At 34.9% G+C, this 141,840-nt stretch overlaps 16 protein-coding genes, 1 long non-coding RNA gene and 1 pseudogene across 27 annotated transcripts; 5 read left to right on the top strand and 13 right to left on the bottom strand.

Moving 5' to 3' along the window:
* Positions 1–7,598: 7,598 nt before the first annotated feature.
* LOC140867551 (uncharacterized) lies at positions 7,599–7,940 on the bottom strand. Its single transcript, XM_073272627.1, has one exon. The coding sequence runs from the start codon at positions 7,938–7,940 to the stop codon at positions 7,599–7,601; it is 342 nt and encodes a 113-aa protein (XP_073128728.1).
* Positions 7,941–10,400: 2,460 nt separating this feature from the next.
* LOC140878682 (ankyrin repeat-containing protein At5g02620-like) lies at positions 10,401–14,145 on the bottom strand. 2 transcript variants are annotated; one of them, XM_073282306.1, is made up of 4 exons: positions 13,738–14,145; positions 13,076–13,567; positions 11,837–12,246; positions 10,401–11,587 (listed from the first exon to the last, which is right to left on the bottom strand). In XM_073282306.1, the coding sequence occupies exons 2-4, from the start codon at positions 13,512–13,514 to the stop codon at positions 10,730–10,732; spliced, it is 1,707 nt and encodes a 568-aa protein (XP_073138407.1). In that variant the 5' UTR covers positions 13,515–13,567; positions 13,738–14,145; the 3' UTR covers positions 10,401–10,729. The 2 variants fall into 2 exon arrangements, with proteins under 2 accessions (XP_073138407.1, XP_073138401.1); XM_073282300.1 differs by having other exon boundaries at positions 13,076–13,553.
* An 866-nt stretch (positions 14,146–15,011) lies between these two features.
* LOC140867545 (polygalacturonase-like) lies at positions 15,012–17,503 on the bottom strand. Its single transcript, XM_073272616.1, has 4 exons — positions 17,057–17,503; positions 15,690–15,979; positions 15,369–15,597; positions 15,012–15,233 (listed from the first exon to the last, which is right to left on the bottom strand). The coding sequence occupies exons 1-4, from the start codon at positions 17,501–17,503 to the stop codon at positions 15,012–15,014; spliced, it is 1,188 nt and encodes a 395-aa protein (XP_073128717.1).
* A 2,624-nt stretch (positions 17,504–20,127) lies between these two features.
* On the bottom strand, positions 20,128–21,861 carry LOC140875823 (polygalacturonase-like). The gene is made up of 4 exons (XM_073279619.1): positions 21,433–21,861; positions 20,956–21,245; positions 20,606–20,834; positions 20,128–20,384 (listed from the first exon to the last, which is right to left on the bottom strand). Exons 1-4 carry the CDS (start codon positions 21,859–21,861, stop codon positions 20,166–20,168), a joined length of 1,167 nt encoding a protein of 388 aa, XP_073135720.1. The 3' UTR covers positions 20,128–20,165.
* A 7,493-nt stretch (positions 21,862–29,354) lies between these two features.
* Positions 29,355–32,679, top strand: LOC140864898 (2-alkenal reductase (NADP(+)-dependent)-like). The gene is made up of 5 exons (XM_073269339.1): positions 29,355–29,700; positions 30,742–30,919; positions 31,269–31,435; positions 31,667–31,749; positions 32,126–32,679. The coding sequence occupies exons 1-5, from the start codon at positions 29,473–29,475 to the stop codon at positions 32,502–32,504; spliced, it is 1,035 nt and encodes a 344-aa protein (XP_073125440.1). The 5' UTR covers positions 29,355–29,472; the 3' UTR covers positions 32,505–32,679.
* Positions 32,680–32,856: 177 nt separating this feature from the next.
* LOC140875592 (large ribosomal subunit protein uL2my, C-terminal part) lies at positions 32,857–35,169 on the bottom strand. Its single transcript, XM_073279317.1, has 3 exons — positions 35,024–35,169; positions 33,473–33,707; positions 32,857–33,391 (listed from the first exon to the last, which is right to left on the bottom strand). Exons 1-3 carry the CDS (start codon positions 35,103–35,105, stop codon positions 33,088–33,090), a joined length of 621 nt encoding a protein of 206 aa, XP_073135418.1. The 5' UTR covers positions 35,106–35,169; the 3' UTR covers positions 32,857–33,087.
* Positions 35,170–40,217: 5,048 nt separating this feature from the next.
* Positions 40,218–41,635, bottom strand: LOC140876054 (uncharacterized). The gene is made up of 3 exons (XR_012148650.1): positions 41,496–41,635; positions 41,313–41,378; positions 40,218–40,866 (listed from the first exon to the last, which is right to left on the bottom strand). It is a non-coding gene; the product is annotated as an uncharacterized lncRNA (long non-coding RNA).
* Positions 41,636–50,122: 8,487 nt separating this feature from the next.
* Positions 50,123–56,279, bottom strand: LOC140886938 (acetolactate synthase small subunit 1, chloroplastic-like). Of its 2 annotated transcripts, none has more exons than XM_073293883.1 (12): positions 55,988–56,279; positions 54,721–54,934; positions 54,348–54,431; positions 54,154–54,222; positions 53,747–53,830; positions 53,516–53,668; positions 52,680–52,766; positions 52,371–52,475; positions 52,140–52,262; positions 51,360–51,512; positions 50,828–50,893; positions 50,123–50,499 (listed from the first exon to the last, which is right to left on the bottom strand). In XM_073293883.1, the coding sequence occupies exons 1-12, from the start codon at positions 56,212–56,214 to the stop codon at positions 50,416–50,418; spliced, it is 1,449 nt and encodes a 482-aa protein (XP_073149984.1). In that variant the 5' UTR covers positions 56,215–56,279; the 3' UTR covers positions 50,123–50,415. The 2 variants fall into 2 exon arrangements, with proteins under 2 accessions (XP_073149984.1, XP_073149994.1); XM_073293893.1 differs by having other exon boundaries at positions 54,721–54,856.
* Positions 56,280–64,942: 8,663 nt separating this feature from the next.
* Positions 64,943–66,620, top strand: LOC140862053 (3-hydroxyacyl-[acyl-carrier-protein] dehydratase FERN, mitochondrial). 4 transcript variants are annotated; one of them, XM_073265208.1, is made up of 4 exons: positions 64,943–65,081; positions 65,876–66,159; positions 66,262–66,377; positions 66,484–66,620. In XM_073265208.1, exons 2-4 carry the CDS (start codon positions 65,893–65,895, stop codon positions 66,581–66,583), a joined length of 483 nt encoding a protein of 160 aa, XP_073121309.1. In that variant the 5' UTR covers positions 64,943–65,081; positions 65,876–65,892; the 3' UTR covers positions 66,584–66,620. The 4 variants fall into 4 exon arrangements, with proteins under 4 accessions (XP_073121309.1, XP_073121259.1, XP_073121223.1 ...); XM_073265158.1 differs by having other exon boundaries at positions 64,975–65,081; positions 65,855–66,159; XM_073265122.1 differs by having other exon boundaries at positions 64,982–65,759; positions 65,855–66,159.
* LOC140861950 (uncharacterized) lies at positions 64,951–85,708 on the top strand. 2 transcript variants are annotated; one of them, XM_073265014.1, is made up of 15 exons: positions 64,951–65,081; positions 68,955–69,560; positions 69,643–69,955; positions 70,948–71,094; positions 71,175–71,263; positions 71,377–71,469; positions 71,713–71,839; positions 81,911–81,975; positions 82,081–82,255; positions 82,411–82,605; positions 82,710–82,757; positions 83,771–83,911; positions 84,138–84,220; positions 84,822–84,937; positions 85,391–85,708. In XM_073265014.1, exons 2-15 carry the CDS (start codon positions 68,971–68,973, stop codon positions 85,471–85,473), a joined length of 2,265 nt encoding a protein of 754 aa, XP_073121115.1. In that variant the 5' UTR covers positions 64,951–65,081; positions 68,955–68,970; the 3' UTR covers positions 85,474–85,708. The 2 variants fall into 2 exon arrangements, with proteins under 2 accessions (XP_073121115.1, XP_073121076.1); XM_073264975.1 differs by lacking the exon at positions 64,951–65,081 and adding an exon at positions 66,684–66,815.
* Positions 85,709–86,362: 654 nt separating this feature from the next.
* Positions 86,363–94,213, bottom strand: LOC140887436 (ion channel CASTOR-like). Of its 2 annotated transcripts, none has more exons than XM_073294686.1 (12): positions 93,748–94,213; positions 93,413–93,484; positions 92,408–93,025; positions 92,052–92,234; positions 91,369–91,428; positions 91,079–91,282; positions 90,645–90,893; positions 89,810–89,908; positions 89,220–89,414; positions 88,944–89,036; positions 88,050–88,316; positions 86,363–87,022 (listed from the first exon to the last, which is right to left on the bottom strand). In XM_073294686.1, the coding sequence occupies exons 1-12, from the start codon at positions 94,159–94,161 to the stop codon at positions 86,804–86,806; spliced, it is 2,673 nt and encodes an 890-aa protein (XP_073150787.1). In that variant the 5' UTR covers positions 94,162–94,213; the 3' UTR covers positions 86,363–86,803. The 2 variants fall into 2 exon arrangements, with proteins under 2 accessions (XP_073150787.1, XP_073150783.1); XM_073294682.1 differs by lacking the exon at positions 89,810–89,908 and adding an exon at positions 89,656–89,754.
* A 920-nt stretch (positions 94,214–95,133) lies between these two features.
* Positions 95,134–101,691, bottom strand: LOC140875081 (probable sugar phosphate/phosphate translocator At3g17430). 2 transcript variants are annotated; one of them, XM_073278634.1, is made up of 10 exons: positions 101,427–101,691; positions 99,301–100,413; positions 99,013–99,120; positions 97,949–97,980; positions 97,823–97,873; positions 97,228–97,289; positions 96,874–97,135; positions 96,349–96,614; positions 96,168–96,262; positions 95,134–95,713 (listed from the first exon to the last, which is right to left on the bottom strand). In XM_073278634.1, the coding sequence occupies exons 3-10, from the start codon at positions 99,067–99,069 to the stop codon at positions 95,540–95,542; spliced, it is 999 nt and encodes a 332-aa protein (XP_073134735.1). In that variant the 5' UTR covers positions 99,070–99,120; positions 99,301–100,413; positions 101,427–101,691; the 3' UTR covers positions 95,134–95,539. The 2 variants fall into 2 exon arrangements, with proteins under 2 accessions (XP_073134735.1, XP_073134730.1); XM_073278629.1 differs by having other exon boundaries at positions 100,133–100,413.
* Positions 101,692–103,748: 2,057 nt separating this feature from the next.
* On the top strand, positions 103,749–108,132 carry LOC140891328 (uncharacterized). The gene is made up of 8 exons (XM_073299776.1): positions 103,749–104,241; positions 104,340–104,427; positions 104,966–105,051; positions 106,138–106,216; positions 106,394–106,453; positions 106,923–107,044; positions 107,350–107,421; positions 107,767–108,132. Exons 1-8 carry the CDS (start codon positions 103,880–103,882, stop codon positions 107,867–107,869), a joined length of 972 nt encoding a protein of 323 aa, XP_073155877.1. The 5' UTR covers positions 103,749–103,879; the 3' UTR covers positions 107,870–108,132.
* A 742-nt stretch (positions 108,133–108,874) lies between these two features.
* On the bottom strand, positions 108,875–114,698 carry LOC140891320 (probable plastidic glucose transporter 1). The gene is made up of 12 exons (XM_073299764.1): positions 114,355–114,698; positions 114,139–114,268; positions 113,688–113,888; positions 113,210–113,309; positions 112,835–112,947; positions 112,324–112,417; positions 112,095–112,251; positions 111,118–111,264; positions 110,967–111,040; positions 110,585–110,673; positions 109,281–109,395; positions 108,875–109,210 (listed from the first exon to the last, which is right to left on the bottom strand). Exons 1-12 carry the CDS (start codon positions 114,542–114,544, stop codon positions 109,025–109,027), a joined length of 1,596 nt encoding a protein of 531 aa, XP_073155865.1. The 5' UTR covers positions 114,545–114,698; the 3' UTR covers positions 108,875–109,024.
* A 2,764-nt stretch (positions 114,699–117,462) lies between these two features.
* On the bottom strand, positions 117,463–118,986 carry LOC140876087 (protein SHORT-ROOT-like). Its single transcript, XM_073279940.1, has one exon. It carries the CDS (start codon positions 118,893–118,895, stop codon positions 117,552–117,554), a length of 1,344 nt encoding a protein of 447 aa, XP_073136041.1. The 5' UTR covers positions 118,896–118,986; the 3' UTR covers positions 117,463–117,551.
* Positions 118,987–122,974: 3,988 nt separating this feature from the next.
* Positions 122,975–130,644, bottom strand: LOC140867534 (uncharacterized; annotated as a pseudogene).
* Positions 130,645–131,098: 454 nt separating this feature from the next.
* On the top strand, positions 131,099–133,217 carry LOC140876430 (uncharacterized). Its single transcript, XM_073280388.1, has 3 exons — positions 131,099–131,276; positions 131,382–131,462; positions 132,996–133,217. Exons 1-3 carry the CDS (start codon positions 131,163–131,165, stop codon positions 133,014–133,016), a joined length of 216 nt encoding a protein of 71 aa, XP_073136489.1. The 5' UTR covers positions 131,099–131,162; the 3' UTR covers positions 133,017–133,217.
* A 334-nt stretch (positions 133,218–133,551) lies between these two features.
* On the bottom strand, positions 133,552–139,835 carry LOC140885482 (uncharacterized). Of its 3 annotated transcripts, none has more exons than XM_073292474.1 (8): positions 139,457–139,835; positions 139,187–139,372; positions 137,883–137,982; positions 137,344–137,406; positions 136,519–136,630; positions 134,839–134,921; positions 134,576–134,670; positions 133,552–133,989 (listed from the first exon to the last, which is right to left on the bottom strand). In XM_073292474.1, exons 2-8 carry the CDS (start codon positions 139,363–139,365, stop codon positions 133,884–133,886), a joined length of 738 nt encoding a protein of 245 aa, XP_073148575.1. In that variant the 5' UTR covers positions 139,366–139,372; positions 139,457–139,835; the 3' UTR covers positions 133,552–133,883. The 3 variants fall into 3 exon arrangements, with proteins under 3 accessions (XP_073148575.1, XP_073148585.1, XP_073148580.1); XM_073292484.1 differs by having other exon boundaries at positions 134,576–134,637; XM_073292479.1 differs by having other exon boundaries at positions 139,483–139,835.
* Positions 139,836–141,840: the final 2,005 nt, after the last annotated feature.

Here is a 141,840-nt window from a genome sequence, read left to right as displayed (position 1 = left end):
AATTCCGGGATTTAATCGGACTTCAGAAGCAAGAAACAAAATTTCATTATCTGAGCCAGTTCGGACGATCCGAAGAGGACTTCGGACGGCCCGAACTTGATCACCGGGGGCTCCGAAGGTGAGCTTGTTGACTTCGGAGTTAAGGCACATTCGGACGATCCGAAGAGGACTTCGGACGGCCCGAACTCCCTTGTGCCAAGCAAGCAGGATTACTCAGCATGGTGTTTTGACAAGTGTCGGATTTAGGTCACTTCGGACGACCCGAAGAGACGTTCGGACGGTCCGAACTCGACGTGTCTCGCATGCAGACAGTGAGTTGGAACGGACGATCCGAACTCCTCCGAAAATTTTCCTATAAATAGGGCTCGTTCGATTTCATTTTTAAATACGAATTCCCGAGTTTCTTTCTACAGTTATATAGTGTGAGATATACACTTGAGGGCCCTATCGGTTATAATAGAGGTTCTGGAATAACCAAGGAGTGGTTATAGTCATCCGGGACTAACGACTTCAAAGGGCTATCGACGGACGAAGGTATGGTCCGGGAATCTATTTAAGTTTTGGGAGTACCTATTAGCTTAGTTAAGGCTTATAGAATTTATGTAGTGATACGGTGAACTTTTGAATATAGGCTTGGAACCTAGGATCCTACTTTACTTGAACTAGCCTAGAGGTACGTACACATTGACTGAGATTGCCAGCGAGTATACATGTTTATATGTTGCATTTATTTTGCATTATTATATGGCATGATGTATGATTTATCGCTTTCTATACTCATATGTCATGTGCATATACACGTTGAGCCTATACCTTGTTATACCTGATTATAGAGCCGCTCAGCTCTATACTCGATAGTCTGTCACTGAGAGTACCGCGACGGCGGGGGCATTTATGTCTGTCTACTCTGGTGTACTAGACGAGTGTGGTTGCACCCATAGGTTGATCCGTGCGGTGAAAGCACTCATGTGGCGCCGGTTCTGAGCATGACTTTTCAGATGACCCTTCGTCAGTCATCATGTTGCATGCATTATATACATATGTTAACTCATGTCTATGTACTGGGCATTAGCGCTCACGTCCTAGTTGTTATCTTGGACACCCTATTCCACGGGGCAGGTCGCAGGATGGACGGAGCTGGTAGTTCAAGGCAGGATTAGGGAGCAGGAGCCTTGAGGAGTTTATTATACAGCAGGATCCGTTATAGCTGTATAATGTTTACTTTTAAGAATTTCGATTTGGTTGTACCACTACAGTATTAAGCCTGGATTTTTTTACTAAGATGATATGTAAATTATGGATTATGTTTCCGCACGTTTTTACTCTGTTAAGTATTTTGCTGTATTAAGTTTAATGCATGCTATTAGTTGTCAGTTAGTAGGTGATTCCATGCAGGGTCACTACAGGCTCTATAGTCAGGTATAACAAGGTATAGGCTCAACGTGTATATGCACATGACATATGAGTATAGAAAGCGATAAATCATACATCATGCCATATAATAATGCCAAATAAATGCAACATATAAACATGTATACTCGCTGGCAATCTCAGTCAATGTGTACGTACCTCTAGGCTAGTTCAAGTAAAGTAGGATCCTAGGTTCCAAGCCTATATTCAAAAGTTCACCGTATCACTACATAAATTCTATAAGCCTTAACTAAGCTAATAAGTACTCCCAAAACTTAAATAGATTCTCGGACCATACCTTTTCTTCAGGGGTTAGGTTGTGTCCTGACTCAGAATGGGCATGTGATCGCATACGCTTCTAGACAGCTGAAGCTTCACGAGGACAACTACCCAGTCCATGATTTGGAGTTAGCAGCCATTGTGTTCGCTCTGAAGATCTAGCGTCATTATCTGTATGACGAGAAATTTGAGATCTTCACCGACCATAAGAGTCTCAAGTATTTGTTCACTCAGGCGGAGTTGAACATGAAGCAGAGACGTTGGATGGACTTACTTAAGGACTATGATTGCGAGATTAAGTACCATCCGGGAGCTGCTAATATCACTGCTGATGCTTTGAGTCGCAAGGTGCGACTATCCGCACTTCAAAATTGTTCGATGTCTAGTGCGATCAGTGACTGTTGTACTTCGGGATATATCTTCAAGCATAAGAAAGGTATGCAGAGTATCCAGATGTTTGCGATATTATCTGAGCCAGCTTTGTATTTGCGGATTCGAGATGCTCAGATATCTGATTCAAAGACCCAGCGTTTAGCTTGTCTAGCTAACGAGGGTAGTTCGTCTGGATTTCATTATCAGTCAAATGGCTTTCTGTGTTTGTCTGGTAGATTTGTGATTCCGCAGGATGTAGAGTTGCGAGAGGAGATTTTGTCTCAGGCGCATCGCACTAAGTTAAGTATTCATCCTGGGAGCAACAAGATGTACAAGGATCTACGTACTCGTTTCTGGTGGAAGGGAATGAAACACAGTGTTTATCAGTTTGTTTCGAGATGTTTGGTGTGTCAACAGGTCAAGGCAGAGCACCGACGACCTGGAGGATTGCTTCACAGTCTGCCTATTCCTGAATGGAAATGGGAGTTTATCACAATGGACTTTGTGACCCATTTGCCGGTATCCCCGAGGAACTGTGATGCTATCTGGGTTGTGGTGGACCGACTCACCAAGTCAGCGCATTTCATTGCCTATAGCCGGGAGTACAATGTGGATCGTATGGCTCGGTTGTACATTCAGGAGATCGTTCGACTTCATGGAGTGCCCGCGAGCATTGTCAACGATCGAGACCCCAGGTTTACCTCTAGATTCTGGGGGAGTGTTCAGCGTGCGATGGGTACTACTCTCAGTTTGAGTACTGCCTATCATCCGAGGACTGATGGTCAGTCAGAGCGCACTATCCGTACTTTGGAGGATATGCTTAGAGCGTGCGTCATGAATTTTGGTTCAGCCTGGCAGGATCATTTGCCATTGATCGAGTTCGCGTACAACAACAGCTATCATACTAGTATTGGGATGGCACTTTTTGAGGCGTTGTACGGGCGACGTTGTCGTACTCCACTCTTCTGGGAAGAAGTGGGGGAGAGACAGGCTGAGGGACCGGAGCTTATCCAGCAGGCGGTAGACATTGTTGATCAGATCAAGAAACGGATTAAGACTGCACAGGATCGTCAGGCCAGCTATGCAAACACTAAGCGTAGGCCTTTGCAGTTCGATGTCGGGGAGAAAGTGTTTTTGAGAGTGTCACCTTTTCGCAAAATTCTCAGATTTGGCCTTAAGGGCAAGTTGTCTCCCAAATTTATCGGTCCGTTTGAGATCTTGGAGAGCATTGGCGATTTGGCTTATCGACTAAATTTGCCACCGCATATTTTCAGTATTCACGACGTGTTCCACGTATCTCTATTGCGACGGTATGTGGCGGATGAGTCTCATATTCTGCAGCGGTCAGAGGTTCAGGTGAGCAAGGATTTGACCTATGTTGAGAAACCTATTCGTATCCTGGATTATAAGGATAAGGTTTTGCGGAACAAAGTCATTTCTCTGGTTTTAGTTCAGTGGCAGCGCCGAGGCACTGAGGCACTGAAGAAGCTACTTGGAAACTTGAGGACAGGATGCGTGAAGACCATCCTGAGTTGTTTTAATTTCGGTTTGAGTTGTAAACTCTGTAAGCGTTTGACTGAAATAAAGAATGTTTCTGATTTCTGTTTTACATTCAGTACTTAAGATCTGTTTTCGAGGACGAAACATCTTAAGTGGGGGAGAATGTAGTAGCTCGTACCCGAAATCAGTGATTAAGTGTTAATCAATTTATTAATCCTACTAGTTAAGAGTAAACGTGATTAAGGGAAATCTTAATGGGTTAACGGAGTCCGGAATTGGATTCAGAACACTTGAAAATGGTTTGAGGGTCATCGAGTTCGGAGGCTCCGAAGTCAAGGTTCGGACGGTCCGAAGTCAGGGTTCGGACGCTCCGAACGTGCTGCCGACAGTCGTCATGGAGAACGTCATCATGCTGACGTAAGCAATGACGTAATATCGGGTTCAGACGACCCGAAGCCCAGTTCGGACGATCCGAACGTGTTCGGACGACCCGAAGTCAGTTCGGAGGGCCCGAACTCTGTCTATAAATAGGGGTGCCGATCTCACATTTGAGTGCACCAATTCCTCTCTTCTCTCTCGATTCCTTAGCCTTCTAACTCAGATCTAGGGAATTCTATGTGTCCCGTTGGGAATCCGGAAGTGGCATAGCAGTCCAGGCGTCGTAGCGGAGCTGTGGCCTAGATTGAGGCACTCGACATCAAAGGGCTAACGACGGACGAAGGTATAGCTTTTGCTTCCTATAAATATTTAGGAGTATGCAATAGCTTAGTTAAGGCTTTTAGAGCACTATAATGATAGTAGTATCATTTGGCAGTGTAGAGCAGACTATAGGCGTGAACCTAGAGTTGGTAGAGCTCGCACTGATTTGAGGTACGAAAGTACTGTTCGAGATATCCTGACTGAGTATGCATGTATTATGTGACTGCATGATTTATATGTCATGATTTATGCTGCATTCATTTGCATATTGAGCTATCTCCTTTGAGATGTCTGTTAGTAGGGTTTTTTCCTATCCTGTTAGTGGTTGGACTTCCATCGATTTGGGTCCGGCATATCCACTGGTATTATGGTATGGGAGCCACCTCCTGAAGTGACGGCACAACGTGCTACATACCAGGGCCCGGTCTGTCTCTGTTATCTAATTCTTGACCTCGAGTTTATAGGGAGTTCACTTTGCATGCATGTATACTCATACTCTCGTACTGAGCGTTTTATGCTCACGTCTCGTACTCTGTGTTTTTGGACACCCTATTCCATGGGGCAGGTTTGAGATTGGATGAGGCGAGTGGATCCAAGAGGGGCTAGGAAGTTGTTGGCCAGCTGGAGCTTCGCCTAGGTTTTATTCTGTTGTTATTAGATTGATTCAGCTGTTCGATCTGGTTGTATAATATTTGGGTATTTACAGATTCCTTTCCTTGGGATTGTATATTATTTTTGGTTTTCGCAGATTTATTCTGATATCCGTTTAATTAAGTTAATTGCATGCCTAAGTTCTGTTTAGTAGGTGATCCAGGTAAGGGTCACTACATATTCTGTAAAATTGCAAAGATCATTATATGGGTTAAAACAATCCGGCCGAATGTGGTATATTCGGCTAAGTGAGCACTTGATGAAAAAGGGATATGTAAATGATCCAATATGCCCTTGTGTTTTCATCAAGAAAACAACATTCGGATGTGTAATTATTGCTGTATATGTTGATGATTTAAACATCATTGGAACGAATAAAGAAATTCAAGAAGTTATGATGTACTTGAAGGAAGAATTCGAAATGAAGGATCTTGGAAAAACCAAGTATTGTCTGGATTTGCAAATCGAACAAAAAGAATGTGGAATATTTGTTCACCAGACAAATTATACGGAAAAGATTCTTAAATGTTTTAATATGGATAAATCAAATCCATTAAGTACTCCAATGGTTGTAAGATCATTAAACATAGAAAATGATCTATTCCGTCCATGTGAAGATGATGAAGTTATTTTTGGTCCAAAAGTACCATATCTAAGTGTCATTGGTGCCCTTATGTATCTTGCAAATTGCACTAGACCTGATATATCTTTTGCTGTAAATTTATTGGCAAGATTCTGTTCATATCCAACAAAGAGGCACTGGAACGGAATTAAACATATATTCCGTTATCTACGAGGAACGACAGATTTGAGACTTTTGTACTCAAAAGACACCAATCAAAGTATCATTGGTTATGCTGATGCTAGATATTTATCTGATCCACATAAGGCACGTTCCCAAACCGGATATGTATTTACTCGTGGAGGCACCGCAATTTCTTGGCGTTCACAGAAACAAACACTCGTAACAACTTCATCAAATCACGCCGAGATTATTGAATTACATGAAGCAAGTCGTGAATGTGTGTGGTTAAAGCCAATGACCAAACATATTCAAATATCGTGTGGATTGACAGTAGACAACAAGCCTGTGACACTATATGAAGATAATGCTGCATGTATTGCTCAAATGAAAGAATGATACATCAAAAGTGACAGAACCAAACATATCCCCCCAAAATTCTTTGCCTACACTCAAGAGCTTGAAAAGAATAAATATATTGATATCTGTTACATTCAATCAAGTGAGAACTCATCAGATCTATTCACAAAGGCACTTCCCACGACGATATTCAGAAAACATATATACAACATTGGGATGCGCAATCTACGAAATATATGAAGAATCACTCATGTTAACATGAGGGGGAGTTTACGTGGCTGCACTCTTTTTTCCTTACTATGGTTTTTATCCCACTGGGTTTTTTCTAGTAAGGTTTTTAACGAGACAGTATAAAACACGTAATGAAGACAGTCATCATATCACGATCATCATCACAAGGGGGAGTGTTGAAAAATATATTATTATTATTATGTTGAATATTGAATATTGAATGTTGAATGTTGAATATTGAGTTGTAAAATGTGAAAAATTAGTGTGTGATGATGTAGATGATGATGTATTAATTTTTGGACTAATCTCAAATGTGAATCTATAAATAGGTCTTCATTTGTGATGAAAAATACAATTGAGTTGAGAGAAAAATATTATAAAGTGTAGAGTTTGATATATTTTGAGTTTTGAATTTTTTACTTTTTACCATAAATTTTTACTTTTTCACAACAATTACAATATATATTTTCTAATTATTAAAGATTTTAAATTACTAAATATTGTTTTATATAATCACTTTTTAAAATATTTTATTTATCATATCATCTTGAAATTAAGAAGATAATAAATTAATAAAAAAATTATATATGGTTTCCAAAAAAGAATTTATATATTTGCTCATATCTCGTGCAAATTCCAAGACCCCAATCAGTTGCCTTCGTTGAATTAGTTGCTATCAGAGAAGGTTTTCGCACAGTACGAGATCGAGATTTGGAAATTCATGAGATTATTACCGATTCTCTGTTGGCGGAGCAAGCAGTCACCCATCCAATTGAGGGACATCAAACACTTACTCGAGACAAAGCCTGCAATCAGATTATTTCATGTTCGACGATCTAGAGAATTTGGTTGCACATTCTTTAGCTTATTTTGCTATTTCTTTCCGTCTTTTTTTGGGACCTAGGAAATTTTTCATCTAACGAATTTTAATTCTCCAAATTATTAATACTGCAAGTTTTTACTATAAAAAAAACACTAATTGAATCTAAAATATTTATCTGATATCCCGGTTAATGAAAGAATAAAAATCATATCAGATGTAGAGATCATATAAGCCACAGAATTTGATGACCCAAAAACCCCCAACCCCCGGTCGAATTAAAGATGTCCTATAATTTCAAAAGTAACCAATAAAAATAAAAATAAAAATGAATTACAAGTTGTTCTCGTTCATCATCTTTATTCATCATTCTTGACCAAATCCCTGATATATATATTTACATTCACAAAACAAACCACAGAACACCATATTCAAAACTGCATGAAATCGAAATATTTGACATTTTAATTAGACATAAAAAAAAAAACTAAAGTTTCGAAACATAATTAATAAATAACTTCTTGAAGATACGTTTCATGTACCATTTATACATGAAAACATTCTGTGGCTTCGAAACCTCACAAGCTGCTTAGGCTTATGATCACAGGCTCGATCGAGGTCTCCGAATTCGGATTCGGATGCGGAATTCTTGACATGATGATCCACAACATGCACCGAGTTATACCGCCGGTGGTGGGCCCCACGCGTTGCCGGACTTTTCGCGAACTCAAGAGGACGATGATTATAAGCATCTTCCGGATGGTAGAAATCCGCAACGTTATAAGACTCTGCTGCTCCGGTAGAAAGACATTCGTATCTTCGTCGAATTTTGTTCTTCTTTAAAGATTTATACACCAACGGAAGAAAGCCCTCCATTGACTAATGCGGGATTTTAATGATGTTTTTGGCGATGGGATTCTTTTATATACGGCTGGGGTGTTGAGGGCAAGTGAATTCATGATAATTGTTTGTAGACTTTTGGGGTTATAATAATAATATGGATTCGGTGAGTTTTTTATTATTAATTAGTTGATACATGGAAATTATTAGACTTTTTCCGTAAGTCCCTAAATAATATAATACAACATTGGAAGCAAATTAAAGAACGCGTTTCCTTTTTTCTAAAAAAAAATTTGAAAAAAAACATACAAGAATAAGTCAAATTGAGTGATTTGATGCTTTCTTTAAGAAACTGGAATATTTTATACTCTTGGTATCCATCCATATATGTATATATTTAAAGGTTAAATATGTAAGCCCGTTTCTTTCATTATTATGTATCACGTACGTCACTTTTTTAATGTTTTATTTTATGTATCAACATGAGAAGAAATAAAGTAGTTTCAAGACTTGAAAATTCCTATACACATAACTTGCTCGGCTAGCTGCTCTTTTATGTTTATATTTTTTGGGTCAATTAACTTATTATTTTGAGTTTTTAATCGTGTGTTGATTTTGATGTTTTTTTTTTTTTGCCTCTATGCCCTATTTCTAAATTCTAAAATAAAAACTTGCTTAATTAAATATAGACAATTAGATCAAAATAATAAAAAAATTAAAAATAAATGTACAAAAACCAAAAATTGAAAATCATGTATACTATCAAAGCTCAAAATGGAACAAGTAGGGAAACTCCTATAAAATATGTATATTAACAACAATAATTTGATTTGGTAAAAAATGAGAAGTTGCGTAGTAGTGGAAGTCTTGCCGGTCTTTTTCAAGGAATACATTTTCTTCACTCTGCATTATTCCTTTAATTAATTATATTATAAATTTTTTTTTCTTTATTTGTTTAGCAGCCTCACCAAGAGTACCTAAAGTTAAGTTGTTAACTTACGAGAAAGCTAACTCCAACAAAATTTGTATGTTTTTTCTTATAAAATTAGAGATAATTTGATGGTGCAGAATTACAATTGCCAAGTTAACGATATGAATTGGAACCATTGATGCTAAGCCTGTGGAGTATGAGAGAGATATTGGACACCACAAAAAATCGTGTCTTAATTTGCCTCTCTTGTTGACCCACCCCACCTTTTAATTTGGCCTCTAAAAAATTCACGTGTAGTAGTTATATATATCTATATAGACTGCAAAAAAGAAAAACCCACAAATTTTTTTAAGGCGAAGCATATAGAAGAAGATGTTATATAATATATTTTTCATTCTAAATAAGAATTGGGTCGTTCCGACTTAGATAAACCTATCATTAAAAAAATGTTGCATAAAAAACATGTATGCATGATTAGGATATAACCGAGGAAATTAACTTTATCCGTCCCTGAGCTTTGACTAATAATAATTTATATTTCTATACATTATCCTGCATAAATTTTGATTAAAAAGGATGATTTTTTACTGATAAATCTTGTGAGATTGATCTCTATTTAATTCAACATGTGAAAGTATTATTTTTTATGTCATAAATATCACTTTTTTACTTTAGATATTTACTTTAGATATGAGTCGAGTCGACCGTGAATAATTTTTATGATCGAATCAACATCACAAATTAATTAACTAAGTCAAATAATGACTTAAATAAAACAAGGAAAGCTTGCTAGCTTTATTTATATAATCTAAATTGACTACTTCAATGATCAAGAAAAGCATGCCAGATTTATTTGTATAATCTAAATTGGTAATTATTTATTCTACGTAAGATTTGAAATTAGTCCTAGTGGTTACCTAATAGAAGATAAATACGAGAAACGATATGCTTCAGCTGCACGAGGATAATGTTGATTATTTTATTTTTTTTCACAAAAAAAAAAATCTTAAGTAATTATTGTAATGGATTTCATGAACCAGTCACACTGTCCAAAAAATTAATTTTTAATCAAGACTTAAAATGTGTAATCTTAACATAATATGATCATTAATTAACTTAGTGAAATATGTAAAGAATGCAAAATCACAAATGAAATAATTAAGACAATAAATAAAACTCAAAAACCTAGATAAAATTATTTTAAAATTTTTTGTTATACCTTTTGATGTAATTCTAAACATCATTACAAATAATTATTTTAATTTAGTACACATTGGAGATTTAAAAAACAAAAAAACGAATTTATATAAAATAAAATTATGAAATTAGTTGTTCTAAAGTGACATAATTTTGGTTGGTGCGGCGTCGCTATCGTAGTCCTTGAAGGGACATCACATGTTCCATCTTTTTATTAAAAAATAAATAGTTTTTTCGTTGCTAAAAATTTATGTATACTAATTATTGATTTTTTAAAATCATTGCTTTCCACTTTCAAATTTCATTTGAATTTCAGATTTGAAATTTTACATCTCGAGTTCCAATTCAAAACAATATTCCCAACAAGATACTCAAGAAAATCTAGTAAAATTATAATTATGTAGATCCATAATACATGATATTTCACACATCTTTCTAAATACCACAAATTTTACTCATCGCCACTCTCTTGCAACCTATGATTTCCGACAGATCACAAACTGCATGTAATATCTCTCAAGTCTTATAACCCGCGTAGGATCAATCCCATACATATATATATTATGAAAGTTGCATCACCATAATGAATACTTCCCCTTTACTCAACCCCGGAAACAATCAAAATCGCCATTCGAGTCGAGCTTCCAGGCCGAGTTTTCCAAAGCGTATAAAGTTCACCATGCACGGGTAACGTGTTTCAAAGAGCATACATCCTCTTGTATCTCTCGCTGTATGTCTCGGGATCGGACACCATATTAGACGCGGAAAAAGAATGTGAGAGCGTCTTACCTCTCCTTATGATTCTCGAGTCTTCCAACCGGTGCTGAACCACACAATAGCACATTGAGCCAATCGTAGTCATCATTATGATGGAGCCGAGCACGGTAGCATATATAGCAAGCCATTTCTCATGATATCCAACCACAATATAAGTAAGTGAAATAAAAGCAATTGAAATAAAGAGACAAGCCAACCACATGAGCTTGTTTATAACGAACATGAGCTGCTTCTTGGCCTGGTGCTCGATCACAACCACAGATGTTTGAACCAGGACCACAGCCAGGGAGATGAACAAGGCAAAACTGTCGAATAGAAAGAAGATTACAAAAGCTGCGTTACTTGCTATGTTGGCCTCCCCTATAGAGAATCCATTGGTTTTCTGCTCGACGTATTGGCCAGGTACTGTGAAGATGGCGGCAAAAGCAACTGTAGCAATAAGGACAGCCACGACTGTTGCGGAGTTTATGGCATTGTTAAGACCCTCGAGGTGAAGCTTCTTAACTTTCTTGGCAATTTTTCGTACCCTGAAGCCAGTCTGGCGACTCTGTTGGAGTTGGGACTGGACATCGTGTTTTATGTCACTGACAGTCTGCTTGAGTTGCTTCGCTGCACTTTGTGGTTTCCCGTGATCTTTAGAATGCATAGCTCCTGCTTCCTTTAAGATGGTAACTAGCTCGGGAAATTCGAACTTGCTGGCAATATCCAGAGGCGTCTCTCCAGAACTATTAGTTGCATTTAAGTCAATACCCTCATTGACTATTAAACACCGTACTATCTGCAAGGTAAGGAAACAATATCTACATCAACTTTCGAAACAAAAAATACAATAACAGAAGTCAGGGAGAATGTTAGCAACGGAGTAGGTTTCTTGTCTAGGGGAGGCAAAACAAGGATGACGAAATTTTAGACAAAGCATAATATACACAAGTTCTGAAAAACATTGAAAAGCGAGGGACACGGGGTATGGTCCCTCTGCGTTAGCCACCGTGAGAATAAAAACCACAGCAAGATTTCTTGAACAAACCTGAATACGGCCTTTTCTTGTTGCTATATGGAGGGAAGTGTTGCCCTTGTTATCTTCCAACTTCAATACAGTCGGGTCCGGTTTTATAAGCTCCATAACAATATCTACATTCTGTCCCTTAACAGCCATATGCAATGCAGTTTGGCCTTTTCTATCGGTTCTAAAACCAGTACTCGGATCTTTTGTCAAAAGGGATTTGACCACTTCCAAGTGGCCCATCCTTGCTGCCGTGTGAAGCACAGTTTTCCCATTATTGCGAGCAATCTTCGCTAGGTTGCAATCAATGTCCAGAAGGAGGTTTACAACGTGAACATGTCCCTGAGCAGCTGCTGTGTGTAAGGCAGTAGAATTGGTAACATCTGTGGTCATGATTAGGCTGGGGAAAAAACGAAGCAGTTCCTTCAGCACATCTGTAATTTTACGAAATACTGATGAATATGAGCACGTGAAATCTCTTGTACAGTTTTTTCCCCCTTTTTGGGTTCAGTCACTTCTTTTTATTCAGATTTTATTCCAATATACTTGTACAAATTCATTGTACACAGAGTCAACTACTAGTTCATCTGACATATAAGAAAGGCCAAGGATTTGAACACTTGTAACACTCACCAAGATTGGGAAAACAAAATTCAGATATGATTCATCTATTTAATTTAAGCTTAATCATTCTTACAAGCATCAAGCATGCACAGCCAACTCCACAAATCTAGAATAGCCTTCACATTTATCCACCTTAGACAACCATCTCCACAAATGATGAGGGTAAAAATCAAATTTGAACACCAAGAGTTCCCGTTATCTGGGAAAGGGTGCGAGGGAAGTCCCTATGAGTTTAGGCATATCTATGATGCTAGTTGCCAGCTCCCAACATGGATCATGTAATGGGGCTGTAATTAAAACTCATCAATATTTCAAGAACCTTGCAAGACTACAAAATATAGCATCACAAGTAGCAGAAGAAATCGCGTAGATGTCATCTATAATCTTTACATGGTGCCTTATTATAAATTTAGAAGAAAAACTAGAGTAAACTCATTCAACCGATCGAATTGAACCCAAACCTAAACATTTAGGAACTCGTATGTACATGATACGCCAAGAAAAACCCATTTAGCAAAGAAAAGCCAAAACCACCAAAAGCATTAAGAAAGCACAATCATCAGCAATGCTGCTTCCAAAGCTAAAAGCCCTCCGTAAAGAATGAACAATAGTTGAAAAAGAACTCGATTAAAGACTTACCAAGATGACCCTGCTTGGCAGCCACATGGAAGGGATCATAGCCATTGTTAGCCGCAATCGAGGCAACCTCAACATCCGAATAACTCAAGAACTCCCCAACAACTGATACATGCCCGTTTTCTGCAGAAACATATAAAGGAGTCTCGCCTTCTTGGTTTTGATTCGATAGCAAATCTCTTACACCGTTGTTAATGTTTTCAAATTTTTGAATTATTTCTTTCACTCTCCCTAAATTCCCCGCTCGAGCAGCAAGATGAAGAGGGGAATCCCCTCGCTTCCCCGGTGAATCCTTGCTCTTTTTCCTCTCACCACCAAAACTCAGCTGCCTCTCCATTGCTAGCCTAAAGCTTTTCTGCTTCTCCATCAACCCTTTGAAGCTCTTCTGTTTCTCCATCACTATACCACGAAAACTCCTTTGTTTCTCCATAATAGGCTCCATATCTGTAGAAACTTCTGAGATTCCAGGCAAGAAAGTTTCCTGTAATGAATGTTCTGTTTCACTCAGCTGTAGCTTTATTGAACTCAACTACATCTCCGTGATCAAACATAAATTTCACATATTTTAAATGATTAAGCACACCACCTCAAGAATTTAAAGATGACTCTTATTTTATTTTATTTAAAAAAAACAGATAGAAAAATTAGATAAGAGAGCAAAGTACCTGGGAATCTTGCTAGTGATATAAAGCTAAAAACTTCAACCTCGATACTCTTGCCAAACCTCACAAGAACCCATCTACAAACTTAAATCCATAAAACCCCAATCTAAAGTGGATGTAATCTTTCAAACCGCTTCCAAAAATAACCAATTTGCACAAAAAATGGAGCCCGAATTGTTTCGATTTCGACGCAAAATCTGAAATTAAGAGAACTTTTTCCAATAGCCACCATCAAGATTCAAGATTAAAGATCGGAACTTTCTTCAATCCATGGAGAACCACATAAAAATCACACAGAAATTATCCACATATGATGTACACAATCAATCAACTGGGGTAGCTGCAATTTTCCTGACTTTAATGCACAACTTTTTTGGATATTAGTGGAGTTAGATCACATGTCCTGATTTTGTTCTTATATTCGTAATTTTTTTTTATCCCTTCCTATAAAATTATTAATAACAAGAAATAAAGTTCAGAGAAGATTAAAAAAAAACTTTGCATATTATATTTTCTTCCTACTTTATATTAATTAACTATTGATTACTATTATAATCACGATTTTTTCGATGCTAACTCATTGGATAGTGCCCAATGAGATAGTCAAGATGGTCGCGCGAACATTTCACTTGCATAATCGTTGAATCTGACATGTGCCAGCATCGACCTTTCCTATAATCACATTGTTGTTATTATTATTTTGAAATAATCACCCTTTTATTATAAAATAGTCATCCAATATTTTATTAATTGTTGGAGATGAGCCAAATGTATTTAGTTAATAATCTTTGATAAAGAGGATTGTTGATATGCTATTTTGATTAAAATACACAATCCATTTTAGGCTTTAACCGTTGGGCCATCCATATCATCACGAAGTGTGTAATAATTGGATTCTACAGCAACGTGCAAATTGAGTATAATTCTTGGGTCATTGTAGTCAGCGGTCAATATTGGAGGGTTTACTGAAATTTGAAAAGAATGTCGTACGTACTGTTTTCATTTTCAAGTCTACAACTAGAGACGTGAGAAATACTGAAATATGTTTCAACAGACAGATATAATAAAATGTTATTACTAAGAATTGAACTTTAAAGCAAGTTGAAAATCGATTGAAAAAGGGACCAAAACTAGCGATTGCATTATATATTTAAAATAAAAATCACACGAAAATTTACATATAATTTCATTTGAGGGCGGCGATTGCTAATGTATGTAGCTGCCACGCCACATGTGATCAAGCAAAATCGATCATTCACTAGCTCGTGGGCTCGTCGTTAGACCAAACAACTCGTAGGCTCGACTCGACCGGTTGTCGTCCCCGCCGCATAAGAACACAGAGCCTTTGGCACATGATTCTGATAACTTAGGCGAACGTTTTCCAATTTGATTTGGTCGCAGGGTTTCATCTTGCTGCAATCAAATTTCACAGCCACTTCAGTGGCTGATGTCCCATGAATTTCCCGATAAGTAACATCTCTTATCTTCACACCTGACACCTACATCAAATAACACGATCAAAAAATATATATATATCATGTATCATCCAATGGAAAAATTAAATGCTCATAATATTATAATTTGTAAGTTATATATATATATATTTTAAATAAAATAAAAAAGGAAAAAAGTACCTGTCCAGGACAATTTTTGCCGCCGGGGCAATAATTTTGGTCAATGACGATAGGATTTTGCACATTGGTCATTATTGCATGCTGAAACACAACATTATAAACAAACCCTTTGCTTGGTCTTCCCCATGTCTTAATCCTCAGACCATTTTGTGCATCTTTAAATGTAACCGTTTTAACTGTCACATTTTGTACTCCAGCTTCATCATAATCCTTGCCTAAGCTTCCGATGCTGCATTTCAGGGTAACATCAACATTTCCGATAGAAAAATAAAAAGAAAAAAATTCAGTGATCACGAAAATTAATGTTGTGTATTGTATAACCTGATGCCATGTCCGGGGCCACAGTCGACCTTTTCGATCAACAAATTGGTGGTTCCAGGCCCGATCGAGACGCAGTCATCTCCGGTACTAATTTTAGAGTTCAAAATGGTGACATCGGTGGACAATTGGACGTGAATTCCATCGGTGTTGGGGCTGTTTCCCGGAGCCAAAATGTCGACTTCTTGCAACTTCACGTTTTCGCATCCATTGATCACGATATGAAACATCTGGCTGTTTATGGATCTCATTCCAATAATTTCTACGTTTTTTGAATTCGACAGTCCCAAAGACTGCAAGATAAAATGAAATTTTCAAAATTTGCACAATGACAGTACTGGTTCAAATTTAAACATAATTAATACTGACCTTTTGTTGCACGCATTACATGCTAAACATTAAACAATCCCTTTTTTATAATAAAATTATATTATAATTAAATTTGTCAAACAAAATGATTGTACTATATATTAAATAAGAAAATTGAGAGGAAAAATTTCATAAATAGTTAAATGAAAAAAAAAGAAATTGAAATAATAGTGGAGAGAGGCGGTTTATGGTGTGTGTGTGAGTGTGTGTTTTTATGTATTTATTTTATATTTTTGTGGAAATACAAAGATACCAACTTATAGTTTCTCACATAATAGTAGTAATAGTGTATGTTTGTTCGAATTTAAACAGACTTATTATCGGACAATAAATATTAGAGGTCAAATAGCTAGAGCAACTTGAAAACATGATGCGTGCAATATACGATATGTGATTATGATTTGAATGAAATTTTGATTCGGGATTTAGTAAATTTACTGATAATGTTAGCGAAGTTTATGTTTGGCAATGTTGACTTATCAAGAAACACACAACTATATAATAATTGATTTGGTCGAACAAGTCGGTTAAAGAATTTTAGTGGACAGGTGCATTATTCAATCATTTGGAGAAATTAGACACTTACGTTATGTAATTTATTCAAATTTAAAATCGATTTAATGTGTGATTATTATCTTTCAAATATCGTGACCATACAATTTCTCACTAACCTAAAAGTCGTTAATTTCCTAAAAATATGGTCACTTAACATCCCACATGACCGAGAAATCATAACCTCTCATTTTGAAACCTCCGAGCTTTAATACTAGCCTAGCTTGTTTGCACCATAATACTAAAAACAAATACTTTTTTTATAAATATATAAAAATCCATCCTCACAAAAAAAAATTCCATGTTTTGAACCCAATCTAAGGAAATCATTCTCTTGAGAAAATCAAATAAACATATAACAAAATGTTATTACTCACATTTTGATTGATTTTTTTTATAGCAACATAAAGTGAACCAAAAACACTAGTAGTATACAAAAAAACACTTACCGTGGCACCACTAGGGCAGTTGTTTCCATGCATCTTACAAGCCCACAAGCCGGCACCTTGGCCATCGAGGGTGCCACCTCGAATAGAAACACCGTCGACCCCCTCGAAAAGTAGCCAGTTACCGGCATTCCCAATGACGTTGTAGTCGAGGGGGGCGACAAGGGTGCCGTCGACTTGAATGGTGATGGCCTTATTGCGGCAACGACCACTAAAGTGTAACTTCTTGAGCAAGAACCTTCCTGTTGGCACATAAATGGTGGAGGGATTTGTGGCGCCACAGGCCGAGGACCATGCCGTCGAGAAAGCGGCGGTGGAGTCGGTCTTTCCATCTGGCTTTGCACCTAAATCCATGACATTTAATATGTTTGGAGTGGCAAATGATTTGTGGTATAAGATGAAGAAAAGTGCAAGAAAAATGGTGTTGGCTATAGAGTTCGTGAGATACATTTTGTAAGAGAGTTTTAGTGGGGTTTGAGAGAGGGGGGAGGTTTTGGTTTAAATTTTGGGAGTTGGGAGTTTTTGGGTAGTGGGGAGTTGCATACTTATAGGTGATTTGGAGGTAAAAAGCTTGTGTGTTTTCATTTGTGGTTTCTTTTTTCCTTTCTTTTTAACAGAAAAAGAAAATAGAAAGGGAAAGTGTATTTTAATACAAGTCAATGAAATAAGGAGGCAACAATGTATCGGCGCAAATTAAGAAATTGGTTAACCTTTATGGGTTGCTCACATTCAACTGAAAACGGCTTTGCATTGCTTGGGACAGAAAATTTAGCACACAAAGTTAATGAAGTGCGTGAACTTGTACAAAAATGAGTCGATATATTTGACACAATATTCTTTATTTTCTTGATTAATTAGATATTTTTAGACCGAGAAGTAGCATATATGTATAATATGTTATGTTATAGATTGATTGGATATTCTTTCTCTATATTGTTAGAAAACAGTTTTCAATGTAAAATCAATAAGATTTCCTTTTATCTAAAAAATATATATAACGAGTTAAGTAGGGTATTTTTCAAAGTAAAGCCAATCAATTAACAATTTAGTAATGATGGTATCATATTTTATATAATAAAAGGGTAATTTGTATTCACTTCTCCGGCACTTTTTGTTTTTGAGATTCCTCTCTTGTATGTTATAAATTTATACTTGATAAGGAAGGTGAATGTCAAATACATAAAGTATGGGAGGTGAATGCAAATGGCGATAAGACCCAATAATAAAGTGGTTAAATTAAGGAGATTTAATAAATAATAGCCCAATTAAGAACTTTTAGCCCCTGTAGAGCTAAATTGGCAAATATTTTGCTTAGTTTAATTGCCTTTTTAGTCCATTGAAATTTTTCTATAAATATCATTCACTTTCTCCATTTAAAGGAGGTTAATTTTAGCATTCAAAAAGCTCTCTACTTTTGATTATTTCAAGAGGTGATCACTAACTTGCGCGTTGGAAGATTTTTCTCGATGGATTCATTTAATCTCGTTATGGAAAAAATATTAAAACATGTATTCTTATAGATTTGTTTTACCGTACGTTTTCTCTCTAGCCATAATTCCTGCGACAATTAGCGAGATTGATTATATGAATATATATAAACTCATAGAAATTAATATATATAATTTCGTCTTTAAAGGACATGTGTTTTTAGCTAGATAGCTGGCCAAAAAACTAGCTAGGTATTCGATTTTATATATAATTGTGGTGTTGTGCGGCCGCAAATAACATGTAAAAAAGCACGTTAAAATGATACATACATGTGCAGCAATTGCTAGTAAAGAAATATGGAGCCCGTTTGCTTTCAGTAATTTTTATTAAAAAATAAGTGTTTTTTAATTTAGCTTTTTAAAGTAATTTTTTAAGTAAAAATTGAAATAATTTTGTATTTGGATAAATATATTGAAAACATTTTTTAAAGTTGATTTATAAAAAAAACATTTGAAAAGCTATAAATATGAATTTTTTAAAAAACACTTATTTTGGCTTAATTAAGTGCTTTTAAAAGCACTTAAAATTTATCCAAACACATTTAAGATAATAAAAACACTTTTGTTTTAAAAAAAAAAAATTCTCTTTTCTCTACTAAAACCAAAGTCATTTATATTCTGAGATGCGTGAACACACAATATTATTGGGGAGGCGCGCTGCATGTGAATCGCCATTTTTATTATAAATTATTTATTATTTCATGATGCATGCATGATTGGCTACTTTATTGACGCAGGCCAAATATTGGTGCTATAAAATAATTAAACTAATCCAAATATTGATCAACAATTTGCTTAAAAAATCGAATTCGCAGTTGGATCAGATAAGGATTCTGTTTTACTGCAATCAAATTTTATTGTCACATAAGGATTCGCAATTGCTTAAAACGCTTGTTCTAAAAATCGCCGCTTAAGTGGTTTTAGGACGTGAGTCGGTGACTCACCCCCCGATTTTTAAAAAATCGGTGGATCCAGGCGGTGTTCGAAGAATCGACTGCCTAGGCGAGTAACAAACAACCTAGTACAGTTCGATGTTTTTTTTTAAAAAAAAAATAAACATAAAATAAAATATTTTAAAAAATAGTTGAACAAAGTTATGCATATTTTTGTAGAAATATATCCACATAAAAAATTTATGCACATTAATAAGGATGATTGAAAAAATATTAATTAAAATATTAAACATATTTATGCATATTTTGACTAAATTTTTGATATTATAAAATATTTATATACATATTTTGTAAAAAAACCCGTCTAAGCGGCCGCGTAGACCTAGGCACTAGGCAGACGGAGCTAGGCGGTGCACGTGGGTGGGCGCTCGCCTAACGCGTTTTAGAATCTTGCTTAAAACATGTATTCTTATAATATTGATGCTATATATTAGTTAATAAATAGCTGAGTATGCTCAAATTTATGGAAATTTTAATTTCGACTACTTGCTAGATAAGGATTCTGGCAGAGCCATTCTGCACCTGATCACTTAACATAAATGATGAAAGACCCCGAGATGACATAGATCTCGAACGCACGTATACGTACGTACATACATATCATATATATGTATATAATGTATATGTTACATATGTATGTTGATTTAGAACTTAAAACTTCTCCCGGCGCCCCTAAAAGCAACTGGTTGGGCGGACAACTCCGGTGGCCGTGCCGAGGGCATTGGTACAGGATGCAAGGGCTGTTTTATCTCCGTGAGAAAGGTTGATTTGATCCAAGGTGATTCCTTTGCAGGGATATGTTTTACTGCAGCCAAATTTTATTGCCACTTCCGTCGCAGATGTTCCATGAATATCTCGATACGTTACGTCGCTGATCTTCACACCCGAGCTCTGAAGAAATTAGTGTACTAGACAGATTATTTATAGTACACTCGAGCTCCCAAAAATAACTCATGTTTTGATCATAAATTCATGCTAGAATTTTCTTTTTAATTAATTAATTAGCTAGGTGGTGTGACATATGCACGGCAAAAACACGAATTGATGACTCCAAGTTGATAACTTATAATTTAGTTTGAGTTAAGATTTTGGATGATCATATATATATTTACCTGGTGGGGACAATTATGGTCGTTGGGGCAGTAATTTTGGTCGATAATAATCGGATTTTGGACATTAACCATCACAATATGTTGGAATAAAACATTGCGCACGAATCCATTGCTAGGCCTTGCCCATGTCTTCACCCTCAATCCATTTTCAGTTCCAGTCAATGTAACTGTTTTAACTGTCACATTCTCTACTCCTGCCTCTTCCATATCCCAACCAAGACTTCCAATACTGCCCCGGCCCACCCCCAAAAAAAAAAGATTTAAAAATTTATATATATATATATTTAAAATTAGGCATGTTAAAATCACCATAGTACTGTGAAATTATAAGGTCGATGCATGCATGGTACCTTATCCCGTGTCCTGGGCCACATGCGAGGCTATCGATCCACACGTTCGAGTTACCGGGGCCGATCGAGATGCAATCGTCGCCGGTGCCGATGTGGGAGTTGGCGATGGTGACTCCAGAAGATTGTTGCACATGAATACCATCGGTGTTGGGACTGTTTCCGGGGGCTGAAATTTTCATGTTGACGAATTCGACATCGTGACATCCATCCAACAAAATGTGAAACATTTGGCTGTTTGTTGAGGTTAATCCGTTGACCATTATTTTCTTCGAGTTGTGGAACAACAATGACTGAGAAATCATATTCAAATTACTATTAAGTCATGTTAAAACAAGTAGATATTTATGAGACATAAATTTTTATTTTTGAAATGTAACGAAAATGTCATGCTAAATGTGTTTAACACATGCAAATTAAACCTACTAAATAAATCTTCCACAAAATTCGTTAACTTATTAATTCCCACGTTTGACATACCGTAGCTCCTTGAGGACAAGTCTTGCCAGAATTCTTGCAAGCCCACAATCCATTGCCTCGCCCATCTAGGGCTCCGCCGTATATCGAAACTCCGGTGACGCTTTCAAATTTCACCCAGCTGTCGGTATCCCCTATAACATTATAATTTAAAGGAGCTACCAGAGTTCCATCTATGCGAATGGTTGTTGCATTGTTTTTACATGAAGCCCCATCGAAACGAATATTTCCCAAAAGATATCGTCCCGGTGGCACGTAAATCGTCGCCGGTTGCCTGGTAGAACAGGCTGCACCCCATGCAGAAAGAAAAGCGTTTGCGCAGTCCGTTTCGGAATCGGGTTTTGCTCCGAAACTCATAACGTTGTAGACTTTGTTGGCTGCAGATGATGATGGTGAGAAATGGAAGATGGTTAAAATGAGAATTTGGATCATTTTTTTGCTAAGTTATTTAGTTATGTGATTCAATTGTGTTGTGTGTCATTGATGTGTTTAATTAGGAGGTATTTATAAGCATTCATCTTCATGACCATATCTTTATTTTGTACCAAAATATTTTTTTTTTTTTTTTTTTTAAAAACGAAAGACCAAAAAAAAATATCCACTTGAAATAATGTTCCCCATATAGCTATCTAGGTCCGATTTTGGTCATTTTCGAATTAATGTGTCCTAATGTAGCCCTAGAAATCGAGAATTTAAAACAAACAAAATTAATTCGATAGGTTTACTGTACGTACCTAATTTCGGGAGAATTTATCGAGTATATAATTGAAATATGGTATGCAATTTTATAACAAACAAAACAAAACTGTCTTGGGGCTGCCTAGCTAGGTTGATGATTTTTCAGATCAATAATGTATCGATGATGTGGATCTACATAATTGGTAATTAAATTATATATTTGAATAGAATTTCTAATTACCAATGGAGTTTAAAATTAATTAATTTTCCAATACGTATAAACATGCATTTATTACTTATCACACCTTATGCGCTTAATTACGAAATGTCTTGACAAGCTTATGATGATCGATCTATGCACTATGCTAGGCATTGTTATTTTTAATAACAAAAATAAAATATTGGGGCAAGATTGATGAACAAACAAATTAAGGTAGTGCTAGCAACTTTTAAAAATAATTACAAATTTGTTAAAAAAAAATCTATAAACATTTATTTTTAGAATTTACAAACTTTATCTAAGCGTCTTTTTCACACTCATACTAAATCTGCATAAATTTGTAAAACTTAACTCAAAAAATAAGATTATTGTGTTTTTAGAGAGGTTAGAAAAACAAATAGTAGTCACCACTTGGGGATCAGTAATTAGTTGAATGTCATGTCTACTGTGGATATCTTTTTTGGTTAAACGAACCCACTTTTACTTTCATTTGTGTACAACTAACCTAGTCCAATTTGTAATTTGATCTAATCAATTACCGTACAAATACAATGCATTTACTTTGACCCACATGTACTTTAGAACCAAATAATTAAAGTTTGGCTCGAATGGCCAAATCACACCCTTTTTTGTATGCAAAAAGTGTTGAATTATTCAGTTGAGTAGATTAAATTTGTTTATTTTACCTTTTCTTAACACATAAATTCATTTATTTTTTAATTAACAAAGGATTCGAATTAAATGGATGCATGGGAGTAAATTATATCCTTCTTATCTACTACTATTAACTATTAAGTATTAATAAAGCAAGATAGTTGAGGTTCGAATGAAAAAGTTTAATTTTTTTCAAATAAAATATTGAAATTATTTTTAAATATAATTTAAATTTCTAATTAACTAACTATTATAATTAGATAGAAATCAATATGGATATAGAGTGTTATGATAGAAAATGTATGTAGAGGTGATGAATGTACACTTTAATATTTTAAAAACTTTTGTGGCAATTAAACTGAGTTACCAACTATTGTCTAATTTTGTTTAACAGACAAAACTTGGTGCAATGACTGATTTGATCAATGCGGAAAAATTTTGTAGTGTAAAGTTGAGTTGATTACTAGGCAAATAGAAAATACGCAGTAAAGTAATATAATTAACAACACAGATCAGTTTGTTCTTATAAGTCATTTGGGTCTTATTTGTATTTCCATGTTCATTCTGATCTGCTCGAGCAATCTGATCTATTTGAGTCTTTTGATCTCCTTGTGTCCCGAAACCAGATGTCTTTTATCATCTCCAAAACTTATTGTATGTTGATTTAATATAGATATTAATTCATTAATTTAACATCGTAATGTATGATTATGTCATTACAAATATTACATAAGAATTTTAAAAATAGCTAAATTTCAATGTACATAAAAATTATTATAAACTCGTAATATTCTAACGTCCGGAAAATTCATAAATCCATTTACGAGTGTTAAAGAAATTTTAAGTTATTTTATTTATTTATTTATGATTTAAAAGTTATTTTAAATGACTTAATTAGATTTAAAAAAATATAAATACTAAGTTTAAATTTTAAGACTAAAATATAAGATTTAAATATTCTTTTATTTGGTAATATATGTTCTAGTGATTAACAACAAAATTTTTATAACATAAAATATATATCATTTTAATTTTACTTATGTCAGGTAGATAAATGTTAAATATTAAATTTTTTTTTGTTTTGAAATTTTTTTTTCCGAAAAATGCTAGTACAAAAATACATTAACTCTTTACCTAAAAAAAACACATTAACTCTAAATTTGATTAATAAGTTTTTATTTTGAAATGAAACTTTTGTTAGTAATATTTCTTCACTATGGTTAAATCTAATATTAGTAGTTAGAAAATTAATTTATGTTTCATTATTTTTAATTAAAATGAATATACCCTGAATCAATGCCTAAAAGTGAAGCTGCACAGTTGATCGTCTAATAGAAATTACTTTTTATGAGTACTATGCTAATACTAAATTTTCTAAATCATGATAAATTTGCCTAAATATTTCCTTGAAGAACCAAATTCTACTAATCTCTATCCATTGGTAGGAAATTCTTTGGCATTTGGTCAATTGTGTCGAGGTCAAATAATCATGATAAACCTTTTTGATCTACCTAAGACATGACTGTGCAACCACGAATTCCTTTACATGCATAGAAAAACAAAACCTCAATATCATTTATCGCGGTTCTAATAATATTGAGAAATGAAAGACTGTTTTTTATTAATAAAATATTGTAAGAATCAATTAATAAATTCTTGTTGCTACGTACTTTGTATCTCTTGTTTATCTTTCAATAGCGATATATAATGCTGCATTTAATTGATGAGATTGTTTCTGAATAATTGAACAATATAAAAGTTTATAAACAAATTTCAGAAATACAAATGCACCGGGCCGGGCAAAGGCACAATTGCAAAATGTGGTACAGGATTAGCATCACTTGTCTCACCAAAATAGAAAATGCAAAGTAAACAGGAAAGATATTTAAAATTAGAGGTTTCTTTGTTTGAGAAGGAGAATGATTATTAAAACAAAAAAATGGAAGCAAAAACATGTCACAAATTATGTAGGATTTATAAAGTGAGCCGACTACTACCAGGGCCGTTCCTATTTGGAGGCCGAAGAGTCGTCCGACTCGGGTCCATTTTTTTTCGGGGCCCGTAATTTTGAAAAAAAATTTATTATATAAAAGTGTAAATTGATCCAATATAAATTAATTATTTTTGGGTTTTTTTCATTCATATCTCAGAAAATTATTTTTTCTTTGCCTACTGCCTAATATAATTTTTTTAATTATTTATGGGCTTTTTGATAAATTTATTTATGAAGTTTATTATTCCTATGTCTCTTGATAATTTTTTTCAAATATAAATTATTTTTCTCGTATCCAATATAAACAAAAAAACATTTTTATTCTCTAAATTTATTATATATTAGTGTAATTGGACCAATATAAAAACATATTTTCTGACTCATAAGGGTTGTTCTGATATTAATGAGCACGATTTATTCTTGGAGTTGACATTATTGAAGTTCTCATTACCAAGAGAAACAAAACCGACAATGGATGTAGTGAATTATTTGAAAAAAAAATTGATGGATATTTTTCAAATACTCACATTGCTTATAAAATCTCGTTGACTATACTTTTTACAGTTTTAAGTGAAAAACAAAATTTATCAAATTTAAAGCTTTTAAAAACATATCCTCAATAAACCATGTTATGTGAAAAGATTGAATGAATTGGTTATGCTATTAATTGAGAAAAAAAAATTCCTGAACAATTTGATCAATATTGTTAGCTCTAAATTGTTAGAAGAGTTGTTTTATAGTAATCATTTTGTACAGAATATGAACGCGCATTATGATTTAGGGGTCTCTTTTAAAAGTTAGATTCAGACCCAAAAATTGTTAGGATCGACCCTGACTACTACATGCAATTGATATATTAAAATGGCAAAAGCGAATTCTGATAGTGGTAAATAATGTAGTCGAAAAGCAATAGACATCCGGCTTTATGTGGAGAATCGAGTATGATTCCTGTTTTTCTCGATAAAATGCGGATGCGTATATGTATGAATAATGCTAAAGATATAATATGTACAAAAATATTTACAAAAATTATATTGTTAGATTTTTACATTATATCGTGAGATTTTGTATTCGATTATATCATGAGATTTGAAAAATAAATTTTTTATGGTGTAAGATCGATGTGTAGTACAAATGTGGTTATACGTGTAACATTACCCTATAAGTATGGATTTTGGATTCGGGAGAACATGGTAGTCAGTACGTCGAAGGATCTAATTGGCTATTGTGTCTTTAAACAAAAAAAACTCGAATTAACTTCAAATCAATATCAATAGTATCCTAACAAAATCTCCGAACAACCTCGATCGATTGATATTTTTTTTTGAAATAATTGGTCGTAATTCCATCAACTTAGCACCTCAGGGCCTTTGTGAATTGATGGGAGAAGGAAAATGAGAAACGTGAGTAATGGAAAATGAAAAACATCCAATTAGTATTACTATCAATTTCAATCTCAGCCGATCGAAATAGGGAGGGGTAGATCATGGACAAAATTTTGGTGTGGAGCCAAAATTCAGTTTTTAAATGGCTCTACTCTTACTAAAGTAGAAGATATATATAATTAAAAATTTATATATTTGTGAAATCAGTTGGGTTTGGATTTTTTAATCAAACAACAAATTTTTTATTAATGTTAAATTCAATTTAGTTTAATTTTTTGATTTGATTTGATTCGATAATTTGGTTTCTGCTCACGATACCGAACTAAAATACCGACTTTTCGTGATACCGTACCGAACTTTTTTCGAAATATAGACATTTTTTTGGTATATTGAATTTTTTTTCAGTATCTATTCGGTACCAATATGAATTTTTTCCATACCAACATCTCAGAATTTCGATATCGGTACCGATATGAATTTTTTTCATGCCAATATTTTTTATACGGTATACCGAAAACCCACCCCTAGACGTAATCACGTAAAATGGGCCGTATTACAAGTTTTAGCCAACTTAATAAAGTGTGTTAAAAAATAATAATATTGCAGGCCCAAGTTCTAATAGGATTGGGTTATTGAAATTAGAGTGGGCCTGGTCCTCGAATCTGAAATCCCTGAAGAATTTCGGATTTACTGTGGAAAACTTTGTTATTGCGATAAAAAGAATTTCAATCGTTTGATTTTTTTGTAACCAAACACATAATATCTATATAATAATAGATGAACTCCTAAAAATAAGTTTTAAATCACCTTGGTCAAATTAATAGATGAACAAAAATACTTCTTACTACTTATAATTATCATCTTTCAACTTTATAATTTTTTCAATTTAAAAATATATAAAAAAAATTTATTATTTTTAAATATAACATAAATTATTTATGCATGTGAATTTTCGAGTGTAGAGAGTCTATAGACTACTACTATTATTATTATTTATAGATGAATGATATTTACAATCCAATTTATGTTAAAATGCAATCCACTTTTATTTTTTTTGGCAATTGTACCTTTTATTGATTGTTGTTTTTAGTAAGTTGGTCAATCATCCTTAATTACCCTATCAAAAAACAATCAACCTTAATTACTCAAAAATATCGTAAATGAATTTGCCAATGTCCATAAATGGAGAAAAAACCCAGTCTAATTTTTTTAAAAAAAAATATTTTCATTAAATCTTCTTAAAATGTACAGAACCAAAATTTTGATCCCGAGAGAAAATCATTCCATAAAATCGAATTTCACTTTGGGAAAAAAAATAAAATCCTGAATCTTCTAAATCTATATATATATGTGTGTGTAACAGTAACACAAATGAACACGTACGACACAAAGCCATTAACTCGATCGATCCTCTAGCTAGCACGAATATTACGTATAATTATGAAGAAGATTTGGATCCTCGGTGTGTTTGTAATTGTAGTTCTCTCTAGATCTGCAGCATCAGTACTCGAGGGCAGAACGATAACGAAGACGAGTGGCCCCGCGGGCAAGTGTACGTTTAAGTTTCCGAGTCCCTGGTGCAAGAAACTTGGAATAAAAATATGCATACCTGAATGCTTGAGAATAGCTGGGCCAGATCTCTATGATGTTCATTGTGACACAACTACATTGCTTTCACGATGCGCTTGCTCCTTTAATAATTGTAGTCACTAGCTACCTATATATATATATATATTTATTGTGTTCATGATTCATGAGGTTGTATGGAATGTCCATACGAGATTTTATTATGGAATAAATAATGAAATATACATGTTCCTCTTAATTTACTTTTTTTATAATAATTTTCAATGCAAAATATAGGATGATTCTTATAAATTCTCGATCATATTGTTTACAGTAGATTAAAATTTTAAATTTAGATGATTGTCACCCTTTTATGGGTTCGAAAGTACTGAAAAGTTAGGAGTTGGTAGCAGTAGAGGGGAAGCGAGCGAGATAGTAATTTGTTTTGGTGTGAATGGTAAAATAATCTTTGATTACGTATTACGTAAATCGCACTTTAACATATATTCAAATGTTTACTTTGGGTTTATTTATTTTGACAATAGTAGACCGTAAGATTTTCTAGGACGACTTTCAATATTTTCGTTAGTCTAAATATTGTTCAATTATTATTTGATTCTTAAAATAAGATTTGCTGATATTAATTTGATGTCGAAATTCAGCCAAGATATATGGTTTGCTTGTCATTTTATTTTATTAAATTTTTTTTAAAAAAAAATAACAGTGATAATTAAGTGGGGAATGGCGATGTGTCACATGTGTCAATGAGTTAGAAATGTGGTAATCATATGTCAATGAAGATTAAATCTCGGCCCCTACAAAAATCATCGTTGTTATAATTAATCCAAACGATGAATAGTTTTCGAAATAAAATATGACAAATCCATAAGACGGCAGACGCTATTAATATTGTGGATTTTGACGTTTTGCATAATTGTGAGCGATGGATGATATTTTGGGAGAAAAATGGTCGAAAATGTAGGACCAAAAGTTAGTATCAAATTGAATCGAACATAATTAAATATGTAACAATATTTAACAAAGACGTATAAGAAAAAGCTTATATTAGTAGTTAATTTTATTTATTTTTTTGTATAAATAGCATTATTTATGTATTCGATCGGACGAAGATCTCACTCAATAACTTAACTTTATATTAATCGAAAATTATATGTACATATCGATATGAGGGAAAATCTCAGTTTTGAGGTTATAATTTTGTTACTTTCAAATTTTGATCTTACATGTTATCGAATTTTAACTTTAATCTTATAATTTTTTTTAATTTCATATCCGCACTTTATTAATATTACATTGGTCATTAGTTTCCTGTTAAAAAATCATAAAATGACAAATACGGATAAAATAAAACAATTGTAACAATCCAAATTAAATCGATGCTGCCAGAATGCTGCCTTATACGTAATCAAAGACGTCATATTCTCGCGATCACACACATTTCACATTCATATAAATTGATTCCACAGTTTCACGATTCATCTCCAAAATATCCACAAATTCATTCACGGATTACAGTGATTTGGAAAATGGCAGATGAAGTGGTGAACAAGCAGATTGTATTGAAGCACTACATCAAAGGCTCCCCAAAAGAATCCGATATGTCACTCAAAAACTCAGTTATCAAGCTCAAACTTCCCCCAGATTCTTCCGGCGCCGTTTTGGTGAAGAATCTTTACTTGTCTTGCGACCCTTACATGCGTAATCGGATGCAGGAATCCCAAGGAGGCTACGCGAGCTCCTTCACTCTGGGATCTGTAAGATATCAATCTCGCTATGTACTTTTAATGGCTTCTCTTTTAAAAAAAAAAAAAAATTGTTTTTCAACATCTAATTCAGATTTCGTTGTATTTAAGTATTAATTGATGTTCGTGCTTGACGTTTGAGGAGGAAAGGTGAAGTTGAAGTGATACGCTACTGCATTGACTTATTTTTCATTTATTCTAGATGCTAGTGATTGTACGCGGGGGATCCATTATAATTGAATAAATTTGGGTTACTTTAGTAGTTTAGTTCAATAAATCTGCCAGTTGAAATTTTTAACAGATTGAGCTGACTGAAAAAGCGGAATTTTTTGATGGAAAATTTCTGTTTAGCATGATAGACTGACTAATGTCCATGTGTAGCTCCAATGATGATCTTGAAACAATAGTTAAGTTACTGATTCTTGGGTGAAAAGTTGCTTGCAAAAGTATTGTATTCCAGAAATTTGTTTGCTCTTCTCTTCAGTCTTCAGTATCATCTGCCTTCATTTATTATAGGGTTCACATCAATTTATTTATGTTTTAAGCAGTCAATAGGCAAACATTCAAGTACAATGCATTATAGGTAAAATTTACAAGTGATGAGATTATTGCTTTGTTTGTGCATTGCTTTACCTGGCGTAAAACTAATTAAATCTTGTCATGATCCTAGCTGAATGCCTTTATTCACGGAACTTATCCCAACTTATCCCAATTTTATTCGAAGTCGTTCGTTTCTAGAGTCATAAAAATGACTAAAAAAAAGTAAATTACACGCCTCGGGTTCAAAATGTCTCAGACTTCATGTTTGCCTCTATGTGTGACTGTGTGTGAGTGTGTCAAGATGAAGACCAAAACATTCATTTTGACCTTCTGTCCTTTTCATGGCAGAGTGGATGAATTAATTGGCAAAAAGTAGAAAGAAAATAGTTGTAGCGTGATCATGCTAACCACTTTAAGGAAATGGAATGAAAGTTTACAGATAATATTACTGATTGTTATCAATCATTTTAATTGCCTTCTTTTTATTTTTAACTTTATGAAAACTGATAACAGCCTATTGTGGGATATGGAGTGTCCAAAGTAGTGGATTCTTCAGATCCCAACTACAAGAAGGATGACTTGGTATGGGGAATCACTGGATGGGAGGAGTACTCCTTTATCACAGATCCAAACTCACTGTTTAAAATTCAAGACACAAATGTGCCACTTTCCTACTATACAGGACTTCTTGGTAAGTCATACACATCATTAAGTTATTTTTTCAGGAAGGTCGATTACCAACATATCATAACATAATATTGTCACACGATATTTCCACTTCATAACATGATCAACTTAAGCTTTTGAAACTCTGATGCCATAATAATTTAAGTTTGATGCGCTAGACTGGTTATTCATGTTTTCTTCATGATTATTGCATCATTATTGTCTTACCCTCCTTATAGAACAACACAATTTAAAAAAGAAAAAAGAAATTGGAATAATGCTTCAGTTACTGATGTGAGAAATTTATTTGTATATGTGGCTTTCTTTCGGTTTCTTTTCATTGTTGCTTTAATGGACATCATCTTGCTTGATAGGTATGGCCGGCATGACCGCTTACGCTGGTTTTTTTGAGGTTTGCTCTCCCAAGAAGGGAGAAACCGTGTTCATTTCAGCTGCATCTGGAGCTGTAGGTCAGCTTGTCGGCCAATTTGCAAAGTTGACGGGGTGCTATGTTGTTGGAAGTGCAGGAAGCAAAGACAAGGTCAGTCTTATGATTTCGCATCATCTCCTGAAAGAATATAGAAGCGACACTTAAAATTGAGAAGCCCTCTCACCTAATGAATTAGTATTTGCCGTATTGGGAGTGAAGTTCCGTACTAGGCTTATGTCTTGGCAGCTTGTATTCTTTTTTCTACTAATCCACAGTGGTTCAATGGCGTAACTATATTGGATCAGGCTCCTGAATCAACATATCGTTTTCCTTTTGTTGAAGGTTGATCTTTTGAAGAACAAATTTGGATTTGATGATGCATTTAATTACAAAGAAGAACAAGACTTGGATGCTGCTTTGAAAAAGTGAGTTTTTTTTTAAAATGAACAGATATTGCCACCATGGAATGATTTGAAACACGATGAATTTTGTTTATGTATTTGTTTTATAAATTCATCTCCATTCGTGAGCTTCTCCTCGGACCACAATAAATTTTGAAAGTTGGAATCCTTTTTAAAAATAAAAATCTTGCTAGACTCATGATTTGGAATTCAATTGCAGAGGGAAGGGGTGGCCGGCAGACAGTACACCCAATCCCTCAACTTTTCGGTGGCCGTGCATGCTTTTTATGTTCTATTAACGGGTTAAAAACATGATACCACCCCCTATATTTCAAACAACTTAGTTTTTGTGTTTCGTCTCTCTTGGCTTCGCGGCTTATTCCAATCTTGTTTTAATTAGGTACTTCCCTGAAGGCATAGATATATACTTTGAAAATGTCGGAGGGAAGATGCTTGATGCAGTCTTACTCAACATGAGAGTCCATGGCCGCATAGGGGCATGTGGGATGATCTCACAATACAATCTGGAGAAGCCTGAAGCTGTTTATAATTTGACGAGTATTATAGGAAAACAACTCCGTGTGCAAGGATTTCTCGTTGCAGCTTACTACCACCTATACCCGAAATTTCTTGATTTGGTTCTGCCTCATATAAAGGAAGGAAAGATCACTTATGTAGAAGACATAGCAGAAGGGCTTGAAAGCGCACCAGGGGCTCTAATTGGACTCTTCTCAGGTCGTAATACTGGGAAGCAGCTCGTTGCTGTGTCTCATGAATAGGGTGTGGGCGCGTAGCTATGTTATATATGTTTTTGTGTATGCATGTGTTTGTGTGCTTATTGGCGTGCGTGCAACGGCCTAGTTGTCGGATTTTGTGGTGGATGAGGAAGACGATTTCTTGCTTTGTATTTTTGTACTTTTGAGGTTAAAATATAAAATTCCGATCAAGTTTTAAGCTTGGGTTTTTGTAAGCGTATATCAACCACCAAGTTATAGTTTCATGATGAGAATTGATGAAAGCTAAACCAAGGTGAAAAAAGGTTGGGAAAGAGGAATTTATATTTGAAATTTGGAAAAAACAAGTGTCGGATTAATAACCGTAAGACAGATATAAACTTTTATCAGACAACTGAAATTTTTATTTAATGGGTATATAATCGGATTTAACCGTCATTCAAGTTTCGTTTATTCGTAGCGCAATTTATCCTCTATATTCTACCCTTTCGGCCATCAAACTAGCAAGGAGAATATGTATTTCCTATTAAAGATCATGATGTCACATAAAGAGACGCTCCGAGTGAAAAAGAAACCAAACCTTTTCAGCCAAAAAAGAAACAAAATCCCTCGGATGATTCTCTCCTCCCTAATTCCTTCTCTTGGGCCTAGCAGTTTTGTATCCGCCTTTAGTAGGCTTCCCCCAGGGTGAAACAGACACACGACCATGGCTCCCGCTACTCTTACTCCTTCCTTCACCACCACCGTGAGGATGGTCAACAGGGTTCATGGCCACACCTCTCACCACGGGCCTCCGCCCCAACCATCTACTTTGACCAGCCTTTCGCAGTTTCTTTGATCCATGCCCTGGATTTGACACCATCCCTATAGTCGCCCTACATCTTGTGTCTATCTGTTTCGTGGTTCCAGATGGCAATTTTACCTCACAGTACCTAAAATTAATCAAAATGTTAACAAATGAATTAATTTTTACATTATCAAAATATCTCTCAGTTCAGAGATAAATACTTTACCTTGTAGACCTGTTCGGGACAGTAAGTATCTTTGCTGAGGTTCCTGCCGCACGAACAAGCTTCCCTCCTTGGCCAGGTCGCATCTCGATGTTGTGGATCTGGGTCCCAATCCGCATCATTGACAGCGGCATACAACTCCCAATTTGGGAACTGATGTCCAGTGTGAACATCTGGTTCATCATTGACGGAAACTTCCATGAAGGCACTGTTTCAGGATCCACTATTTCATTTGCCCCTGAAAATGAAGACATTACCATAAGTATCACGTCCTAAAGTCAGATATAGGGTTATAGGGATCAAGCACCTATAGTCAAGGCTTTTCACAATCCCCTCTCACAAAAGGGAAACAGAGGTCCATATATTGTGAATGGTTTCAATCACTGAAATGGAGAAGCTAAGCACAAGATAAGTCAATCCTGCCATCCTATCAATCGATTTGAACTTGAATTTTTATGAAATTAACTTAAACTAGCTCACAAAGCTGCTTCTTCGACATGTAATTACTTCAAAAATCAACAAACATATCCCCATGCAATTCCATCATCAAATATACATATTTAATCTATCTTCACAATTAGCTGAACCATGTTTTACAACAAATCAATAAACTGACCCAACACAGGCTAGGGCACAAACTTCACAAAAGAAGCTGAGGCTGAAATTTTTTAGAATTTTGACTCTCTGTACACCGAGGATTAGAATGCGAAGGAAGAAGGGTGCCAAATTTGAATTATAATTGACCTGTTGTATTCATGGAAACTACACTCCAACTCCAGCCTCGTGCTTTGCTTGCTTTGCTACTATATTTTCCAATACACCAGAAAATATAATACAAAATTTAGAAGTTTTCAGGTCAATGAAGCCTTCAATTGACAATTCCAAAACCCTTTTGCCAACCGTCCCTTTGTTAAGAGGAGCCAGAAGCACGACACAGGACACATGCATTTTGGTTTGAATAATCAAATAGGAAACCGAAACCTGCGTAACTTTATCCAGTTATGATCCCATAAAGAGAGATTTTTTAGAATTTCCCCCATTATTACAGTAAAGATTGAGCTTTTATTTACACGTTGAGTTTTTCCTACACTGAGAAACAGTATTGCGTTTTAATTGAAGTACCCTAGAAAGTAGAATCAAAGGGCTTCAGTTTTCTGCATTTGAGTTCATCCCAGAACTACCTCTCAAATTGAGCTGTTATAACCTTGAACCACTGCTAAAATCTTCCAGCAAAAAAAGGAAGGAAAAAAAAAGATTGCAAGAAAATTGGCTCATGTAAGAAGCGAAAACAAAAGTATCGTCAATGCATTACAAATTTACAATTCCACCAATCTATATACGTATCCCTATTTTCAGTCATTTAATATCCTAATCCCAATCTACAATGATTTTTCCAAAAAAACAAAGGAAAAAGATACCAATTGAATGAACATCAGCAACTACCTCCACCCGGAGGACTCACCGGAAGAAAGAGATCGGGAAAAACAAGCTTCTCTTTCTTCCGATGATGCTGCATCTAACAGTTAGTGCGATTCAGGAAAAATTAGGGCTCACCGGAAGAAAGAGATCGGGATAAAGGCTGGAGAAGTGAGCGGTGAAGAATCAGAGAAGCTAAGCGATGTCTGAAGAGAGCCATTGCCGACGCGGAACTTTGGGCCTCTGAGCTTTGGAAATTTTCTGTTAATTTCAAGCTGCTGGGACTAAATTCATCACCTTTTAATTTTAATTTTAAATCAAATGATTAAAGTCATTTTATTTTATACAATTTAAAAAAGTCAGTTTATTTATTTTAATTTGAAATTACATAAACATATTCGGAATTTTAATTATACAGAACTTTCCGTAATCAATAAACTGAATTTAAAATAAAAAACTATCATTTATTGTTACAAATGTGATATTTGAAAATTACGGGAAGAATGTGCTATTGTAAAAAAATAATAATAATCAAGGGAATGAAATATTTGGGAAGAGAATTGGTGTGACTTTGAGGGGTTTTTTTTCTAAATAATATATTTTAAAAAAAAATAACAAAAAATATCGCGTTTTAAAAACATTTATGGATTTATAATATTCCGGGACTCTCTGTCCCGGATTTAGCAGCTGCAAATATCTGCTAAATCCGGGACAGAGAGTCCCGGATTTCTTTTCTTTTTGTTTTGTTTTTTTAAAGTGTGGTTGCTTCAAAAATCGGCTGGACCATGCGGCGGTCCAGCCGATTTTATATTTAAAAAAAAAAGGGAATCTAGTCAAAATTTGACTGGTTAAGGTTTGACCAGTCAAAGACATTTTTAAATCCGGACCTGACTGGTCCGGATTCAGAACTGTGCACCAATTTGCAGGCTTAGCTGCTACTGTGCATCCGTAATTTGCGGCCTAGCTTTCACGTGTGTGTGTATATATATGTGAGTAAGGCTGTGAAAATTATTTGCATTCAAGTTTAAGTTTCATAACTTCTGTCTCTTTGTTTTAAAAAAAAACTCTATATCTCCAGTGTCTCTAAAAAAAATATATTGTGAAGTTTTTGTTTGGGAAAAAAAATCGAGATCCGTAACGTTTTGTTCGTGTCAAAACAAAAATGAAGTTGTGTATTGTATAAAAAAATCCAAGATCGCTCGGACATCCTAAATTTATTTATGTATACTGCCAGATTCATATCACTTTCTTAGTTTTAAAAGGTAAATTATAAGTATTGTTTTTTTATTTGATGTATATATTTATTTGTTTATTATGATTCTGATAATGATTTGTAATATTTTTCAAATTATCAATTTGTCGGTTTATCTTAATTTCACATGCGGTTGAAAGGTAATATTGTTATTATTATTATCACGATCATCAATTAAATGTTCATGATGAATATAATTTATTGTTTTTATTATTGTTATTATTATTATTATTATTATTATTATTATTATTATTATGGTGATCGTTGTTTGTTGTTGTTGTCATCATCAAGTCATTACATATAATTTAGTATTATATCCATTAACATTATTATAAATATCAACATGATTTTTCTATTCATCATTAATTTAATTAATTATAATATTTATAATATTATTTATTATTATTATTCGTATTGATGTAATATTGTTATTGTTATTATCACGGTCATAAATTAATTATTCACAGTGAATATAATTAATTGTTATTTAATTGTTGTTATTTTTGTAATTAGAAAATTAATTAAGTATGTGAATATAAGAACAATTAACTTATTTTTATTGCGCTATATTTATGGGGATACTTTTAGTTGACCGTATTTTTTTGTGATAAATGTTGAAATTAGAAAAATATTTATTACATATTGTATTTATTAAATGACAAACACTTGTATGAGACTGTTGTATGGGTCATGTTCGTGCGACGGATCGGGTAAGATTAACCCATTTTTTTAACCCGTGAGATTCAATGGATCTTCGCGTCCTCAACCGCTTGTTCCCAGCTTCTCGATCGCTTTCGATCGCTTCCAACCATCTCGAAAAACAAGCTCGAGAAATCTCTGGCTACATTGAAGAATGAAGATCGTTGTCATCCACTGAGAAGATCTCTGCTACATTGAAGAAGGAAGAGTAAATATCTAGGTTCCTTTTTTTGAAAATCTGAAATCGAAAAATCGTAAATCAATTTGTCAATGCCACAATCAATTGTGTCTCGGTTTAGCAACAGGTAATATTTCACAAATTCTGGCGCTAAAGTTTACTTGGTTGGATATGAATTTTGAACTAGTGTGTGTTCTTGTTCGTTGGTGTTTTCTTTCAGTTAATTTTTTGTCTTGTGGTCATACTCTAGCTATTGTCTTGAATTTCGAAAGATCAAGATATCGTCAAATATATTTTCTTTGTACTTTATCATGTCTAAAGGATTAATATTTAAACACTTGGAGAAAAATGTGTGTTTTCTTCTTGGTTTATTCTTCAGCACTTGTTTTTCTAGTGTTTGAATGTTTAATATCTCATAATATAGTAGTTATGGAATTTAGTTCCTGTACATTGATGAGATTGAGTTTTGATGATTTGCATCAATCATAAAGGAGTTTCATATTTCTATTTACTTTTGGTCCTGTAGATTGACGTCATTGAGTTCTGAACGTTTAATTTCGGACATGAATATGGGGGAAAGGATGACCAGAATATTGATTTCGTTTGAAATTTGCTGCCATATATCTTGACATATGTTGCACCAGCAAAAGCGCATGATTGTTTTGGTTAATGTTTATATCACCTTGTTTCATCCCGACTGAGAAACAATGTGTTTCTCGAGAAGATCTGGAGCTGATTAAAAGGATAGGCTTAGCTGTTGTAGATTGCTCATGGGCATGTTTAGAGGATGTAACTTTTGCCTAGCTTCGGTGTTCTGCTCCTCGGTTCTGTAAGAATTCAAAACACTGTGATTTACTAATAGCTTGCATTGTCCAGAAATAAGTTGTGTTCCTTGCATTTGCTTTTTCATGTCAATTTAATTTAGATAAGATTTTCATGGATTTGACTTGACCTCTTTCGAAGTACGTAACTAGAAAAAGTTGTGTTCCGGGCAGTGCTACCTTCTTCTTGATTTTTGTGGCCTTGAAGTAAGATTTGATCCCTTGTTCTTCCTTTTTATTCTCAGAGTTCCATATTAATTGTGTGTGCCTTTTCGTCCAGGGTTTTTGTTGTATATGGGCTCGAGTTATCATGAATTCTTACCTTGATAATCTTCCACCTAAAGCGAAAGTATCTCTGTAAAACCGAGGCAGAGTGAGAGAAGCTTGGGTTCCCGAAGATCTTGGATATGCCACTAGAATTCCCAGGAATCTATTGATTGACTTCTGTACAGCCCCCAGAAAAGATGAACAAGGACTTGGTTATCTTGAAGCAGCTGCAGTAGGTTTACTCCCAGCAGAAACCGCACAAGGTGGCATACGTGGTGCCCAACAGAGGTGGCAGGCTAGAGAATTTCCAGGGATTGGGTGCGGAGGAGGATGAAGCGGCGGCCAGATACATTTCTAATGTGCAAGAAAGGTTTCGACTGGAAGAGAGACATTTTTTTTCTTTCAGGCCACATTCTAACTCTCTCTCAAAGAACCAGGCTGCTGAAAGGAGACAATACTTGCTCCATGATACACTGATGTGAAGTCTACCGATTTGGACTGGTATGCTTCTACCGATTGGAATGGGATCCAGAAATTTGATGTGTCACAAGTCACCATAGTTTTTTTGCTAGCCTTTGTTATTAATGTTACTTCTACTTGAGGAAAAATTCATTGTTTTGGTTTTATATCATCATTTTACAGTCGTACAATTTAGTTCTCAAATTCAGTTTCTTTACATGTTTTGTCTATGCCGTTGAATTGATGGAAGTTTATCATACAGAGGAAATGAGAAACAATGTCCTCATTTTCAGTAAAATGAATGTATCAAAACATGATGAAAATTGATTTAAATTGCGGCTTTCTTGTGGCTTGACTCTTAAAGTTGTTTTAGAAAGAATTCATTTGCATATCGTAAATTAATATTTTTATCATAAACATTGATATTTTTAACATAAAAAGTAATACTTTTTATAAAAAAATAATATTTTATATGTCATTATCATATGTTACTATATTAGAAGTTTGTATTTTTTTTAAATAATAATAATATTTTAACCAAAAAAATAATATTTTTCCATAAAAAGTAATATTTTTATATCAAATTAATATATATTAGAAGTAATACTTTTATAAAAAAAAGTATTAGTTTTCATAAAAAAAGTAATATTTTTTAATAAAAATAATAACTTTTATGAAAAATTTAACATATGTTAAAAGTAATGTTTTTAACTGAATAACTAATACATTTGATTAAAAAAGTAATATGTTTCACAGAAATATAATATATAATACTTACACTTGATTAAAAAAATAATACGTTTCACATAAATATAATATATAATACTTAGCATACTGTGAAGTATTAATTTTCTATTTTAAAAAAAATATTAATTTTCTATCAAAAATATTTTTTCTAACGTTTTATGATAAATGATATTGAATATTACTTTTTAAAGTTAAATGTATTAGTTTTTAAGTAAAAAATGTTAGTATTTTTGTTAGAAAAAAAAATAATTTTATCATAAAAATTAATACTTTTATTATAAAAAATAATACTTTTCACAGCAAAACCAATACTTCTAAAAAAAAATATTTTTTATGTACATTAGAGGTTATACCTTTAATAGTACTTTTTACAAAAAAAATATATAATACTTTTTATATCAAATTAACATACTATAGAAATAAAAATTTTATTATAAAAAATAATACTTTTTATTAAAAAAATAATATTTTTTACAAAAAAATTAATACATTTTATTTCAAATTAACATATTTTAGAAGTAATACTTTTAACAGAAAAACTAATATTTTAAATCGAAAAAGTAATACTTTCAACAGAAAAAATAATACTTTATTTTAAATGCAATCATTCTGATTATAAATATTAATAGAACGTAACGGAGTTAGTATTTCCATAGTAAGTCACAAATTAAGAATTAATTCAATTTTTAACTTTGCAAACCCCCAGAATCAACTTCCAAGTTCTCTTGCTAGTGATCCAAACCAAATGTTACCGCAGTTGCTTCCAAGTTCTCTTGCTTCTAATGCACGAGTTGCTGCCAGTTTCAATGGCAAAAAAAACAAACCATTTGGTCAAACCAATGTTGAGTTATTACAACACATATCCAGCCCTCCATCAATGTTGAATGGGAATATACGGCCAAGAAACCATGAACTACTAATTTATTTACTTTATACGATCGATCATATAATATTCATCAAGAAACTGATACAGAGGGTATATTAATCTTCTAAAGAGTTTAACAGGACCTGCTTAGCACAAAAAAGAAAAGGAAAAATCAAACAACAATACATAAGAAAGATATGATCCAATAAGCTAACAGGTATAGAGGTGAACTAAGGAAAGTAGACAAAGGAAAAAAACAACATAATGTTAAAGAGAGGAAAAAGAAAATTAGTCCACTCCCTTATCTATTCTGTATCTGAGGGCAAGTAAGAAGAATCAGATACATTTCCAAGCATAAGGCTTTGTAATCCCGGCTTCAATTCACGCATACAGAAATCTTCATGATATTCCGTGCCATCCCCTCCTTTTCTCCTTACCTCTACCAATCTCAACATTGAATGGTATGAGATGGTCGACTTTGAGTGGTCGCCGAAAATACTTTTTTTATGTCTTGAATTACGTCTATGTCTTCTTCAATCTGTAATAACTAGAACTCTTGAAATTTCTTTCCTTCACAAATTCTCTTTCAAAGCGAAGACAAATGAAAATGATTGTTGCGAGTCTTGCGACGATTACCGATTTGATGGATCTGAGTTCCACAACCCTTTCTAGAATAGGAATTCACACACAAGTCTGAACAACACATGATTAATTTAGCCATCAATATCATGTATACACATCAAACAAAAATCATGTGTATGGACAATGGGAAACAAACAGACTACAAATCCTTGAATCATTGAGAAACTATTTTCTAATTAAAATTCCTACCTGATATTTTCACTTATCATTCGAAGAACAATTACATTAAAGTAGAAATGCCACAGCTCAAACATATTTACGGATTGACACACAAGAAACTTTGCTACTTCTGAATCCACTTGCAACTAGCTGGCTTCAACCTTTAACAAGTTTTCTAGTACCAAACTCAAAAGATTCTTATGCATAACAACAATATTAAGAATATCCCGGCATTGGAAACTAAAACTTTGATCATCAACGCAACATAGCATAACCACGAGAATTAAAATCCCACCATCCAAAGTACACAAAATACTGAGAAAGAAGAAGAAAAGAACCTGTAACAATGGCTGTGAGACCCGACCCATCGAGCACTTCAGTGAATTACACGGCTGTGGAGGTAGCTGAGAATCAAAAGTAGGCGATGGATTTAAGACATGAGTTAGACGCAAAAATAATCAATTTTTCATTAAACCCATCGATTTCAGATTTTAAAAAGAGTAAGAAATTGTGACTTTCACCTTATTAATCTTCGTTCCTTGCCGTCAAGCTTCTCAGTTCGAACCATCGATTCGAGATGGAACAAGAATCTGCCATGGTTTCTGTCGATCTTCATATGCGAGGGATTAGGGCAATTTAGGCGACAAATGGGATAAGAAAAGCCGATTAGATATGGATCCAATCTACCGGGGAATTACCCGTTTTTGTTTTGGGTTAACCTGTCACACGTGAGACAGTCTCACAGGAGAGTTGCTCTTATTAAATACATAGATTAATCATAATTTATTGTTGTACTTAAATCTATTGTCTATATTTTATCATAATACCACCCAAGGGAAACTAGAAGTAGATTAGCGTAATAAATCTATTAGATAGAAATAATCGTAAAAACTAGAATATTATATTAATTATTAAGTTTTCACTAATTTTAATTTCCCAACCCCAAAAAATAACTAAAAGATTAATTAAAGTATAGAAAATAATTAAATTTAATAGTAATATAAATATGTAGTTATAGTAATAATTAAAATAGTAATAATATTTTGAATATTAATTTTAATGTTAAATAAAGTTTAGTAAAATTTAGTAACGATGACAATTATTTTGTTAAATAAATAATATATTATAATTATAAATAATAATTAAAATATGGTTAATAATAATTAAAGTAACTATTAAATTAGTTATATTATCAATCACAATTAAATATTGTTCAATTTATAACTATTTAAAATTGTAGAGTATTATAGGAAACTAAAAATTTGTCAATTTTTGTGTTGCTCTTTTTGTACTTCTGTAGTCTATTTTAAATTTGAAAGCTCTTGTTTATTTGTTTTTTTAATAAAATTGTATTTTGTATATTATTGTCTCTAATTCACTTACGTGTAACTTTTAATTATTGTATTAGCATATTTTTTGCAAATTAATTTATTTTATTTTTTAAGTGTGACTTGTGATTATACATTTCAATTTTTTGTCAGGTTTTTGCCCAATTCGTTGAATTTGGATTTAATATCATACCTACTCTATTGAGGTTAGTATTTTATTTCCTGAGTTTGTCTTCAGAACGGTTTCTGTCCAAAAAAATAAAAAAATGAAGTCTGAATCCGAAGAAAATTAATCAACCAATAATACAATTTATAGCAAAATAATTATGATAATTACTTTCTAATATTAGTAATAATAGCAGTAGTAGCATATATGTTTTAAGGATGCTGATATTATATATTTTTTGTTAAATACAGAAATGGATGTCGTGAGTGCATTGCTCTATATAGGTGGTTGTGTCGTTGTCCACAATGAGAGGGTCGGGTATAGCATACCAGCAACTAGGCCCGCAAAAATCCCACGTTCTATTACATTTTCTCAGTTGTTGGATGAAGTGCATTGTCTCCTACAAATTGACCCACCGCAATTCAGTATTAAACTGTCAACAAAATATTCTTATGAAGTGATGTCTCGTCATATCGAAGAGCATGTGTACATCACAGATGATGATAGTCTGCAATTCATGTTTGATTCGCCGTTATTACATTGTTTTTACCTGTATGTTGAATCATCTCCAGTATCTTACGACGTCAGAGGTTGTGATCATGAGTCGTTCATGCCAGAGATAACACAAGGTATGAACACAATAGATTTCAATGAGCAGGCACAAACTTCTGCACATCACATTGGCGTCGGTAGTACGCAATTGTATTCTGGAATTGATACAGCTGGCAATTGGGATCACCATATCATGGTTCCAACAGGAGAATATCATGGATTGGTCCATAACGAAACACTGTCATGGGATTTAAATCCATGGCCTTCGGATCATCATATGAGGAGAGCAAATATGTTGGATACAATCGCAGGAAATATTACAGAGGTGCATGATCCGTTTGCAGACAGTTCTCGCAATGTAATGAGTAGTGATAGTGAGCTTGATGCTGCATCAAATGATGGGGAAGACGATGACCGTGCCAACACACTACGTGAAGATGATACCCAATTGATGAATGCACACGTCAAGGCGAGGGCACATCGTCGCAGGTCCCAAACTATGGTGGGGAAACACATGAACATAATTTTCCTCGCGATGGTCATGTTATGCGCGAAATTCCTCAATTTTTCAACACAGTTTATGATGAACAAATTCCCGATACATTTGGGCTATCATCTAGATCTCGGACTAAGTTTTACGATCCTCAGAGGCCGGAACTTTGTGTGAAAATGGTTTTCAAGAACAAAATCGAATTAATAGCATCTGTGAAGGATTTTTCTGTTCGAATTGCGAGACGTGAATATATTGTTGTCCAAAGTTCTCCAACAATATGGAAGATCAAGTGTAAGAACTTTTCTGAAGGTGGCAACTGTGGTTGGGGACTTCGAGCATCATTCAAACAGAATATAGGGTTTTTCATGATAACGAAGTACGGTGGGGAGCATACATGCATTTCTAGCCAAGTGGGTATAGATCACCATAACCTTGACGTAAGTATGGTAGCAAGCACACTTTTTGGAATTGTGCGTTGTGATCCTGCATACGAGATCAAGTATGTCCGAGAGAGTATCAAAGGAAAATATGGGTATGATATATCGTATGCTAAGGCATGGCAGAGTTTGAAGCGAGCAGTGGAGATCGTATATGGTACATGGGAAAGCTCTGTTTCTTTGCTTCCTAAATATATGGGTGCTTTGTCAAATTATAACCCAGGAACTATTGTACAGTGGAAGCATCTTCGGCCAAACGACCATCCCCAAGTTTTGAACTTTGTATTTTGGGCCTTCAAACCGTGTGTAGATGGTTTCTCGCATTGTCGTAGAATAATCAGTGTAGATGGCACACATCTGTAAACGAAATACAAGCACAAACTACTCATTGCAGTGACTTTGGATGCTAATAACCAAGTGTTACCTCTGGCATTTGCGTTGGTCGATGAAGAGACTTACGAGTCTTGGCATTGGTTCTTAAGTAATGTTGCACGATATGTTATACGAGGCTGTAGAGGAGTGTGACATATATCTGATAGGCATGCAGGTTTAACAAGTGCGGTGCAAGATCTCCCTGACTTTAGACCTCCTTGTGGTGTCCATCGTTTTTGTTTGAGACACGTGTGTTCTAATTTCAATAACAGGTTCAAAAACATTCATCTGAAGGATTTATGTTGGGAAGCAGGGACACAACATCAAATAGGAAAATTCAACGCCACAATGGAAGCAATCAAATCAAAAAATGTAGCAGCTTTCAATTATTTGTCTGGAATCCCGAAAGAGAAATGGGCATTTGCTCATGATGGTGGATGGAGGCGAGGGGTAATGACGACAAATATGTCTGAGTGTATAAATAGTGTGTTGAAAGGAGCTCGACGACTCCCTATTACCGCAATAGTGGAGTTGACCTTACAGCGATGCGTGCAATATTTCATACAAAGACGTGGCCGAAGTTAAAAAATGATTGAAAAACATCAACCTTGGACTGATTATGCTTGCGAAAAATTTGAGAAGTGGTCGAGAAAGTCAATTGAACATAGGGTTGTACAATTTGACCAAAGGGATCAGACAGCATCCATTGCAACAGGAGCAAGACCGGGGAGCCAACATCACATACAAGCTGTTAAGATTTCTACTCGTGATTGCACATGTGGGAAGACAACAATATTTGGAATCCCTTGTTCACATGTCATATGCGCATCAAAAATGGTTTGGACTAGATCCTTCACAACTTGTACAATCATGGTACACACTTAGCGAATATGTGAACACTTATGATGGTCGATTCTACCCTGTACATGATGAACAATATTGGGAAGAACCAACATTCCAATTACAGCACAATCCAGTTCGACGAGAGAGGAGAAGAGCTGGTAGAGATCGTAGGACCCGCATTAGAAATGAAATGGATCAATCTTCTGGCAGAGAGAGACGTGGGATGTAACATGAGATCTATAATGTTAAATTATGTAACTTTTAATTCAACGATATACTAATGTAATCTTTATCACTCCTCACCATATAATATTTATATTTATGTTGTTTTCGTATTTTTCAATAATTTCCTAATATTTTTCTTTGTTCTCATTACATGTAGGTGACACTTGAGAGATAATTACGTGGATATGCAACCTACAGATTTTTAATTTATCATAAAAATAAGTTCTTCGTTGTTTAAATTTTATCCTTTGGATATCAAATGTTTTATATTAACTCTACTTATGTTGCACATCTGCTTTATAAGAATTTTATTATTAATTCTAATATTTTGCAATCTCTTAATTGTTAATATTTTGCAATCATATAATTGTCTTTGAATTATATTTTTTTAAAAAAAGATTTAGTAATAATATTTTAACTATACATTTTAATAGAAAATAATGCACTTTGTATACTATTAAATATGTATATAGATTTTATAATTCAACGTGAATATTTAAATGAGGTTTTGTACGTAAACTTATATCTAAATATAAATTTTGTACTAAACTTAAATATATATTGTAAAAGAAAAGAATTCAGTAACAAAATATTTTTAGAACATAAATATTTTTATATGTCGGTGCATTTCAATAATATCAAAATTTATCAGAGGACATGCAGATCGACAAGGAGATTTCTATCTCCCTCAAGGTACATAGACAACTCTGGTGACTCCATATCATATACGGTCCATTTAAACTGTCGAAAAAGTAAAGTAGAAATATTAACATGTTTATCTTAAAACAATTTATAAAATATTTTTATAGTAATAGGTGTTGTCAAAAATTACCTGTCCGTCTACCATCCTATCAAGCTTATCTCTCATTACACGAACAGAATGACGCACAGTGTGCACCCATGAAAACCCACGCTTCCACCTATGATATGAATAAGCAGACAATATAGGACATTGATAATAAATAATAGAATCATATTAAAAATTAAGTGCCTATGAAGAATACTTTGCGCCATAAGGTGGGAACGGTAGTCCCTGAAGCACATCGGCAACTTGCTCCGATGCCAGATGACTTTGTTGTACCCTATCCGCAGTTAAAAGTGTAATCCGTGACCACACCCAAATCTGCAACGATATAAAATATACACTTTCCATAACAACAATTTAACCAAAACATATATAAATTTTATATAAGTATAATTGTACCTGAAGTATTTGGAGAGGCCCACATAGATCGCTTTTTGACTCCATGGATGTGTTGCATAATTCTCGGTAAAGATAGGCCAATACAGCCGAGCCCCAGCTATATGTATTCACTCTATCGATGTCCTGAAGAAATGGTAAATACATAAGCTTTACAGCAGAACTTTCTGAGTCCGGAAACATACATCCACCGATAATCAGTAATGCCACACAACGAGAATATTTTGCAACGTCGTCATCTGTGATGTCATCCTGAATCATATGATCAAGACAGTGCTTTCGTATAGCGCCGAGGGAAAGGTGTCCACCTTTGATTTTATTATCCTCGGGCATGAAACCCAACCAATATAAACAGCGTTGCTGCAACTCATTTTTAGTGTACGCGGTATCTACACCAGTGATGGGAATGCCATCGATGTTCAAACCCCAAATCATTGCCACGTCTTGTAGGGTTATCGTGGTCTCGCCTACGGGAAGGTGGAACGTGTGGGTTTCTCGATGTCATCTCTCTACCATGGCTGTAAGCAAGTGATGATCATAATATTTTATTGGTCCACACTGTAAGATACCATAAAAACCCATGCGCGCCAAACATAGGCGAACACGATGGTGAATTCCTTCACTGTACAATGCCCATAGAGAACGATCGGAACGACGTGGAGGTATTAGTGAATCCATATTCTCGGCATTGATATTATTCGAAATATGTTTATCTTGCAAGTACAACACATTATCTACATTTTCGGTCATCCTGCAATTAATAAAATCTGGATATAAATTAAATTACTTTTAATATCCAAATATAACTGATGACATATTCGATAAAAACTTTTACATTTATGCAATTTTTCATTAGCAGCAAATGATATTTTGTTGATGATGTTAATTAAAGGTTAATATAATATTTATTATTTGTGATTCGACTCATAATATGTTAACAAAATATTATACACTTAAATTACTAAAAAAATACACACACACATTCATGCCTACTAATGATTTTTGTCTAATATTATAAATTAATTTCAAATTTAAACGAGGTTAGAGAAGTAAGCAAAAAAAAAAAATCTTGACAAATTTTTTTTTTCCAACAATACTCTTCAATTTTAAATATTTACAAATTCAAAAAATTATTTAATAATTAATTTAGATTTATAATATAATTAAGTTTGTAGTTACTGTAATTATTATCCAGCAACTATTTTTATTATTATTGATTATTATAATATATTTGTTTTTTTGACAATAATATTGTGATAGTTACTAACTTTATTTAACATTAAATATATAATTATTACAATAAATACATATTTCGTTATATTATTATCAAATTTAAAATTTTTATATATTTTAGTTATTCTTTGGGTTAGGAAATTAAAATTAGTAAAAATGTAATAAATAATATAATATTTAAATTTTTACTATAATTTAATAAATTTTAATTATTTTTAATAATTCTTTGTCGAAATAATTATTAACATTCAAAATTATTAATTGTATTATAATATATTTTATTCTTAAATTCAAACAATTAATTCGTATATATCTACTTAATTAATTGATATAATAATAATTAATCATTTTATTCTTTATAATTGAAAATATAATCTTTGAAAAAATCATTACGAAGTTAAATAACTAAAAAAAAACAACACATACTATGATACTTACTAATGATTTTAATACATGAAGTTTTATTCACATACTATTTTTTTCTTAAATAGATTTAATTATGTATTTTTAGTTTACTATTAACAACTCACAAATGTATCTTATATCTTACATATAATATTGCAGAGATCACGCAAAACAAAAAACAATTATAGTCTATATAAAATAAAATCAAAAAATTGTGTCGCTATAATTTTAAAATAAATAAATTAATTACTCTATACTTAAGATAATTAAATAAAATTATAAATTCTATTTTAACTAAGCATAAAATACGTAAAGAAAACTTGTAACTAAATTAAATTCATTTTAAATTTTATATTTCACCAAAATTAACAAATAATAGAATCGTAAGAAAATAATTACAATAATTACCTGTTAACTGCTTACGAAGACAAATTCAACCGTCGAATTAAATTATAACCTGACAATATTTTTAAAAAATTAGAACAAAATATACAACTAAATAAATACATTATAACAAAATAAATTTATTACAATAAACTAAAAATTAAACATAAATATAAATGGTTACCTTTTAACAAAGACGGAGAAAGTATGAAAAAAATGATCGAGGATTTCGAATATATAAGCGAATAGAATGGAAAGGGAAGAGGATACACGGACAAAATATATGCATCAATAATTGGAATGTGAAGGGACTCACATGCATCAATAAGCCCGTGAAGTCCGTGAATGCATTGATTTTATCAATGCATTCACGCGTCTCTGAATCCGGAGCAGGCTGCTCCGGATTCAGAGTGCTGTCTTATCGGTCACAATGACCGATAAGACAGCTTATTCATTTTATTTAAAAAAAAATCGGCTAGACCAGCAGTTTCGGTCTAGCCGATTTTTTTTGGACTCGATTTAATCTGAGTTTTTTTTTTTAATATTATAACTAAATCCGGGACAGTCTGTCCCGGATTACACTAAATTGATAAAGTTTTTAAAAATGCAATATTTTTATTAATTTTTATTTATTATATATTAATTTAATAAAAAAACCCTGATTTTGAGTATGATTTTGAAAGAAAATGTTTGGATTCCTATTTTAAAAGTTTATGAGTTCTGGATGATAGTGAGGTGACCAATTATATGTTTATTCAAATATGCTTAAGCATATGTTTTTTTCACCGACGTCCATGCTACTTAGGCATCTCTTTAGAATTAGATTGCAATGCTTACACGGGAAAATTCTATGCTAGCAAACGGGCAGTATCAACGGTCCCAGATGATGTGCAGATCAATTGATTTGATTTGCAGATCAATCTGGACCATTGATCTGCCCTTGGGGTAGTCAACCCTAAGGGCAGCATAGACAGACCTGCTTGCACGATCTCATCAAAGAAAATAAGAAACATTGACTAGTTCTTGTCGCGTTCAACAAATCGAGTGGCTCGCTGCATAGCTCAACAAGTTATTAGGTTTAAAAGTAAATTTGTTTGAGATGATCATCTCCGTCGCTTGTTCTCTTATGCAAGAACTGATGAGTTCTTTGTTATGTAATGTGATTCCCTTTTAATTGGTAGTTATGAATTGTTAGGGATATCATGCATTCAACGGAAAGTTTGATCTTGTCCTTCGGTTACTGGTTTAACCGGAGGGCATGAGTCCATGACCCACGTCCGTGTTGAAATTTAATTTACCACATTCAAGATTTTTAACCTTTTGGAACATCTAATTTAATTTGGACAATACCTAGAAACTAAGAGGACTTTAACAAAAAAACAAATTGCATCTTGTGCTACCCATTTTGTGGTAATTGTCAAAAGATGGTAGATTAACGCACAAACTTGTAGTTAATAGTCTAAAACATAAACACGAGTGTTAAAAGCAAAGCCTAATTTTACTATATTGAAATTTATCTACCAAGAGCTTATCAATTTGTAACGAAAAAGATTTTGTGCTCAAATCACAACAAATACATGATGGTTTATAGGATCAAGATGTTGAGATCGAGTTATATCGGGTGTGCAAGTGCACAAAACGAAAATGCAAAACATTTCATGACTTTAAAAAACACAATCCGTCTCTTTAGGATTGACTCACGTTTCGACAGGCTTTATTTGTTCCACGTATGTACAAGTGCGCCAAGTCTATATCGAGCAAGTGTGCATCCAAAAACACAGCAGACGTCAAGAACTCTGAAATTACACTGGGTAAGAGTATCCTCGGAGATACTTTGAATCGACCCCGGACTCCCGTACCAGTGCCACTCGACCGGTTCGAGCCACCTACAAAATTGGGAGCAAATTTAGTTTGGTTAGTACAATTTGGGTAAGAAGTTTCTCTCTAAAACTTGCATGTAGGAATGAAATAGATGTTTAATTTCAGGCCAGTCTATCAAGCAAAAAAGTTTATCCTAATCCTCGCACCAGAGAACTTTAATTTAGTAAAAAAACATTTACTTCATTGGCATACAAAGTAAAAATCAATCTTAGAACCGTTCAGATGGCTTGTAATATTGGTCATCATGATGCAGTTCAACTAAACAAATACAGGAGCTACGCTACATGCAATCAAGTCTGCAAAATGGGCCTCGATCGAATAAAAGATATGCACCTCGCAAATTCCATATGGCTCCAACAATCTTTGCAAGGCAACCATCTTGTCAAGATCTCCAGTGAGCTGGAACAAAGAACAGGAAGAAACATTAACAGAATTACAGAAGAAGTAAAATTAAGCTGAAAAGTGAAAAGAACAAGAAATTTCAAACATAATCCATAAGACAGTTAACTTCCACGTTGTTCACAACTTTATGGATAAGTATTTGCTCTCAGCTATGAGTCAGGAATAGATATGACGAGGCTGGGTTTTGGAAATGAGTAAAGTAATACTCCTCATTTGCTGTCCAATGCAATTAAACAAGCTCCAGCAAGCTTCAGAAATTACCCCTCTTTGCACTCATTTTACGGCAAGAACTTTTAAGGGAGAATTATCCAGTAAGTGCCCAACAGCATCCTAAATATTACTGAGGCTTGATTTATCACTGATCCATTGGTGAATTCCAGTAAACAGCTAAAGATATCATATTCCTCATCATTAACATTAAATTATGGTAGACTGAGATGACAAGCTGACAAAAATCCTTTACCTCGAGGGTTATAGTGTGATCAGAGACATCAACAGCTTTGGCTCTAAATATACTAGCGATGTCAAGAACAGTACGTCGAGCAGTAGCATTCACCGCAATCTTTATCAACATCAATTCTCGTTCAGCAAAAGGCAAATGTGTGATATCTCGAACCTGAAATTACAAATTTTATGATCAAGTCATTTGTTGGAAGCAAGCTTGATTAAGGAAAACAGAAACAGGGCAGTTCTCAACTTTGTTACGGAGCAACCATCATGCTACTAACCAGACTAACAGATCCAAGGGAAATATACATATAATGCACACAATTACATGGAGAAATTTATGGAAGCACAAAACATTTTTATAGGACAAAAAGACAGCATGAATTTTAAAAGAACAAATATCTAAACGACCAAAACAATAAACCAAATAAAAAAGTTGTGGCTCCAAATGGACATTTTAGCAAATGGCGAACATGAAAGCCCATGAATTTTAAAAGAACAAATATCTAAACGACCAAAACAATAAACCAAATAAAAAAGTTGTGGCTCCAAATGGACATTTTAGCAAATGGCGAACATGAAAGCCCATAACTGATTGAGTAAGAAAACAAAACTCCATCAATAACACTACTGCACTAGAAAAGCAGGCAAACCAGCCTTTTAGATTTAAAAAGAGATTATCATCCATCTAACACTACATTGACAGCAACATTCAAACCATTGCCGCAATCAGAATAACTAAAAAAATGCATTTCCACTAAAAACTTGCAATTCACCACCTATCCAATGCTCTCACCTCGTGTACATCTACTAATTTATAAAGTTGTTGTACCAACTTGCAAATTGACTCGTCTGTACCAGGAACAACAGTGGTAATGCGAGATATCCCCTCAACTTCAGCATGACCAACAGCTAAACTCTAGAAATAAGAAACCAATGCGAGAATAAGACAGAAATAACCATCAATAAGACAAATCTTAAAGAACAAAAGATCTAACTCTGAAGAAAATTTTAAATTACATAGCACCTGAATATTATATCCTCTTCGGGAAAAAACCCCTGTAACATTGTTAAGAACTCCAGGAACATCATTGACGAGCATGGAGAGAGTGTGTGAGCGAAGCCCACTAGTCTGCAAGTTTCAAGTGAAAAAGTTAAGCAGCTGCAGGTACCAAAAAGATCGCTTTTACCTCAACTCATTCAAATTAATGAAGATTTGTATCTTTCATATCCATATGTCTGTTAAGGTGTTTGTATGTTTCACGGGGAATAAACGCTGACCAAAAATCAGAATGGGAAACAAATGTCAAACACAAAGATTATGATAATTTCTTACATCTTCATCATTCAGTACTCCCCAATGAGCATCAAGTACTTGATTGACAAAAAAGTCACCAGAAGCATCCACAGGGTAAACATCTCCCTTCAAAACAATAGACAGAGAAGGTAGGCCTTTAGTTCGAGAATAGCAAAACGAATTAAGCTCTTGAGTATTAAAAAATGGTTAAACACTACCGAGTCACGTCTGTAGAAAAAATCTATATTGTTAAACCAGATGGCCATCTTTTAAGTTTTTTTATTCCCAATATAAGTTCGAAGGAATATTAAAGCAGAAAATCATATGATTTATGAAACATCAATTCTATGTAATAAGGGCATACCACAATACCGAAAACAATGGCAATAATCCAAAATCTGGAATGTGAAAATCATAGACATAGCCCCACCGCCATATAAACAAGTGGATTTAGCTAAAGACTCCCATAATTTGAGCATTTTTCAAGTTAAGTTAGTTCTTCCCACAGTTTTGATATAGAAAAGAATGAGATGGTTTCTACAAGGTTCCTTCTTAGGTTACCAAAAAAATATCTACCGGGAAGGCTTTGGTAAAACCAAATTGGTGGTAAATTTAATATAGCGAACTTTCTTATATATTTCCAAAACAACCGTGTCGGCACATACTACTATCCTAGCCATAAGACAATAAATTTTTATATGATCGGGCATAAACTTGATGGAAACTCCTTCCAATCAACCAAGTCTTATTTTCAAAATCCATGAAACTCGATTGGATACTCATGTCAGATCTCAAAGCCCGTAGTAGAAGGCGAGTTAACATCAAAACAACATCAGCGGACAGAATGGACACAGAGAATTAGTAAACTAGCATACCTTTACAGATGTATCGGATTCTACGTTTGGAATTTTCTCTATAGTCTTCAAAACAGTATCAACTTGCCTTGCATCTTCGAGATCTGGATACGAAGCGGCAGAGAACCTCCAAAAAGGAGCAGATTCCCCCATATTTTCTCTTCTCAAGGCAATCTAAATTCGAAACCACGGACATCAGATCACATCAAGCAGAAAAGCAAACATTTTCTCTCTGTTATTCATTTTGTTCACCTTTCCTGTCCTGGCAATCTCTATTATTCCAAAGTTTCTCAGGTTTCTTTCGACAGCGACCATCTTCCCAGGATCTCCAGTTACCTACGTCGAGAATTTGATAACATTCCAATCATACATGTTAGCGTATCTCAAAAACACTGTCACAAGAATAATAGCAAATTCTACCAAGAGCATTTGATTGATGATAAGACATTAAAATCCGGCACCAAAAAGAAAATTATAGACAAAAATAAACCTGGGCCCTGATCTATCCATTAAACTATGTCAGATATAACATAAAGCAAAACAAGAAATTTTAAAACAACTCCACCAAATAGGTTGGTGCACATAGTTGGCAGCTTACGCTACTGTCATTCTGCTACATGATAAATGCGATAGATATACTTCTCTGAAATAGAAATCACCTCAATCGTCAATGCATGATCCGAGATGTCCACAATTTTTGCCCTGAATATGTCCACCAACCACATGACCTGGAATAGAAAATAAAGAAACACATAAAATTTGTCGATCACACACAGAAACGAGATGGCTGTGAGATTACTCAATTATCAACAAGAATTAAAGTAGTACAGAAATTTCAACCTAGTATAACTACCTCTGCTCGATATTTTGGATCCGAGTTGATTTTAATCAGCATCAATTCCCGTTCCACTTGGGGTACCTTTGAGATATCTTCAACCTGTTATCTTCATAAGAATTAGAAATCAAATGGAAGAAGAATTTCTAATAAATGTAGATCTTTAAAAAGTGTTTATGATGAATATGGCAGCCTTATTTGAAACTTGACATAAAAAGATCAAGAATTCACTTAACAGAAGACAGCAGTAATCAATAAGATATTAAATGAAGTCAGGAAAAAGATAGTTAGTCCAGTGCCACCTGAACATCCGGTCAAGATTGACTTGTATGGTAGCATGAAGGGCATGTCAAATGAAAAATATCATGGAAGATTAAGAAAAGATCACGACCTTCAATACATTCACGAGCTTTTGAAGTTGTTCCATAACTTGTTGTAGAACCTTTTCAGTCCCAGATACTACTACTGTGAAGAGAGCCTTGTCCTTGTTTAGCCCAACTGCAAGGGATTCGATATTGTATCCTCTCCTAGCAAAAACTCCAGCAATACGATTGATCATTCCACTTTCATCACCAACAAACACTGAAATTGTGTGACGTTTTACCCTGAATATGCGTCTCTGATAGTCAGTTTACAGTTTAGTCATGTGAAAAAAAAGCATCTAAGAAAACATGATGATTTCATGCAGAAGACTTGATGACATATGAAAAAGAATCCAAGAAAACATGATGATTTCATGCAGAAGAGTTGATGACCGCAAGGGGCAAACAAATGAAAACAAGTACATAAAACTCCACCTCTTCCAGACGAAAATAATCAAATAATGTTTAATTTGACACGACTATATTCTGAGAATCATAAAGAGAACAAGAGAGTCCTTTAATACGAAGATATAGACCGGATAGATAAGCTGTAACTTAAAAAATGTTTAAATGAGTTCAACTTTTTTAAGAGTTTTAAGTTTTAAAAAAAAAAAACAGAAGCGATTTTGGGATAAATTTCGTAAAAGTGCTTTTGCTTTTTACTTATAGGTAGGATTTTGGAGAGCTTCTAGGAATCACTTCTCAGCTTTTTTTTAACAAAAATTTCAAAATTTACAAAATTTTATTAAGAAAAAGCTGAGAAGTGCTTCCTAAAAGCTCTCTCAAATACTACCTTAAAATATCATTGGAAACAAAAGCCCAAAAGTTATAAATACTAGTACTAGCTTCTAAAAAAAACTTTTTAAAGTGTTTTTTAATACTACTTTTGTAACTGTACACTACAATTTTTAAGAAAAGTGTATTTTTAAACCAAACAGGCTCATAATATTGCTCTCAAGAGTCAACTTCCTCCTCTAGCAACAAAGTATCAACTTCCTTCGAGCCAACGTTAATCTCTTCTCAAAGGAAACAGTTATTGTAGTCCTACCAATATAAACACATTTTAACTTCACAGAACGCCACAATCATAGTTTTGTGACGGCATATATTCGAATGCATCCCATGATTTGACGCCATTTATCTAAATCTATCTACTTTCTGCTCGTAGCAAAAGATAGGCAACAACGAATGCAGCAGTTAGTGACGGGTTACCACTAACCAATTCGTTTCTATAATCTCAAATCGAACAGATGAAAAAAAAAAGTTGGGAACAGAGATTAGAAATAACCATAATACCTTGGTCTGGAGGTGGAATTGGTGGCAGTGGGAGTATCCGAAACGGAGAGAACGGCGTCGCTGTGCTGCTTATGATCGTCATTTGCACTCAGAGCACACACTGCGAATCTCCTTTGGCGAATTGAGGATTTCACATAGCTTAAATTGATGCTGTTGCTTTTGGGAATGGGATCATTCGGCACCGCGGATGAACGTAGTTGGGTCGAATGTGCTGACACGGCCGCCATGAAAGTGTTGGCTGAAGAACAAGCTCCGTCGGTAGGTTTAAACTTCTCAGACAGTCAACGATAACGTCAAATTATTTGATTGTTTGAATGTTAATAAAATAAAATATTTTTTATGCCTTATTAATTTCTTCTTTTTTTTCTGTAATGACTTATTTTATTTTATTTTTTTGAAATAACGACTTATTAAGTTCAGTTCAAGTAAATTACATCCAACTCATAGTAATATTATATTATTGAGAAACACTTCTGTGAATCGGTATCATCTGTGAGACGAGTCAATCCTACATATATATATATATATATATATATATATATATATATATATATATAATACGTAATATTTTTGGCATAAAATGTAATATTTTTTAATGGATAACTCATATAAAATACTCGTCTAAAAAAAATGACCCTTGAAACCGTCTCATAAAATTTTTTATCTATATTATTATGGTTTGCGACCCTACGTCATTCAAATCCAACTCATAATAATTATATATATCATATGTAGTTTACTATGACATATTGCATATATCAACATAACATTCTCGCGTATCATTATCAATATCATTCTTATAATATATATATATATGTATTTTTTTGCATGCATCAAAAAAACATTCTCGCATATCATTATCAATATCCTTCATATTATATATATATATATATATATTTGGAACAATATGTGTGTGTGTGTCTTACATATTAACTTATTAAGTGTGAAAGGTTGGTATTTTTTTTTTATGAAGAAAACTTGTAACGTTTATTAATGAATAGAATTGTCTGTGTACTGAAAAAAAAATTTTTGTCTATCGTTGCAATATTAACTAACCAAGACAGAAAACTCTATGGCGCCCAAATAAAGGTTTGGGGGAGGAACAAGTGAATTTCACAAGAAAGTGATCTACAACATTAGTCGTTATCCTTACATGAGAAATATAAATAATATCTAATGCATAACTCATTAAAATAATCTTTGACGCATATCATCCAGCATAACTCAAAAATCTCGAAGGTCCTGTGCAGGGGCAGAGGCACGTTATTGAGTGGGGCTTCCCCCCACCCCCCTCGGCACAACTTTTTTTTTTTTTAGGTTTATTATATATGTGTATATAATATGTGTTGTAATTTTGTTATTATTTCATCAAAAAAATTTACATAATTATTTATAATCTCAAAATAGTAATATATTTTTTATTTATTTGAATTAATTTTATAAAACTGAGAAACATAATATATGTAATGTCGATCTCAATTTTTTCATGCAATATTTGGTATTTAATTTAATTTTTTCTTTTCTTCTCTCCATCTTGTTTAAAGGCTACAAAATAAAAGGTGTTTTTTTATTTTATTTTTTTACTCTCTTGAAAGATATTAAATTTTTGTGAGACATTTTTTTAAAAAAAATTCCATTGTCATTAATGTTTTATTACGGGTTTTTTAAAATAACTTTATTTGTTTCATTTATTTCTAATATGTACTCGAGAGGATTCTTAGTATTTTGAAATATATTGATTATTTTATTTTTTAAATGTGTAATTATATTATAAATATAGTCATAATTATGCTTCATAATATAATGAAAGGTGAAATTATTAATGATTGTTTGCTGGTGTATATTGATAATCAAATTTTCGAAAAGCTGATATAGTTCACTTGTAGTTGTAGACGATATTCGTGATTTGCAAAGAGAATATTTAAATTCTAATAGATTCGAGAAATAATGATATATTTATATATTTTTATGATGAATGTTGATGTAATATTTGATATTAATATAATATATTTAAAATTTTATTGTTATATATAATAAATATTTGATCTTTCTCGAGTTTGATATTGGACTTGGGGCTGTAAACGAGCCGAGCCGAACCGAGCTGAACTATAACAAAATTTCAGTATTTGAGTTCGAGCTCGAGTTCGAATTGAGATATTCGAAGTTCGGTTCAAAGCTCGAAATTTTTTTAATTTTCGGCTCGAGTTTGATTCGATAGAGAGTTCGAGTTTGATTCGAAAATAACGAGCTACTCGCGAATTTTCGATAAATTTATTATATTTTATATATATATATATTAAATAAAGGCTCGCGAGCTTTTGGACAATATATTTTCGGCTCGAGTTCAGCTCGACTAATAGTTCAAACATGTTCGAGTTCGGCTCGAGTTTGAAAAATTCGAATCCAAATCGAATATTTTTTTCTAGCCGGATCGAAAAGTTCGCGAGCCGGCTTGGTTCATTTACAACCCTAATTGGCCCCCCCTCGTATCTACTTCTAGCTCCACCCCTGGTCCTGTGACAACTTGCACTGCCTAAATAGAACCAAAAGTAACAGTTAATTGTTGAAGTTTTTTTTTTTTTTTTTTGTAAACATGGATGATTTTGAGTCCGATCTTTGAATAATGCATCCAAAAGCCACTAGAATCTTGCCTTCATGATTACGAATCACACCTCCTAAACCACATCAATTGTCTTCATCGCGAAAACTGACATCTACGTCCAATCTAAGTTGGTCAGGTGGCGGTGAAATCCACTTGTTCGAAACGGGTTTGTAAATGGGGTGCGATTATTCAAGCTTTCCCTTGTAGCTTGTCTGCAAAAAGAGAGAAACGAGTTTGGATATAATGTTGATTCCGATTGAGTCTTAGGGTTTCTGAAATAATGTAAAAAGTCATTGGTTTGGTTGTACATAGACATTCTAGATTGACTTTTGGTTTCCTTATTTGGGTTTCTGAAATAGTGTAAAAAGTCATTGGTTCAGTTGTACATAGACATCGTAATCTAGACTTTTGATTTTCTTATTTTAAAATATGACGCTTTCATTTTCTGGGACAAACTCTGCTCTTTTTCTGTCGTCCCACCTGTCTTCGATAGATTATCTTTCCGTTGAGGCAACTTCGTCGAACCTTTCCTTGACGTATTTCTGGCACCGCAATTTTGAATCAGATGAGAGATTTCAACCAAAATAATAGAAGTCTCATTTGTATAGTATATTAGCAGTGAATTATGAATAAGTTAACAAAAAAAAGACAGAATTAGTGGCTCAACTCCACATATTCTTCTACAGTCAAAGGAAATCGAGATGAAAAGAGAAGAATGAGATCGGTTGAATTTATTTTGAAAATTGGACTATGACTATGATTGATATATTGGCCTTGCCAACTACCGAAAGTTAGTCTATATACTCACTTAGATATATAGATATTTATTACTTCTATAAGAATTATTAAATTCAATTTTTTTAAAAAGTAAATTTAATAATAAAGACCAATTCATAATAATTACAATTTTGAATGAACGTGGAAAAAGATCCAATTAATTCGAAAGATTTTGAATAAGAAGAGAGATTTTAAGAAATGACATCGTATCCGAGAATCAACAAATTCGACTCCGCATTGTTCGTTGGTGAGGACCATTATGAAACTGCGCAAAGAATTAAACAAACTTTAAAACGTTATAAAGAATTTCAGGACATTATATCCATCATTAATATTTTTACCTACCCAATCGTAAAATCCTGCCAAAAAAAGATCATTAAATTCAAGAAGAAAGTATAATTACAAGCCACATGTTTAGGTTTTCTAAGAAATCGGATGCATTTGTGGGATCAAGTCTTACATCTCTGGACTCGCTGTTGTATACAATCCGACATCTTTTATCCCAAATCATCCAAGTCTAACAGATGAATTCCTCTAAGTCCTCTCTTCTTGTATTCTCTGTACAACAAAAAAACTTTTTAATAATTTTGTGTACGTTTAATAGTCACATCACTTTTTTCAAAAAATAAAATATATAGTCAATATGATTTAATTATATATAATTAAAAATATTCAGATCATCTCGGATCAACCCGACCTCGGATTGACTCGAAATCAACCCAAACCCGAACTCAATTACTTTTATCGAACCAGGTTTCGGGTCTAATCCGGTTTAACCTCATTCCACAGCCGAAACTTAATATTTTTCAACCGATTGAGTTCAATTTTGAAACCCAAACCCTTGATATTCCACTGCCAAGAAAAAGAAAGAGAGAGTAGAAAGCCCTTTCAAAAACTGTGTATTTAATGGATCACAGGCCTACAAAAGGACAAAGAGATTCAAAAGTTTGGGTGGCCATTTTTCTTTCCCAAATTGCCCTCGCCAAACATCAGTAAAGTGGAGACCTGTGGGGGGTACCCTTCCTACTACGGTTCATCATGGAATCCGACATCTCCGAAACCGGACCGCAAGCCGCTCTCAAACCGGACCGGATTCTGGACAGGTTGCTCCGTTTCTTCCTCACGATTTCTGTAGTTGCTGTGCTGGAGAGATTCAGGCACCCCACAAGCGCGGCGGCGCAGCCGCTGCTGGAACCGGACTCCGTCTTCACCGAGGTAACACCCAGAAATTTTAATACGTAAATCCGCATGCATAATTAGGAGAAATTAATTTTAAAATAAGGGTTAAATGAATTTATGTGTTATTATGTGATTTATATGCATGATTTAAGTTATTTTAGCATTTAACCCAAAATTAGTGATTTTCGTGATTTATGGAAATTAATTGTTTTGATCGCGTAGACGGGACCGTGGACGGACGAGATACCGAAATATTTAGCCAAAAATATTTTATGAGTTTATGAGCCTTAAAAATATTATTTTTAGATATTTTGTCAAGAAAATTTTAGTATTTAATTATATGTTTATTTAAGAATTTATTTTTGGCCAAAATAAGTCATTTTAATGATTTTTATTAATATTTAAAAATTCCTTAAGTCTAAATTTCGGGATTTGAGTTTTGTATCAGATTTCTTTTATTATTAGGAGTTTTAAATAAAGTTTTTTTTAGTATATTATCTAAATACTATTTATGTTAATTATTAACCTATTATTTTTTTTAAAACTAAAAACCTAAACCTACCCTACACCCCAACCCCATCAGCCGACATCTTCCTTCTCCCACCCCATTCTCACGATTCCAGTAGATTTCAACAGCCTCCATAACCAAAACTTGGAGATTTTTGGTTTGGTTTAAAGATCCGTTCGTCCCGGACATCGTACATGCATCAAGCATCTTATTTCAATCGAAAACTCGGTGAAAGGCATGTCTTTTTCCTTTGTTTGAACACCATATAAGCTAATTAACGTTTTTGGTCAGATTTTGGTGTGTTGGTGTTGCTCTAATTCTGAATGCATGCACGACTCATTGAATTTTCTTTCGGCTATGGTGTTTTTCCCTTGGTTGTTGCATGTGGTTCACGTTTTATGTCATGGGGTTGGGTGAGCTGCTGGTACACGGTTCAGAAGGATGCCTTAGGGTCCCTATGCTGGGTTTGGCTTGATGGTTAAGGCTAGATAAGGGCTGGTTTCGAGCTGTATCAGGTTAGGGTCCATGGGAGTGCAGATTTAGGGTTGTTAGGAAGAGGGGTCGGCTGGCCCATGCATGGCCATGAACCAGCCGACCAGTTGCGGGGTTAGGACCGGCAGGACCCTGGGAAGGTCCTGCTGGCGGCGCTCCGGCCGGCCATGGCCGGAGCAAGGCGGCAGCAGCCCTGGAAGGGCTGCTGCTCGCGCAGAAAAAGGGAAGAGAAGGGGGTCACGGGTTGGGGAAGGGTTTTGGGCTGGGCTGGGGCTGGGTCGGGTCTGGGCGGTCCGGGTCGGGTCCGGGGTGTCTAGGGTCGGGTCAGTAGAGTCCGGGTCCGGGTTAGGTGGGCCGGGCTCGGGTATTTTTATTTTCTAATGAATTAAGAGATTAATTGGTTTTGGGCTTTTAAAATTAGTTAGAAAATTATTTGGGCCTCCAAATAATTTTATTTGGGCTTTTTAAATTATTTTTAAGTTAGCCCAATAATTTTTATGGGCTCGTGGGCCCATAGAAATTTTTGGGCCAGTCAGTGATTTTATTGGGCCAGTCCATGAGTTTATATGAGTTAATTAGTTAATGGGCCTAAATATTTTTATTTAAGCCCAATAATATTTAAGTATTTTATTTTAGTAAAATTATAATTTTTAAAATTAATTATTTAATTATGGGCTTTAAGTTAGTTATCAGGCTTTAAGTCAGTTAAGGGGTTTAGTAGAGAGACCAGCAGTCTGGACCAACCCATGAAAAATAAATAAGTCCGGAATATATATTTAATTATTTTTATGCATGAAGTCTATTTTAAGTATATTATGAAAAATTAATTAAATATATATTACGGACAAATTTTCAGTGCATGCATCCATGAAATTTATTATGAATATTATTATGTAAATGATGAGCAATAAAATATTTTGTGGAAATTGAAGTATGTGTGACATAGGGGTGGTTTTCCACCATATGATTCGGTAGTTTTACTACCATAGGGTGGTTATCCACCATATGATTCGGTAGTTTACTACCATAGGAGGTGATTTATCACCGCCATCGTACGTTGGTTTATGAGACTGATCAGTCGACACATGAGCGTCACACTTATGGATAGGACCATCTACAGGTTTTTAAATGTATTGCTCAATTATGTTATATATGATGAATGAAGTTATGATATATGTAAGATTTATGATTCAGCATTTATGTTATGAAAATATTTCCATGCATGCTCATGTACAGGTATATGTATTAGTATTTATGTGATGCATTATTTTTAACCTTGTTATAAAGGATTAGACATGTTGAGCCCCTAGACTCACTACGCTTATATGGTGCAGGTGAGCATGATGAATTTGATGTAGCTCCTACCGGTGGTGAGGACGTATGAGATCACGGAGCAGTGGACCCCGTGACCGTCGCAGTTTTAGTTTATGATGATTGAATATTGAAAACATGTTTTATTTTAGTATTATTCCGCATATTATATTTTTCAGTACCATTATTTATGATTTTAAATGATGCATGAAATATTTTTAAGAATTTATTTATTTAATATTTTCTTTAGATTATTTAATACTTAACATTTTATTTTATATACATATATGTATGGGCATGTATGTATAATAGTATTATTTAAAAAAAAAAAATAAAAAATTTCCGCATTTAGAAGTAGAGGGCGTTTCAGTCCGGTTCCAGGACCGAGTCGGGCGTCATTCGGCCCTCGTCTAAACCCATTTCAGGCAAAGCAAGAAATTCACATTTTCGAAGATACATGGAAAGCTTGCCACCAGATTCCAGCACATGTCTCAGCTGAACCAAAACAAGAACCAAGCAAAATTGTGTATATAAATAAAAGGATAAATTAAAGTAAGCCAACGAATGGTTGATCGAGATATCAAGTTCTTGAAAATCGAAAAAAAAACTTAACCAGGTATTGCGAATTTCGAGGAACCCTGAGCAAATTCTACAGGAAAAAAAAGGGAAGAAATTAATCAAAAAACCTTGCAAGAGACGGAGCAGAAGAGATATGATTCTTGCAGATTTCTGTCGCAGGTGATGCAGATTGTATTTCACAATTGAACATACTCTGACTATTCCATTGCTTATAACTAAGATATTCGATGTGAGTAGCATTATTTGATAGATTTTCAAACAAGTGAAGTTACAAGATTGTATTTCACAATATTTAATATATTGTCAACTCCAGCATTAAATCATTTGAGACATGAGAAATCAAAACGTGCGTAACCAAAAGGTCACCTCGTATCAAATATCCACAATTATATTGGAAAGTTGTCAAAACGTGCATAATTAGAAAGGCATTCGTATCCACAACGGTGTTGGAAAGTTTTTTGGTATTTCATTGGACCAATTAATTCCAAATATATAGCCATAACCCATGAGAGCAACGTTAGTGAATACCACATATCGTTAAAATTTTAGTTAATTTCGAATGATTAAAATTAAATTATTTCATACGATCATGATAGAGTGATGAACGAGACAACCATCAATAAAGTCAATCTTTGTCATTGGTTGCAACTTTGAAATGCTACAATTATGAATCTTCTCAACACGCCATAATTTTGTTGGTCAATCAAATGATCGATAATAAAAAAAACCATAAAAATGAACAACGGATGAAGGTATAATTAATCATTCAAAAACTTCAAGTGATGGTAGAAGATTCCATGATTAAAGAATAAAGAAATAAACCGGTATGCAATTAAAACCGAAAATATATTGTGTTACCATGAATAAGAGACTACGCGTGATAAGTCAGCTCGGATAAACACGTCGCTTTAGGAGACCAGCTACTCTTCATGCGTCCATGTCAACAAATTTTGGGGTCGTCACCTCCGTCACAAAATGAGGTTAAAGACGCTGAGATACTCTACGAAAAACCTCATACGCTCAACTAACGCTCGTCTCAAAATATACGTTCACAAAAACTAAAAAACTTTTAGAGCATAAATTGAAAGAATGCATGTCTAACGAAGAAATGCCCTTCTATTTATAAAACTTGTAAAGATGGATCATGGGCTTGAAATCATGGGCTTCTCTTTAAGACTCTCCAATTGTGGGCCTACTTGTGGGCTTAATGCATTTGTTATAATTCCCAAACTTAATTAAATTTATTTGTTTCAAACTAATATATATGTCTGAAAAAATTAAACTACGCCGTTGCAAATGTCAACTAATTTAAATTTTAAAAACATTAAACTGATCGTGACCGACGGGCTCTTAACCTGTTGTCTTTTGTATTTCCCCCTGTTTGATTTTATAAAATTTGCCTTGAAAAAAAAAAAAAAACAGAATTTTCATTTAAATAAAAAATTTAAGATGGGGATGTGGCAACGGTACACTCGTCCACATACTAACGCTCTCTGTCTCCTCTCCCGATAAAACCTCTCTTGTACCCTTCCCCAAGTCTTCTTACTAACGAAACATACGCCCATATATATATATGCGTATAGATATCCGAGGCACGCGCCTATTTCATTTCACCTATCGATATTTGCTCATCTCCATTTGCATCTGTAAGTAATTTCGATGTCTTTCCGCGCGAAATCTCACAAACACAACAAATACGCCGTTGTTTGCATTTACAGCTGGTTTTTCTTCACATTTTTTGATTTTTTTTTTTCAGTTTTTCCATGTAAGATCGGTCCAGAATGGTTTGATATTGTTTTTTCTTGCGCGAAAAGTTTGATTGTCCGTGGTTTAACTTAATTGATTTCCGGTTTTTAAGTGCTCGACAAGCTTGTTTGTTTAGTGCTCGATTCTTTACCTCCAGCGAGCGAGGTGAAGGAAATGGAAAAATTTTCGACAAATTAGTGAAAGATTTGGGGCTTGTTTGGTTTTGTTTTTTAGGAAATTATTTGAGGAAGTTTTCTTGGAGAATAAAATAAAATATTTGTTTGATTTTGTTTTGAAAAATGGAATTGTTACAATCAATTTTTGATAAAATTGTTAAAAATGTTGATGATAATTTGATCCATATGGTTACTTAACAATGGAGTATATTGGGAGGAGATCTAGAAGTCATAATTATATTGGAGCTGTAAAAAGATTTTGGTTTAAGATAATAAAATAATATGCTAATGTTTGGCGTTATGGGAGGAAAACAAAGTTGGGAACGGAAATGAAACCAACTAAGCTTTGGAATTTTGGTTTCTTTCTCCAACAATTTGCAGATGTATAGGTTCAAACATTCGGTTAGTAATATGAAACTCAAAAAAGATCCATCATTCATTATTCTGAATACAAATTGTTATATAACTTCTCAGAATTTTAGCTCCAATTTTTGTAGAGATCAATTTTTTGTGAACAGAGAAAATATCCGCTGCAATGGTGATGAACCGACCCTTGTTAAAATCCATATGCTCTTTAAGGCACTATTCAGCATCCTCGGCAAATGTGCTGAAAACAGGGGGCATTTTAAAGCAGGCCAGAACCTTTTCAGATTCTGACATCGCTGATTACTCGAAACTGACCCATGACTTCAACCCATTACACTTTGATTTGAAATGTGCCAAACAAGCTGGTTTTACAGAGTTCCCTGTCCCCGGAATGCTCGTGGCTTCCTTGTTTCCTAGAATCATTGCTTGCCACTTCGTAAGTTTCATTTTTTTTTTCATTTTTGTGAATTGTGCTCTTTTCGTAGTGTAGAATAATTGGTGAAACTATTTTTAATGATGTATCGAGTAATATGTGTAGCCGGGGGCTGTATATGTGAAGCAAGAACTGAAGTTCAGGGCACCAGTTTTCGTTGGAGATAAGGTTGTCGGAGAAGTACAGGCGAAAAACATTAGACAGATTAAAGAAATTTTTTTGTAAGTTTCCTTTATGTTGCCATGTTAAGCTAAGATGTTTTTCTACATATTCAAAGTTTGCTCCACATTTTGATGCCGTGGAATGATGTGGAATAATACTTTGTAGGGTGAAGTTTGTGACCACATGCTCCAAAGACGGTGAAGTAGTTGTGATTGGCGGTGAGGCTATGGCTATATTACCTACGCTGTCTATAAAACAACCATGATTGACAAATGACAGGGCACACGATGGCTATGGGCGCTCATCCGGAAGCAGCAGAATGGCACATTCAGTACCTTTTTCTGTACTCTCCTGGGCCAGCAGTACAAAAGTGTGTGGCTAGAGAAAGAGCTTTAGTAACATGACTTTTTTAAGAGTTTTTGTTTTTTCAATAAAACTAAAAATAAAAGTGAGTGCCTTAAAGAGAACATGGATCTTAACAAGGGTCGCGCCATCAGGTTTGTTGCTGACACTTTTTCTTTTATGAAAACTTGATGTGTACGGAAGTTTGCTGAAATTAGGAGAAGCAATTCATCGAACATTTTGTACTTTGAATTATGAAAAAAATGAAATTCTGGGTATTGTGCCGCCTGTGGAGGTGTTGTTTGAAATTGCAGTATATCAATAACATATAGGTTTCATTATCTGGCATTGAGCTCCAAACTAATAAATCTAAAAGAAACCCAGGCATTGGGCTTGATTTAACTATGACCAGCTTGAAGTTTTCCATCATAGCCAACATACGATGGATCTATCGAAGGTTCAAGTACATATAAAATGTATTTTAGATTGTTGTAGTTGGAATAATCTGCTTCAGTTCGATCCATATTTTATCTGTGTTTTATATAATAACAGCATATTTAGGAAATTAGGGTAATGTTTTAACTCTATTGAAAAGTGAAATCTCTATAAAGACTGGAATCTCGATGGATCTTTCTCGAGTTTGGAATATTGAATCGGTTCTATATGGGACAAAATTTTGAATGATACGATTTTGCATTCAAACTCTAAAATTTTTGAATTATATTATTCTGATTATTTCCATAAAAGTGGTAAGACCACAGGGCATATGCAGGGATAATTACTTTAGGAGCTCAAGGCTTGTGGTCTGTTTTATATGGATCCATTAAGCATAACAGTGAATTTCGAATAAACTTCAAGTATCGGATTTAAGTGACGAGCTTCTTTGTTCATTTTGAATATCTCACCAAAAAATAATTGAGTATGGTCATATTATATGTACTGGTTAAAATATTGTAATTTTATTACTCGTAAAAATTTGAACCACATTTGCTGTGCCCAATATATTGTGAATAAAATTTATTTAGCAATCTAAGCATTTTATCATTCATGTGAGAATAGGTCAACCATTCTACTGATTCTTTCTCATCTATGTGAAAATAGGTCAACGAGTTAGTCTATAGATTCTTCGAACACAATCCACTTTGGACCATTCACCATATACCAAAACATTTTGATCGATATTTTTCTATCTGTCTACTCGTCTGCATCAGCCATCAGAGTGCAACCGAATTTACTATGATTTTACCATAGTATTTCAAAATTATTCTACTATGCCCCAACTCCTTTTTCACATAAGTTACTTTAACTTGATAACAAGTAGGAGGCTTCATTCCAGGACCATTACCAAATATTTTTTAGTGGCCCAAAGCTATCGAATGCCTGCATAACAATGTAGCAAATTTTACTCCCTCATTTTCTTCTTATTTTCATCAAAATGGTTTGTTTATTTTTTGTTTCCCTAGTATTCAATTACATCGACGTCTTAAATGAGTTACATATCTTTTGGGGTGGGTTTGTTTTGGCTTCTTTCTTTGAAAATTATGTCTAAGACTGGAACTTTCTCTAGATGAAAATGATATAACTCATTTTCCTCTTGTTAGGACACCTTAAACTTCTTCGTGCTCTTGTTTTCAGCTACTTCATCAAAGTGAGGCATGTCACCCATTTACTTCTCTTCTTTCTTCTTTTCTGTAAAAGCCATATTTTTTTAAATTAGAAATGAGCGGATATTTCAAACAAACTTTTACGTGTATATGACATCAAACATGTTGTTTCTGTCAGTCAATCCTTCCATTAGTTATTTTACCCGAGAAGTCATATATCACGTCATTAACATTTTAAGGGTCCATCATTATATTTATCACCTTGTTTCAAGTTGGATCCTTTCAAAGAATTGAAGTTCCAAAATCTGATATTTTACTGGCAAAAGGAAGCAATACAGATTGGTTTTGAATGATTTGGAATTGGTATTTTAGTGTTTTCAGCAGTGGAGATGAATGTCAACACTACATATATTTCTTTTGAACAGTATGTATTACCTATCCTGTCGACAACTACAATCTCAGAGTGTGATATAATGTGATGATAATTAGATATGCATTCTGTACAAGAAGTTGTGCTCCTAATTGCTTAATGCAGCCCCATTTTAGAGTATCTGTCTACTCGACTCCTATATATGATACCGAGTATGTTAGCCAAGTTTGAGTTTAACTTATGGTATTTGAAAGATTCCTACTCTTCATAACTTGTATTGAGTAAGTTTATGAAGTTTGACTTGAGTTTTCTACATGAAGAGAGGAACTCTTGATTATGGCTGCTCTGGCAATTTTGAGGCGAAGGAAGGTGTTTTCAGATTGCTTTGTGGTTCCTGTTCGTTCTATTCAAAGTACCTTGAGTCAGGGGGAATCCTGCCAACGCGTGGACTCTCGCAATTTTAGCTCTGTCACAGACGTCTCTCAGACTACAGATCCTAGAAAGGATGATTGTCAAAGTTTAATTTTAAACAAGGAACTGTTGAATTCCTCTTTATTTGGTATAATTAGGCATAAAGCTTATGGGAGTTCAACATTTCTTCATGGTACTGGAAGGTCGAATTTCAATTCTCTGGTGGGTGCCAAGTTGATGTCTCAATCTATTCGATATTCTTCCACAGCAACTGCAAATAAGCCTGATTTGGGAAGTGACAATGAAGATAATGAGGAAATGGCTGCAGAAAAGAGAAAGGAAGCTTCTCCTGAAGAATGTGATCAAGCTGTTGTAGGTCTAAGCACTGCCAAGGCCAAGGCAAAAGCTAAAAAGCTGCAAGAATCTCATAATGTTGTGAAGTCCTTTTTAAAAACACTTTGGGCCAAATTTTTAGGTATTGGTCCAGCTCTGAGAGCTGTGGCTTCCATGAGCAGGTAGAATTTCTTTACATCCGTGCATTAGGTTCCCACTTCCTTATTGACCATTCTCTATATGGTTTATTCTTCATACTTTCAGGGAAGACTGGGCCAAGAAACTTGTTCACTGGAAAGATGAGTTTGTATCAACACTGAAGCATTACTGGTTGGGTTGTAAGCTTCTGTGGGCTGATGTGAGGATCAGTTCGAGATTATTGCTGAAACTTGCTGGAGGAAAAAGTCTCTCCAGAAGGGAGAGGCAACAGCTTACAAGAACTACTGCTGATGTTTTTAGGCTAGTTCCATTTGCAGTTTTTATCATTGTTCCATTCATGGAATTTTTGTTGCCTGTGTTCTTGAAGCTGTTTCCGAACATGCTACCATCAACATTCCAGGACAAGATGAAAGAAGAGGTAATCACCACAATCCTGGTATAGAAAAAATTAAAAGAAAATGAATTCCATCAAACACAATATTATCAACAGAATCAATAATTTAGGTACGACAATAATATCAAAGTTAGATTAGTATTTATGAGGCTTCGACTGATTCCTCCTTAAAATGGCATGAATTTTGAAGCCATTTTTCTTTCATCTTCGCATACAAGTATCACGCAAATCCATTTTTTAATAGTCTAAAGTGAGTTAACAAATTGTGGCGCTAATGTTAGCATGCCCAAAGTGGATAGTCTAAAGTGAGTTAACAAATTGTCTGCATATATGCTAGTTTGTTCGTTTTAAAATCTATTATCTTGGATAGTCTCAAGTATCCATTTGCTAATAAATGAATTTACTGAAACTTCCTGTTTCAGTTTCTGAATAGCATTTGAAGTTTTTTTGTCGTCGCTTGGCATCATACTTGGCGTCATACGTTTGTAGAAGTTGTGTATGGTTCTGAGTCATGACTTAGAAGTATCTCTTTTTGTACACTTTGGAAAAATAAAAGGTACTGCTCACATAATCTCCTTTTAAAAGTGCTATAATGACTAAGCACACTTTCATGCCATTCATAAAAAGAGAAGTGGACTACTTCATAAATTCAGAAGCAAGACTCTTTAATTTTTGCTTGAACGTTTGACGTTGTCATATGTTGCATTTGGCATGCATCATTTCGGATGCCTTTGCTAAGGTCATTATAATTCTTTACCTCGCTGTTTCAGCACTTTACTGCTGGGTCCTTAGTGTCTGTGTCTGCAAGTAAGAACTTGTGACCTTTTCATTCGGAAATTTACTCCCTTGCATATGCCTTAGCTTGTAGAGTGGACTAAACCAGCCTAAGTACTATTCTGAAGCACAAAACGACTTGCACATGCAGTTTTGTGCTCCATATGTAAATTTTCTTGATTTTTAGTATCTTCCTTGAGCCTTCTTTGGATGTTGAATATAGTGGACATGAACATATGTAGGAAGCACTAAAAAGAAGGTTAATGGCCAAATTAGAATATGCAAAGTTTCTTCAAGACACAGTCAAAGAAATGGCGAAAGAAGTACAAAATTCACGAAGTGGAGAGATCAAGAAAACAGCAGAGGACCTTGATGAATTTCTGAACCGGGTCGGTGCAAGCAAAACTATCAATTTGTCAATACAAGCGCATTCCTCCATGATTTTATTTTTATATTAGCTTTGGTGCAGGCTAGAACCGGTGCTGGTGTCTCAAATGAGGAAATCTTAGGATTTGCTAAGTTGTTCAATGATGAACTCACATTAGATAATATTAGCAGGTAGGTAAAGTTTGGCTTGTTATATTCATAGTCTCTTTAATTGATCAATTATAAAATATTGGCATTATTTCTTAGTTATTGTAACTGTGGTTAAAGTTTAATTTTGTTGACAGGCCTCGTTTAGTGAATATGTGCAAGTACATGGGAATCAGCTCCATTGGAACTGATTCTTATTTGCGGTATATGCTGCGGAACAGATTGCGAAGGTGTCCAGATCTCACATTCTATCTAAATCGTTATATATAAATTCTGATAGTCTATTGGAGCCTATGCATATGCTAGTTACTTGTTGATAAATTGATGACTTGTGGTATAAAACATACCTATGTATCATTCTTCTCCACCATGTATATTCAACTATGGATCCTGAACAAGTGGATTTAAATTAGAAAAAGACTGGCCATTCGATTGGCTTTTCATCACTAATTTTCTTTGATAATTTTATTCAGGATCAAGAATGATGACAAATTGATTAAAGCAGAGGGCGTGGAGTCTCTATCTGAGGCTGAGCTTCGTGAAGATTGTAGAGAACGAGGCATGCTTGGAATACTTTCTGTGGAAGAAATGCGCCAGCAGGTTTGTACGACAAAAAATTACAACATTGTAGTTGTTGGAAAACTGGCGAGTTCCCAGACCAATTACGATTGATACCCGGTGCAGCGGAAGTTTAAAAATTTTTCATGGAACGTTTCCATGGTATGGGTATCAACCGTTCATCGATTGAATTACGTGTGTGTGTAAAATTTAAATAACAATTAAATAAATTTTACCTCAAATCTCGCAACGAGATTAATGGACACCAACAGAACAATTCTGCTCTTGTTGTCTCTCCCTGGAACCGATGAACGCCTTCAATCAGGTCCACGAACAGAGGTTTAATCCCTCTGATAGATTGCACTAGAAAATCTATCAGAAGTTTTCTGCGAAGAGAATAAACGAATCTGATTCGTTATTCCTTACTGCGATTCAAAATCACAGACCGGAATTTCTCTGTGACAGAGCAAGGGGGCGGCCGAAAACGTTTTTGAGAGGGGCTAGGGTTTCGAAAATCCTGTCTCAAAAATTATGAGCTGTTGTGTGTAATTTCTGTACTGAAATAACTTATTTATAATGCAGGCCACTAACACCTTATGGCCCATTAGTCATAAGCTGGGGCCCGACAAGCAAAGCCCGCTCGTTCAGAAATTAATATAAAATTCATCGTGACTTCGATTGATGAAACGATTTCACCAATGTGCACAGAAACCATTTCTGCACGTTTTAAAGTCAAAATAAATTTTCCTGAATCCGAATTCAGTGGTTTCCAAAAATGTCCATCCCTATGTCATTTTAGGAAATCCTACTCCCTTACTCTTATTTAAGAAGTCCAACTCCTTAGTTCATTAAATTTAACTCTTTAAATTTAACTATCTCAACGGGGATTAAAACTCCATTACACTGTGTGACCCTCAATGGTTCAGGGATACAGCTAGCCGTGGGCTCACAACTCCTTGTGACTCGGAACAACACTTTCCGACTTGCCCAACGAATCATGGTAAAGCGCCTAGCAACATCGCCCCATGATTCCCTAGGTATCACTGATAGTGCCTACAAGAACCAGTAGATTTTGGTTAACGTACAGTACGGTCCCTTCATCCATATATCCCGATCGAATCAACAACCATTGGTATATCGAGAGTCGCTCAAGATTCGATAACTATGCAATACATCTTGAAGATCAAATTAGTGACATCGCATGTGCTACTAAGAAACCATTTCTTAAATCACATCAAGTACTCTGGCCAGAGATTTGTCACACTAATATCTCCTCAGATCGCATAGGATATCCACACTCGCAAGTATGTGGTGAATCCTTGACAACAATGCATTGACTCCTATATGTGTCGTAACTGTACCCAATCTCGACACCTGATGACCCCCTCAGAGTCGGTAAACGAGTCAAAGCACAGTACTAGCATATAGAGTCTCCATGATGTTTCAAGTCGTAAGGACTAATGGTGTACAACCAAAACCGCGGACTTTATCCACTCGATAAGTGATAACCACTTGGAAAGTCCGGATAGGGTAGTTCGACTATTCATCCTATGAATATCCATTTGCATGCTTCGAACATCTCCATGTTCCCTACCAATGAAACGTGGTACTCCGCATCGCAAATGCTAGTCTCAAACTCGAGCGATCCTTATCCTTATTATCGGACGGCTCAATCGACTAGGAACGGTTTTAGAATATACAGTGACTATAAGATGTATTTCATGATAGACATCTCCATGTTCTACCACATCTTACATACACTATAGTATATTCAAGGTCTTTATCAAAACAACAATAGTATATCACAATATAACAATATGAAGTAATATAAAGTCATTGCCATAAAAGTGTAAATAATATTAAACAAAAGATTGTTTATACAAAGAGTCAACAAAGCCCATAGCCACACAGTTGGCTCACTGGGCACCCACTCTTACAATCTCCCACTTGCCCTATAGCCAACTAGTCATACTACGTAGACCCATTGCTTCGCGATGTTTGTCAAACAATGGTCCTGACAAAGGCTTAGTAAGTGGATCAGCGATATTGTCTGCAGAGGCCACTCGTTCGACACTGATGTCTCCTCTTTCCACAATCTCCCGGATTATGTGGTATTTCCTCAGTACGTGTTTGGATCTTTGATGAGACCTTGGTTCCTTTGCTTGAGCAACGGCACCCGTGTTGTCGCAGTACACCGGGACTGGACCAACAAATTCAGGAATGACGCCCAACTCTTGGACGAAATTCCTCATCCAAACGGCCTCTTTAGCAGCAGCTGATGCTGCAATGTATTCAGCCTCAGTGGTGGAATCCGCTGTGGTGTCCTGCTTGGAACTCTTCCAAGAGACAGCACCGCCATTGAGCATGAACACAAATCCAGAGGTTGACTTCGAGTCATCCACATCACTTTGGAAGCTAGAGTCGGTATAGCCTTCCAGTTTGAGTTCTCGTCCTCCATAAACCATGAACATATTCTTAGTCCTTCGCAAGTACTTAAGAATGTCCTTCACGGCTTTCCAATGCATCTGACCAGGATTAGACTGATATCTGCTCGTGACACTCAGAGCAAATGCTACATCCGGTCTGGTAGATATCATCCCATACATGATACTACCTATAGCTGACGCATATGGTACATGTGTCATATTCTCTATCTCTGCATCAGTCTTGGGACACATAGACTTGGATAGAGAAACTCCATGACACATGGGTAGATGTCCTCTCTTGGACCCATCCATTGAAAACCGTTTCAATATGGTATCGATGTAGGTTGATTGAGTGAGTCCTATCATTCTCTTAGATCTATCCCTATAGATCTGTATCCCAAGAATGTAGGATGCCTCACCCAAATCCTTCATCGAAAATCTACCTGATAACCATATCTTTGTTGACTGCAACATCCCTACATCATTCCCAATGAGTAGGATGTCATCAACATAAAGTACTAAGAATGTCACCGCATCCTTAACTACTTTCTTGTACACGCAAGGTTCCTCCGGGTTCTTGATGAAACCAAAGTCTTTAATTGTTTCATCAAATTTCTGGTTCCAACTTCTTGATGCTTGTTTTAGACCATAAATTGATCTCTGAAGCTTGCATACCTTATGCTCGCTTCCCATGGATGTGTACCCCTCAGGCTGCTTCATATAGATTTCTTCCTTAATGTCTCCATTAAGAAAAGCAGTCTTCACATCCATTTGCCATATCTCATAGTCATACCATGCAGCTATGGCAATAAGGATTCTTATGGACTTGAACATTGCAACTGGTGAAAAGGTTTCGTCATAGTCAACTCCTTGCCTTTGAGTATAACCTTTAGCCACCAATCGCGCCTTGTAGGTCAATACCTTACCATCAGGCCCAAGCTTTCTTTTGTAGATCCATTTACACCCTATTGGAACAATTCCATCGGGAGGATCCACTAAAGACCAGACTTGGTTAGTATGCATCGAATCCAATTCTGACTGCATAGCTTCAAGCCATAAATTCGAATCCGCATCAGAAATTGCTTCCTTGAAGCTTCTTGGATCACATCCAATGTCGGGTTCATCTTGACCCTCTTCAAGAAGAAGACCATATCGAACTGGAGGTCTAGAAGTCCTCTCGGATCTTCTAGGTGCAGGCGTGTCCAGCAATGGTTCCTGAGGTGTGGGATCGTTATTTTGTATTTCGGGTTCTTCTCGAACTTCTTCGAGTTCCATCATCTCGCCTTTCTTATCCAATAAGAATTCCTTCTCCAAGAAGGTGGCATTCCTAGAAACAAACACCTTTGTTTCAGCAGGATAATAGAAATAATATCCGATTGAATTCTTCGGATACCCTACAAAATAACACAAGCTGGATCGACTATCCAACTTATCTCCCACTGTCCGCTTCACGTAAGCAGGACATCCCCAAATCCTCAAGTATGAATACTTAGGAGCTTTGCCATTCCATAACTCGTATGGTGTTTTGTCCACTGCTTTAGTGTGGACGTTATTCAACAACAATACCGCCGTTTCAAGCGCATAGCCCCAAAACGAAGGTGGAAGCTCAGTGAAGCTCATCATGGATCGAACCATGTCCAACAAAGTTCGATTACGACGCTCCGATACACCATTAAGCTGTGGTGTCATAGGAGGAGTCCACTGAGAGAGAATCCCATTCTCTTTTAGATAGTCCAAAAACTCGGTACTCAAGTATTCTCCACCTCGATCCGATCGAAGTGCTTTAATACTTTTACCTAGCTTGTTTTCTACTTCAGCCTTGAATTCTTTGAACTTTTCAAATGCTTCAGACTTATATTTCATTAAATATAAATACCCATACCTAGAATAATCATCAGTAAAGGTAATGAAGTAGGTGTGGCCATGTTGAGTCCCTACTCTAAATGGACCACAAACATCTGTATGGATCAAATCCAACAGATTTTGACTACGTTCAGGCTTCCCCTTAAAAGGAGATTTAGTCATTTTCCCTTTTAGGCAGGATTCACAAGTAGGTAGAGAGTTAATATCAGACATATCAAACATGCCCTCTCCCACTAGCTTGTTCATCCTCCTTGAGGAAATATGACCTAGTCTAGCGTGCCAAAGGTTTGCCGGGTTTTGACTATCGATTTTCCTTTTGTTTGTTGTCGCCGGTTTGTCAATACAATTTACTGGAACGTCTTTTAGTTTTAAATTGTATAGATCGTTTTCAAGTTGTCCATTTCCAATTAAACATTCATTCTTGTAAATATTGCAAATCCCATTCACAAAATTACAAGAATAACCATCTCTATCAAGCATAGAAATAGAAATAATGTTTTTAATTAAATCTGGCACAAATAAAACATCTCTCAACAATAATTTAAAACCATTCTGCAAAATCAAACAAACATCTCCAATGGCCGTAGCTTCAACTCTGGAACCATTCCCGAGCCTCAGCTGGGTCTCACCCATTCTAAGCCTGCGACTTCTTGTCATCACCTGCAAATCATTGCAAATGTGAGATCCACATCCGGTATCCAATACCCAAGAAGTTGTATTAAGTGACATGTTTATTTCGATATAGAACATACCCTTTGCAGTTCCCAACTGCTCAAGATACTCCTTGCAGTTGCGCTTCCAATGACCCGGCTTCTTGCAGTAATGGCAAACATCCTTGGATTTTCCATTGTTTGAAGCCTTTGTCTTTTGCTTCTTCTCGGGTTCCACTTTCTTGGGTGGGGCAGAACGTTTCTTGCCCTTCATACTTGGCCCCTTCTTTGCAGAAGATGAGGAGCCCACCAAGAAAGCTGGCTTATCCTTCTTAAGTGTGGATTCATATGTAACGAGCATATTGACCATCTCTTCAAGGGTGGCCTCTATCTTGTTCATATTAAAATTTATCACGAATCCATCAAATGAGGAAGGAAGAGATAGAAGCAACAAGTCCACATTGAGTTCATGCTCCAACACCAAATCAAGGGTCGCTAACTTCTGTATGAGCCAAATCACTCGTACCCCATGATCACGGACCGAAGTCCCTTCACGCATGCGGCACGTCATCAACTCCTTAACAGTAGAGAACCTTTCAGCCCTCGACTGAGCCCCAAAAAGTTCCTTGAGTTGCGCGTGAATGTCAGCAGCATTCACCGTGTCCTCAAATCGCCTCTGGAGTTCATCAGACATCGAGGCTTGCATATAGCATTTGGTCTTGATGTCATGGTCCCACCATGCATCAAGCTTGGCCAATTCCTCCGGACTAACATCAGCTGGTGCTTCCTTCGGAGGTGCTTTCTCTAACACGTAGAGCATTTTCTCCGAAGTTAAGACAATCTTCAACTTCCGGAACCATTCCGTATAGTTGGCGCCAGTCAGCTTGTTTTGTTCGAGGATCGAGAATAAAGGATTTCGCGAATTCATTGTATGAAATACTGAAAAGGAAAACAGACATATATCAATGATTGTTTAACAATTTACTAAGACATAAAATAGGCGAATTTAATTTTATGAATTTCACTCCCACTATTTTAACGATTTCACCACCCTCTAGTGAAAACGGGAAACTTTTTCCTTAGTGAGAACATGGAGTCCAATTGACAAACTTATGGTCCCGAATAATATCAGCCAACCATAATTCTCAAAAGGTAGAGCCCAATTGCTTCCAAAGCAACCCCCATGTATTTACCTCATGTCCAATAAGGGCCCAATAATATGACGCCGTTTAAAGTGACATGTCAAGATGACCCATCAATATTAAGTTGTGATGGACGGTCGCCATGTGGATCCCCCAATAATATGAGCCGATCCCATGGGAGTTCCACCCAACTTACAACATTTGTCGATCCAATGTACAGCTTTCCGACGGACGGGCCCCCCCAATAATATGAGCCGGACCGTATCCGCGGGTAGCATCACATACATTGACCGTTGATGGAAGGTAGGAACATTTAAACAATATTTAAATTTCCTTTATTTATCTTGATATAAATTTTAAATCATATTTAAAATGAGGGATTTTATTTATAAAAATATTTGTCTCATCATATTTAATTTATTGCATGCATTGCCGGATTCACGCAATTTATGTCTAAACATGCATACAATCATAATATCACATATTATATAGGATGATCGATTCCATTTCTAATTGACCCGTGGTTGCCAATCACGGGTCTTAGTCCAATCCTAGGTAATATGCAGTATGCAAATGCAATCCTATTACATATGCTTCCAATTTACATTTCTTCAGTTCTTCATTGTCTGCTGGGCCCACCATCTTCAAATCTTGATCTCCCACTAAATCTAATGTATTTACAATAAATAACAATGACAAGTAGGGGATACATTTTTAGGGGGTGGGAACGGGCTATAAACCAAGCCCACTTTTATTACATATGACATTCATATCGGGCCATAAACCAGGCCCATTAATAAAACCAACAACAATAAAGACAAAATGTAAATTCCTAACATACACCTACAAAATTGGTCATGGCAATCGATCATCCTTATCCAATAACATTTAATTCAAAATTAATTTATTGGATAACATGCTGTGGCAATTCAAATTTAAACAAGATAAAATCATATTTTATATATAAAATCACATTTCACATATAAAATCATATTTTATCTCCATATCAAATAAAATCATATTTTATCTATAAAATCCAATTTTACAAATAAAATCATATTTTACTTAATATATCATAAGATCATATCTTATCATCAATTGTACCAAAATAATTGATTTCAAAATTCAATTTACGGATAAAATATTAAAATTTTCCAAAAATTCAAATTTATCCAAAATCAATTTTAAAATTTACGGACTCGAACAATTCGATCCGAAATCTCGTGAACCAATCAAAAACAATTTTTGACCGGACCAAAAATAAAATTTTAACATATTAAAATTAATTTTTAATAAAATATTAATTTTTCCCGCGGGCCACCCGGGACACTCCCGGGTTGGCCCGCACCCGGGGCGCGGGCCGGGGCAGCCCGGCTGCCCCCTTAGGGCAGCAACGCTTGCTGCCCTGGCGGCGCCTGGCGCGGACGCTGCGCTGGGCAGCGCACAGCGCTGCCCTGGGCGGCGACGGTCGCCGCCCTGGGCGGCGCCGTGCGCCCCCTTTGGGCGGCGCCGTGCGCCGCCCCTGGGGGCAGCGACCATCGCTGCCCCCTCCGGGCAGCGATCCAATCGCTGCCCGGGTTTCGCCCCCGGAAAAAAAATTTTTTTTTTTTATTAAAAATATTTATTTTGTTTCAAAAACCGAGACTCAAAAATTTTGTACAATTGATTAATTCAATCGATTGATCTGAGCAACCTGGCTCTGATACCACTGTTGGAAAACTGGCGAGTTCCCAGACCAATTACGATTGATACCCGGTGCAGCGGAAGTTTAAAAATTTTTCATGGAACGTTTCCATGGTATGGGTATCAACCGTTCATCGATTGAATTACGTGTGTGTGTAAAATTTAAATAACAATTAAATAAATTTTACCTCAAATCTCGCAACGAGATTAATGGACACCAACAGAACAATTCTGCTCTTGTTGTCTCTCCCTGGAACCGATGAACGCCTTCAATCAGGTCCACGAACAGAGGTTTAATCCCTCTGATAGATTGCACTAGAAAATCTATCAGAAGTTTTCTGCGAAGAGAATAAACGAATCTGATTCGTTATTCCTTACTGCGATTCAAAATCACAGACCGGAATTTCTCTGTGACAGAGCAAGGGGGCGGCCGAAAACGTTTTTGAGAGGGGCTAGGGTTTCGAAAATCCTGTCTCAAAAATTATGAGCTGTTGTGTGTAATTTCTGTACTGAAATAACTTATTTATAATGCAGGCCACTAACACCTTAGGGCCCATTAGTCATAAGCTGGGGCCCGACAAGCAAAGCCCGCTCGTTCAGAAATTAATATAAAATTCATCGTGACTTCGATTGATGAAACGATTTCACCAATGTGCACAGAAACCATTTCTGCACGTTTTAAAGTCAAAATAAATTTTCCTGAATCCGAATTCAGTGGTTTCCAAAAATGTCCATCCCTATGTCATTTTAGGAAATCCTACTCCCTTACTCTTATTTAAGAAGTCCAACTCCTTAGTTCATTAAATTTAACTCTTTAAATTTAACTATCTCAACGGGGATTAAAACTCCATTACACTGTGTGACCCTCAATGGTTCAGGGATACAGCTAGCCGTGGGCTCACAACTCCTTGTGACTCGGAACAACACTTTCCGACTTGCCCAACGAATCATGGTAAAGCGCCTAGCAACATCGCCCCATGATTCCCTAGGTATCACTGATAGTGCCTACAAGAACCAGTAGATTTTGGTTAACGTACAGTACGGTCCCTTCATCCATATATCCCGATCGAATCAACAACCATTGGTATATCGAGAGTCGCTCAAGATTCGATAACTATGCAATACATCTTGAAGATCAAATTAGTGACATCGCATGTGCTACTAAGAAACCATTTCTTAAATCACATCAAGTACTCTGGCCAGAGATTTGTCACACTAATATCTCCTCAGATCGCATAGGATATCCACACTCGCAAGTATGTGGTGAATCCTTGACAACAATGCATTGACTCCTATATGTGTCGTAACTGTACCCAATCTCGACACCTGATGACCCCCTCAGAGTCGGTAAACGAGTCAAAGCACAGTACTAGCATATAGAGTCTCCATGATGTTTCAAGTCGTAAGGACTAATGGTGTACAACCAAAACCGCGGACTTTATCCACTCGATAAGTGATAACCACTTGGAAAGTCCGGATAGGGTAGTTCGACTATTCATCCTATGAATATCCATTTGCATGCTTCGAACATCTCCATGTTCCCTACCAATGAAACGTGGTACTCCGCATCGCAAATGCTAGTCTCAAACTCGAGCGATCCTTATCCTTATTATCGGACGGCTCAATCGACTAGGAACGGTTTTAGAATATACAGTGACTATAAGATGTATTTCATGATAGACATCTCCATGTTCTACCACATCTTACATACACTATAGTATATTCAAGGTCTTTATCAAAACAACAATAGTATATCACAATATAACAATATGAAGTAATATAAAGTCATTGCCATAAAAGTGTAAATAATATTAAACAAAAGATTGTTTATACAAAGAGTCAACAAAGCCCATAGCCACACAGTTGGCTCACTGGGCACCCACTCTTACAGTAGTGTGAATGCACAGTAACTTAGAAACAGAACTTCAAATTTCATCTCTGGAATTGTTGTATGAGCTCTCTGTGGCGATTTAAATTTGTTCAGCTAAACTCTTGTCACTGATTGGGAAGGCATGTTTTTGCGACACCAAGAACTGGCTAACTTGTTTAAAATATGGCTTTGTGATGTGTGCAAATTATTGAAGTCCTTAGCGAGTATGAAAAGTTTATTTTATGGTACTCTCTAGAAACTTTATATTTCAGGACACTATAACTTGTATTGTTTACACGTAAATTTTAAGCATAACAAAAAATTACTTCTGCAAGTCTATTCAACGTAGTCGGAATTTTCTGTTTATTCTCAACCAAATCTGTTCTGGGCCTTGTTTTAATTTGGTAGTGCAATTTTTCTTGAGCTCGGTTGTAAGAACAGAAATCGTCACAAAATTGACTTGTCTACTTGAATTGCAGCTGCTTGATTGGCTGGATTTATCTTTGAATCACTCTGTTCCATCTTCACTTCTGATTCTTTCCAGGTTCATCTGAGTGCTTCCTTATTCCTTATTTTTTCCCTCTAAAATTTGTTTTGGTTCTTGTTAGTAATTGTTGAGCAGCATATCATTAGTTCATCTCTTTGGCAGAGCCTTCACGGTATCCGGAAAATTGAGTCCACAAGAAGCAGTTCGAGCTACGTTATCTTCACTACCAGATGAGGTCGTAGATACTGTCGGCATCACGTCATTGCCATCTGAAGATTCTTTATCAGAAAGGAAGAGGAAGTTGGACTTCCTTGAAATGCAGGAAGAACTTATCAAGGTTTTATGAAATTTTCGTGTTCCCAAGAAACATGATCTATTTTGGGCTATAGAAGTCGGGAGCTTCTGGTCATGTCCATTGGTTTGGGCGTGTGTAGTTCACTCTTTCACTCTTTTTTTAGTTTTTAATTTTAGTTTTAATTGAATTTACTGTAGGAGGAAGAAGCAAGAGAGGAAGAAGAGCTGGCCAAGAAGAAAAAATCTGCAGATGTTGAAGAAGATGTGGCTTTGAAGGAGATGACATTATCAACGGCTAGACTAGCACAAGAACAAGCCAGAGAAAGAGCTGTTGATAAGGAAGAAAAGCTTTGTCAGCTTAGCCGTGCATTAGCCGTTCTGGCGTCTGCTTCTGTAATTACCAGTTGTTGGGCTTTTAAGTTCCTTATAACTTTGTACTCTTCAAATTTATGTTGATTCTTAAAATATTCTTTTCTTCCTTCTGATGTCTTTTGCAGTCGGTAAGCAGGGAGCGGGAAGAGTTCCTCAGTCTAGTCAATAAAGAGGTATGCATTGACTTTTTGGTGTACCTTCAATTGAATGTTTATAGGTTTGTGGAGCCATTATCCAGTGATTATTCGACTGGGTATTTTTGAACTATAAACTCTGGACTCTAAATCATTAAGAGGTATTTCGTTGAACTTATATTTTTTTAAAAAACATATTTGTTTGGTAAAATTTTTTGAGGAGAGCTCATAAGATGTCAAAATGAGTTATTTGATAACTTATGACAAAAACGTGGAGGGCAACAATCACTAACTTAGTTTTTAAGATCTTATTCATTAATTAATTTAAAATACAAAACATGCTTATAAGTTATGTTATATTCTAAACATGTCCAAAAATATTTATGTGCATTATTTTTCACAGTATTATTTTACTTTTGTAATTATTATCATAATAAAAATATCTTATAATTCAACCATATAAACATCTTTAAGTTCACTGAGCTAGTGAGCTACTAGCTCTTTAAAACATATTATAAGTTGTTTGAGAGCTCGTAAACTCTGAAAAAGTATTTGGTAAAACTTTTGAAAGAGCTTGTGTCAAAAATAAATTATTCAACAGCTTATAAATTGCTATGAAAAAGCTGAGCACCCTAATTTATTTTTCTTATTTTGATAGTTTAAAAGACCAAATACCCCCCAAAATTTTATCTATTCCACATATACCTTACCTTTCCAAGATTGAATGACACAGATTCCATAATATGTCGAAAATATTTATTTACATTATTTTTATAGTAATATGATCAAGTTCTGTGATTATTATAATTTATAAGCTATGTAAAATAAATTTAGCAAAACACCTTCTTAGTTCCAAACTAGTTGGGACACAATATTATCGTTTGAACATTAAACATTGATCCTTGAAGTTTGCTTCATTATTTAAGAATATTAGAAATTTGAAAATTCGTGTTGAAAGCTTTGAATGTTTTGCTTTAATGCTTGTGAATGCACTTGAATATATCTAAAAATAGTGGTCTGTAGCTTGGAATGATTTTTAAAAACATCTCTAGATTGAGCTGTACAATAGCATAGTGGATAAAGATGACACGAATGGTGAAGTAGAGACGGTGAAAGCATACAAAGCTGCGAGTGATGAAATTGAGGATGCTAAACCTGAGAGTGACAATGTTTCATCTGCACTCATAGATAAGGTATTGGTTTTTCATTGTATGTTTTTTTTTTCTTTTCACGATTCTCAATAATTAAATTCCTTGCACTTGGCACTTAACTAATTCAAAAAAGAAGTAGAAAATAGAGATAAGCTACTAACCCCACGAAAAGAACAGAAAATGCAAGGTTCCAGTGAACAAGATGGGACATTTTTTAGAGTTCCCCAATGTAACTGAACTGGATTATATTTGGGATGATTTGATCCAGGTTGATGCCATGCTTCAAGATCTTGAGCAAGAGATTGATGATGTAGATGCGAAAATTGGTGACCATTGGCGAATTCTTGACAGGTAGAGCAATGATACCCTAATTATTTTGCATTTGCCTCTCATTACTTGTTGAATTCTTATCATACCAGTGGCAAGCGTAACAGGGTCCTTGCTATTTGAAGTTCTAAGTATTGTGCAAATTTCGGGTTACCATTCTCGCAAAATTTCAACCCAATCTGGGAATGTTTTAATGTTAGAGATTGTCAAAATTAAAATGGATACCCAAATTTGTGGTTCGGTGCAGGTGAGGTTATCATCAAATCTTTCCACGTTATTGAAAAATATAACAGAATGTAATTGGAATTCACAAATCCGAATGCAGTACATTCGGCATCTTTCTAGCTCGTGAACCATTCTCGTTTTATAGGGGTGTTCATTTTGATAGTCACAGACAGAACGGATTACCGTACTTGTATATAGAGTGGGACAACCAAAGTAATATGGAATGTTGTGCTCAAGTTTCTCTGAGTGATTCCTGATTATTTTGAACTTTTCGTCCCAAGTTCTTTATTGACAGTAATTGATATTTAACATAGTATACGGCACATGTTTGTAAGGCCGATCAACAAAGCTATGTTTTTCTAGTGTCTAGTAAATAATAATTGATTATACACGTGTACAGAGATTATGATGGTAAAGTGACTCCTGAGGAGGTGGCTTCTGCGGCTTTGTACTTGAAGGACACTTTAGATAAAGAGGGAGTGCAAGAACTTGTGCGCAATCTTGCCAAAGATGCAGGTTAGTTACCTTTTACTCCTTGTTTGCACATAACGGTCAATTTAATTGCATTTCAAGCCATGTTTGGGGCATTAATTCCGTTGGAGAATTGCTTTTTTGTTTTGTAAAAATTTTGAAAAAAGTATTTTCTCAAACATGTTTATTCTGTTTTTATTTTATTATATCATATTGGGTTTTTAACAGCTACGAAATTAAGATAAACTGTTTTTCGAGAAATAGAAAGGTAACCGAGATTGGTTTTCTTTTATTTACCCAACAAAATCCTGAATTTCAAACATAAAATTGAGCGATCCTCGTAGTACTGATCTGGTTGTACATGAGCTCCTGAACACCCCAATGACTTACGAACTTTTGGACGATTTATTTGTTTATTTATTTATTTTGGGCTGTGAGATTCCTGTAATCGAAATATAATCTGACGTCGTGTTTTTTTGGTATTTTTCTTTGCTTCAGATGGAAAAATATTGGTCGAAGACATCGTTAGATTGGGCAGTCGTTTGGTAGATGGCAGCAAAGCTGAATCCGAGGAAATGTAGATAATGTTGCCTTTGTTAAACTCATATAAGCTTAGTCAGGTAACCGAATTTTCTTGGCACCTAATGTTTTAAAGCATGGATCTCAAACTTGGGCGGAATTTTGGCGAATAGAGGTGTGAATCTGATCATATCACCACTCAAATTAACGGGTACTAGGCTAGCGTGATTTTTTCAAGCTAAAACTTTGTCATTACATAGTCGTCCACATAATGAAATGTATTCTTATTATTGTTTAATTTTACACTATTTATTTTTTTCTCTAAATTTTTTTACGACGCCATAAATCAATTCGTTATGATTATCTTAAAATTTTAAAGTATCTCATGCACTAATACACATGGCTTTGCATGTGTAAAATAAATGATTTTTTATGTAATTTTTTTTAAATCAAAAAATAGATTGAGAGAGTGATAGGGGTGTTCATTCGGTCCGAATCGAACCAAAATTTTGGTTAACCGAACCGAAATTCACCGAAAATCCAAACCGAAAACCGAACCGAATTTAACGGTTCGGTTCGGTTAAAAACCGAAATTCGGTTCGGTTTTCGGTTTAACCGAATTTATATATTTTTAAATTATTTTATATTTATTTATTAATAAAAACAAATAAAAATATTAATTAAAATATTAAAAAATAATTAAAATTTCAAAAAAATCAAAAAAATCGGTTTTCGGTTTGGTGTACCGACCGAAAAAAACCGAACCGAAAATCTGAAAACCGAAAAACGAACCAAATTTTCGGTTCGGTTTTCGGTTCAAACCGAATTTTCGGTTTTGGCTCGGTTCGAGCGGTTAACCAAACCATGAACACCCCTAGAGAGAGGTTTAATGAAATAGAGGATAAGAATGAGTAATTATGGAATAAAGAATTTTGGTGTTCTCAAAGTTAGTTACTATAATAGACTCAACTTTTATATAATAGTATAGATAATTACATGTCAGTTATGAGGCATAATTAAGTTGATCCAACATCTTCTCACCTGAAATTAAATAACATTACAATTCCCTTTTTCAAAATAAAAAAAACGTAGCATGTAACACATTTTTTTCGGAAGTAAACATAAGAAGGTTAAGCAACAAGCACCTAATAAAGAAGGGTTCGAAGGTGCTTGGGGCCAAAGAGTCGGCGCTTTAGTCTTTTCTCCAAAACTCTTACTGACCAGGTATTTAGGGATCAGTCGATGCCATGCAAAAATGTAGCAAACGCCGAAGCAGATGTTGAGACGCCGAACATTGTGGCTGAGATCCTCGATATAGTCACGTCGAGCTTGCAAATCCAGCGGCCCAGCAGAATTTACGACTTGTATAGTCAAGTGAGCATGAAAATACGTTTATTCCTTCTCAGCAATAACAACAAAGACATCCTTTAGGGACCACTTTCTTTTCTCATTTTTGGCCGAAGGGTTGATCACTGCTTTTTCTGCATTGAATGGACGATATCCGATTACAATCTCTCTCCTTTGACGTGCACGTAAGATTATTTCATAGAAGCTCAAATCTTCACCTTCATACAGGTAAAGATCTGCTCCTCTTATGTGTAACTCGTTGCCCTGTAAAATGTGGAAACTTCTAAAAGATTACGAGGGAACATGCATAATCAATGAGCTATGAAGCGCCTTATTTGTAAAAAGACTCCCATGCAGAATCACGCACACAGCTCAGATATGGGTCAGTACGTATCCAACACAGATGTCAAGTTTCCGTAGAAGAGTAGAATAGGCATATATTGTAACTAAATTAAAGAATTCTAAAAGAAATAAGGTTCGGATAGCACATGTACTTTAAAAATGTTTTCAGTTTTTATAAGTGAAAAAAAAAAACTTAAAGCATGTGTTTGGATAAAATTTTGTAAAATGTTTTTGAAAAATATTTTTTGAAACGTGTTCTCAAAGTAGACTTTTTTAAGAATAGTTGCAAAATGTTTTTATATGTTTTTAGAATTGAACTATGGAAGACAAAGATGAATAACATTATTTCAAGTTAAAATGTTTTTATAGAAATATTTATTTTTAAAACAACTTTTAAAATATTTTATAAAAAGTTTTAAAAAACACTTTCATAAAAATATTTTACAAGTAAATGTCCAAACGAAATATGGTAAAAGAAACTGAAGTGTGCTTGGGAGAAGAAAAAACCTCTAGGTGTGTGTTTGGACAAGGTGATTTGATTTGCAGATATGATTTCAAACAACTGCCGATGGAAGAGAATAGTTGATTAATGGTAAATTTAAAATGTACTTTTACAATTAAAATAAATCAAATACCTTGATCCAAACATATACCCTAGAAAACATGGGGATACAGGATACTTGAGAAGTTGGTACAAGGGCTAGTTTCTTTCAATTGGAATTAAGCATAACAATAACATTTCGGACCAAAATTTTTTTCTAGCTATGAAATGAGATTCCACGGTATTCTTGCCAGAAATTTCAAAATATGAGAAATATCATAGAACAAACGTCAGAAGTCAGCTATCATCAGCCATTCAAAAAATTAATTATAGAATGGAAATGAATAGCTTTGTTTAGCAAGGAAATGATGTAATTGGATGGTATGAAATTTTTATATAGAAACGTACCTCTTCAGCAAAAAGTTCTTCCAGTACATCATTAATTTGGCGATCCTCCGCAACCATGGCCAGAGCCATGCTAACTAGCTCATTTGACAGAACATAATCACTGATTTTCGACATTGACAATAGATTTTTTGTCCTTGGATCAAGAATTTCACTGATAATAACTGATTTATCTGAAGCTTGTTGCATTTCCCCAATCCATGAGCCTTGCGAGAAGCTACTTCTGTAAGCTTGGGGAAGCATGGCTTCTCTGATTGGAAGGCGCTTTGCCTGAAAACCAAAGAGAAATCTTTTCTTGACGATCAAATATCCAAAATCACAAAACCAACAATTGGAAAAAAGTGGCAAATCATGCATGTCTGGTTAAGTTGTCAATTTTGCTCCTTTTCAACTTTTAACATTTTTCGAGATAAAGTACCATCTATTAGTTATATTTGAGATAAAGAACCAATAAGAAATTCTCAACTGCTGGAGGGATTGGAAATATATATTTATTTTTAGCGATTATGGTTGTAATTTGATGTCATAGCAGAGATAACTATTTTGTAGTAAATTAACTCCATCAAACTTCTTAGCTGGCCAGACTGCAAAATTAATGAATATATAACTGAGTAATAAATCTAGACTCGATGAGTTGTTAGAAAAGAAAAATATCTCTGTCCACAGATTCTAGCTAGTACATTCTAGCAGCTTTTTGGTCTCAGTGAGGGCATACCCACTCTCTAATGCCACTTTATTTATAGACGAGTAGGAGACCTGTGCTGTCAAAAATGTTTTTGGGGCAAAAAATATTAAGGCCAAATTATAATCACTTTTGAGTAAAATTCATAAAGAGCTGAATACAATTAATGAATTTATGTCACTAACAAATTGAAAATCATCATCCGATTAATGTACCTGTATGTCACGAATCAGCAATAATGTAGCAAGAGATCTAGAATCAGCTTTAATTGCCGCATCTTCTACAGACTCATCAGCCAAAATTAGTATCTGCATAACCGAGAATATTATTTGGAAGGAAATAAAATTCTTTTGGGTTGGTTAAAATGATTTAATCACAATAAAACAGCCTCATCTCTTTATGGAGAGAGTCGTCACATATATCAGGTTTTAGAATGATCAACAATATAATTATTTAAAAAGGATTTCAAGCAAATAATTAATGTAGCTTACCGAATCAAAAGATTCCAAAGGCAGGCTTTCAAGGTTACGACGCATGACCGCATTTCCTTCGCGATGGACAAGTGTTATGTTCACCAGTCGGCTGGTGTCAAGGCCACCATCGGTTAGCTTTCTTTCTCTTTCCTTCTCTGGAACATCATTGAACATCCACAACTCTGATCCATGTGCTAGAATAGCATCCAATACCTAACAATCCGAACAACAAAGTTTATTTTGAACACAATAACTTATAGTACAGCAAAATTTGGAAGGAATAGGAAACAGCCTTGAAGAAATAAAACGAATATTCAAATTTGAAAATCTGCAGGCACATTATGTTGATTGAATAAGGTGATGAGATCATCTCTTGGCCAGGTGCATCACCAAGAAATTTAAGCTCCACTGACAAAATACCACTAGCCACCTGTACTCGTGTATTTTGAATTACCGTTATCATATCTTCCATGTCTCTCCGCCAACCGCATAGAAGTATCCGCTCGAAAGATTTGTGATCAATCTCATCCAGGGGTAGATTTCCTCTCCAGACCTGCGCATTCAGTTGAAGAAGAGAAAGAATTAGGGGCTTCAATTAGCTGGCTTACCACAATCATATCATCAATGTCTCGCCTCCATCCACAAAGTAGAATCTTCTGTGGCTTTCTTGTTGGTCTGGCAATATGTATGAATGTTGCATCGGTGACCTGAATAATGAAATTAATTTTGTGGAGTAAGTTTTGTTCATGGTATGCCCCACTCACTTGAATTCCATGGCAGGAACCAACCCAACACCATTTCTTTCATGAGTGGCAAGCTCACCATCTGACTTGTGATATTTGTTTCCCCCCCATTAAGTTCATTTTATAATTTTTTTAAAAATTAAGTTAAAAAAAAGGGAACTACCTTTTCCACATCGTACCATGACATTCCAATCAAGTAGAACTCTTGGAAGTGAACAAGGTTAACTACGAATAATATTGACAACATAAATTATCAACCATTCGAATTCAGCCACGTGGCATAAAAAAAAACTTGTTTCGCAAAATACGAGTTTGAATGTACAGTCAAACTTGCAAGAAAGAGTGCGGAGGGTAACATGTGATGATGGATAATGTTAGAAGATGATGATTATAAAATATTTTGAATTCCTCTTTATTGTTGTTTTATGGTTATTAACTAATTAATTTTTTAAAAAATTACAAAAAAATAAAAATTTTCGACGAGTTTTTGTTAAATGGGCTCGGTCAATTTTTTTATTTTCGCAATTTGACCTATCCCATGGTAATTTGCAAAAAAAAATTGACCGAGCCTAGAAAACTAAATCTTCCTATCCTTGAATCTCATGTAGGATAGGATGATCATCGGTCAGTCTTTGAAGCTAATAGGCACAGACGCAGAAATAATAACTATTGACACGTTGTAAAAAGGAAAGGGAAGCACCATTGGTAGAGTTGACGGAGCATAACTATCATCATCCTCGGCAATAACAAGAATCTCATCCCCTTCTTGTAGGACATAAGAGTCATCTGGGTTTAGAATAATTTTTCCACCATTTGATGCTACCTTCACCCCGCAAGGAATAGCTTCTGGGAAGCTGATCAAAACATCCTCAAACTGCATCCCATCCAACTGTGGCCACCTTTTGATATAGAACTCGCAATTTTCAAACCCAAGAATATCCTCCCATATCTGCACTGGCAAATCCACGAAATAGACTGAGAAAAGTTGAGAAAGGGAAGCCAAGTTTCAATCAAATACAAAAGTCAATCTAAAAAACAGTAATCAGTGTCACACAAATAGTAAGAGGATGATAAAGGTTACCATTTTCAATGGACCATACACAAAACTTAGTAAAACAACAACTATGAGCCGACCTGTGCAAGCCCAGGCTGTCGAGCGCATTGAATCATCAGCCTACCAATTACATCATGTGCCACAACTGTTTGAACAAGATCTCCACCAACGAGTTTAACTAAGACCTCGTTATCAAGATCACTAAGTTCTACTACGATGTGTCCCCTCAGTCCTTCTTTTACACCTGTTAGGCTTAAAACTGTCCTTAGTGCACGAGCATCACTCTGCATCCAAAAGAAAGAAACTTCAAATAGGTATCATATGTTAAACAAGCAGTATTGAGAAATGTTCAATCCTCCATTGGGCTAACCTGGTCAGCATTTCCATCTTCGGCGAGGACAATTATAGCACGGGCTTTAGAAACAGATACCTAGGAAATCTCTAGACAGTTAGCTTGATAAAAAAAAATCCACCATTATATGGTTAAATGCCAAAACACACACACATGTACATACCCATGGTTCGCTAGAACGGCCGCATCGCGGCTGGAGCGGACATTACGGAACGGAAATGGCCACTCCTGTTCCAAAGTTCTGGGAAAAAATGTTGGTGGTACTGGAATGCCATTCTTTGATGTTTTAATGGCGATTTACAGGGGAACATAATAGGAATGGCCGCATCGCGGTCGGATTTTGAAATGTCAATCACTCAATTGTAAAGTTAAGAGTTGACTTTTGAAAGCTGGATTTTACAATCGGACAGATTTGGAGCTGATATTGGGACTAATTTGTATATATTTTTTTCAAAAAATTTACTAATATCTATACTTTTATATTTTTTTAAAAATTCCGCTCGGCGAAATGATATTGGAACTAGAACGGCAGCCTCCGCCACGGGCTCTCGACCGTACCGGCGAACCATTAAAACAACCATAGATTACAAATAGCCTTTCTCATCTTAGTGAAGACAAATTCTTGGATCTCAAATTATGCGTGAGTAAAAAAAACATGTGAAATATGAGGAAGCAAGGAAGAAAAACAAGAAATAACATACTTTTTTTAAGTCAGCTAATATAAGAGGACTTCCACTTCTGCATATAACTGCTGTTCCTCTAAAGTCGAATTCCATCTTAGCAATGTCAAGCTCCATCTCTTCTTTGTCCCGTTCTGCCATGACAACCACTATCCCTCCACCCAAACTCTCATTGGCTATGGCAAGTTGATTTAACAATGATCCCTGTCACAATGATATAACTGCCACTCAACATCACACTCTAGTAACAAGACATAACAAAAATTGAACAGGATGCCTGTAAAAATAAAAAAAAAATCTTCGCTGTACAACATTTCAGAGATTGGAAAATGGAACATTTCTTGCACAGATATAAGGCCATCAAAATAAGGGTATACCAACTTGTCACTCCAACCAAGGATTAGAGTGTGGTTTTGCTCCACCACTTCACTTTTTCCCTTCCTGAGTGAGTCAAACTTCTCAGAAATAGCATCAGAAACAAGGCCAAGCATCATTGCGAATATAAGCATCCCACCAAAACTAATCGAAACAGAAACAAGACGGGGACCAATGCCCTCGGAATTTGCGTGATTCCCTGAGTCAGCCACATAAGTCCAAGAAAGCCAGAGGGAATCCGCTAAATAGTCATCTGTCACTCCAAAAAGCGCCAATCCTCCAAGACATATCAACAATAAAGTAGCGACCAACAAAGCCAGAGGCTTAGCATACGGGGTTGCAGATAAAAAGGCATCCACCCTATATGCAAGCTTCTTGTTCAAGGAGACTTCCTCTGTGTTATTGTCCAGCGACTTTCTTGAATTTGAGACATAGTCAACACACTTGAAGAATAATAAAGGGAAAGACAACAGTATGATTGAAAAAGCTAATGCTACAACTTTAATGCTTTTGCTAGGAAGACTATCAACAGAGAAATTCTGCTTTGACATGATATTAATATCTACAGGGTCCAAATGGTTGCAAAGCTTTAACCTCACGTTGAGCTTGGATATTTGATCCTGCAAAATAGTGGAATTACCCTTATTAGCAAGCATGATTATCAGCATCCTGACCAATAATCGATTCCGTGAAATCTAAGCTCCAATAATTGTAGTTGCAAACCATCTTAAACGCGATTCCATCATGTCTTTATAGAACCATTTCAATACCTTTTAAAACTACAACCAGGCTGGATTATTTCAGATGTTGACAAATAAAACATACATTTCAAGATACTCCATCATTTATACATCTTTCATGCACCTCTAAAATTCAATTACAGTACCACACCACCAGAAATTAACTAATGTAGACCATATTAGCTGCTCATCTCCTTTCTAATATTGAGAATAAAAACACTTCTATGGTTAAAATTTGTGTGTGTGGTGCACATTTAGCGGAGTTACCTGCAAATGAGTAATCTCATCGTGTAATGAAAAATTCTTCTGTACCAACGAAGATAGCACCATTAAAAGAATCTGCACCCAACCAAAATGTAAAATATCAACTTCTACTTTGTGGAGCTCGAGTCATACAAAGTTCTCAGGCAAACGCTCATAGTTCATATATACTTAGAGGAGTGTGGGTAAGGTAACAATTACGCTTTACAGCTATGCAGTGAAACAAGGTAATCTCTCCATATTCATCATGAAGAGATGTATCACCGAAGTCGTACATTGTGCTTACAGAGTGGTACGCTAATGTCACACAAACAGAAGAGAGAGAAGAAAAATTTGCTCACCACCGCGGTAAAAGCTAACTGCCAACGAACTCTCAACCTTCCTCTCAGAGAACCGGAAAAATTCTTCTCCCGTGAAACTTCATTTTTTGGATTAGCCTCCGCGACTCCACCACTATCATCAACGACCACCGTTGACTTCTCGTGGTTCCTCCCGAACTCGAAACGTCGACGTCTGAACCCTGAAAACTTGGAAGGATAGCTACTTAGAACTGGAGTGGAGTCATCGGGAGCTGGTCGAGACGGAAACGAAGCTGCGGCCGAGTTGAATTGCGTGGGGTAAGTTGAGAATCTTCTTCTTCGGGAGGTTCGTTGGTGGTGAGAATGGGTGGATTGAACGAAGGAGTAAGAAGGAAAAATCCAGTCTCTCGCGCCGCCGGGCGTCGACGGCGAGGCGGCATCGGAGTTGTAGGACATGTCCGGAACGGAACTCCAAAGAAAGCTCAGTGATTAAGCGCGATTATTTGTAAAATTGAGGCTGCCGGCGGACCCCACGCTAATTTGACCATTAGGATGGGGTCCACCCTCTTCGATATTAATTTATAATTTATAATAATACTCCTGGGAAAATAAATACTACATTAATATACCTTTAATATAATAAATTAATTAATTGTCATTCACATAAATACAATAAATCTTGCTTCTTATTCTTTTTTTCTTTAAACCAAATATGGCATTATACCTTTTACTTATTGAAATGGTGAATATGCCAAATATGACATTATAAATTTTACTTATATTTTCAAAAAAAAAAATTATTTACTTATTGAAATGGTGAATATGTTATGTTTCACCGAATGAATTTCACCCGATATAACATAATTTACACTTCAAATGAACATTTAGATTTAAACTTTAGATAATTCATTACGATGTTTTTATCATCAACATAAGAATAGGAAAATAGCTTTGCGTTCAATTTTTCATACATGGAAAAGTTCGAATGATTCTTTACTAATAATAATAATAAAACAATGAACATGGCCAAATCTAAACTATTTCGAATCCATTACGGCATTTGCGTCATATATTACATGAAATTGAAACTGATCGATCAACTAAACTCGGACTACATCTCATTCGATGTACATTTTATTAATGTCATTGCATTTATTCTTCAATGAGCTATCGCGTTTTCAGTACAAGTTGTATTAAATAAATTATATATTTATATTTGGTAAATTAATTGAAACAGACATAAAAGCGAACGGAAAATGTCTGCTATTGATAATTAAGTACATAAAAAAGTAGATATATTTATTTATTAAAAAGTTCATGTCTTATTTTTGTTGTTATTAATCAAATGTATATTTTAAAATATATGCTATAGTTTGGTAAAATTTGTGTTGGCAATCGATTTAGTGCAGGAAGTAGAAAATGTATACATCAAAAACCAAAGATTACAAAGACAATTATAGATTCACTCAATAAAGATATACAAGAAGTTTCAAAAAAAGAAGAAGAAAATTTCGAGAGATACAACAAATCTGTACATTGTACACCCGAAGAGACGTGCTCTACTTTCAATATTTCAAAAAGAAAAAGTCAAGCACTAGATCGAAGATGCATAAACTACCAAAGGTTCACAAGCAAAGGAAATATTTCGCTTACCTGCTCGAACTATTTTATGTTCATTAAACGAATCAAAGTACCGATCAAAAGATGTTAACAAAAGAATGGCATATCGTCACAAAAAGGGGGTGTCGGTGAACAAACATCTTCTAGTTTCATTCTAGCAAATAGAGCTGCTCTAGCAATGAAAGACGAGGCAAAAGGGAGCATAGTTTACCTACTAAGTAGGCTTTGTTCTTGAAGAGAGACCTTTTGAAGAAGGAATCAATGGCGCTTCTTCGTCTACAATTACATCTAGATGAGATCCACTTCTTCCATTCTTAGCGGCAAGGCTATAATTCGATTCTTCACTTGGAAAATACAGATCAGATGACCTCTTTTCTGTCTTTAGGTCCTGTAAAAATGGGCATGTAAGCCATAGTTTCTGAGGTGTATATTCTTTCTGAGGATTCTTTCATTTCTTGGAAAAAGCAATGACAAGCAACGTTATACTATATATCTATGAATGTGTAAAGTCCCAAGATTTCACGGAAAGCTCAGGGTATTTCACGGGATAAGGAAATAATAGCAACTTTAAGAAATCGGCATGCAATTCATTACTTTGTGGGATTGAACACAACAGAGATCATCCGCACTAAAGAAACCCGAGAGCTCGTTTCCACTTCCATGGAAATTCAATAAAGGTATTTTCCTCATGCTGTGTTCCCTTTTTGAATTTCCAGCAAACAACCCCTCGAGCAACTCAAGCGATCAGCTTCGCTAGTTGGATAAGATTGCTAATTTGGCTTTTTCTATTTTACATCAATCGCTACGTCAAAACCAAAGTTTATCCTAAATATGGTGTTTACCTTAGCTGCTCTTTCAGTGATACTCTCCGCAGAAGTTTGAGATGACCGAACATCCTTGGCCTTCAAGTAATTGTACATGACTACACCACATAAGGCTGCAGAAACAGGAGTAAATTTAGGATGCCTTCCAGAGTTTTATTTTCAATAACCGAATATGCTGAACATGGAACAAGGAGGGTACCAACTGCATAGCCAATAATATTGAGCTTAGTGATGGTTGACTCAGGAAAAATGATAGTTGAAAGGGCGATAAGTATCCAATCTTTTAGAACACCGGCGACTCGAATGGTCACTGCACCAGTTCTACCAATTACCAAAAAAATTGAGAAATTCAAAGCCAAGGCACAAAGTGCATTTGAGAAGAATATCCACAAATTGAACTGTATCTGGGAGACTTCCATTTCCGGCTTCTCCAAAAGATACCAAGGAACAAAGAGGAACACAAAACTGCACATGGAAAGAAAATTATCATGATTGGCATAGGGGGTAAATATTGTCTCCTCGAAGTTAGATTTTTATGAAATTGTCTCCTAACTGAAATTTTATGATGTTTACACGTCACAAAGTTAGATTTTTAAGATTCACCAATTTTGTGCTTTCCCCATCAATTTCCATTATTGCGCTTTTTTTTTTTTTTCAAACATTACGTTTAAATAGTAATTAAAACTGCACTCAATGGATGAGCTTTCACAACATGTAAGAGTACCTGCAAGGGGCAATATAATACAAGCTTGTGACAGGATTGAGTGTTAAGCCCTTCTTCTGAAGTAGAACTTGAGTGAGGACCAACCTAAGTGCCTCAGCAAATATTCCTGTAACTTGATAAACTGTTCCCACTATGTTGAAATGAATTTCCCCGTACGAAGATATGACAACACCGAAACTGACCAAGATCATATTTAAAAAAATGTCGCATTTTAATTTGTCAGTACCACATACAACGGCCATGAGAAAAGTCGCAACTGGCACTGTCATTGGATATAAGGTGGAGATTTCTGATCAGTAAATTTCTCAAAGATAGCCAAAAAAGCCAAGACTGAAAGAAAGCGTATAAACTTACTCAGAGCTTTAAGCATTTGGATGAAGGCCACGGAGATGAACAAATAAGCAGTATTTCCAAACCTGAAAGCAGATTCAGATTAGCAATTGAGAAAGGTAGTGCTTCAGAAAATGTAATATCGAATTGAAACAATTGGGATGGACCCAGAAGTAGAGGCTGATGCTGATAGCAACATTTCAAAACACGATGCCTCTGTAAGAACTAGTTATGAGATGAAAAACAAGGTGGAAAAGCAGAGGATACAGTTGGTGATCACTCCATTATAAAACATTCCCGACATACTCAAAGTCTCAAACTATATGGGAAAGTAATGAAGCGAAGATGTATATAGGAGTAGAAAATGTGCCGATAAATCCCTTCAAATATATTTGCCCAATGAATCATGATTACAGCCTACCAAAGTAAGTTTATTGAAGCAACCCAACGGCTATCCAAGGTCATACCAAAAGCATTTGAGAAACTATTTTCCCCAATGCTTGACAAGAGCATACAAGATGGATAAAATTACTGTCCATGGTGGTCCAATTTTGCCATTATGAAACATCTATATCATGAACCAATTAAGGTTTCTCATTCAGCAGAACATTGTACTTACCAAAGACTCGATGCAAAAAAGGCACTAATAGGAACAACACATGTCGCATATCTGCAAATTTAGAAAGGTGTGGTTAGTTTGAGATACGACATTAACTGATTAAGAATGAGGATGTAAATCACTTACATTTCAAAAGTCATCTTCACAGGTGAAACAACCTGAGAAAGTAAAATTAATTGAAGAGACTATTAAGGACAATAAGCGGTAAGAGATCACATTGATGGCAATGAAAAATATTGCTGATATGCCAGACAGAAGATAGTAAGTATCACACCAGGAACATGTTATAAAGCAACCAAAAGGAAACAAAACATCTTCAAAACAATTAAAAGTGTACTGATTTTGCACAAGGGGACAAAGAAATGCACAAAGTAGCACAGGCAGGGTTCTACGTTAAAGAACTTGGAAATAGGACAACATTATATGACCTAACACCCTGAAAATATATAGGAAGTTTGTGAAATAGTAATTACTATTTCATAGTATGTACCTCACCATACTTGCCAACAAAATAACACTGTGGAAATGATGTTCTATTTACGTAGAATAAAAATTGGTAAAACATAGAACACTGTCATAAAAGTGATACCTAAGAAGAATGCAATGCGGTAATGATCTGCATGGCTCCATGAAGATTTCATGATCATATGATCATTTAGCAATTAATATCAGTACCAAGCTCAGACTACAGTCATGAGAGGGAAAACAGGGTGGAGCACAGACTGCAAACTGAATAATGAGAAAACCCCAATCGGCAATCACCATGATATTCATAGAGACCAGGGACTTGATTCTAGAATTGACAACAATTATAATTCAAATATTTGGAAAATGTAGAACACATTTAACTGTCATTATATGAGCCTTCCATGAAGACATTTTACAAACTCGGAGGCTGGTGATGTCAAAGTATCAAGAATAAAGAAGATTATTGTTTCTCATGTTGTGCCAAGTCTAAACCACCAAATTTCATTCTGAGTAAATAATGAATAAATTTTTATGGCAGAATCTGTCTACGCATACACCATAACAGAAATTAGCAAGGAAAGTGGACAATCCATCACAAGCTTATGGATTTATACATCAGTTTAACCCTTCAAGGTGTACAAGTCAGCCGAACTGCAACTGTTAGTGAAATAAAAATGGAATAGACAGTGTACCAAGGACAGGTGTTCTGACATACGCTCTACCTTGAAAACGCGGACCAAAAGGAAGGCCACCAAGCCCGAAAAGCCCATGTGTATCATTGTAAGCGTTATTGGAAGCGGAAAATTGAAATACTTTGGCGAGAGAACCCACTGCGCAAGCAAGAGACTAACGTAAGGAAGATGATTCAGAACTCAAAACAATAAAAATTTGTTCGCACGGAACAGTATATCTCAGGAGCTATGCTTTTCATTAAGAGACGAGGAATAAAAATTGCTCTTATATGATTAAGATTAAATATTACACACCTAAAGAACAGATAAATACTACACCTCGTTCTCTAACTGTCGGAGACTCAGAGTCACATTGAACTCTAAAAAACGCTGACTAAATGATGAAGATGAACTCTTTGGCAAGTTTGATGTATTGATATACAGAAATACTAAGGCAGAGAAACTGCAAGGATGACCAAAATTTTCTACTCAGATAATAATGTCAGAATAGCTGAAGATTCAAGGCTTTACCTAGATGCCAATGGATACGTATTTCTAACCCTAATATGTCAAAACCACTTAACCACATTTAAACTGAATGCCAAACATTATAAACCAGATAGATACTGCTATCTTGACTTGGTCTGCAGAAAAGAATATTTTGGTTTTCAACATGCTAACTATAAGGGCACTCTGCTCTTCATTTAGATGTCATCAAATTTTTCAGGTGAAAAATAATGTGGATAGGCACATACTTTAGCATATTACGTACACCGGGAAATTTGGGGAATGACCTCTGTCAAGCTTCACTTTATAAAAATAAACCTCCCAAAGTGTGTTTGAGTGTATTCAAATACTCGTGGGATAGTTAATTTTTAAAAAAAATGTTTGACCAAAGTTATTTTTCTAACTACCCCAATGTACACCTTAGCTAAAACACAAAGCATGATACAAAATGAACTTCATGGTGAAGCCCAGAGCTTCAACAGCTGATACGATCAACAGTTGTCAAACATAATGATGAATAATTGGTGAAAACGAATGGATAACAGGTACAACCAGTAACTGCAACAGCTAAAACCAAGAAGAAAAGAGAATCAAATAAAATATTGTCCATCTCCAAAGAGTGATTATGGTCCTCAAAAAAAATGAGTGACTATGTAGTATGTACCTTGTTGTACAAAATAACTCCTGAAGATAGAACTATATATACTAACAAATACAAATAGGTCAATAAAAGTTGTCTGCTGATCATCGTGTCGTATATGTATTCCTCCAACTATCACACCAACAAATCCAGCTCCTACTTTGTCACAGCCAGCTGTATGAGTTTATTGACGTGCGATGCAATTTTCAACTCGAGACGAAGTTATTCATCCACTCGACCAATCGTGAAAAAACCATGATTTTTGCAGAACTGTTTGTAACCCCTTCACAAAAAGCCATAGAAACCTGAAAAAAGATGCACAGGTGCATCATGTAATTGATCTACACAACATTTTCAAGTAGAACATCAGTGTGGCAAGCATTCAAATAAAAGCAGTTTTCTCGAATAAAAGATAAATAATCAATTCATCAAACCATGGAAAGGGATCTGATACCATTATACTAGACATCTGAGACTTTCTATCCTTGCCAAATAGATAACTACATCAAAGTGGACAGCATCTCTCGACAGTAGATGAAAACTGGTGGTTCATTCCACTATTCAAATTTTTTCTTTGATGCAAAAACATGACTCTTTCAACAGACTATCTCTTCCCTCAAATGCCGAACAGGATAAGTTTTTCTGAACTACAAAATTCTACTCTATGTTTCAAATCACATCCTACTTAAGCAAACCCAATGTTTTTATGTACATCCCTTTCATTATAAGTTTAGGGACATTCCAACACTACAGTTCTTCTCCATTTGACTGGCACGCATGTCACCACAATCTTGTGTGTTTGTTCTAACATGGTATTCATATACACTTTGTTAACTCGATTACAAGATTCATGATCAGACCAAAACTAGAAACATATGTCCTACATAATTAAAATCCTTGGTTAATCTTCCTAGACGTTTACACATTTTTCCTCGACAGCTCTAGAATTTCATGCAGCCAAGGAATTGCAAATAGATGCCACTCATACTGCAGCAATGAAAATGCTTGAACACGTGATTTAGAACCACTTCATGAAAAAGAATAATCAGGCACAGATCGGGCATCGACAAATCTAGGCATAAACTCATTGACACCCAGGTACGTTAAGGAAATGAGATAAAACAAAACATATGCTTAGTCAGTAACGGCCATCAGTTAGAGAGCAAGGGGAGGCGGCGAGCACAGAGCTAAAGGCGGGGAAAACTATATAAAAATACATGTAGCTATAGAATAGCGTCACTGGAACAACACAGCAAACACGTAGTGAGCAATGTAGCAGGCATTAGAAAATCGAAAACAGGGAGTCTAAAACACCGACGTGAACGTGGATACGAGCGAATCCAGTGTCGATTTCAACAGGTTGGGTCTCCAAGAAAATGGCGATGTGATTCGAATTGGTTCTCAGTAGAGGTCAGTTACTCAGTCAGCTATGGCGGTGCTTTGGAGTGGGAAACGTACAGCTTTCGTTAATGGCGAAATTTGCAATAATTGATTACTTGTGGTGAAGACACAAAAGCGTCGATTCATTCAGATCTCGGAGATTTGTTTTTCTCTCACGCAACATGCTATAAATAAAATTTGCTTGCAAATCTCTCTCACTAAATGGCATTATTTAAAAAATTATAATAATGGTTTCCAAAAAAAAATAATAATAATAATACTGTAGCACACTAATTTAATTTAATGAACTCGAAAATTTGACATAATTTTTTTTACTGCTATTTAACTACTTAAATTCTACCTAAAATTTTATCCAATTGGAAGAAAGTTGGTGAAAAGATGAATTTGGAAAAAAAAATTGAATTCGATTTCGAATTTAGTTATTGTATTTAGGTGAAGTATGACAACTAATTTTTTCTAAGTGATTCGGAAAATATCGGATGAAATACTTACGAGTGTTTAATCAACGTCGATTACTAATCAAACCAATTACTATTCATTTATTTTTTAGAAGATCAATTTTTTTACTCGAATAAAAATTTTCCAAAACGTGCATTCATAAATAATATTTTTATAGTTTATCTATGCCAATTTTCAGATTAAATAAAAATAACCAATAACAGTAAATTTTGTAACACTAAAGTTATATTTTATGAATATACTTATTTTCGGGAAAAAAATTATTTGTGTTTTCTTTTTTATTCTCGAGTTATTTTCACCAACGACCCCTGTGAAATATTGAAAATACATATTTTTTCCTTGTAAAATTTTAATAGGCATCTTCAACTCTGACCTTTTAAAAAATTAGCACACTCGTCCCTTAAGATGAATGATTGTTGCGCACGCGTCCCTCATGCGACTGGTCAAAGATTTTGATATTTTTTTTGCACCAAATACCCCTGTGAAATATTAAAAATGCATATTTGACCCTTGTTAAAATAATTTTTAAATCTATTCAACCCATAATACACAATTTTTAATAAAATTCAATTATAAATATTTAGCAAACATTTTTTGTTTTATTAATTTTTATTTTTTTATTTTAAATGTATTATCATTAATTAATTATTTTCTAAAAAATATTATTACTTTATCGTGTTATCATTATTTTATTAAACTAACTTCGTATTTCCAATTTTTTCATTAAACATGCATTCATAAACAAGTATTTAAATAATTTCAAGTACCAAAATATTGAACTAAACTGATAAGTTCAAACATATTGTTTTTTCGATTTAGGATTATATATTATTGAACCAAAATTTAAATTTTTTGAGAATATGCATTGCACAATTTGTAATAAATAATAAAAAATAACATGCTTATATAATTCTAAATTGAAAAAGTAATATTCATGAACTTATCATTTGGTTTAATATTTTGGTATTTTTAGATATTTAAATTTTTATTTATGAATCATGTTTAATGAAGAAGTTGAAAACACGAAGTGATTTGATAAAATAATGATAACGAAATAAAATAATAATTTTTTTAGAAATAAATTAATTAAAAATTAAAAATAAAAAATAAAAAATAAAAACAAATAAAATTAAAAATATTTGGTACTTATCATACATTTATCATTTTGATTTAATATTTTGGTATTTTTTAGGTATTTAAATCTCGTTATGAATGCATTTTTAATGGAGAAGTTGAAAAAAAGAAGAAAATTTAATAAAATAATTATAACAAGATAAAATAATAATATTTTTTAGAAAACAATTATATAATCATAATAAATAAAAAATTAAAATTAATAAAACGAAAAATATTTGCTAAATATTTTATAATTAGATTTTAAAAAAAATTATGTATTATGGGTTGAATAGATTTAAAAATTATTTTCACAGGGGTCAAATATGCATTTTTAATATTTCACAGAGGTATTTGGTGCAAAAAAATATCAAAATCTTTGCCCAATCGCATGAGGGACGCGTGCGCAACAATCACTTATTTTAAGGGGCGAGTGTGCTAATTTTTTAAAAGGTTAGAGTTGAAGATGCCTATTAAAATTTCAAAAAAAAGAAGTGTGCATTTTCAATATTTAATAAAAAAACTGTTTGGTGCAAATAAATCTTTTATTCTCAAAGCACCGAATATCAAATCAAAATAAAAAATAAATAAATAAAATAAAACCCCCTCGAGCCTGAGTTATTTGATTTAGATCTTCATAAATACACAAAAAATTCTACAGCCATTTGTAGTTTGAGGTAAGACTATGTATGTATTAAAATTTCGTAATTTTCCTATGGAGAATTGTAGTCTGTGAAAGAGAGAGGCTTTATTTGATTTAGATCTTGATAAAATTCAGATAATAGACGAAGAGAAGGAATGTTTATGCCCTGTTGTGTGTATGCACCAAGCTCTCATTTCACCATTTCAATGGAGCTCCATACCTCTTCATCTCCATTCTTGGCAATCCCTCAATATAATGGAATGCTTCCTGCTAATATGAAGATGATCACACAGCACATGTGTCTGTCTTTAGCTGCATCAAAGGATGTTAGAGCTAATATTGACCAAAGTTTCGATACAACTGTGAGCACGAGTGATGGAGATACCAGTGGTTTATCAAGTGAGAATGCTGCCAAAGGGTCAGGGACTTCAGCTAGAGGACGCCGTCTGTTAAAAGTTCGCGAGGAAAAGAGGAAGCGTGAATATGATCGTATCCATAACTATCCTTCTTGGGCAAAGTAATTTTCGCTGTCTCCTTTTCTTGTTGGCCTTCCTTGTTTTATTGTACATATATTCGTAGCATTGGCTGGTTTTTACTTGTGTAAATTAAGTGCAGGGTGTTGGAAGGTGCTTGTAATAATGATTCCGAGCTTCGAGCTGTTCTGGGAGACAGCATTGGTGACCCTGAACTCATGAGGAAAAGGGTAAGGTGGCATTTATTTGGATTTTCGCATCTAACTTGAAACTTTTTTTTTTTGTAATTTTTCCCTGAGTTTTTGGAACAAATTTCATTCAAGTGCTTGGTAATATGTTTATGAAAGCTTAAGATGATATGTATTTTAAAAAAATCGTTTAAAGTTATAGGCAATTTCTAATTTTGAAAACATTTATGCTAGTGGTTTTTACCATGCTTTTGATTCTTTATTTTTTTCTTTTTCTGGGTGTTTTTCGATTCTGGTTTTTTTTTTTGGGAGTTGATATGTTAGCGTTACTGTTATCCGTTTGATCAGGACCATAGGAAATACCTGCAATGAGGTATGCTGAATGGATCTATTCTGCCGTATTAATTTGTTCGGGGCACTTCTAAAGCTTTTTCCTTGTGCTTCTGAGATTCTGATCATAAACTGTGATAGGCATATTTTTGTGTACTTAGTACAGTGAAATCAGATCTGTCACTGGAGCATAACATGCATATGCTAGTTTTTCATCTAAAATTTGTAGTTGAAATTTATATATTGATAGGTGGAAGATAGGATACGTAGGAAGGGACGAGATTTCCAAAAATCAAAATCTGGCTCCGTCCTTGCATTCAAAGTCAGCTTTAGAGAGTAATGGCCTTTCACCTATTTGTTGCTTCTCAATATTTCTCTTTTAATACTTCCTTGCTTTGTTGCTAACCTTTCTTGTACTCCTTTCAATTCAATTGGTTTCTATAATCTATGTAATTGAAACTGAAGAGAGGCTGAATTGACTTCATATTACTTTTTGTTCTTTCTATATTTTAGTCGGCAGTTGGCACAAGAATGTTTTGGCACTTGTATTCTTTTTCACAGCCTAAATTTTTTTTGTCTGCAAATACGAAAACCAGGGCAACTTGTTTAATTGTACTGAGAGAATGAAATATGATTGATATTTCACATGGTTTGAGATCTTAAATTTTAACTCATCTATCTTTTACTGAATAATAGTTCCATGGAAGAATCCGTCAATTTCAAATGATGGTGAAGCAGATAACATTATAGATTATATTTTCCTCTTGCAGCTAGTAGTTATTCGATACGTGCCCACTCTTGGCGGTTTTTCTCTTTTCCAGCAATGCTTTAGATCTTAGATTACTGTCTTCATTTATGTTGTATGTATATATTGAAGATAATGAATTTGTGTGCATAAATCCAATGAAAACGCCTTGTTGAAAAATTCAACTATTGACAAGGGATTTTCTATATTTATGATGTTTCTTTTCTGTCAGTTGTTTTATGGCATGTGTGCTAACAATTAACGTAATTGCTTTTAGCTTTTTCTATTTTAGTGGCATATCTGTGACTTGCTTCACTTTCATTTATTACCAAAACCAAGGAGAGATGTGTACTATAATACTATTTAATTGTGATTCGAAGAAAGCAAAAAATTGAAATTTTTTGCAAACAACTCTATTCTAGCAAAGTCAACGACAAAGTTTTTCTAAAATATCGTTGTTGCTGTTAATATAACCGAGAGTGAAAATTTTACTATCGACTGTTTTGTAAGTTGTGGTTTCTGTTATGAGAACCAGCGTTATGCTTTTCCAGGATAACATTCATAGGACATTCTGAATTCTTTCCAAGTGACTATTTACAAACTTGTTATCTTATCTGAGCAGCCCAGTCTCCTGTGTACTTATGAAAATCTCACATGGTTTTCGTCATGGTTTCCAGTTTTAATCCTCTTGATTCCTGCATATGGTTTGAGCTGTATGGATCACCTTCAGATCGAGATGTTGATCTCCTCGGTAGTGTATGTCAATTTTCTGTTATATCCTTCTCATTCAAATGAGTTCGATTTCATCAGTTATTTTCGGGATTATGAAATTCCTATACGGTTTTTTTTTTTTTTTGTTGATCTGTTGTGTACCATGCTATGTGTTATGTCTACAAGCAAGCCCTTAGAACCATCGTATTACATGCTTCACAGGTTATTCAGTCATGGTATCTGATGGGTCGCCTAGGCGCATTTAATTCATCCAATATTCAGGTTCAATCTTCTAAACCTGATTATTTGTTAAATTTTTTTGAAAATTTGAAGAAATTTAGCAAGCCGGAGATCATTTTGAAGTACTTTGTGGCCTGCACTTGACAGTTATCAGACATGGTTTTATTTTACATGCATTTTTCTCTATTTGCTAACCATAAAATGGGTCAAGTTTTGTTTCATTGTAGCGTATGTTGTTGGGTTTGCATTATTTGTGGATATCTAATAAAGGCACGTTACTCCTTGACTTTTAGAGATTTAGTGGTACATGATCCATAGAAACGCCTATACCTTTACACATCTGCAGATTATTCACGAACAGACATCATGTTTAGGATATTATATGTATGCTGATTATGTTTGTGCTGGTATATTCTACATCATGAGAACATAGCATCTATCTATTGAATTATCATGGCATGAGTTATGATCATATAAACTTAGATGCTAAACCACTTTGTAACCTATGTAGTTGGCAAATTTATCCATGGAATACGACCCGATATATGATGCAGATAAAGGTTCTCAGGTGATGCCTTCATCATTTCATGATATAAGTGATGTCGAGTTCCAAGACAACTGGGGTAGAGTCTGGTATGTATTTTCTCCATAGTTCTCTCAGTACCTTCGACAATATTATATTTTGCTAAGTTATATTAACACTCAGTGATTGGTTTAATTGCCAAAATTCTGATTAATTTTTTTTTGCATGAAACCATTTATTTTTTAAGCCGACAATTTGAAGAAAAGCTCACATTTCTGTTAAATGTCTCGTTTGCTATCAGAATTCGTCATACAGCCATTCAAATCGCGTGGGGTGTTTTATAATTACATCAAACCTCAGATTCATTCTATTGAACTGTTTCTTCTAATATCATCGTAAACTCGTGTTATTACAGGGTAGACCTTGGTACAGCCGATTTCTTTTCAATTGACGTTCTTCTCAACTGCTTGACTGTATTAAGCTCAGAGTAAGCCCATCTCCTTTTTCTCTGTAGTGACATCAGGCATGCCCCCACGTACATGCAGCTGATTAGATTCAGAAATGGGATCTTGGGGTGCAATCGAACCGAAGCAAACCAAAAATGACTGATAATAACGTATTCAAGATTGAGCGCGAATAAATTTTTTCCATTTTCCATATATTTGGTTTGAACTTGCAAAATATTTGATTTTGAATATTCATGAAGTATCAGTAACAGGAGTAGTCGTCTCTAAAAAAACAATGGCGCTTCAAATGGTTTGGTCGATTATTTTATTCTCTAAAATATTTGTCGACTACTAATGAAGTGTTGGATTTTGTTTCTGTGTGACAGATATTTAGGAATTCAACAGGTAGTTTTTGGGGGGCGTCGAATGGGAGACTGGGAAGATGGGATGACAAGTCCTGAATATGGATACAAATGCTTCAAGATATAAACAACATTTGCTAGGATGAACAATCCTTTCTCTGGAATCGGTTATTGATGTCACATTGAAAAGATAATTTATACAAAAGAAGTTAAAGATCATGTTTCCGACTGTTTGCATTATTTATTGTCTTGTACTATTAGTTTATATTCTTAAGAATTCGATGACTGGAGATCAATACAACAAGGTACTGTGAATGCTGTGTGCATTTACTAAAATGTCTTGTATTAATGGTTTGTATTATACTTGAAAATCATAATATTGTGGGGGAACACAACCAAGATCACCAAAATTTCCTTGAACTCATATGGCAGTTTACAAAGTCGCTGATACTACAGATACACGGGGCATAATCGTGAACAACAAACCGGAACTCAAGCATGCCAAAAAATAATATCGTTTCACTAACGAGTTATGATACTGTGGTGAAACCCGAGATGCGGTGCCTTTCGAGATTGATCGACCATCTTGACCTCCCTCAGTCAACCTATCTCCATGGGATCATCAATGAAACTTTAGGTATGTGTCCAGATGTTCCGTTCTCGTCACGCACGAGTCATCGGCCAAGTGCATCGTAGGCAGATACCAAGTCCCTCAAGGGACTATGTTGTTGTTGAACTTATGGGACATCCAAAACAGTGACAAATTCTGGAAGAATCCAAGAAGATATGACCCAGAAAGATGCTTCGATCTCGGAGGGCCGAGGGATGGGCTTGTGTTGATGTCATTTGGATATGGAAGATGGGGCGTACCGGTGAGAATCTGGCTATGCACGTTGTGGGATTGGCTTTGGGGTCACTGATTCAGTGCTTTGAATGGGAGAGAGTTGGGGGAGACCCAGTGGACATGAGTGAAGGGCGCTTACAATGCCCAAGGCTCAGTCTTTGGTGGCTAAATATAGGCCAACGCAAATGATGAAGAAGTTGCTTTCACAAATTTGATCCATTGTGATTATATTGGGAGTAATGTTATTTTTTTTTTATCTTATGTTTCTTATTTACAAATATGAAGTTTCGTGTATTCTAACTTGGTGGATTGAAAAATACAATATTGGCTATTGAAGATTCAAGCCACAAGAGTGCAACAGGCAATTTTATACATCAACACAACCATATTATGGTTCAAAGCGCAAATTATGATCTTGCATGCATTCACCATCAATACTCATTTTCTGCCCTGAGACAGTGAAACCTCGATTTCTTCAAGGGATCGCCCTTTAGTTTCGACGATGAAATAATATGCAAATACCGCAGCTAACAAGGAAACCCCACCAAAGCCGGCGTAAACTGGAGCAACCCCAAATTTATCCACGAGTTCAAGGAAATACAGGCCCACCAAGAAGTTGAAAACCTGAAATCACCAAGCATATTACATCAGCCTAAGTCTTAGATTGCATGACAGTTACCTTATGTTTACATACCCAGTGAACAGAGAAACTGAATGCCATTATTTTCCCTCGTGTCCGGTTACTGCTTAGCTCAGGTATAATAATACCTGTAACCGGGCCAGCGCCAAGAGCAAAAGTAAATATGTACCTATAAGCAACAATCTTTGAAGTCAAAAGACGGTAACGCTTAAAGTCCTGTCCCACATTAGTTTTATGGGAGATGGATAAAATGGTGAATGTAATAAAATAGTTGCAAATTGAGCACATTATGTTGAATTTGCACGAGTAAAGTGCCTGTTGGGCTTGGACTGTGTCTCCAACTTCAACCTCATGGACTTCCTCATTCTTAGTAAACCAAACAGATGGTCAAGGCCCAAGTCAATTATTATTGGACTGGATATGCTCAGGCCGTTATGCAGTTGAAGGTTAGGTACAGTGGTTAAGCTTGCAACCGGTTCACTGGTCCAGCTGGTATATGGAATGCTAGGTAGTGAGGAAGGGTTACCGGCTCTTGAAGGAGGGTATAAGTTTACTGAAAGACTTCAGAGTATGGACACACGAGGGAGAGTGAAAACCAAGTTCAAAAGTCTTCCAAAGTTCAGCAATTCACGAAGAACACAGAGAGAGGGTCAATACAAGGCAGTAGATTACATACAAGAATAGGAGCCAAGAGAAGATCGATCTTGTTGTATTCTTGGTTTATTTACTGGAAATTTGTATTGTAAAACTTCCTGTGGATTCAATAAAGTGCTTCTGGAGTTCCTCTGTGCACGTAGGCCATTCGAGTGGCTGAACCGCGTAACCGATCGTGTTCTTTGTTCTTGTGTGTTTTATTTGAGCATTCATATTGGTTGGTGTGTGTTGGCTTAGTCAGGGTATGATCTTGTATTCATCGTGAGATCTGATAAGGTCTAAGGTGATTTCTTGCTAAAGGTATTATTGCATTTGTGATCCTGGAATTCTTTGTTCCACTTCCTACAGTGCCCATGGAGCATCACAGTACAATCTCGCATTAACAAAAATGTCAGGTAAAATTGCGGAAAATTTTGATGCAAAAAGGATTTGGTTCATGCTAATGCATTTAATTTTATTTCTAAGTAGAATACTTTGCCAACTAAAACACAAGGAGCTTCATTTCAAACTATATCACTCCCTTTCCATAATTAAATTTCCCAAAATTATCTACTTGCAGATATATGCGTAGGCAGGCATATACGGATAAAGAACTCACATGACATTAAAAGATAGCATGCTTTAAAAAAGTAAAGAGGAAATGCACAAGATGAGATAAGGGTATTCGATGGGATTTACTATCAGATTGTTATTAGAAACCATACATTATGGTGCCGAAAATTGATAAATTGCCGCTGATCTCGCTGCCCAAAGGAAAGCTGATGCCACCGACTATGGCAAACATTGAAACAGCCTGCAGAAGAATCATTACGTTTATTAAAAACACAGGCGATAAAAATAATTTGCAATAACTATGTCTTGGCCTTGTAATATTCGAGAGTATTCAGTATAGCCATCTCGTTCGACTTATTTCATTCAGAAAATCGATCAAAAGCATATTTGGCTATTGGTATGGAAAAAGATTACGCATTGAATGAACCTCATATTTCGACACACGGTCACTATATGTCATCTTAAAGTCAAATTGAACAAATATATTTTATCAAATTATATCATATGCGTATGCATAACTGTATGTTTACTCACCATTCCCAAGTAACTTCCGATGAGTAGCACCTGTCTCCCTTGCTTATCCATTAAGTATGAGGCACAAAGTGCGCCTAAAAATCAGCTCAGATAAGAAATTTGAGACCAGAGTTTTTGCAATAACTAGTATAGATATAAATAAAGGTAAGACCTGCCAAGTTGGTACATCCAACATATAAGCTGGTCAAAGCACTACTCGTGATCCCTACATCTCGAAAAGTCAAGGATGAAAAATAAAGAACTCCGTTTATGCCCGCAAATTGCTGAAGAATAAAAAGGGCACCACCAATGAACGCAGCTGCAGCCACAAAAAAATGTAATGGGCATTTAAGTATGTACATGCGATGCTAAGTATAATATAAGAAAGTTCAACATATAAAAAGCTTGAAAATAATAATGTCAAGAAAAATAGTCTTGCGTTATTCATAATCCCTAATTGTGTCCCATCATTCATTTGTTTAAAGATAACCTTTTACATTGAAAAATTTAAATCTGATCAATATAAAAATCAATTCCGTTAGACTAGGGCAGTCTAAGCCTTTGATCCTAATTTACCAAAAGCAGCTTCAAGTATCTGCTAAAACTCAAGAGTTAGAATAGTTTCTGAAGTTTCCCTTTTCATAGCTACCGAATAAAGCAAAGGAGACTATGTTCCATGAACGTTCTGCTTAGTTCACAATCAGATTGCAGAGCAAGAACGTCTGCCCTAAAAGTTCAACTTTATTTTCGAAAAGTTAAGGTTCTATTTCAATATCCCAACAACATAATCTGTTTCTTTAATCCTCACTCAAGGTTGCATAAATAAAAACCGATATGTTTCGTTCATACATTGAATTATACCATACAAATCATACAAATTCCTTAAATTACAGGCTGGATTTGAAGCAAAAGAAAATGATTTTTCTTTGGTTTATGCAGGTTCTGCAAGGCCGAAATGCTTCATACAAAGTCCCCTAGTGACGCAATGGACGGAAAATCGTTCCAAGAAACTCAAAGAACTCCAACGTATTCAATGTGCAAGGTAACATAATGGTTTTTTAGCAGAATAAGCAACGAACCACAACATGCTTTTCAAGCTCAAAAACACAAATTGGCAAATGAAAAATGAAAATAACACCTTGATATCACCTCTAGAGTGAGGCTCTGCCAGGAGTTCCATCCAATCACTCTCTAAACCAGCACCATCATTTTTAATGACAGACTGGAATTCTTCGATTACTTTATCGACTTCAGATGGCCCCCAGAGCCTGCTTATCACTTCTTTGGCTTCACCAAGTTTCCCTGCCTAAAGAGATACAGGATAATTATCTAGAATCGTAGAATTATAAAGGCAGCCAAGAAATAAAATGTAACATACTTTACATAGCCAACGGGGACTGTCAACTGCAAATTGCATGCCGAGGGCAATAATGAAACCCGGGATGCTAGCCATGTATAACATTAACCTCCACCTGGTATCACAAGACTTCAAATTCAACAGAAGGATTGAAAATTCTGAAAATAAAGATTCCTTGTTGCAGAAATACTTGAGGGGAGCTTGAATGTAAGAAATTCACACCTCCTTCAAATTGAAAATTATAAATTTTATGTTGATTTCTGGAATTACTAGTTTCACAATCTAATTATATTAAACCGCCCCCATCACTGAATTTTCTATATCTGCACCTGATTATAAAGATAAAAATTAAAGCTTCTGTATGGGATAAAAGTGGTAACATAAATTTTTACAGATATGTAAACATTTTATTCGTCCCAGGCTATAAATATTGAAAGAGATTTAAGAACACAAGAAGAGAAGACAACAAACAAGAATATCATCAACTTTCAAAATTAGAATAGTGAGGAATATGCAATTAGGATGTGCTCACCAGTGGGGATCGTTTTCTGAAGGGATGCCTAAACATAACGATGCAATAATTCCAAGGCACGTCCCAATTTGAGAAAAGGTCCCCAAAGCACCCCTAAATTTTGTTGGTGCAATCTATGAAAGAAGTATACAAGTTAATAATACAACAAGACTGATAATAGTCAAAGCTATACAATTCAAGCTCAGCATTTGCTAGGACCAAAAATATCACTTTATTTGATCAAAATTTAGACTGAGTGCTAACAATTTAATTAACTATAGGTTACGTTACTCAATGTATTGCTAGAAAACTGGACATTTGGGTAGCGACAGAAGGAGTAAAAAATAGATGATTTTGTTGATCACACAACTTAAAAGTTTGAAGCATTAACGTTACCTCCGAAATATAAATAGGAACGAGAACTGTATTCACACCAATACCAAGGCCAACAAGAAATCTCCCACAGAGTATTTCATTCAAGGTGTGTGCTTGAGCACTGGCATAAATTATTCAAACATCAAATTAGAAAATGGCATGAAAGCGTATATCTTACAAAATAAATATTTTTAACAAAAAAAGATAATAAATTTTGAAAATGTGTTGCTACGAGGTCAGCTATTTCTTTAATCAGAAGTCAAATGATAGTTATACTAAATGTCGAAGAGCCATGATCATGGATTTTTATTTCTTTTTCCTAGCATGCTTGTGTCGAGTGATTTCACTGGGAAAGTGTAAATGGTTGACTAACGCCTATCACTCCCGTGATACACTAGAAAGTGTAAAACATACATCCGTCGAACACGGTTTTTCAAGCACTTATGATTTATCAAAGATGCAACAATAGCAAATAAAACATCTATCCAAAAGAATTTACCATATAATTGCACCAAGTATGAGAGGTATTGTGTCAATTTGAAAGGTACGGCGACAACCAAGTTTATCCACAAGAAAACCACAGCTTACGCTTCCAATAAATGCACCACCGATGAATATGCTAACAACAAGACCCTCTAAAAAGGAATTGCCTTCAAAACCAAGCTCTTTAGCAATCGAGACAATAGGACCATTCATTACCCTGAATCATGGATAAGCATGGAAACTTTCAGAGACGGAGGCAGACACGAAAAAGACAACATGTCAACAACACATCAGCTAACAATACACATTTTAAGTCCAGTGCACTGTTTCAAAAGATTAAAAATGAATTCAATCTAAAACAACTCAAATTAGACGTAATAATGAGCCAGATCAGCAGCTAACCTACCATATACATTCATAGAACATGCATAAATCAAGTTTTTAGCAATCAAGAATATCATAATTACCCAATGTGATAACCGAAGACAAAATTGGACATGGAAGCAGTCAAAACATGTGGAAAAGCTGGCAACCATCCAAATTCAATCCCTTCATCAGCAGTGCTCTTTTCAGTCGAGGGGAGCTTATCTTCGCCATCTGAAGAACCCAAAAGAACACAAATTGTTCATCCACCCCCCAAAAACATACGACACAAACAATCACGAAGAACCCACATGACATACCTGAATCCTCAGGCTCCAACTCATGAATCTGCCGCTGTTTCACCGCACGAAGTTTGAAGTCCTTGTTGCTTAAAAGTGAGCATGAAATAGAAGGAAAAAGTGGGCACTTTTTGCTTGAAATGATGGGTGTCCGAAGCAAAACAGTTGAATGCCATGTGGGCGCGGAGAAAAACGGAATAGCTTCGAGCATTTGGATCAAGAAAAGGGAATCACTTGTGCACGAACGATACAGCGAGCTGTAATTTTAGTCCCAAAGGATCAATCAACGGAACCCAGACAACTATTTCTTTATATATGAAAGCATTTTGAAGCTGCGTGGCTTTGAATTTAATTTGCAGAACTCGTGTCCATTTTCTAGCTTTTTCTTGGATTGTGTGAGTCATTGGCATGAAGTTAACGTACGGCATTAGTATTATTGTGGTGTTTTTTTTTTTTTTTTTGAAAAAAAATGTGCTGTTTTTTTTTGGATTATTTTATGCTGTTTTTTTTTGGATTATTTTATGTTATTCCTGGAGTACTTCTCCCCAATGATGTGGTCAAATATCAATCATTGGATCATCAACACATATGTCAATTTTCATAAAAATATAAAGGTTCCACGTGATCTAATGGTATTGAAATAGGGGGAGAAACACACCCGGTATAGCATAGACTAACCCGTTTTTCTTTCCCCTTCTGTTTGTAATGGGCTATCTTAAAAAAATAATAATAAAAATCCTATTTTAATTTTAATTTTATATCGTTTATTAAAAATCTCTAGAATATAAAATTGCACCGCTGGACTGCATTAAATAATTCGGTTATAATTTTATTGTTTACATAAAATAATTGATCAAATGTTAAATTTGTACATTACATATTTGTTACATAAAATAGAACAAATTTTAAATGAGTTAAATTGACATTCATATTAATTAATATTAAATACTATAAGAACCTACATCGACAGATTTGAAATTTATGATAATCAAAATATATTTTAAATCCATAAATTTAAAATTTACTCATTTAAACACAACATAAAATGGTATCTGTTGCTAAAAAAAGTAAAAACAAGTAATACAACCCGTTGCATGCATCATGCTATTTTAAGGAACAAATATAAATTTTCTAATTTTCTTTTAAAAAGAATTAACCTCGAAAGGCACCCCATCCCACATGAGTCAAAATCCATTGACTCATATCAATTTTCTAATTTTCGCTCGAGAAAGTGTCTATCAGTAGAGCTGTCAAACGGACCAACCCATGGCGGGGCGGGCCGGCCCACCAAAAACCCACCTTTTGGTGGGTCGATGGCGGGCCGACCCACCATCCTGGCGGGCTGGAAATCCTCAACCCAACCCAACCCACGGGCAAACCCGCGCGGGTCGCGGGCCTAGGCGGGTTGGCCCATCTAGACTCACCTTTTGTTGATTGAAAAAATTTCAACCCAACCCACTTAAATTATGTGGCGGGTCGGGCCAACCCGACGAGCCTAACTCAAATTGACGGCTCTATCTATCGGTTATAAGATGGTGCAACCTTGCGATAATCATTTTCCTTACATAGTATTGGGCCTCTTCATGTTTGGTATCATTGGGCCTATTACGAATGACTTCCTTATATTTGTATTTATGCGGACTGAATTTGAACGAGGCCCATATTTGGAAGACCCCGGAAACCTACTCACTGTGTATTGCTTTTATTGCATTTTTTTAAAATTTAGATCTCACAGTTTTTTCAAGAAATAAAATTTATGGATTTTAAATTTTAAAAAAATTTATGGATTTTAATAAGTTTCACACCATATATATTATATATATCTTTACATAAATTACTATTTTTTTATAAATTCTTTAAAAAATACATATATAATTTATTCCCATTAAATATTCCTTGAAATTAATGAAATATTTTAGCGTCGGCCATAAATGGACAAAATAAATAAAGGGGAAAAAGGTGTAATGACTAATGAGATTAAAGTTTGCAGGAAAAATAGAAAAGGGGGATTTTAATTTCCACTATAAAAGATTTTGGAGCGGAAAGGTGAAATATGCTGTTCATATCAGTAGACAAAAAGGCAAACTTGGGTTTCATTTGGTATGCTTGTGCTTGCCACCCAAACATACCTTTTTAATGAACGCCACCTTTTTTTATATTATTTTTATTATTTTCGGATTCATTCATTTATATGCGGGAAAATAGCAAAACAGTCATTCAAAGTTATCTATTTTGTGTTTTGGTCATCACGTAGTTATTTAAATTTGGGTTTTGATCTCATAAGTTGGATTATATCGTGGTTCTCGGTTTTTTTTTTTCAGACGTGACACTAAAAATATTGTGAAACCCAAATTTGAGTTATCCATTTGTATTGCATCAATGAATTATCAGACTCCTGTAAAGAAATTCTTTTTCTTTTTCCTTTAAGTTCGTTTAATAATCTACGTATATTTGTAATTAGAATCGTAATTTCATTTCTATATATGTTATTTGATTGTATTTCTTTGGAACGAGTCAACGAGATGCCACTTTTTGATCAGTTTCTAAGTTCACTATAATGATATCAGAAATCATAGCTCTAACAAGGAAAAATACAAAAAATATAAAATAAAATGAAAAAGAAAATACATATTTTATAGAATTAATTCATCCGTACGTTGAGTTTAAATAGATTGACCATGATTAATTAAGATGGACGAATTCAATTGATTCAAAATATATTTCATCGTGCAATTAAGGTTATGTTTTAATTTGAATCCCAATATTATTTTCTATCAATATCCCAGTGTATTACTTGGTCCTGATTAATTTATAACAATTTATAGAATCTGAATCTATATATTGAAGTACTTATATTAAATGTAAACTAAAGGCATCGCATATACACACACTTGTGATAGTCTAGCCACCAGTACTAGCTCAACATGTTTCAAACAAGAAGAGAGAAAAGACCACTACAACTAATAAAACTTGAATCAAATAATTATAACGTCAAGATCAGAATCATAAAGAATTAAGTTCTTCAAATAAATCATATATATATATATATATATAATATGCTTAATTGCAACCCTTAAAAATCAACGATATATATATATCTTATAGAAATCTCATGCTAGTATAAAATCTTAAAACAAGAAATCTATAGCACAAAAATATTAATCAACTGAAGTAAAAACACATACTTTAATCTTTAAAAAAGAAAAAAACCACATACTTTAGGGTTTCCACACTGAAGTCCAGACTACAGGTTCTTGTTTCCAACTCAAATAAATACCTGAATCATCAACCGAACCGGTGGGTAATACATACGACCATCCGGCTCGATATCGCTTAAGCAAGGCCTTGATATCATCCATGACATCGTCGCTATATCCAACCGACGAAAAACCCGAACCCCGGAGCCTCTCCACCCATTGGATCCCCCTCTCCCTCCTCTCATTATCCCCTCCTGCATGATCACGACTTTCGTCGTCGTCGCAAGCCAAAACCCTCACTATGGTTCTGGAGCACTCCCTCTCCAACATCAACTTCTCATTGCTAGTAGTTGGGAAACTCTCCTCCAACATGTCGAAATATGCCGTGTAGAACCTCAAACACTCCTCGAAGCACTTGACGAAGTCATTTCTATTAGTCGAAAAATCGGCCTCTTCTTCGACTATTGTGACAACCCTAGGTCTTAGGGTTTGGATCATTTTGATGACATCCATCCTTTCTTCAACATGAACCTTTCTCAATGCGCCAATACAATTCACAGCCAAAGCTTCGTCATCTCGAACCCCTAGACCCTCTTTCGTCAGGTCGCCTAGCCGGTTCAGGCCGCTCATGACCTTGAACTGGAAGGGCACTCCCATGAGCCTTGCAAACTTCTCCATTCTTGGAGCTATCTCCTTCATAACCGACTTCGCGATGCCGGTTGTCACGACGATGGTAAGCTTTAAACTAGGCGTTTCATCGGTCCTTGTGGCTAAGGCTTCTAAAAGAGTAGGCCACTGTGTGCACAAAGTGTTGCTTATATCAACAATATGAATCTTGGACTCACCTTCCAAGGCTTCCAAAATGGCCCCATTCGATGCCACATGACCAAAAGTTGTCCAAGGGCTCACTTCTTGGAACTTTAGGATCAATTTTCGGATAGAGTCGAAGGAGTGGCTCTTCTCTGCCACCGATATTAGGGTTTTGTGACAGCGGTGGCCGGAGTCGGTCGCCTTACAAAACAGGGCTTGCAAGAAATAAGATGCCAACTTTTGATCACAATCTCCATATGGAGAAGCAAGCTCATTCAACATCCATAGAAGGTGATGGATCTTGGTGGAGTCCTTATCAGACATGGCTGTGGCACACTCTGTGAGTAGTTTCGAAGCCCACTTGGCGTCGGAAGCCTCGGCCGAATCCGAGGATAGTTGGCTTGCTGCAGATGTGCTGTTGCTTTGAGGCTGCTGGTTGATGAAATTGCTTCCTTGTGTATCCAACTGATGATCAAGAATTGGATTAATGTTTTTGGGGTTGGAAATTGTGTGTAAGAAGCCAGCTTCATTTGAGAGGATCGAAGTTCTATCCATATGAGCTTTAAAGCCGAGTCTTTTTTTTTTTTTTTTTTTTTCTCTCTATTTGAAGGCACTAATTATACTCCATAGTTTAAAACTATATGTATGTAAGTTTATGTGCGCCAAAATATAAATGCACACATATATGCGTATATAAATAGGAGTGGACCAACGGCACACCTTGAAGGGGGCCATTCTTTAATTCCCCTAACCAAAAAATATAAAATATATATGTGTGTGTGTGTGTGTATATATATATATAATATGTTGATGAGAAAGACAATATGATCAAATTATATTTGTGTAAACCTATGTATATATTTTCTACATTGCATCATATATGGAACACATATAATGACAAGTGCTTGTGAGAATATAATTTTGTCAAGTAATCATCAAGTCTGATTTTATATATTATCATAACCTTGTTTTTATTATGTGATAGGACTAAGAATTGTTTAATAATCTACCAAAAAAATGGAGGAAGATACAACCACTCGAAACATCTATCATTTTGGAAAAATAAAAAGTGAGCGCGCATCGCATGATCTCTTTAAATGAAAATTTATATAAAATTTATAAGGTCAACACTTTTCTTAATTTAGTTAATTTTTTTCGTAATTTATACACTTTAAATCGCTCATCAACTAAAATGTGAGTTCAATATCTATCGTATATATGGATTAATAATAACTCGTGTGATACATATATACTTCATAGAAAGAGAAAAAAATAGTTTTTCTTAAAGAAGTTAAAATGAAAGTAATAATATATTAATAATATTCTTATTTACTATCATCAAATTAGTTATTTAATTGATATTTGAAGTTGAAGTGATATTTTCCTTTCAACAAACGAGGTATATATTGCTTATGAAGCAATGGAATCTTCATTAATTAATTAGGATAATGGGTATATTGCAAAGCACAAGATTTTTCGTCATAGCTAATGAAAACAAATAGATGATGATAAAAACGATACAGAGAAGACAGCCACATATGACTCTCCAACTTTTTTTTTTTTTTTTTTTCCTTCATAATTAAATTATCCAACCAATCGGTATACTACATATTTTATGTTTCCCCACTTAAGATATATTACAAATATAGTTTTCAGTAACTATATATAATTATTTTCAATTTCTATAGAAAATGAAAACAAAATAATTATTAGTGGAGTACTTATTTATGTCGAAAAGACTTGGCCTCAATTGAATTTCCTTTTTTTTCTTTTTTTCTTTTTTTGAGGTAAGAGACAATCGAATTTTGATCTTCTAACAAATATAAACTGTCCTACTAATTTTTTTTTATTTCATCATTTTCTACTGGAGTGCTAACATGCCGTCTGATCATGCCAGATGTTGAACAAATTATTTCAAAATAATTGGAGTGAGATCTATTTTTAATTAGTTAAAGTACGTACCAAAATCCAATTTAGCCCAACTTATAAGATAATAATTTTTATTTTCTCTATTAATTATAAATCAGTAAATCTCGCTTGCAAGAGGGTGACAATATTGATATCCAAATACCTAAAACAAAGATGATTAATTATTATTATTTTTCCTCAGTTGTATCTAATTAGGTTTCAAAAGTGACAGCTTCGTTCCGAAGAATCTCTAATCTTCTTGGTGAACCAGTACATGTTAAGAAGCCAAATAATTTATTTTTGTTGTTGATATCTGAACAACCTCTTTCAATTCATATCGCAAGAGCAAAGATCATTGTCAACGTCTCAAAATTACGAATATTGTATTTTAATTTAGTGCATGTTTAAATTTTTAATATTTGATATGTATAGTGTAATAAACTTCTAATATTCGACATAGTTATTCCATTAGCATATATAACTATAATCTGTTGTAGAACTCAGATAAAAAATTGACTAAAACAAAAATATATAATCAATTAATATCTTATTCTTATCTTATATTTATCAATCTTTATATATATATATATACCGACCTTTACAACAGATTTAAATTAATTAATTTGTTAAAAAATATTATTTTAGGGAGGAAAACTTTAAAGGGGATAAAACCAAAACCAAATGGTACCAGTATGAAGTTTATTCCGCACTGAAAAATGAGACAAGAGGACAAGAACAAAGATTTTTGTTTATCTTCCCAATCATTGGAGAAGTGTCTACGAACTCAATTCCTCAAATTGCTTTCATAAAATAATACCTACAATGACAATTCCTTCCATATGGGCCCCTTTTTGCATTGCACATTGTCTCCTTGTTTAGCCCTTTACATCGTATTTTAATATAAATTCATTAATCTTAAAATCAAGACCTATCAGAAAGGTTAAGCAGGCCAGCCAACACAATAATAATAAATAAATAAATAAATAAAGACAATGTGTCAATAAATCCATAATTCGAGAGAATCTCAAGTTTCTTCATTTTCATGAGGTGGTGTTCAAGTATCTAAACCATAGACTTGTACATAAGAATCGGTCTTACACCGCATTTTACTGCAAACTCACAACCCAGATATCTAAAGCACGCTTAAAACACCATGAAGCCTTTAACTCGCAGTTTTACTCGCAGCAAAACGGGCACTCGTTAAAGCTGGACACGTAACTTACGAGCTCAATAACCACGATCGTCACATCTTTTCAACTACATAGTGGTGACAAAGAGATCAAACTTCGAAACCTAAAGAACCACATGACATGTTTATTACTGATACAAGTATAAAGTTTGGCCCCCTGGATAAGTTTAGCTTTTGAAAAAGAAAGCTGTCACAGTGTTCTGCCACTACTTTTCTCTTTGATTCCTAATTATATTAGAAAGCATAACATGCCAGTGCCGACTTTGTGTTCCAAAATAAGATTCGAAATTCCACTTTTGTATGCATTTTATATGCAAGTAAAAGGAGTACAGAAAAGAAAAAGACCACTACCGAACAAGTTGAGTCACTAAATTTTCACTTAACCACAATCTGAATATCCAGTAGCAAGTCTGAGAGATAACCATTGGAAAGGAGAAACTGAAACATAAATTTCACTTACCACATAAAATCTTCAACAGCAAGTATCAAAATGTTAGCCATGAAACATACATCATCTGAAAGGAGAACTTGAAATAAAATTTCAGTTGACTCGCTTGGGATCTACAACGGCAATGAAAAAACACCCATTCCGAAGAACAAACTGAAACCATATCTAAGGCAAGATAACCTTTTCCCCCACGTTTTTACATATCTCATTTAACTAACTTCAAGAAATGTACATGCAGAAATGACCGACAGAAAAAGGTTCGACGATGACTGGAATCTCGTGTTGATCCCAGGAAACATTGAATTAGATGGCTCACTATCATCTTTCTGGTCTCCTAAGCAAGAAAGGACCACTATTTCCCATTGGACATGAACATTTTATTTATTAATTTTGCTAAACTTTGATGAATAACTCGGCTCTTTCATTTTCGCGAATGATGCTAACAATAAAAGAATCTGCACTCGTAATTGTGATATTTAATTACACTTATTCTTTATGCGCAAGTTTTCTTGAGGTTGTTAACCTAAACAGAATGTAGATCCTTAAACACAAAACTTAGGCAATTTTAGATGGTCTAAAACAGAGTGGACTACTGGAAAATAGGAGTAAAAAAGCAGCATGGTTACAATAGCAGAAAATAAATCTACTCGTTGAACAAAAAGGATGTTAAAGAAGAAGCAGAACACAGGCAGTCACCAAGAAAAAGACAATCATGTAAACCACCGTGACAAAGTGAATGAAACTTGCCTCGGATGGCAATGATCTCATATAAAAAATAACGTGTTCATTTCAAGTTCCAAAAGAACAGTTCTAACATTATATTTTTAGCACTTCCTCTTGCTTGATCATGAATTCCCAAAATTACCTAGTATAATAACCAAGAAAGTCATCTATTCAGCATTATTCAAAGTCAGTTATAATTTGACCGCTCCAACCAGCACAAAGCTTTCCTGCTCTGGTATCAACTAAAACTCACCAGCATCAATGAAGGCATTCTTTATCACTTAAATAAGATAACATCATTAGATCATATATGTTTTATGTTATAATAAATAAATAAGAGTGTATAACAAGTAACTCATGAACAAATTTAAGGAAGCTGCAAATACATCTGACATTAATTTGGATACTCAAAGTTGAATTTCATGAATTTAGTACAATTTGAATCGATCCAGCTCTAGTTCCAGTTTAAGGCATCAATCACTTACTAACAAATTCAGTCCTAGTGAACTAATGCTTCCAGCCCTTCAAGAAACCATCCACCACATAGGGCTCGAGAAATCCTATGAACTGCAAATCAGGGTAAAATCTTTCAGTTTTGACCATCTTGGATTTCTTCCGATGTAAATCCCTGTTATGCACATAGCCCGAACTACTCTTTTACTGGGCATAAAAGTATAAGCAAAATATGAAAGTGCCCTTCGTTACAACAGCTATTATAATTATTTAGATCGCAGTTAAGAACGTCACATAACATTGTATACCTTAGTCCCATCTTCAGACCACCGTGCGCCATAACCTTCAGCAGTCCTGATCTCTAATATGATTCCATGAGGTGGAACAATATGAATGTTCAGCCAGGTACAATGAGTCAACAAGCAACTGATGACATCCAGAGAGTGCCTATTTTTTTCAGAATCTGGATGAAAAATAAAAGACTTGTAAACTCCAATAAATGTCAGATCCATACTTTTTCGTACGGACAACCTTCTCCAGAATCTCTCAAGGAAATGTCTGCCAATCAATATGAAAATAAATAGATAGATTTTATCCCCAGTAGATGGTCGATATTAACCATTTAAATTCAGTAACTCAAATTAGAACTTGAGCACCAAAACTTAACTAAATGTTTAATCCCAGTGGACTTACACTTATAATATCCCATCTTCCTACTCTATTGCATACATGAGAAAAATAATCACCCAGTTTCCACCACCCTTGTTTCATACAAGTTACAAAGAATTTATTTTTCCACCCAATTTCTGGAAATGGAAGAGTTTTCAACATCTGGAACAAACCAGATGCATTCTATCATAATATTAAGATCCATTTTAGTGATACAAATTTAACATACAACCAACGGTGTTCAGACAAATGAACCCAAAATTTAACAGGACTTCATGATTGTATTTGTGGCCATCAACACAAATCATTAACAGGCTTTCACCATATTTGGGAATGAGTTAGCAGGAGCCACGAGTATGAATGTCAGAAAGAATAAGTGCATTTCTATCGGACCATGTCCTTTTGTCTCAATTGATCAAAGTGAGGTATTAGCATGACAGTTGGCTCCGAATAACGGTAAATAATTATTTCGATCTATAGTTTGCAGCAACAAGAGCATGAACAGCTTAGCATGCAACTTGACCGCCCAGCAAACCATCTTGAAGATCACTATTCATAAGCCCATGAACCAGCTTGCATGCTACTAAATATTAAATAAATTATTTTGTTGCTGGTATAAGAAAAAAAACACCAAAATTTAAAAATAAACTTTTTTATTCGTAATTCCATGCAATACTTACTAAAAAGATCTCATAACATCAAATTATTTACTCTTTTCAAAAAAAAAAACAAAAAAAAAACATCAAATTGTTTACCATTCATATACTCAAAATATAATCATGATGTGACAATATCAACAACCACCAATTAAGTTTATGAGAGAAAGAAGTAAATGCGATAAAACTCATTTGTCAAGTCTCATATAGATTCTGATCTATCTAGAAAGGTGAAGATAAAAAAGCACAAAGAGGGGACAATAGATAAAGTTTACCAATATGAAAAATATTTTAGAGAAGCAGAAGAATAACAATTTATCCATGAAGTCAGCTCAAGATCAAGTTTTACATTTGATCAAAGACCACCAAGCTCAAGTTTGAAAAGTTTGCCATGATCAAATCAATCACAACTAATTTCCACCTGTAATCTCACCTTCTGAAGTACAAAATGAAAAATCTGAACCTAAAACTCAGTTCAAGCTAGATTGGTGAAAATTCCTTCAACAGATACGATGACAATTTCGTTGATAGGTGTTGATAAGCCAGGCGAAAATCAATAATCTTGAGTTCATATACTGACAAGGTTCAATTATGAAGAAAATAATCAAATTGAACTGACCATTTCCACATAAGGTACCCCAGTATCCTTTGCTGCTTCTATTGGCATGCTTTGCTAGGGACCTGGCACCAGCTGTCAAGGTTGAATTTTTTACCTCAAGCAAATAAAATATGGAAACATAAATAGTGACAAACTAATGCGTCATTTAACAACTACATGCACACGTAAAATCATATCATGAATCAGAATGACACAAGATAGAGGGCACTATTCACCGAATAGTAAAATGGATTTGAAAATCCTATAGAGGCATTGTCATACATGTGGATTATGTAGTTCCGAAAAGGTGGAGAGCAGAGTGGATGGTGGGGGAGGAAGTAGTTCAGGAACTGTCCCGACAGTATGAACAAAGCCCAATAGTCTTTGAATTCCCTCATAGCTCAGTCCCTTCAAGAGTAAATTTATTGTCAATCTACAACATGTTTCTTGCACAAATTCTGAGTTTGATTCAAAAGGCATAAACATGTAAACGAGTTATGGACCGGGGGTGGTTACCCAAAAAACACAAATGTATGCTCCATACGTAGATGACACAGATTTTGCAAATGCATGTCATGCGTGTTCCATGCCTTCTGGACTATCACAAACTTGAAATGACAGGAAAAAATGCATAATATTGTATGGGATAATTCATTTACAAGAGTCTAAAACATACACAAGGAAGCATTCTTCCAGACATTATTGAAACAAGAAGGTTGAAGATGCTAGAACGCTAAAGAGCTCTTATCCTAATGATGCATTGTTTTAAATCATGTGAACAGTCGGAGTTTAAAACACATTTTTCAAAAGAAAATAATATCAATAATAAAAGAACATGAAAAAGAAGAACACATTATAAACCATGTTTGCGAATATTATTTTCTAAATGTATGGATACACCTCTGCAACAATTATAATCTCAAACCCGAGACCTCGTCTAAATCTGGGTGACCTTTGGTGTCAAATACACTACAAGCCATCGGCGGAACATATCATGGTGAAAGAGAAAGTTAATATCTCTGGGTGAATGCTGATGAAACCCCACCTTATATGGAAGCCATTCCACAACATTGCGCACAAGTAAATCAGGAAGATAATAGCAAAAGAAACTTTCAGCAGTAAAATCCTAGCTCAGACAAAGTTGCTTGCTGACCTACAAGCTAACATTGACAACTAGAAGATAGACAAGGCATCCTAAACTAATCACACATTCCACTCAGATGTCACAGTCGATGCTCAACTAAGAGTAAGAAACTCCCCTATTTAATAAGAAATATCCATCATATCCATTCCATGATCTATTCCCACTTCAAAAGGCAATAGTGTATTCATTTATAAATAAACCGAACTTGACATAATGATGACTTAATGAGACACACAAATAAAAACATATGTGTGATAAAAAGCACCCAAATAAGGATATCACATGCCTCTGAGGGCACTCACTTGAATGATGGACGTCATTATTTGGTATAGCTGGGAAGTTGGTCTTCTGACACATATAGCAAGGACACCATTCGACCTTTCCTTCTCTTCGGAGTAGAAGCCTCTATAGATTTGCACACCTGAAAAATTTTGGTAAATACATAATTTTAGAAAGACTCATTTCAGTTATGATGGCATTCTCTTTTCCTCAATTCTGCACTTCATGATAGCTTAGTTTGGAAATAACTTTTGAGAAGGCTGTTGATCCATATCAAGTTCTTATTTGGATAGCCTAAACAATCACCGACCATGGGGACAGCAGGACAGATTGTGCCCCCAAGTAATATGTGAAACCAGCTAACTTGAGATTTGTCAGAAATAAATTTTTTTCTCTCAACATTTCCAAGTTACGCAGATCATTTGTTTATATATCTCATGCTACATGACCCTGAAATTGCAAAGATTAAATGGGATCACCTATTCACATATGACTTGAAAATTGAAATGACTGAATGCGAGATAAGGTACGACTGAAAATGAATTAAGGGATAAAATTAAAATGAATTTGAGTGTATAAACATCGAGTGAATTCTTGGGAATGCTTTAAGGGCATGAACCGTAAAATAGCATTGGCCAAAAAAACTTTAAAGTTAACAAGTTGTCGCTGAAAAAACAAAGGCGTTGACAAAAAAATGAAAATATCAGGATTTGATGTGTCTGTATACATTATTAAAAAAAGTGGTATACTTTTGCAGCAAGCAAGCAGACGAAAAAGCATAAAAAAATAGTAATGTACTATGTGTGCAAACTGCACATGCTTCATAAGTACAGGGAACATGTTTTTCAGAATCAAGAATCCAGCACACTTTCAGTATCAAAGAATCCAAAGCAATACTACCTTCTTCAATACTTTTTACTCCTGGAAGAACTTTTTCAAGACTTTCTGCTTGCAATAGATCATGGAATGAAGTATATTGGTGGACATCCTGATAGACTAACAGCTTAGCATGATAACAAACTTGGTGAAGACAAAATACTGCAAGGAAAACACTAACACCTGAACTTGAAGCATCAAACATCTGTTGAGAAGAATTACGTCGCCAGGCTTGATTCTAACACTCAAAAAAATAATTTTGAAAGACAAAGAAATGGGATAAAAATATTAGAAAGGCTAACTTCTTAATATTTTGTTTCTAGAACAAGTTGTGGCAGGCTTCCAACACACAGTCAACGCTTAGTGTAATTATTGAGCATAACATGAAAGTATAAATATACATATGTAATACACACATGTGGGTTCCCCTATTGACAAATATAAATGTAATGAAAACGCCCATTTAACAATTTCTAGTATAACTTCGCATAAAATACATTCTTACAAACTTTTTGCTAACAAAATCAAATGAAATTATTGCGCAAATTGCAAATTATCATCAATCTTCATAATAAATACTAACTTCGTACAAAAAGTGCTGCTGTGGTATGATTGCTCAGCTAATTAAATTTTGTAAATTAGCTGAGAAAATTGACTGGTAGATGATTATCCTAACTAATTATGGTAGATAAATTGAATCTAATTTGAATCATTCTTGATGATGGAATATTTAATAATTAAACTGGTCATTCTGGATTGATCCAGATTTACTTGTTTATGACGCTAGCTTTTTTCTGTTAAATACACCTACAAAATGCTTCAAAATATTATTTTACAACAACATGGTGAGCTGACAGCTAAACTTGTCGTAATGCTATATCCAAAATTAATAGTAGTATAACAGCAAAATTTCTAACTAATTTTTTTCTCCCATGTTTATTAGTACCCCACTTAACCACACCAGTGAGTTACAGCATGATCAATGTCATGGTTCTGCCTTCAATTAATTGCGTAAAATTTAACTACTTGCATGTTTTTATATAGGGTGTGATAAAGGTGAATTACATTGATCCAGCATGACCGCCAATTAGTTAATGGACAACCAAGCCTACCCATTTAAGATCTAAAACATTAGGTTGACCGTTGATCAGAGAAGTTAGTAAAAGAATCTTGTGCCTCTTACTAGAATTTTCAAAACTGGAGTTTTCAGCTAAGTTGATACAACTAGGTTCAAACACTTTCTTCATAAGCACAATTCCAGGATTTGCTCATTCTAACATTTAGTTGTTCAATCTGTTTAATGCTTTTATGATTAGCTTGAGGAGTTTAATTAGAAAGAACTTTGAGTATTCATATGATTTCAGTTCTGTTTTGAGAATTTTGTCTACATGGTTTCATACATCCGCCTTCTTTTCCCATGGTGTTAGGCATCAAGGAATTGGTTGCGTTATAGTTTACCCGCATGGTATTCTTTAACCAACTATAAAGGCAACACGATGACAGGGGATTTTCTGCTGAGCAAGGCGGCCTCACATATGATAGGGGAAAAAAAAAAGCATACCTTCGATAGTCACCGACAGCACACCTTCCTTCAACAATTTTTAGTCCATCTGCATAAGGTTAAAAAATGGTGTCCATGACCAGATTGAAGGTATTAAACAAATATAGACAAAAATTGATGGAATGATAATACCAAAATGCAGACTCAAACCAAGAAAATTAATACCGCTGAGCTGGGAAAAGAAAGGCTCCTGTACGTGAATCTCAAAGTCCACTTCTTTCAGCATCTATAAAATATATATTTCCAACAGAGTGAACTCGAGAAGCTTTGTTTTCAAAATAAAATAAGAATGATGCCCAAATAGCATTATCGGTCTTACTTTCTTTAAAGCGGCACTCTCTTCCACAATCAGCTTATTCCATTCGTCTTGTTTACACTTGAAGGAGAAGTCATCATGCACTTGTGTAAGTTCTTCATTATACACACAAAAGGCTCCAGAATAGATGGACTGATAAAGAGACCGAGCCACACGCTTATATAACGGGTACGATGGAATTCCTCTAAAATGCTCTGGAAATTTTGGTATCAGACTCTTAGTAACATAATCTTAATTAAGACTCATGATACATTCAAATTTCAAAACGTCATAATATACACCACACACACACACACACACACACACACACACACACATTCAAAACGTGACCTATGTGACACTGACCGTTTGGTTGAGTGGCATCATCCCTCCCAAAAAATAGGAGGTCATGGGTTCAAAACCCAACAAACCCCACCCCTAGCGCAAAAAAAAAGGCCTAAGCTGAATGATCCTTGGAAAGAAGATTAACGACCATAGAGTTTTTTATGATACCTACGTCACTCAAATTAATAGATATGCATCCATGAAGGTAAACACTGTTGGTTAAAACATTAAACGAATATCATTCTTCACTATGAAAAAAAAATAGTTAATAAAGATATAAATATACAACTGGAGGGCAGAAAAATCCTCCACACACAAATTCGTAAGTTGAAACCAACCCGTATACAAACCTTCTATTACTCTTAAGTGTTTTAATTCAAATTTCACCTCTGAAGCTGCTACAACAGATTTTTATTAGTTCACTCGCAGACATTTGTGTGTGAGAGTTTAGACAGCAGGTATAACCCAAAATTACATGGACAAACACACACGGAGTTGAGCCAAAAAGATCCTGACACTAAAGGCAGGTTGTAACTGTGCTGCTTAATTATCTTTAAAATTATGAAATCAAAACGTTGCTCATTTCAATTCAAGGAACCATACAGCAAGAACAAGGCTTTTACATTGATAATAGTGAAGCCTTCAACATAACTAGCAAACTCATAGTTCATCTCTCCCAAGTGGCCAAGTCTATCTCAGTTCATCTCTAAGCAAACAAAACAATCACATTAACAGTTGAGGAAAGGAAATGATGGAGCAAGAAAAGTATGGCAAAAATAACAACTGAAAGACGCACAAACCATTGATGATTTGAAGTCTCAGACCCACGAGCAACCGGGAAGAAAAGACTAAGAGATAAGCAAAAGGAAAGCGGAGACATCTTATATAAGTTGTTAAACTAGAAAGGGAGCTGTTACCATCATTAGTGGGCAGCAGGGGATCGGAGGGGTCAGCTCTGAGAAGGTTGGCGCGGTAAGCATTTGAAAGTCCGCAGTGGATTTTCCCTTGAGTGGAGGAAATCAAGGTGAATTTCAGCAGCTCTTCAATGCAGTCGTGCAGTTGCACCCGGGGAGAATCATCCGGCGGCGACCGCCGCTGCGGCGATTGATCCATTGCCTTTGAAGTTGATGATCGATATGTTATTTATTTTAATAATTAGAAATTAGAAATTATTCACAAACTATGACATTTTTTACTAAGAAATTGATTTGGGTCGTGATGTTAAATAAAACCATTGGCCTGGCTCCTGAATTCGGCCCCTCGAACAATTAGAAGCAGGGCCGGTGTTTGAAATTCTGGCCCATTAAATATTTTGGGAGATTGGTGCCAGGCTTTTAAAACAGCCCTTGAATAATTTATTCGGCCCATTACATATGTTTAAAATTTTTAAAATCTGGCCCGTTACATATTTTTTTAAAAGTTTGGTCCAGTATTTTAAACATGGCCCCACGAAAAATTAAGATAATGGGCCGGGTCCTGAACCTCGGCCCCAGGAACCGTTAGATGCATGGGCCAGATTTGAAAACCCAGCCCATTACTTTAGAGAAAGTTTGGATTCATGTTTTAAAATACTGTTGAGAAATGATTAATCCTGCAATTCAATAATATCATCCTTCAAAAAAAATCCTCAATATATCATAGAAATCACTCCCATATTTTTATCAAAAATCGACGGAAAATGATTCGAACGAGGATGTTATGGTTCAGTTTTGGCTTCGCTTCCGCGTCGGCGAGTATTGCTCATTTTATGTACAAAGATCTCTGGTTCGATCGCAATTCTATTGCATCCGATGTAAGATTCCAATTTACAATCCCCAAATTTGTTTGCATCTTGAATGTTGAATTTATGGAACTGAATTTGGTTTATTTTGTATCTTTTGTGTGATTGTGAGTACAGGTGAAGGAAAGGTTTCAATCGTTGGACAGCAGGGTTTCCAATCTAGAATCGGTCCTCTCCAGCAAAACCAATGCACCCCAGGTACCCTTTCCCATTCTTTAGCGATTTTTTCAAATATTACTTTTTTTTTGTGTGTTAGAATTTGGATGTACTAGAGTCAAACTGTGTGAAATGGAAGCTGAAGTATGCTCATTAATCCATTTCATTTCATCTGGTGTTCGTAATTATTATTTATATTATATATGGCATGCTGAAATTGCCTCGAGCTTTCTAAGGTAGTTCCCAAACACTACCTAAGTTACCTAGCCAAGACCTTCAATAAATTCTTGTGCTTTTGAGGTTTAGCTCTGGGCTTGGCCTCCTTGGTCATGGGAATGTGTCTTATGGACTTTTAATTACTCGTTTCTAGGTAATCTATTTATATCTCTGTTAAAATCTGGTAAGAAATCATATATCCTGTATTGGAAATAAGAGGAATGACATTCTTTGCATAAGAATCTATGAAGAAGGATATCTCAATGTTCGGTCATCTCGAATAAAAAGTGTTGTTGAGGCGCACCTATGCAAGTGACTAGTGTATTGGATGGAGTTGGGACGAGTCCATTTGCTATTGAAAAATGCAAATATTTTGTGAGTTTTATTGTCCTTGGTGATGCACAGTTATGAAATCGCCTCTGCACAATTATGAAATCGCCGCTGCATTCTTAAATCTTTCTCTGTTCGCTCACACACCAAGGATTTTAAAATTGTGGGCAGAGAATGTGGCGTCCCCGACAGCATTTCATACCCATAGAACTTCCCTTTAAAAAAATCAATGACCATTTGAAACCGGTAACTGAACCTGAAATTATTGCTTCCTCGCTCAACTCTTTTCCTTGAACCTTCTTATGGAAGCCCCAATCGTCAAGAACCTGATTGTGTTTACCGACAAGCCAATGTATCCGATGTTAAGGATTTGGGTCGGGGAACTTGTCCTCTCAGGCATCATCTTCAAAAAGATGCAATTATCTCCGCCTGTGTCCAGCGTCCTTATATAATAGCCGATAAGTTGTAAATATTAACTGAAACTATTCAAACCATCAATCTGTTAAAAAGCATTTCAGTATTTGGAGTAGATGTGGTTATCAATTAGCTATATGCATTGACTTTAATCTATATAGCCTTCTTTTCCATCTACATAATGTTTCTGGTAAATGTTGTAGTTAGATGAGCAAACTACACAAAATATCACCTCACCCTTCCTAAAATATAAAAGCAAACTACACAAAATCTCACCTCACCCTTCCTAAAATATAAACCAAACTAAAGCAGAAACATGCTAATAAATGTTCTTCCTATCATACATGACTTTCATCCTTACCGTCTAGAAATTAGATTGGCTCGATCAAGTTGTAGGAATCGTCTCAAGCATTGAGAAATCTGTTCTTGGTGGCCTTTGTACGGCTAAAACATGATGATGTTATAAATGGCGTCAAATAATGTGATCATTTATGTGCTTGTAGCCTTTTTTATCACACAGGGTAATTATTCGGTTGGCAAAATCGAATTCATATTTTCAATACTATTCATGTGTAGCTCCTGGGTGGGTCTTTTAATATGTCTTACGTCTTGCAGGATGAAGAAACTGTTGGATGAAGGTTCGGATTTTTGCAGCTGTAGTGTACACTCTGAGTCTCGGGAACTAATGCATAGTCAAATCTAAGCTGTAACAACCTTGTGACTACCACCGACCCCGCAACTATGTTTGCAATGTTTTGTGTAAAATTGAAATTGATTGAAGTTCCGGCTTATCATGATCATGCTTTTGTAGCATATTCATCATCAAAATTTGCGATTGATATGTTTTTTTATATATAAAAAAAACACACACACAGAGGAAGAAGAAGAAAAAGTGAATATACTTTTGCGACGGGTAGTTTGATCTTGCAAATTATTAAAAAACTTGAATTCCAAATGACGTTGCAAATTATTAAAAAACTTGAATTCCAAATGACGTTAATCTTTGATGTATTTAAAGCTAATTATTGCAAGTATTAATAATAAAAAAAAATTGGACAAGTTCGAAGAAAGTAAATTTAAAATCTTCCAAAAATTAAGTTTCTTAATCAAATAATATGGATTTACAATCCATAATTTCAAATATTAAAATATACTAAATGTTCATTGAACACGCCATTCGACATTACGCTAATATTGTCCTCGACCATTAACCTCTTATTTGTTCTTGTAAAAGTTAATGATACAAAATGAATCTTCTAGAATCCTTTACAATTCATACAACATTGGTACTTTATTACGCTAATCTAAAGTAACTACATCTTATATCTCGTAATTGCTAAAAAGCACAAAATTTATAGAATATTACCCCTCACCAATAGACAACAAAAGGGATGAGGTCCAAAATCACAGGTAGAGCCTTTTTCCCTTTGCTGTAACAGTTCGGCTCCTGTTCAATAACTCCGTTTTAACGACTATCCCTGGGCGGATTCAATGGCCGCAGGATCAATGAATGGGGAAAGTCGAGGGTGGAAGAATGGTACTGGCTAACTCTTCATTCACTTTAGGGAGCGGAGGCATCTTCTTCATCGTCAGGCCCATGCCGTTCAAGCTGGACATTTCAGATGATACTTAATAACCAACAAAGGGAAAAATAATAATAATAATAATAACGAGACAACAAAAGAGAAAAAGAAACCAATGCCAAAAACTATGGATAAATAGATGATTATGTTCTTGTAACACTCAACAAACTCGTTGAATGCGAAAGTAGCTCCAAAAACCCAGCAAAAAGGGTCTAAATTTGATCTTTTAGCACTCGTTAGATGGGATTCTTAGGCTCCCAACTTGGTTACAATTGGATATATGATGGGATATAAGAGTGGTCATTACGAAGAACGCCAAGTTGGAAATCTTGCTTTGACAATCACTATACCGAATTTGTTCCATCTTTCCTAAATTGCTGATTATCATAGTATTTTAAAAGCCAACAGCTATACACCTGTTGGCGTTATTTAGAAAAATCTCCATCATCTAAGCTTGTGCTTCCTACTTGATACACACAGTTAACTTCAGTAATATTTGTGTTATAGTAGGCTTGACGGCAACATCTTCAAGATAATGTGTTAGTTGCTAAAAGTCGCAGCATACTTGTGAACAAAAGAAGAATACAGCACCCAGAATCAACTAATACGTACTTGTTCAATATTTTGTAAATGTTTTCTCGCGCTTGATTCAGAAGTCCAATGTTTTCGTGTATCTGAAAAATGAGAGAAATTGCATCAGCTTTTTCCTGCAAAAAAACACCTTTTCACTTCTAATAATTCTAACTGTGTTATGTTGGAAATATAACATATACAGAACGAAAATATCATGCTAGGACATGAATGAATGCCCCGTAAAATGCCATATTGGCGGGTAAAAAATTTTCCCAACTATTTTTCCAAATGTTATGCTTGACCTGATGAGCAGTAAGATTCGAAGATATCTGTTTAAAGGCCCAACAATTTTGCTGAATAAGCCGTCGAGTGTCACCAGTGACATCTGCATGTAAAGCATCAATGCCCAAAGAAGCTGAGAGGTTAATGTTGAGGTAAACAATTAAGTTCACTATCGATATTCAAATATGTATATGCAAAGTTTAATGTTTTCAAGTGGCAAGTTTTCTTGAGCTATTAAACGAAAAGATTGCAGCAGCATCTGTCTTGAAGGCTGAAGCTAGCATTCTTCTCTAACCTCATAGAAGAATGATTTAAACATATTAGAAAAATGACTCTGCGGTGTAAAAAAGCTATTATCAATCAGTGGTATCATAGTTGCGCCTTCAACAACACATGCATAACTCGTTAGTGTTTATTTGGAATTTTTTGTCATGGCAAAAAAAAGGGATAGTAACATAATCCGCGGGAAAATTGGACAAAGTATCACTTGATTTCAATTGTTACATAATAGTAGAGATGCAACTTTTAGGATACAGTAGTTCTCTAAGCCAAAATAGTTAGCTCTAAGCTAGGGTCCTCATATATAGTTCTCATCCGGACTAGCATGCTTCATAAATCTGAATTAGTACAAACTAAACTTACATTTGAATCAACATATTCTGAGGATTCTGCTTGCCACTATTCAGCGTCCATGGGTGATGAACATGAAGTTTATTCTAATCTACTACAGAGGAAAACCGAGATTCATTTAAAGGAACTTATGCAAATTCTCTACGACGCGCACTATGCTTACAAAAAACTTCATTCAATGCAGAAACCTCGTGGTGGTTTTCTTTTGGTACCTCACTTAAATTCCTTCATCATGATCGCTCGAAATTGACCACAGTTTTCTATTCCAATAAGCACGGCATGCTTTATGAAGGTTTCAGACCTTTTATCATAGAAAAGTTAAGCTTTTATGTTACATATATATTGATTTCACATCAACAGTCAGCCACAACTTCATTTCTTCGAGGAACTAATCCAACCCTGGCAAACCATATCATCAGTAACCACTAACATATTAACTAATTAGAATAACTTCTACAAAACATTGGAAATAGAATGCAAGTACATATGTGGGATATCTAATGAAAACGGCTTGCTTTCAGCTTATATCAACACTGCCCCCAGTCATTCAACACACGATACATTTTGAGATTCTTGGGTAAAATTTTATAAGATAATTGTAGAGTATCAGTTAAGGACATTAAACCTATTTCCTAAAACTCTTGTCACTATCGACTGAGCCAGTCTCATCTCAAATCACATTTGGTCTAGGCAATTAATTTTCAATATTGCATTAGATTTCAACATTGATCAGTGAGACCCATCAAATTTAAGAAGTTGGTGAATATCTGTACTGCAAACACTTGGTGTATGTTAAAACCATACCTTAAGTTTTCATTCTTTTTTCCACAAACACTAGTGCAAAAAAATTAGTTCACAAACTTGAGCCCATTTAATCGGAAACATTCTTTCTTAATTCATAATAACAGCAAAAGCATCTAAAATGCTGCAGGAAATGAGAGATCCTGACAAAGGCACAAATATGTCTATTGTGCATGGTCCTTGCAAGTTGCTACTACCTGATATAGCAGGTTCTTATGATTTATAAACTTCTAACAACCACAATGTTTGAATTAAAAAAATGATCCTACCATTGTATGATATGCCATCATCATAGCTATCAGAAGCCATCCCTGAGGCATGAGAAAAACCCGACTGGATGGCGAAGCGAGAAGGCTTTGTTGAAGAATCGACGACCTTTTCCTGAGAAAAAAATATATAACATTTTCCTTGAGCTTCTGAAGTCTATGTAAGAGATCCATGGAAATACGCATGATAACAGACGATTATATAGTCTAGTAAGAATTGATTAAGGAGTCCATGATGATAAAAAACAAGGATTAATCAGGGGAAGGATCCTTCAACGATTGTAAGATTAGCCAAACCGTAATTGGTGACTGGAATTGATCATAAGTTATGACAAATTTCTGTAAATATCATATCGATTTATCACACACATAAATATCAAGGACAGCACAAATTAATGGAGAAACGATGGTCAAAACACTGACTGATACTGTAAGAAAAGTTTATGAATGCTCAGTTTTCTCCAAATGAAGGTCCTACATCACCAGGAAATACTTATCCACGGTTAAAAAACTAAGAGTTTCGAAATTAAACTGTAAGGATGGGATGTTATAGATCGAACCTATAGGAAATAATACTGCTGAGCAAGTAGAAGGTGAAATGTTTATTTGTATCACACAAAGCAAACAAAAATTTTATCAAAGTGTCGTCTCCAGTGGGGAATTTGAGATGCAGATGGTACGCTTAAACATTTACCGTTAACATTAAATTTCTACTGCATACTGAGAGCATGAGCTATTTTCTCTAATAAGCTGTAACAAATATACATCCAATGATTGTCTGGAGTAACATACTAAGATTTAATAACGAACCAAAGAGAAAGCACAAACCTTTCTTTCTTTACTTTTCCTTGCATTGAAATCATCTTTTTTTCTCTTGGTGATTTCTTTCTTCTGAAGGCACGAAAGATCACTCGAGATAAGTATATACTGATATGCCAAATTTGTGTTAATCTATTAATAAATATGTAAAACCAACTTAAAGTCGTGAAGTACACATTGTCTCAGGGGTGTGGGATTCTCAATTGAAACATTACATGCTCATGAACTTCTTCTCAATCTTTTACAACCAATCGCAACAACAGAAGCACGGAAAAGGCAAAACCATCCAAATGTCCTTAAAATTAAACCACACAAAACTAAATTTCTATTTCACCCATCAAACAAAAGAAACTAAAAAATTTTCAGGAAATTATAGGAAAACAGATTTAAAAAATAACATTTGGACTATTAATCTTGTCAGTCAATGGGATAAAATCCCACAAATGACAAGGGCGAGGATCCCATCTCCCATATTTTCAAAACTCGAGCATAAATAGGCTACTAGATGGCATAGTAACCCATTCTACGCTTATGGAAAAAAAATTCACCGTCATCCATCTGCAGCGCAATGCAACATCGCGAACCGTCTTGTTATTTAGCTGCACAGCAATCTTCGCATAGCGGATAATGTTTGATTCAGAGGCATATCTGCAATGTATGTTGTAACATGAAAAAATCAGCAAAATAATTGCATTGGGCAATTGTATCATAATAATTCTCATGAAAAATTATTGATCTTTACCAACACTCGGAGAGTATGAAGGGTTGATAGAGAGACAAAAACTCCAAATACTAAAGATTTGCGGTAAAAGCATTTAAAAACTGAACAATAACTTCACTTTTCATCGATAACATTTTTAGATGCAACTTGACTTCATTATGTTTTTTCATGCAATGGAATGGTCATCTTTGAACACTTTTCTCATTTCCCTGGCACATCTTGGATATACGACATTCAAACCGTCATTCCTGCAAATTATTTCCCAAACTTTTATCCTTTAGTTAACAGACTATTTCACACATAACACTTCATGCCGCTGAATGTTTTTTCTCAGAGCACAAAATAAATAATTTCATTCTGGGTGAAGGTTTGTATTGTATGAACTCTTGAAAACCCCATCAATAATATCCAGTAATAACAAAGAATACCAAATTCTCAAGCACGAGTCCAGCCCCAAATTACACTGCGTAAATAGTTCATTTCTGCATAATCATGCATCTGAATTTGAATGAAAAAGTCCTACTCCCACTCTAATCCCCTTCCCTTCTCACTCCAAATGCTGAATTACGATGAAAGCAAAAGAAAAGAGTATGCTTAGAAGAAAAGAAACGAAATCTGCATCAATAATAGATCTAAATATAGAAAGAAATCATAAATATTTTTTTCCAAGATGTGACCAATAACTACAGTTGATGTGGTTAGTGGTGAGAAAGCCCGTTTAATGATTATCCCATCACACTTTCTTGACATGTAAAGCAGACGGAAAGAGAAAAAAGGGAGAACTTAGCAACTAAGAAACTAACACCTAAAAAAAACCAAAGAAATAAATAAAAACATAAAAAATATCTACCATATCCGAAATCCCTCTCAATAAATGATCTAAAATCTGCAACACAAATACCATTTCCCGTAGAAAATCCTAAACCACATAATAAATTTCATCACGAGTCTTCGCATGCAAATCAAGATACACCATGAAAATTAAGAAAGAAAAAGAATCAAACAAATCCCAAATCTCAACAAACATCAGCAGCAGCAAGAACTTGAGAAATCCAAGAGGATTTCAAAATTTAATCAAACAGTAAACTTCAAAAGAAAAATCAAGAAATAAAAAGATTCAGATGATCTCACTTGGCCAAACCTTCCTCCAACATAGTTTGTTCCTCAGGAGTCCACTCCATAGAAATTGTCTGTTGATGCTGAAAAGTTGGCACGCCCCACTCCCCACTGACCGAGCTTCCATTGTATGGAGAAACGGAGCTATGCCCTTGTTGTGCCCCTTCTTTAAATGCCCCACTTGAGCCAGCCATCAAACAACTACACATACCAAAAGAAAAATCTCAAGAACCAAGATTGAACAACTTCAAAAATCCCAACAAAAGAACCAATCCGAAGACATACCCAGTAAAAATGAAGAATCTTTTTACCAAGAAAACAAGAATCGAGGGTCCGCGGCCTGGGTTGGAATAATAGTTGATGAAAAAGATTATTCTTTTCAGTTTGAGGAGGGCTCTAAGCTACTGAATCCAAGGACTTTAAGAGTGTGAAGGGCCAAAAAAAGCAAGAAGGAATCTCAAAGTGCGCTTAGCGAGGCGTAGTATGCGAATGGAAGCAATTTTTTTGGTGTGGCTATTTATATATTTTGGTTGCATGCGTGTGTGAAAATGGGACCTGAGATTTTGTTATTTTCCAAAAGCGAATCGACACTGCAGAAACTGTTCGTATCTGGGTCTGGGATTTTTGGGGAAGATTGTGCCCATTTTAGCTCGTTACCCACCCATCCACAACTCATTTCCATTACCAAAATATTATACTATATGCTTGCAATATATAAATAATATACAATTTTATGCTATGTTTTTTTTTTCCAGAATAATATTAAAATAAAGATAAAAATATCTTTAGATTGTGCTGGATTTGTGTGTGTGGGAGTGGGCGCTGACACATTGACAGCATCTTTTTCTATCCCCTTCCTTATTTTTACTTTCGAAAATAAAGTTTTGTTCTTTTTGCTTTTGGCTTCGTTGGTTGTATGTGACATTTGTTGTGTACTTGATTTTACTTCATATTTTATTTATATAAATATAAATAATTTCTTTTTATTTTATAGAGATGTGTTAATAGATAAAATTATTATGTATTATGGTAAAATTAGGAGCAGTGTTTTTTAGTCATTGGATGGGGTAAAGGTTTCTGCTTTAAACTTCCAACATCGATGCCATGTTTTTATTTTATTTTCGATTTGAAGAAAATATATATATTTCATATTTGGGTAGAAAAGTTCAAATTTACAGTACCACTACTGATGTTGACATCATGCGACTATGATTATGTATACATTTTTAAAAAAAATAAAATAAAATAGCAAATACTGTATAGCTAGCTCTACAAGTGCGCTACTTTTCATTGCAATGATCATTTTAATAATTTTTCACGTTATACAAATTACAAAAAATCTAGAAAATTATTATATATATATATAACGTCGAAGAAAGTTTAATGTTACTACTATTATTTTGAGCTTGTATGTAAGTTTGAGTTTGTTTCGAGTCTTTGGAAATAAAGTTTTTGGGTTTGAGGTCAGCTAAAAATATAATCTAAATTCAAGATTGATTTACTAGGTGCAGAATTGATTGTTAATTAATATCTATTGAATGACCTATATGGGTTCAAAATATAAATTTTTAATCCTTTTTTCTTCAATTGAAACACTGTCCCTTGCAAAAATATGTTCAAAAAAGTATAATAGTTTTGGGCCTTTGGTGTATCACTATAGTTTCATACACACACACGGACATAAATATAAAACAACATAGATGATGTTGACACAAAATCCCTAGTACATGTGGACGGATCTTCGAGTTATCAGCAAGGGTATGTATACCACTAGTCACTACAACCAACAAACTTGGAGATGGGCTACATTTAAGTACAAGACAACATATACACATGATATTGTGTTGAGATGTCAAAGTGAGTTGGATTCGTTGGATTGGTTCGTCCTACCCTGCTATATAGGCGGAGCTGGATTGACAAATTATCAACTCGTCTAAATGGTGGACCGGATCATCCAACCCCGTCCCGCCAAGTGGTGGGTTGTAGGCCAACTCGTCCCCAGTGACGACTCCACTAAAGGACAAGGAGGGGCCATTGCCCCCCCTTAATTTTTTTTTTAAAAAAATTACTAAAATAGACCTATATTTAAAAATTATAATTTATGAACATAAATTATAAATCAAACATGAAAATACAATAGACGGGCCAAGAAATATAAGTTAATCTTCGTTATTTAATATGTGCAAAGTGACCCAAAATAGTGGCCTATAGTCTTAAAAAATTGAAGCTCAATCACTAAGTATTGAACCTAAACACAAATTGGTTTTAAGTCTTGTTACGCCTTAAACGCATACAAATCTCGTGTTATGAGATTAATGTTTTTAATGCATTAACAAGTCTTATAATATTATACTTTGATGATTACAAAACTCGGTTAATTGTTACTAACCATTTAAAGTGAGATTTTACAGATTAGATTTATTGATGATTAAATTTTTGGAAGCTATTTTGAAGCTATACATGTATTTATAAAGTCTTGTATTGCTCATTGAATGGATGAAACATTGTTAAGAGATATGAAGAAAAAGACAAGAAGAAGCCAAAGTATGTAGAATCAACTTCCGAAAATTACTGGGAATTTTCTAGGCATTGAAATCCGATCTTCACCAGTCATAATCGTGATGAGGAAGTTTTACATGTACTATCCAAATTTGAGAGCAATCCAACGG

The sequence above is a fragment of the Henckelia pumila genome, chromosome 1 (genome assembly GCF_033568475.1).
Source record: "Henckelia pumila isolate YLH828 chromosome 1, ASM3356847v2, whole genome shotgun sequence".
NCBI classification, from domain to species: domain Eukaryota; kingdom Viridiplantae; phylum Streptophyta; class Magnoliopsida; order Lamiales; family Gesneriaceae; genus Henckelia; species Henckelia pumila.
This window is presented reverse-complemented; position numbering and strand designations above follow the sequence as displayed.

Coding starts and splice junctions, on each gene's coding strand:
- LOC140861950 (XM_073264975.1), top strand. CDS start 66,787: ATGGATCTTAACAAGGGTCGCGCCATCAG. Junction 71,095..71,174: donor TTGATGAATTTCTGAACCGG/GTCGGTGCAAGC, acceptor GCTTTGGTGCAG/GCTAGAACCGGTGCTGGTGT. Junction 82,758..83,770: donor TCAGTCTAGTCAATAAAGAG/GTATGCATTGAC, acceptor AAACATCTCTAG/ATTGAGCTGTACAATAGCAT.
- LOC140887436 (XM_073294686.1), bottom strand. CDS start 94,161: ATGTCCTACAACTCCGATGCCGCCTCGCCGTCGACGCCCGGCGGCGCG. Junction 90,894..91,078: donor GACAGCCTGGGCTTGCACAG/GTCGGCTCATAG, acceptor TTGCCAGTGCAG/ATATGGGAGGATATTCTTGG. Junction 89,909..90,644: donor CTCCGTCAACTCTACCAATG/GTGCTTCCCTTT, acceptor TTCATTATTCAG/GTCACCGATGCAACATTCAT.
- LOC140878682 (XM_073282306.1), bottom strand. CDS start 13,514: ATGGAGCCTATTATGGAGAAACAAAGGAGTTTTCGTGGTATAGTGATG. Junction 12,247..13,075: donor TGCCAAGCAGGGTCATCTTG/GTAAGTCTTTAA, acceptor GTAAAATTACAG/ATGTGCTGAAGGAACTGCTT. Junction 11,588..11,836: donor CAAGAAAAGGCCGTATTCAG/GTTTGTTCAAGA, acceptor CTTACCTTGCAG/ATAGTACGGTGTTTAATAGT.
- LOC140862053 (XM_073265208.1), top strand. CDS start 65,893: ATGGTGATGAACCGACCCTTGTTAAAATCCATATGCTCTTTAAGGCAC. Junction 66,160..66,261: donor GAATCATTGCTTGCCACTTC/GTAAGTTTCATT, acceptor TAATATGTGTAG/CCGGGGGCTGTATATGTGAA. Junction 66,378..66,483: donor CAGATTAAAGAAATTTTTTT/GTAAGTTTCCTT, acceptor AATACTTTGTAG/GGTGAAGTTTGTGACCACAT.
- LOC140891328 (XM_073299776.1), top strand. CDS start 103,880: ATGTTTATGCCCTGTTGTGTGTATGCACCAAGCTCTCATTTCACCATT. Junction 106,454..106,922: donor TTAATTCATCCAATATTCAG/GTTCAATCTTCT, acceptor TAACCTATGTAG/TTGGCAAATTTATCCATGGA. Junction 107,045..107,349: donor GACAACTGGGGTAGAGTCTG/GTATGTATTTTC, acceptor GTGTTATTACAG/GGTAGACCTTGGTACAGCCG.
- LOC140885482 (XM_073292474.1), bottom strand. CDS start 139,365: ATGGCTGGCTCAAGTGGGGCATTTAAAGAAGGGGCACAACAAGGGCAT. Junction 134,922..136,518: donor TGATGGCATATCATACAATG/GTAGGATCATTT, acceptor CTTTACATGCAG/ATGTCACTGGTGACACTCGA. Junction 134,671..134,838: donor CGAATCTTACTGCTCATCAG/GTCAAGCATAAC, acceptor GTTTTTTTGCAG/GAAAAAGCTGATGCAATTTC.
- LOC140886938 (XM_073293883.1), bottom strand. CDS start 56,214: ATGGCGGCCGTGTCAGCACATTCGACCCAACTACGTTCATCCGCGGTG. Junction 52,263..52,370: donor GAAGAGGATATAATATTCAG/GTGCTATGTAAT, acceptor TCTTATTTCTAG/AGTTTAGCTGTTGGTCATGC. Junction 51,513..52,139: donor AATTAGTAGATGTACACGAG/GTGAGAGCATTG, acceptor TTGTAATTTCAG/GTTCGAGATATCACACATTT.
- LOC140864898 (XM_073269339.1), top strand. CDS start 29,473: ATGGCAGATGAAGTGGTGAACAAGCAGATTGTATTGAAGCACTACATC. Junction 30,920..31,268: donor CTACTATACAGGACTTCTTG/GTAAGTCATACA, acceptor CTTGCTTGATAG/GTATGGCCGGCATGACCGCT. Junction 31,436..31,666: donor GTGCAGGAAGCAAAGACAAG/GTCAGTCTTATG, acceptor CTTTTGTTGAAG/GTTGATCTTTTGAAGAACAA.
- LOC140875823 (XM_073279619.1), bottom strand. CDS start 21,861: ATGATCCAAATTCTCATTTTAACCATCTTCCATTTCTCACCATCATCA. Junction 20,835..20,955: donor GGCCCAGGACACGGGATAAG/GTACCATGCATG, acceptor GGGCCGGGGCAG/TATTGGAAGTCTTGGTTGGG. Junction 20,385..20,605: donor ACCATAATTGTCCCCACCAG/GTAAATATATAT, acceptor TAATTTCTTCAG/AGCTCGGGTGTGAAGATCAG.
- LOC140867551 (XM_073272627.1), bottom strand. CDS start 7,940: ATGGAGGGCTTTCTTCCGTTGGTGTATAAATCTTTAAAGAAGAACAAA.
- LOC140876087 (XM_073279940.1), bottom strand. CDS start 118,895: ATGGATAGAACTTCGATCCTCTCAAATGAAGCTGGCTTCTTACACACA.
- LOC140891320 (XM_073299764.1), bottom strand. CDS start 114,544: ATGCTCGAAGCTATTCCGTTTTTCTCCGCGCCCACATGGCATTCAACT. Junction 111,041..111,117: donor TGGATGTACCAACTTGGCAG/GTCTTACCTTTA, acceptor GCTGATTTTTAG/GCGCACTTTGTGCCTCATAC. Junction 109,396..110,584: donor TCAATTTTCGGCACCATAAT/GTATGGTTTCTA, acceptor TGTTGCTTATAG/GTACATATTTACTTTTGCTC.
- LOC140867545 (XM_073272616.1), bottom strand. CDS start 17,503: ATGTATCTCACGAACTCTATAGCCAACACCATTTTTCTTGCACTTTTC. Junction 15,980..17,056: donor ACTGCCCTAGTGGTGCCACG/GTAAGTGTTTTT, acceptor TTTATCTTGCAG/TCTTTGGGACTGTCGAATTC. Junction 15,234..15,368: donor GCAAAAATTGTCCTGGACAG/GTACTTTTTTCC, acceptor TATTTGATGTAG/GTGTCAGGTGTGAAGATAAG.
- LOC140875081 (XM_073278629.1), bottom strand. CDS start 100,216: ATGATCAGCAGACAACTTTTATTGACCTATTTGTATTTGTTAGTATAT. Junction 97,290..97,822: donor TTTTTTGCATCGAGTCTTTG/GTAAGTACAATG, acceptor ATCTGCTTTCAG/GTTTGGAAATACTGCTTATT. Junction 96,615..96,873: donor TATTATATTGCCCCTTGCAG/GTACTCTTACAT, acceptor TTCCATGTGCAG/TTTTGTGTTCCTCTTTGTTC.
- LOC140875592 (XM_073279317.1), bottom strand. CDS start 35,105: ATGGCTCTCTTCAGACATCGCTTAGCTTCTCTGATTCTTCACCGCTCA. Junction 33,708..35,023: donor ATCCCGATCTCTTTCTTCCG/GTGAGCCCTAAT, acceptor CTTCATTTTCAG/GGGCAAATGAAATAGTGGAT. Junction 33,392..33,472: donor GTCCCGAACAGGTCTACAAG/GTAAAGTATTTA, acceptor GATTAATTTTAG/GTACTGTGAGGTAAAATTGC.
- LOC140876430 (XM_073280388.1), top strand. CDS start 131,163: ATGATTCGAACGAGGATGTTATGGTTCAGTTTTGGCTTCGCTTCCGCG. Junction 131,277..131,381: donor GCAATTCTATTGCATCCGAT/GTAAGATTCCAA, acceptor TTGTGAGTACAG/GTGAAGGAAAGGTTTCAATC. Junction 131,463..132,995: donor GCAAAACCAATGCACCCCAG/GTACCCTTTCCC, acceptor TACGTCTTGCAG/GATGAAGAAACTGTTGGATG.